General features: G+C 44.5%; 5 protein-coding genes and 1 long non-coding RNA gene across 7 annotated transcripts in view; 4 read left to right on the forward strand and 2 right to left on the reverse strand.

The window, feature by feature from the left end:
* The window catches only part of LOC308576788 (transcription factor JunD-like), a 14009-nt gene extending 6236 nt beyond the window's left edge, over positions 1–7773 (reverse strand). The window contains exon 1 of the mRNA XM_081176726.1: positions 1–7773. This exon is cut by the window's left edge and continues 6236 nt beyond it. Within this exon, the coding sequence (XP_081032852.1) occupies positions 5693–6964 (1272 nt within the window). The 5' untranslated portion in view covers positions 6965–7773 and the 3' untranslated portion in view covers positions 1–5692.
* Positions 7774–9937: 2164 nt separating this feature from the next.
* Positions 9938–17241, forward strand: THAP1 (THAP domain containing 1). The gene is made up of 3 exons (XM_081177033.1): positions 9938–10625; positions 14447–14642; positions 16695–17241. The coding sequence occupies exons 1-3, from the start codon at positions 10555–10557 to the stop codon at positions 17094–17096; spliced, it is 669 nt and encodes a 222-aa protein (XP_081033159.1). The 5' UTR covers positions 9938–10554; the 3' UTR covers positions 17097–17241.
* Positions 17242–29787: 12546 nt separating this feature from the next.
* On the forward strand, positions 29788–52633 carry CHRNB3 (cholinergic receptor nicotinic beta 3 subunit). The gene is made up of 6 exons (XM_081176680.1): positions 29788–30193; positions 35735–35886; positions 36557–36601; positions 46089–46198; positions 47630–48503; positions 49326–52633. The coding sequence occupies exons 1-6, from the start codon at positions 30139–30141 to the stop codon at positions 49467–49469; spliced, it is 1380 nt and encodes a 459-aa protein (XP_081032806.1). The 5' UTR covers positions 29788–30138; the 3' UTR covers positions 49470–52633.
* A 5438-nt stretch (positions 52634–58071) lies between these two features.
* On the forward strand, positions 58072–64284 carry LOC308577078. Its single transcript, XR_014003416.1, has 3 exons — positions 58072–58151; positions 63705–63798; positions 64207–64284. It is a non-coding gene; the product is annotated as an uncharacterized lncRNA (long non-coding RNA).
* CHRNA6 (cholinergic receptor nicotinic alpha 6 subunit) lies at positions 58150–71324 on the reverse strand. The gene is made up of 6 exons (XM_081176646.1): positions 70889–71324; positions 66878–67017; positions 65976–66020; positions 64559–64668; positions 63442–64429; positions 58150–58308 (listed from the first exon to the last, which is right to left on the reverse strand). The coding sequence occupies exons 1-6, from the start codon at positions 70965–70967 to the stop codon at positions 58186–58188; spliced, it is 1485 nt and encodes a 494-aa protein (XP_081032772.1). The 5' UTR covers positions 70968–71324; the 3' UTR covers positions 58150–58185.
* Positions 71325–120343: 49019 nt separating this feature from the next.
* The window catches only part of LOC308576737 (neuronal acetylcholine receptor subunit alpha-7-like), a 110951-nt gene continuing 87115 nt past the window's right edge, over positions 120344–144179 (forward strand). The window contains exon 1 of one of the 2 annotated variants that reach the window (XM_081176615.1): positions 120344–120824. In XM_081176615.1, the coding sequence (XP_081032741.1) occupies positions 120746–120824 (79 nt within the window). In that variant the 5' untranslated portion in view covers positions 120344–120745. Of the gene's footprint in view, positions 120825–131060; positions 131091–144179 lie in introns of those variants that run through there. The other variant, XM_081176616.1, reaches the window with a different exon arrangement.

The following is a 144179-nucleotide window of genomic DNA, read 5'->3' on the forward strand; positions in this document are numbered from 1 at the left end:
CCAGCAGTTGCACCATCGCCACTCCCAGAATGTAACGGCGGCTCACCTTCCGAGCCAGGCAAAAGGCAAACTCGGCCCTCCAGATGTTTTGGGACTACAACTCCCACCATCCCTAGCTAATAGGACCAGTGGTCAGGGATGATGGGAATTGTAGTCCCAAAACATCTGGAGGGCCGAGTTTGCCTATGCCTGTTCTGGGCAGTCAGGTAAATGCCTCTGCTCCACCACACTTGCCCACTGCCGGTACTATCTACTATGGGAAATAGTAAGCAGATTATGGAAAACAGGGATTACAGTATGCTAACAGAAGAAGGCATCATTCAGTAACTGCAGCAAGCTTTTATCCTCTGATGTTATATACAGGACAATGAAGTCACACTCAGGAGTAGACCTACTGAAATCAATGGACAAGTGTGACTTAGTTGGATGTTGTTGTTGTTGTTGTTGTTGTTGTTGTTGTTGTTGTTGTTATTATTATTATTATTATTAGATATTATCCACTGTTTAAACATTTGCAAGCAATTAGAACCAGAATATCTGAAATAACTCCTTACCTGGCATGGCAGGTTAGCTTGCTTGCGATCGTATCAGCAGGATACCTAGAACATGGACTGACGATATAACTCAAACTAGTGTGAATACATGTAGTCTATTTTTTCATGCTTAACTCACACAAGGTTAATTCTCTCGTTCCCACACAACTCTTCTAGTTACGAGACCAGGTCTTGCATGACCACAAAAGGCTGCAGCTTTGCTGATCAGCATTTCTAGGATTAAGCATGCATAGGAATCATGGAGTCTTAAATCTAAAACCTACACATCTTAGAATACCACTTTAAAATCATGCAGACAGACTTGCTTGGAATGACTGCATCCAAATGTTGGATTGGAAACATATGCATTAGTAATCTATGAAATTATAGCTACTGATCAAATCAAGTGTCTCTGCCGCAAAGGAACAGATTAAAAAAATTCAGGGTATCATTACTAAACAGTGTTCATTATTTTTAACCCCAACTGAAATGAACAGAAATCACTTTTAAGTTTGCTGCCTCTGAGCTAGGCCATTTCAACATTCAATTCCATCTTCACAATTAACCACAGTGTATAACTAAAAATGGATTCAAATTTGCAGCAGAAAGCAAAAATAAGCCTCACTTACATCGCTTTGTGCTTTATATATTCTTCCTCTCCAGGGAAATGCTATTAAAATATATTCTGGCTGCAATATAAAAATCCAGAAGTTGTTTCAACAAAAATTAGTACTTTCATACGCCACTGATTTCAGTGGCAAGGTTGAGAACATGTTTAAATCAATGGAAACGTAAGTGCCGTCAACATCTGCCCATTGTATTTAAGATGTCACTTAGTGCAGATCTGCTTTCGAGTACTTCAAAATGAAAAACACCACCCTACTAGTATTTATGGCAACAGTTCAGCACTGGTTAAAAATGGAAAGCGCCACCACCATTCAGATAGTTGACATTTTAAACCCAGCAATTCATTTTTTTTGTAGCTGAAGAACCTACTTGCTATAAAATCACGCGCCATTACGAGCATCTAGGTCCACCAAAAAACCACCATGTTATGTTTTTGAAGATCGAGTCCACACCTGAACACGAGCTTCCACCCAACGATAGAAAAAAAATATATTTTGAGAGCCAGACCTATACCACCAGTGTGTTAAAAAGAGGAATTGGGTAGGAGTTGTGACACATCGTCACTCACTAAGTTAGCAACAAATTAGTCAGCTCCTCTAGACACACAACCATGCGAGTTACTACCTGAGTGTTCATGTGGGCTATGTAAGTGTGCAGGAAAACCAGCTGCCCTCCCTCTACTTAAGGGAAAAGGTTTACAGTCCCTTTAAATCGCCTTTTCCACTGACAGAAAGTGCCATGCCAGTTCAACAATGGACATCACCCGGATCACCAAGCTCACTAGAAACTGGAATATTTGCCCAATGAAGTGCTAATGCAGGTGAGTACCAATCAGCCTGGAATTTTGTGTGTGCATGCCTGTGTGTGTATCTGGTGGGTATTCTTAAAATTATCCAGCGTGCAGGAGCCAAAGAAAGCAAACCAAAGACTTGCTATAATACATGCACACAAAAGAGCAAGCAGAAAGGAGTGGAAAGGTGGATTCAGATGAGAAAAGTGCATTTTAAAGGAATGATCAATCAGGTACTAACTCATCTCTGCAAAAAGAGACAGAGAAATTCTCAGAACTGGGTGGGTGAGAGGAGAGGGACAGACCACAACATGGAATGGGCTTGAATGCATCTGAGGCTGGGGAATGAGAGGAATTCTATTGGTGGGCCAGAAAGTAAAATGTTCAGTCATGAACAGCACTGCATTTAAACAGGCTTGCAGGGACACTGACAGGATGACTGGTACTTTTAGGGGAAAAAAGAGCCATTAATACAAATATGAGGCAGATAGCAAACAAAGTTGTGGACTTTGTGTTACTGACTTTAGCAGAAAAGGCTACGAAACGGGTGAACAACCTAGAACACTGCATATATTTCAAGAAGCAAAATACGCTTTTGGCAGAAATGATGCAGCAGGCAGCCCCATCAATTGCAACAGGTAAGAAAATGTAGGTTCTCAGCTCCAACCTCTGAGACAGCCAGAATTATTATGTACCCTTACGAGAAAAGTTAAGAAACAAGTTGCAAGAAACATGCAACTTCCAGGTACATTTGAGAAGCAGCAAGCAGCCTGAGCTTTTCCCCCTTAGATTTAATATTCCAGATTAGAACCCACCTGAGAAAAAACATTGTCACATCATCGGGCATTTTCAACTACGTAAATGTAGTAGCTGCTCTGGTCCCAGCTAAGGTGATACCTTTTGTACAACTCATTATTTAATTTGCATCCCTCACACTTAAGGCACTGCTATAAAGTCTCCACCTTTGCCATATTATCCTTTAAGAGTATGCAAGCTCAAGGACTTTTTCTGCCACATTGATGAAACTCTGGCAATTAATGCAAGATGGACTGATCAAATGAATTAAGCTTTCTTCCAAGTTTCTCCATTTCTAAAAGGATAAGACTGGTTATTTCACATATTTGCAGCATTATGGTTCCAAATACAAAAAGCTCCTGATGTCATTAAGTTGGAGCTGCAATCCTATGCATACTTAACTTGGGAATAAGCTTGACTTAACTTACTGAGACTTACTTCCAAGCAAATATGCAAAGCATCACTCCAAGAATCTCTCCAAAGCATGGAAATGGTACTGTGTAATATAATCTATAATATCTGTTTATCATTATTTCTCAAGCAAGGTTGTCAAAGTACTGCCTTATGGAAAGTAATATATATACACTGCCACAAGCTATTCACATGTTATATCCAGGCAACGATTGTTATATCAAGAGCTCAAGTTTAAAATAAACCACAGAAACAATAAAACTGCATTTTGAGAAGCATCCAAACTATGCTCTATACAACTGGGGACGGGGAGGAGATTTTGCACGGCACACTTTGACCAGAAAACTGTCAAAACTCTCAGTTAAACAAATTACAGGTAACAGTTTCTTTTTACTGATCCCACTTTAAAACAAACCTCAAAGACTTCCAACTTCTCTTTCCTCCTCCCACCCGGAATCACAAAGTCACAGAATTGGAAGTTGGAAGGGGTCAGGATGGTCATCTAGTCCAACCCCCCTGCAGTGGAGGAATCCTGCCCACAGCCATCCCTGGGTGGACTTGAACCACCAACCTTCTGGTTAACAGCCAGACACACTGAGAACTAGAAAATATTTACAATGGAAACTGCAATAAAATAGCTTATACACTGTTCTTGGAAGAAAAACTACCCACATTTCTATGTGTTATTCAAAACACAGTACAACAGAATTGTTCTATTTTTTTAAAAAAAACCAAGCCTTTTCTGCATAGCAGTGGCAGTGCAACCCTAGACATGTCTACTCAAAGGCAAGCTCCATTGAGTTCAATGGGACTTAGTCCTTAGTAAGTGAGCATAGGACTCCAGCTTCAGCTACTATACTTCCATACAGAGCAATTACAGCTGGAATGTGCACCATGAAGGATAAATCATCTGATATTTACTCTTCCAAAACCATTTCTTTTATCATTCTGCACATTATAAAAATAGAATGTGACATTCCAAAGCATTTCAATAAATAAGCCTATCAATGTCCCAGATTTGTGCTGGCACAAGAAATAAAATGGAGCTCATAAGTCTAGAAAAAACCCCACAATCTTCTTAAAACACTAATTTTTAAATAAATAGTTTTGTGTGGCACATCATCTTCTGTTGCTGTACTTTAGCACTACTCATTCATGATGAGCAAATTATCCGGCATCAGAAATTCAACCACAACATTCTCACAGCAACTACGGTAATCATTTTTAGACTTTCCATTATTACACCAAGAAAAACTACACTGCCAGATCGTCTATAATATTTATAGTGTCTTCCTAAACAATTACATTTTGGCTCTCTCAAAGTCTGAGCAATTCTATAAAACTTCTACAGCAGGAAAATAATAAGTTATCTCTCTGTACATAAGACTTAACAAGCCCTGTATTAGCTACGACCATCCCAAATTCTTGAGAAACATTTCACAAAACTACCCCGTGTCAAACTGCAAGGATTGTATCTTTTAAAAATATTACCGCTCTTATCAAAACACCTAGCAATCTGCATGACGTACATGCCCCTTACCAAACAATTAGCACCCCATCATAGAAAATCTAAAGCCTTTTTAAAGAAATAAATAAACAAGCCTGCAGCCAAAAAATACTGGATTTTTTTTTAACAATCCCTGGCAACTTGAAGAAAAAGCTATACAGGTTGACTCTAGTCACCTTCCACCACAAAAATAATAATAAAAAAAATCAAGAATCTCTAAAATATATAGTCCTCAACAAAGACAACTTCTGCCCACACCATAAGCTCAGGTGGGATCATTGAAGAGATCTTTGGACTTCCAGCAACAATCTGGTTTGTTTTTTTCTGTATCTGATCTGCAAAGCTTTTCATATTTGTTTTGAGCTGGAGAAGCTAGAAAAGTAAGCACATTTTCAAGCTGGAGTTTGTTTTTGAAGATCACCAGCCTCAGGCTTCCCTGATGTAACTGGGGACTGTCAGAATGGCATCAACTGCTGCAGCTTCACACACCCTCCTTCGCCTTGATGTCTGCGCACCTGACCTGTGCTCCTGAAGGAAAAACCCAAACACCACAATCTGGTTATTAATCACTTCAGCGTCACTTTCACGACTTGGCAGGAAAGCTATCCATGCTGGAAATGATCTCAAATTGGTTTCGACTGAAGAGTACTTGTTAAAAGTTTGGTTTCCGGAGTAAACAACATTCCCTGGCTGTCCAAAGCATCCTGTCCCTTGAGGAGCAGAGACGGATGCTCCCCACATTTCTTCTCCCTCCCCACCTCCCATTACGCCGCGTTTCTCTCTGGCTCTTAGGGCTCCCTTTGGAGCTGGTAAGGGGGCACAGGGGTGCATAGGGGGCGTGTGGGAGAGGAACCTCTTCACCCATCCGTTCGCCAAGCTCCTCCGATGACCGAATGGCACCTTTGGGAACCGAAGAAGAGGGAACTGAAGGTTCGCCACCATCAAGGGGTCATCCTTCCCCTTCTGCCACGCAAGGCAGGCTTGTGCGCGCCTCGGTATCTCTCCCCGTCGCGGGACGGTCGAGCGGCTTCAGCAAGCGCTGGCCTCCGGTTCTGTGGCTCCTTCTCTGCCCGGGGGCTGGCTAGCTGCCGCCGAGGTCTGCGTCGGGGCCGCCGCCGCGGCGTTAATGTGGCAGCCGCTGGAGAGGTGGCTCCGGACGCGGCCTTGCAGCTGCGTGACCTGGGCGCGCAGGAGGCTGGCGGTGGCGGCCAGCTCGGCGTTCTGCCCTTTGAGCGCCTTGACTTTCTCCTCCAGGCGGGCGATGCGCTCCAGCTTGCGCCGGCGGCACTTGGAGGCCGCGATGCGGTTGCGCAGCCTCTTGCGCTCGGCTTTCAGGCGCTCCTGGCTCTCGGCGTCCAGCGGAGACAAGGAGGAGGCCGGCGGCGGCGAGTCTCCGGACGAAAGCGCCGGAGGTGGCGGCGGCGGAGGAGGAACCGACACCACGGCCGCCTCCGGCACCGTCTGCGGCTCCTCCAAAGCTCTGCCCGTCGAGCCGGGCGCTGGGAGGCGAGCCAAGACTTGGGGAGGGAAAAAAGTGCCGCCGGCCGACGGGCTGGCCGGGTTGAAGCCGCCCAAGGTGGTGTAGACGGCGGGCGACTCCTGGCGGGACGGAGGGCAGCAGGGGCCCCCCGGGTGGGCGGTGGGCGAGAGGGGCGCCGGAGACACGCCGAGCAGCTGGTTCTGCTTGTGCAAGTCGGCCAGGGCTTTCACGAAGCCGTCGGCGAAGCCCTCCTGCTCCTGCGTCACCGCCTGCTGCTGGGCCGAGGGCTGCGGAGACCGGTACAGGAAGGAGCCCCCGGCCGCCGCCGCCACCGAAGGGCCTCCGCCGCCGGGGCTGGCCGGACCGGCCAGGCCTGGGCTGCCCGCTTGGATCAGCAGCTGCTCGAGGTCGGCGGCCGCCGGCAGCTTCAACAGAGGCTGCAGCACGCCCGAGCCCACCTCCTGGCCGACTCCGGGCGCGTCGGGGATCAGGCGGTGCACGGCGTTGCTGGTGCCGCCCCGGGGGCGCAGCGAGGTGAAGGGACCGGTGGGCGGCAAGGCAGCGCCGGGGGTGGCCGCCGCCGCCACCACCAAGTCTCGCTGCTGCTGCTTCTTCCCGGCCAAGAGCAGCTTGTGCTGTTGGTCCGCCGCGCTTTCCTCGGCCGGCTCCAGCCCCGCAGGTCCCGCTGCGCCGGGCCCGCCCGCGAAGCCCGGCAGTTGCACGAAGTCCGGGAGTAGCTCCAGCCCGTCCTCGCCGTAGAAGGGGGCCACCTCCATTTTCACGGCCACGCGGGCGCTCGAGCGCCCGCCGCCGCCGCTCATGCTGGGTGCGGCGGCGAGCGGGGCCGGAGTTGACGTCGCTGCTGCTGCTGCTGCCGCCGCCACTAACTGAAGCTCCTTCGCTCCCAGGAGGGGGAAAGAGGAGGCGCGCAGCCTCGAAGGCGCCGCCGGCGGCAGCAGACCCTCACCGGGCGCGCCCGCTCGCCGCCTCCTGCCCCAGGGCAGCAGCCCGGGGCTCGCCGCTTTCTACTTGTGGCATTTTCGGGAAGAAAACTCTTCCCACCCCCCGCTTCCAGCCAGAGGAACTGATGTCAAAAACGCCTCGCCTTAGCAGTTCCTGCCGCTCCGCCTTTCCAGGCTGCGGCCGCGGCGGCGCTCACACTGCCCTCTAGGCTCCGGCGCTGCCGAGGCTGTCCGAGCGGCCTTGGGCTGGCCCGCCTGCTGCTTTTCTTTGTTTACGGAAGGCGATCGCAAGGAAAACAAAGGGAAAGGGGGCGCTGCTGCTTCTAGAGAGGTGGCATGGGAAGATGGCATAGAGAGAAGAGAGATTAGAACAGTACTGTAAATCTGAATGTGGAAAGGGTTCCTTTTAGATCTCTCTCCCCCCCCCCCCAGTGCGCACCCATACTATAGAGAATATCTTCGGCCGCAAATCTCTTCCAAGGCGCTTTGCAGTTAATACCGCAGGCTTTTAAAGACGCCTGATGACGAGTGACAGAGCACGTGCCTGCTTTACCAACCAAAAGAAAAACCTAATGCACAGAGGCATGTGGATTTAATTCCAGATCTTTAAGCAAAAATGCAGGGGAAAGTACGGGAATCTTTAAGATGCTTGAAACGGCGGTCAAAGCAGGTAGGTGGAGGAATAGCAAACAGACTTGTACAACCAATAACAACCAACAGCCTAAAGCCACCCCTCAACTTGATGATATTCAGGGACCACTCAGACTGTTTTCCTATTGCCATAGGTGAAAATACATTTTGTTCTTCTCTTTCTCTGATTGCAGTCCCTGTTCTCTACACTGCATAGAGGTAACTCATTTCTTCAAGTATAAGGAGTGATGGAAAAAGGGAATATTGTATTCAGGAAAATAGAAGCTTAGGGAGTTGCTGCCTATCATGCCAGACCATTTGTCCATCTATGAGAGTACTATATACATGACTGGCTACAGCTTTCCAGGGTTTCAGACAAGAATTCCCCCCAGTCCTATATGCAGATGCAAGGCAGTCAGCCAGGGACCTACCAATGAGATAAGTTAAAATATGTCAAAAGCTAGGCAGAACAGAGAACATCTAAACCTTCACCTAAAAATATTCGAAGGAGCCAATCTAGCCTTTCTTGGCTAATCAGGATGGGCCCAATAAAAAGACACACATCCCAGCCAACTTCATCACTCTTGCCAGCAAAATCAGGACAGGGCTTCCAAATATGAATGCAATTGATGGATAGTTTATACAGGAAGAGGTGGCCCTTCAAATATCCTAGTCCAGGACCATTCAGGACTTCAGAGGTAATAGCCAGTACCTTGTATTTAAACAAGGCTTTTTTGAAATGGTCAAAAAAGCAAGCACCAAATATTATTGTGGCATCAGCTGTAATTTCCCAATATTTCCCAAGGGCAGCAATATGGCACATTGCAACAATTTACCTTGGGTGTGACTAAGGCAGGTGTGGGAGTGGGCAGGTCTGCTTTCTCTGTTGGGTATGTTTAGCCTGGTAAAGAGGAGACCAAGAGGATAGCCATCTTCAAATATCTAAAAAGCTGTCACATGGAGCAAACTTGTTTTCTTCTGCTCCAGAGGCTAGGACCTGAACAAATAGCTTTAAGTTACAAGACAGGAGATGCTGCCATCAGGAATAACACTCTGACAGTAAGAGCTGTTTGACAGTGAAACAGACTCCCACAAGTCCATCTGTGTTCTGCCCTCAACACCATAGTTCAGTCAGTAGAGCACGAGACTCTTAATCTCAGGGTTGTGCGTTCAAACTCCACATTGGATGAAAGTTTCCTGCATTGCAGTAGGTTGGACTAGTAAATTGTAAACTGTATGGTCTAGCTTAGAGGACGCATGATCCAATATTACTCCTGAAGCCCTGCTGGTTGCTATGGTAGGGAGTGGTTTGCTTAACACTGGCTGGTGACCCAACTTACTCCCCTCAACTGTTCCTTATAAGGCTTGGTTTCCAGACCCTTGATCATCTTTGTCACCCTCCTTAGCAGACATTCCAGCTTGTCAATATCTTTCTTAAACTGTGGTGCCCTGAACTGGACACAGCATTCCAGGTACAGTCTAACCAAGGCAAAATAGAGTGGGACTATTACTTCCCATGATTGGGACACTATACTTCTGTTGATGCAGCCTAGAAGAGCATTTGCTTTTTTTGCTGCTGTATCACACTGTTGACTCATGTTAAGCTTGTGGTCTACTGTGACCTCTAGACCCTTTTCACATGTACTACCGGCAATCAAGGTGTTCCCCATCATATTTGTGCAGCTGGTTCTTCCTGCCTAAATGTAGATCCTTACACACTCCTCTCTAAAATGGGCAAGTTCCCCTAATGTTTTCTCACCCTAGAGCAGAAACCACTTCGCTGTCACAACATATCCATCCAACAATATACTCGTTAGCTCCACATTAACGAGAGCCTGGAGAAAAATAAATACACATCTTCTAACCCAGGATACAACACCCACTCCCCTCCTGTCTCCCCATGGGTGCTGGGGGCGGACAGGACCCACAAGAACAGGCTCACAAACTGGAGCATGGAACAATTGTTCTCCTTCTACTAGCATCCCCATCAACAGATAATGAACATTCCATACAATTCCATACTTTTTACCTAATGGCCTAGATTTTAAAAAATGAAAGTCCACAAAGCCATATTCAAAAAAGGGCACATCACCCTCTGGGGCCATTCCATCGAGGCTGGTGGTACTTATGTGCAGAAATTGTATGAGACCAAAGCTGTGCTATTAATTAAGCAATATAAACTGTGCAGTTTACAATCAAGCGATATATATGTCTTGTTGAGTTAAAAAAAATCCTTAGTACTTGGTTACTTAGGAGTAAGCACAGTTCAGTTCAATGGGGTTACTCTTAAGTAAGTAGGAGCAAGCGCGCAGCCCTAAAAGGAAAAACAAATCATGCAGAAATTATTCCATCTGTCTCTCGCTTCAGTTTCAGAACGATTTAAAATAGGCATCTGCGAGAGGCCACCCTGTGCGCAAGCTCAGCTTTCAAACCAGCCCTTTTGAAGAGGGCAACAAGCCACTGTTCGGACGCACGTACAGTTACGAGCGCGGGAGCCAAGGTAGGCACGTCAAAATCTGAACGGCCGCTCCTATTGGACGCGCCGAGCAGAGACGTGCCGCACCCAAACCACCGCGGGGCGTGACCAATAGCAAAGCACGGTGGCGGCGCTCTCGCGAGAGTTGCTCTGAAGCTGGCAGCGCCATGTTGAAGTAGGGAGAGGCCACATCCAGCTTATGTCGTTCTTCGGGTTTTTTAAATTTTAAAAAAGGGACGCGGAGGCCTCGGGGAGGTATTTGGATCTTCGCGGCCTTTTAAGTGTGCTTTCGAGCTCCCGAAATTTTTTTTTACGGCGGTCGAAGGAGGGCGGCAGCGAGAGGATGGTGCAGTCTTGCTCTGCCTACCGTTGCCGGAATCGATACGACAAAGAGAAGCCCATCTCCTTCCACAAGTGAGTAGGAGCGGTGGCACGAAAGCTTGAAAGGAGGGCGCGAGGAGACAGAGGGAGAAAGAGAGCGGGAGCGCGCGCGCGCGCCCACCCGGCCGCCAGAGCGGGCGGGAAAGGGAGATGCCGTTTGCTTCACGAGGCGGAGCCACAGCGCGTGCGCGCTCCGAAGGGGGGGAGGGGAGAACTGTTAAAATGTACGCTGCTTCGGCCTTTACTGAAGAGACGCGGAGACAAAGAAGGCGGGGCTAATCGCGCTCCGGTTGTTAATTAAAAACAAAACAAAAAAAATAACCCCGTGATGGGGGGCGGGGCCGGGATTCGAAGATGTGCTTTGTGGGCTGCGCGGTTGGGATGCGCGTGAGGCAAATTAACCGTCACTGACAGGCTACCTCAAGTGCCATCTCCCTCGAGGCTAATTTCTGGTGTTTTCCTTCCCTTTTTCTTTTGGTAAAAGCACAGAAAAAGCGCCGTTTTTACCCGTTTGCAGCAGCATTAAAAAGAGTTTTCGTGGCTTCACAGGTGTATTTGTTGCTGGAGCTGTTGTGACCCCCTCACGAGTTATAATCTTCTGACGTTTACAACAATAAACACTGTCTTTAAAGAGTCTCAGTGTTTTGTTTTTTTTAGTCCAGGGGACGTGCTCTCTTCTTTCCGTTCTGCACCACCCCATCTATCTCGTAACTACTTGCTGCACTATCACCCTCTGCTTCTTCCATAAATATTCCATAAATATCTTTGCATTCCTGCAGGTCACCTCTATCTCTTACCCTCCTACTTTTCTGTTTTTCTCCTCCCCCTTCCCCCAAATCTATGTATCTCTATCTGTCAACTGACCTCTTTTTTTTCTTGCCCAACAAGAGGTTTGCTTGTTTTTTAATGCACTAAACTGAGTTTCGCAGTAATAAATAACACCATTTCGATGAGTTTGGGTAGACCGCTGTTTCCCAAACATGGGTCTCCAGCTGTTTATGGAGCTACAACTTCCATCATCCCTGACCGCTGGTCCTGCTAGCTAGGGATGATGGGAATTGTAGTCCAAAAACAGCTGGGGACCTAAGTTTGGGAAATGCTGGGGTAGACCCGAGATCAGGGATGGGGAATTGGTGGTCCTCCAGATGCTGTGGAACTTGTGTTGGCCCCAGGCAATGTGGTCAATGGTTAGTGTTTATAGCGATTGTCCTGCAACATCTGGAAGGGCAGAGGTTCCCCACGCCTAGATCTTTCCACAAAGAGCACAAAACAGTCATTTGGCATTTCACATCCGAAGACCAAAATCAGAAAAAGGTCCACAGCTGTTTCACAGTTGTTCACATCTGCTGACTAGCAAATCATTGCAGGCATTATTTGCTGCAGGGTGAAGTAATACAAGTGGTCCTTGAGGAAATCCAGAAGTCCTATTCCTAACTCCCCTAGTTTTAGCCAAATCATCATTGCCTTGTAGCAGCGGCCTGAAACTGCTAAGGGGGCTCTTGCTATAGATAAAGGGTAATTCAAGTGCTTCCCTTCCTTGGCACGATCAAGAAGTTGCACTCTTAACAGGATTTCCAGTTGAAATCCAGTTTGTAGAACCAAAAATGAATTTCCCCCCGTTTTTGCAGTGATTTGATAGAACTCTGCCTCATTAAACAAACGAGCAAACATTTAAAGCTAAGCGAGGATGTTTTAGTTTTGCCTGGCAGGCTTTCTGAGCTCTGAAATTCCTTGAGACAAGCAGAAATTCAGGGATGAGAAAGTTTTTGGCTGTTGAAACTACACGTGTTGCTTTGCTTTTTTAAAAGGCGCACAAATTCATTTACAGGCTCCTTTTTGCTGCACTGCTTTGAAAGTTATCACAACTTAAGCTGCATTTGATTTAATGGGGATTTATTAAGCAACTAACTTACTCTGGATCCAATCCTATGTTTTCTAAAAAATTAGAAAGTGAGTTGAATATGGCTAAAGGGACAAGGGCTGTCTTTAAAGACTGTATGCCTGGTAGAAATTCAGCTGTTATAATGTTCCCAACATAGATATATATGAGTTGCAGCATATGGAATATCTGTCTATTATGTAGCCTTTTAAAGGCACAGAAGGTTTTTTCTAACTCATGTCCACCACCACTATTGAAGCATAATCTGTAGTAATTCCTCTTGTATCAAGTGAACAACTCATGCTTTGATTTACGAGTATTTTATCTGTAGAGGCGTTAGCTGTATTTCTCATTCTAAACATCTGTTATAACCATCTTCCTTCAAACCATTTACTAAAACTAGTATTAAGCGTATCCAGGCTATCTTATGATTGCAGAACCAGGGAAATCTTCACAGCATTCCATGGCTTTGTAGATCTCAGCGCCCAACGTTCAAGATCTGAGTTTGACAACATTTACTGTTAGGATATGGACAGCCCACAGCCTGTTCTGAGGCAAATTTTACAGGCTTGAAGAAACAGCACCAGTTTCCCTCACACTGGTCATATTGCCCTGCCCCTGAGCCAAGTTGAAACATAATCCTGTAAACTTTCAGTGGTGCTCTGTGTTCCCAATAAAGCACATTTGCTTTAGTTTTAACAGGTCAAACATGCACTTTAGTTTGACAGTCCTCGTCTCATTTTTTGGCCAAAAACACAGTTCTGTTTCAGCTGTTCCTTCTTACTGTCCAGTGAAAACCTATATTTTCAAAGGAGAAGTAAAAAAGAAAGTAAAATCTTTCAAGTCTGTCAGGTGGTTAGAATTACATGGACTGAAAAGAAGTAGATCTCCTGAGTTTTGTTTTAATTCTTTGTACTCCTTATTTATAAACCAAATAAGTAAAACACATATGCTGAATATGTTCTCTTATTGTCATCTTTTCTGCACTCACTGATAACCCATCTACCTTTTACTTTTTAAAAACGCCAGAGTTTTATTCTGTGAGGATAATTAATTTTGTGAAAAGTCTGTTAATGTTTTGTTTGCCACCTTAGGCTCCTTTGGGAGGAAGGGCGGAATAAAAGTCTAATTACCGGTAATAATAATACAGCAATCAGAGAGCAACATTCAAGGGCACTACTATAAAATGAAATCTCCAGCCCTGCCTACTTTATTTGAATTTTACATTCATTCCTATGTACTGCCACCATTTTTCTACAATTCTGATTGGAACCAGAAGCAAGTCCTGTGTGGAACTCTTGTTATTTATATATTTTAATATCACTTTGAAAACAGCTTCTGGGACAGTTTATTACTGTTGCCTGGTAGACAAAGTGGGGAAATATCCTTGCTAGTTTATATAGGATGGACCGACGGAATGTGTGCAAATAATAACCTACAGTATTAATTGCCTAGCCTTGTTTCAATGTTGCTCTAAGATTGCAGCCCTAAATGCCTTACTTTATGGAAGTCCCATTGCTTTATCAGTTTATTTTAGTTAAATTGCAGTCCCACCATGGTCAAAGACCAGCTTAGGAGCCTTAGGAAGTGGTCGGGATGAATCCTGCACTGCTAGAGTCTCCAGTTACATCTGTGGAGAGCTCATCCTTTGGTAGTGGGGAATGGGATGTGTTGAGGGTTGCTGTGGATCTACAGGAGTCAAAAACTTCTTTGGACTCCTGACACAGTATTAGAGTTGGAGAACAAAAAGCATTTAATTTAAATTAAAAAGCCAGAAGGAGAACAGAATTGGGAGAAAAATCAGATTTGAAATAATGAGCTTTTAAAATAAGTACTTCTGACTTTTGAATATTAGGTACTAGTTGGTGAGTTCCCCAATATTTCTCTACACACAGGACTGCAGTTCCCCAGCATTCTTTGAATAATCTCTCTGCTCCATCCACCAAATTCTGCTCAAATTATGTTTTGTTTCTAGGTTTCCCCTCACAAGGCCTGATCTCTGTAAGAAATGGGAAGCTGCGGTTAGAAGGAAAAATTTCAAACCAACAAAGTATAGCAGCATTTGTTCTGAACATTTTACTCCAGATTGCTTCAAAAGAGAATGCAACAACAAACTACTAAAAGACAACGCTGTGCCAACAATATTTTGCCATACAGAACCAAATGTGAAGGTTTGTGGATCTTTTATAAAACGTCTATTATTCACAGATACATTTGTTTATACATAAGCAGTGGTTCTTTTTCTAAGCAACAGATATTGTGTGGAGAGGAGAGCAGTTATTAGCATTGGCACCAAATAGGAGAAGGCTGAATTGCTCAGTTCCTGCTTCTTGATATAGTAACTGGAATTGGCTCTCAGCTCCTCTACTACTCGCTCCCATTAATTGAACACTTTTTTTTTTAGTTGTGGGGGGGCCTTCAGTGTAAAAATGTGAAAGTGGCTTTTTCATTAGGCTGCAACTTTTAAAGTGTTGTTAGCACTTTTAAACACTTGGTCCTACAAAGGTCCCACACCCAATAAACTTGATGGCTTCCATAAGAGCTCGGAGAGAGTGAATGAGCTGTGAGCAGTGCTTCTCCTTTAAGGTGGTATACTATTTGCTTTCCTCACCATTGCAAGGGCACTAAACATTTGACAGTATGTGTGGCTACAAAGTACCCCGTTTTGCCTTATGATTCCTGGAGAGGATTGCTGCTCCAAACTACTCACTGTAAGGCCTGTAGCCTTGCCTGCCCAAGGTTCCAAGTTCAGCCAGGAAATGTCCCTGGTCTGAAACGTTGGAGACCTGCAGCCAGACAATGTACAGTAGACAGTACATAGACCAATGGCCAAAAGCAGTTTTTGTATTGCATTTGTAAGCCTCAAACCTTCTTCCCACCTTCTCAGTAGGGGGAGTGGGGAGATGAACTGCTGGGGGTGGGAGGGGCAAGATGGTTTTCCGACTTCAAACTCAATTCCTAGTTGTAGGGCAGGGCGATGTATCGATACAGCGTCTGAAATCAGTTTGAAGTCCACATTGCGGTAACAGCTTAATAGTATTCAGCATGGCGATATACTGCAAATCACGATGTGTGCATGTGTGTTATGTGAAAAATAATGATAACTTCTCTCATGATTCCTGCTGCCCCTGTTGCTCTGTACCAGGGGTCAGCAAATCTTTTCAGCAGGGGGCCAGTCCACTGTCCCTCAGATCTTGTGGGGGGCCGGACTATATTTTGAAAAAAGAACGAACGAATTCCTATGCCCCACAAATAACCCAGAGATGCATTTTAAATAAAAGCACACATTCTACTCATGTAAAAACACACTGATTCCCGGACCGTCTGTGTGCTGGATTTAGAAGGCGATTGGGCCAGATCCGGCCCCCGGGCCTTAGTTTGCCTACCCATGCTCTGTACTATAAAATAACAGTTGTAACAATATGCTAAAGGCAAGTAAAATTTTATCAGTTTTAGACTCCTAAGTAGTGGCAGATGCCAGGATATTACCACATTCGCCTCTACATACTTCCATCCTTATTTCAGACATCATATGTCAGTATATTGCTATGTTTAGCTGGTGAAATATCACGATGTTGAAAATCAGACGTCGCTCAGCCTTACTTAGAAATTTAAAAGGAGGCATTCCTACGCCCACAAGAATATCCTCTATTCATGGATAGATTATTGCTTTTACATGGAAGCTGCTGCATAGCAGCATTCTCATCATCAGCACCATTTTTTGGTGCCCCTGGGAATCTTCTAATGGGGTTTATCACTCTTTCCCATACACCCTGAGAAGTGCCTGGGTTTCTACATGGTGCAGTAGGACAGGGGAGCTGGAGTGTAAGTGTTCAAGTCATTGTGGTGTGGATTAATCTATCCTCAGTGGTTACATTTCAGATGTGGCTTGGTAGTGAGAAGGGAATGGTATCTTATGGAAGTATAAGGCTTTTGTATCACTACAAAGAGGGAAAATGGACGACTGAGATGCTCAGAGATATGCCCAACTGTCTTTAAATAGTGTAAAAATGTATAATACCAAAACACGAATGGATAAAGTTATCAATCTACTGTTAAAACTGGCTATTTAAATAGATACTTAACACTGTAAATTGTGAGATTACAGTTTTCTTCAAACAAGCTCTATTGATTAGCAAATTGTAGTTGCTGCCTAAAAAAAAATTACAGATGCCTGTAACAAAACAAACTTAAATGGTATGTTCTTGTCTTGTTGTTTTTAGTCTGAAGGCACTCAAGAACCACTTGAAGTACCATCTCCCCCTTCTCCTTCACCTCCTCCTCCACCACCACCTCAAACTGATCCAAGACTAGTAGACCCCAGCATTGGATTATTAATGCCCCCGCTTCACACTCCCAATAATATTGCTGTTTTTTGTGATCACAACTATACTGTAGAGGATACAGTACACCAGAGAAAAAGAATTCAGCAGCTGGAAGAGCAGGTGGATAAGCTGAGGAAGAAGCTTAAGACTGCACAGCAGCGATGTAGACGTCAGGAGAAACAGATTGAAAAACTGAGAGAGCTTGTTCAGTTTCAGAAGGAAAAAGACGTCATCCCTGGCAAAGGTGGCTATGTGATTCTGCCTAATGACTATTTTGAAATTGTGGAAGTACCTGCCTAGAAGGTTTATGTCTATATTTATGGGGCACTGCCAAATTGAGCCTCATCAGACTAACTCAGAAGTTCATTTTAAAATGCAATGCTTTCTAGTTCTGTGTAGAAGATACTTCAGCCCTTGAGCATATTAAAAAATTGCTATATAAGAATTCTTCATCACTGACTTTCTGGCATTTTTATTTATCAGTTGCTCAATAATGATAGTTGCAGTAATTGCAGGAGATGATAATTTCATGTGAAGGTTCAGTTTCCGGCCCCTGCACGCATTGGCAGAGCATGCATACGTGTGTTACACCTTGCCCCCATTACACCTCTGTTCTGCCCTCTTCTGGGTCCATAACATTCTTTACTTATAGCATAGTCCTATGCATTTCTGTTCATAAGTAAGTCTCACTGTGTTCAGTGGGGCATACTCCCAGGTAAGTGTGCATAGGATTGCCGCCTTACAGAACACTCCTAAGTACAGTGGTACCTCGGGTTAAGAACTTAATTCGTTCCGGAGGTCCTGAAACTGTTCTTAACCTGAAACTGTTCTTAACCTGAAGCACCACTTTAGCTAATGGGGCCTCCTGCTGTTGCTGCGCCGCCGGAGCCCGATTTCTGTTCTCATCCTGAAGCAAAGTTCTTAACCCAAGGTACTATTTCTGGGTTAGCGGAGGCTGTAACCTGAAGCATATGTAACCTGAAGCATATGTAACCCGAGATACCACGGTATGGTTACTCAGACATAGATCTGTTGAATTGACTGGGGCTTGCTGTTGTTGGGTGTTGTGTAGCCAACACAGAAATTTAGTCAAGCAGTTAAGCTCACCACAAGAAACCACTGCGTAGTAGAGATAGCTTTTACTTGGCAAACTCACACTATATACACACACTAGTAACAAACAATAAGTCTTTACTCTCTGAGCCCAGAGAGGGTTCATTGCTTTCACAGTCCTTGCTGTGGCCAAAGTCCACAAGGCATGTACTAAGTCCAGTTGCTTTCAAAGTCCTGCAACTGTTAGAATTCTCTTGAGTCCAGAAGTCTTGTAAGTTGTCCAACTTCTCTCCCACAAGCTCTTCTCAAAGTCTATCACGTTTCCACAGTTACATAGATTTCTCCAGTGGCCTTCACAAGTCTCCACTAATCCCCAACAGCGTGTGCCGTAATCTGACCCCTTTACATACCCAGCACTACATGCTAAACTTACCTGGTAACACAGATAAAACAGTCACAATATGCCTGCAGATGCACAATTCTGCTGACTCAAGTAAATTAAACCTGTTTTCACTTTCCTTAGCACTTACTTCCAGGGAAATGGGGTTAGGATTGAGCTGCAGTCCTGGCACAGTCAAGACACTTGTGATTGGTGTTTAAAGGTATGATGGAACAAAGAAGAAAAGGCAGTGTCGGGTATGTAGGGGGCAAGCCATGAAGGTCAAAACCAGCTCCAGTGCCAGTAACACCTGTATTCAAATCCCTTATTTTAAGAGTGCTGCTTTAATGCGCTTTCTACAGCTTTCCCACATCAACAGATGCACTGCTGCATCTGCAGCCATTTAAGTTGACCGTGTTAAGGGTAGCTCTGTGTAATGCCTAACAATCCAGCCTCGAGATTATGGAAGCATAAATGACCCATTATACCCTCAGCAGATATACAGGCTCACAGTATTTTCACTAGAGCATATCTGGAAGGCCTACCTAGCTACTGCTCCAATCTTGGACTGCAGGTGCAAATCTGGGAGGCTGAAAGCTATGTGCAGTGGGTGTCCCTATCAAGTCATGAGACCTGCCTGCCATCACCCTCCTAAACCAGTTTAGGTTCATCTTCAGCCAGCTCAACTTCATTTGATACTCAGAGTGGAGTAGATACTTGCTAAGTTACCAGCACTGCAGGAACTGGGTTAGTTGGAAAAGGGGTGTATCCGGCTGACATCAGGACACTGAGTGACACCAAGCTGGCACAAAATCTTTCCTAGCAGATTCATAAGCAGATTGAAAAAGGGAGGTAAGAGCGGACACCTGAGACTCTGCAGGACATTATTGGATGTAAGGAAGAAGCAGGTTGAAAGTTACCATTCTTCAGAAGCAAAAAGAAAAAATAAATTATTCCCTCGCCCTTCTAGACAGCTTGCAAAGGAAGCGAGAAAGAGACGTCTGTAGCAATAGTGTAGCTCCTTTGTCCCAAAAGATTGCAGTTGTGGGGAAAGGAAGATCAAATTTCAGCCAAATGACTGAAGAGGATTCTTGCGATCTGGATTCTTCAAGCGAAGAAGATGATACCTTTTCCCATGATGACAGATCTGAACAATATGTTCCCCACAGGAAAGCAAACGTTTCTACAGGGGATAGTATAGATTGTCTGGGTGATAGATATGCACCATGGCCTCTTCCGCAGTATGTTTGTCATTGTAAAGATGACCGGAGGGCCAGGTCTCCTCGAAGTATGAACCGCCACCCCCAGCGGCCCTGTTTCGTTCATAAACCGAGGGAAATATGCTGTGCTAGGACTGCCAGCGATGTGAATATGGATGAGGTCCTATCCTTGCTGCCAGGGCGCCAGCGGAAGACACGCCAGCAGCTTCAACGGGAAAAGGAGGCCGCCGTCACTATCCAATCTGCCTGGAGGGGTTGCCAAGTCAGAAGGGATATTGGCAAAATGAATAAGGCCGCCACCCAAATTCAGGCAGCTTTCCGAGGGTACATGACCCGGAAGGAATTGCCTCTGGGACTCTGCGGTTACGGCAAGACCAATCAACGAAAGTTGCAGAAGAAAACGAGAGCTGAAGGCGAGAGCAAATCTTTCCCCGCACTCCTAGATTGCCTTCAGCAGTTTGGTTTGGTGTCTGGAACAAAGCCTTCCGGCCAGAGCATTTCTCTCCCAAATGACAAGCCAAGGAACTATTCAAGAAACTTCATAGAAGACTATCCTCTTTTGAATCCAAACGTCACCTTCTTTGAAATTGAGTCCACCCTCAGACCCAACAGGGAAGTGTTCACATACACCTCTTTCAATGTCTTTGCCACAGGAATTCAGGACCAGAGATACGAGGATGCTGCCGCCACAATCCAAGCAGCTTGGAGAGGGTACCAAATCCGACAGAAAGGAAGGCCTATGACAGGAGAAGAAAAGAGACCCAGAAACCCTATCTGCTCTAACTTTGCCATGAAGAAAACTCCTTGCAAACACTCATTGCCGAGGCCGGCTCTCAAGGGACCCAAAATCCGTCAGATCTTTGTTGCAAAGGCAGACCTCCATGACAGATGTAAAGGCACCCTCTCGCTAAGAGATGCACCACAGATTCGAAATATTAATATATATGCAGTGATAAAGGCCATGCCAGATCCTTCCCGGAAGCCAAACGTATCCATACGGGTGCTGAGCCCAAACGCTGTGGTCCAGGGATATGAGAGAGATATGAGCAGCGGCGTGCAGGCTCTCTACACTGTCCAAAATAATAGCGCTTCAATGCCTTCTCAGATCCTCATTCATGTGAACACGCAGAAAAGAAAGGATGTTCTATTAAAAACTGAAAAGAAAAGGCAAAAGCCCTGAGAGGCCCCTCCAAGGCGAAAGTGCTTAGTAAAGGCTTCTCTGAGTAACTGCACATAGTTTCAGTTTTGATTGTAGATGTCGCGTGTGGACATGCATTGTCTGTTTATACCAGAGGTCAGCAAACTTTTTCAGCAGGGGGCCGGTCCACTGTCCCTCAGACCTTGTGGGGGGCCGGACTATATTTTGAAAAAAATATATGAATGAATTCCTATGCCCCACAAATAACCCAGAGATGCATTTTAAATAAAAGCACACATTCTACTCATGTAAAAACACACTGATTCCTGGATCGTCCGTGGGCTGGATTGAGAAGGTGATTGGCCAGATCCGGCCCCCAGGCCTTAGGTTGCCTACCCATGGTCTATACAGGCAGAGGGCCTTCTCAATAGTGGCTCTCAACCTGTGGAACGCCCTCCCATCAGATGTCAAGGAAATAAACAATTATCTGACTTTTAGAAGACATCTGAAGGCAGCCCTATTTAGGGAAATTTTTTAATGTTTGACATTTTATTGTGCTTTTAATAGTCTGTTGGGAGCTGCCCAGAGTGGCTGGGGAAACCCAGCCAGATGGGTGAGGTATAAATAATAAATTATTATTATAAATTATTATTATTATTATACATAGAATGCATGGGCTTTGGGGGCTTGCATAACTTCATTGCAGAAAAAGGTGGTACCCAATGTTCAGCCTTTTTTAAAAAAAGAAAATTAGATTTAAAAAGACAGGAAAACTGCAAACGAGACCATTTTCATCACTAAGGTCCTTTCCATAATTTACATGGTGATAATCCTGAATTTGCCATCACACGTGCACTAGATAGGGAACGGCAGCCAATCCTGCCTTTGGTAAGTGTCTCCAATACAAGCAAAATACACATATTAGGATAAAATGTGTATTAAATTGCATATATTTGTGGAAAATAGCATACAAAAGGCACGTTCCAAGGGAAAATTGGTTTGCAAAAAAATGTGCCTGTTAGGTAAAATTGCTTGCAAACATGTGTACTTTAGAGACCCTCGCATTACAATACTTCTGAATTTTCAGAAGGACTTAAAAAAATAAAAAGGAAGCTGATGTGGAAATGTGGAGAAAATTCAGTCTTGCCTGTTGGATCAGCTTCTTTACATGGAATGGTGAAGGTGCACTGCCTAGTCTTTTGGCTCAGGCAGCCAAACACATTGGACCAACCCTGACAACATGCCAAATAAGACTTTCTGGTAAGATAGGAACCATTAGGAATCAGGGCTGCGTTTGTTCTGTGTTCTTGAGATCAACAAAAGATGCTGCTGCACTTTTTTCTAAGTTCCACTAGATGTCCCCATCTTCTTTTCTAGCTGTGACTATGCTAAAGCTTTGCTGTTGTTGCAGAATTCTCTTACCACCCTCCTCCTACCAAAAAGGAAACTTTGTGCCGTAATAAATTTGTTAAGTTTTAAAGTAAAAGTGGACTTTGGCTTGAGCAGAAGAGGGTACACTATAGTGTAGTGTACAACTGGAAGAAAAAATGAATGGGAGAACACAGAGAAACATTTTTTGTCAACTCATTTCATTTCACTTTTAATTTGTATTCTGCCTTTTCTATTTTACAAAGGCAGTTTACAAGCAGAAAAAACAAAATAGTCAGCAAAAATCATACACGTAATAGCAATCTGATCCAATACAAAAAAGTCACAATAACTTTAAAATAAACAACTTACTGTATATCAAATAAAGCAATATTCAAAAAGCTATGAATCAATATTTAATAATTCATTAGCATTATTCAACAATTCATTAACAGTGTTTCCCAACCACTGTTCCGCGGCACACTAGTGTGCCGCGAGATGTTGCCTGGTGTGCCGCGAGATGTTGCCTGGAGGGAGTCGGGCGAGTCGGGCGGCGAGAGGCGGGGCGGCGGTGGCGAGGAGAGGCCGCCCAGCGCGGGGCTCTCGCCATCTGCCTGCCTGGCTGCCTGCGAGCTCAGCGGGCAGCGCCTCCGTCCGCAGCGCCCGCCTCGCGGCTCTCATTCCCTGCCCCTGCCAAAGCTCACCCAGCCAAGCCGCGCTCTCCTTCCTGCCTCGCTTTGCTGCCTCCTCCCCCCCCACCCCCAAAGCTTGGAGGTTCCCCGGCAAGGGGGAGGGAAAAAAATTGAAACTTACACTTTCATGCGTCCCTCCCGGCGTGACGCTGCGCGCTGATGTCATGGGGCTGTAATGGTGGTGTGCCTCGAGATTTTTTTCATCAAACAAGTGTGCCTTTGCCCAAAAAAGGTTGGGAAACACTGCATTAGAATATAATAGTAAACAAATAAGATGGGAAAAGAGATGCAAGCATGTGAACAAATAATAGGCAAATAAGGAGCCAACAAAGGCATGGTTTGGGGGTTGATTGATGACAAGAGGTATTGCGACATGACTCCTGCACTTGTGTTATGAGAAAAAACTGCTCCTTTTCCCATATGGGGTACCCAAGAGCCCATATAGAGTCCTTTTGTAGGTTCTCTATTGGTAGCAGAAAATAACAGAGACCAACCAGAGAATATTGAGAAGCAAAGCAGCTAGTAAGCCTGATCTTTATTAAAGCTCTTGCAACAGGGTGCCCCCCCCCACATGGGGGGGGAGGGACCCAGGACAAAGGTGTGCAAGCCCTTATATAGACATTTTAAATTGCCCACCCTGGAGTCCAAGACCACCCCCCAGAAACATCATACATACATTACAGAAGGGGCGGACTACAACAGAAATCTGAGTGCCTTGTTTTTCTCCTGTCTGCTAGGTTGCTTGACTGGATTACCTGGGCATCCTGGCCACTCTTTTGTTACTCAATTCCTGAATCCAGGTCACAGGTTGGGACGTGGGTGGTGCTGTGGGTTAAACCACAGAGCCTAGGAGTTGCCGATTAGAAGGTCGGTGGTTTGAATCCCGGCAATGGGGTGAGCTCCGGTTGCTCAGTCCCTGCTCCTGCCAACCTAGCAGTTCGAAAGCACGTCAAAGTGCAAGTAGATCAATAGGTACCGCTCTGGCGGGAAGGTAAACGGCGTTTCTGTGCGCTGCTCTGGTTCACCAGAAGCGGCTTAGTCATGCTGGCCACATGACCCGGAAGCTGTACGCCGGCTCCCTCGGCCAATAAAGTGAGATGAGCACCGCAACCTCAGAGTGGGCAACGACTGGACCTAATGGTCAGGGGTCCCTTTACCTTTACCTTTAGGTCACAGGTCACAGGCTCACACCCTATTCATATCTTAAATGTGCCCTTAAGACAGGATTTGTGAAAGAGACAATGGGGAGATTTCCCGTTTCCTTCAACCTTGCAGAGAAATATTTGAGGTCATTTTGGGAGAAAGAAAATGGCTTCAGGACTTTTTGTGGGTTTCAGGCATGTGGTTTACATATTTGTATGTGTTTGCTTGGTACATTTATGAACATTTATTATATGTATATAAGACCTTCCAATTCTTATAACAAGGGAGAGCCAGGATCTACAGGTGCTCTCCCCCCCTCCAAAACAAGCTTTACCCATCCTACACATATGAAAAGGAAAAGAAAGCAGCATTGCCAGGTGTATAGAGAATTATCATATATAATGCAGGGCCTCTGCATGAGGTACCAGGACCTGTATATGCTGGCTGCCCTGAGGAGAGCAGGAGTTGTGAGCGTGGCTGGCAAGTCTCAGAGGAAAGGGGTGGTGAGTGCAAAGAGGAGCTTGGGGTGGCTGGGCACAGGGCAGATTTCTCTTTCTGGCATGGCTCTTGCCCAAGGCAGCGGTGGTTTGCCAGCCTCTTCAGCAGTGGTACCGACAACTGCAGCAGTGGGGAGGGGGGATAGGGCTTTCTGTTTTGTTCCTCTGTGTCAGGGGTAGCCAATGCCTCCAGATGTTTCCAGCCTACAACCCCCCCCAGCGCCATTAACATGTGACCCCGAAATTTTGGATTCCCCCCCCAAAGTGATGCCAAAATTTAGTATGGCACAAAACTATACCCATATCGGTGGGGTACTATTATTATTATTATTATTATTATTATTATTATTATTATTATTATTAAATAAACATTATACCTCATTCATCTATGCACTTTACACATGATGAGATCCTTCTGGAAAGGTTGTCCTAGGATGGAGAAGCTGCATAGGATGTTCTGTGTCTCTTCCCATCTCTATTCAGCCGAACATTAGCTTTTTTTGTTTATTTTCCTCTACCAAGCAGCTTTGCCTAAAACCAGAGGTTCCGCCATCATCTCACGTGAGCCGAGCACACATACAGACGTCTGTGTTATCTCCTGTCACGTCCAATTCCATACTCAGCAAACGGGCAGACTCTGGATGTCAGGCCCATGTAGACGGCGTGTGTGAGATCTGTTGAGAGAGCTCTGCCACCAGGAGGCCAGCTGTTAACTGCTACAAGATTATGAGCAGTCAGTGCTGTCAAGCCGAATTTGGGGTTAGGCCAACGGTTCGGAGAGTCTTGTCGAAACATTCCCCTGAGGCTGAGTCTTGCTAATCGCCACAGGGACAGAAAAGTCCAAAATCTAGCTGTGGTTCCGTTTCTGTCCTTGTCATTCCCTTTTCTGCGTAAAAAGAGAACAGAATGTTTGAGAGGATCTGATCTGCTGTTTGTAATAAGTGCAGCCCCAGCTTGCTCTCCGGTCCATCCACTAGTGGAAGGGTGGGGGAGATTGTGCCCATCTCCCGCCCATCATCTCCAGCAGTCCTGGCCAATAGGGATGGGAAGACTTTTTCCAACCTGACAAAATTGCAGGAGGTCACTTGCTTGTGATGGGAACAGTGCATATAATGTAACAAAGGTTGCACACACCCCAATCTCTGCCAAGTGGTGACCAAATTTCCAGGGGGTCCCAGGCGCTCACCCACTGTTGTGTTTCCATAGGGAAAACTGAGGCACAGCGGAGGCTATTGTCTTTAAGGAAGATAGTTATTGTACACACATTTACGCCTGGAGTCTATTAACTTGAAGTTCCCCATGCCTGAAGTTCCTCATTCCTGTTGTAGTTGAACAACATCTACATAGCCGCAGGCTCCCCATCCCTGCTCTGGTTGGTGGCAGCTTTTCATTTTGGGGTAATAACCTTCTCTTGTGATCAGCTGGGGGGCTGCTCCTTTAAATGAGCTCGTGAAAAGTGTGTGCTTTTGATAGAACAAGTCAGAGCAAATCCTCATTTGTGCCAAATTCTAAAAGGGCCACCATATAACTCTGTTGATAAAACTTTGTTTCAGTGACAGGGGAAGTAAAAAAAGAAAGAAAGAAGAGTTTGACAAGAAGATGAGTAGATATTTTTGGTCTATTGGGGTGAAAGGGGAGCAATAAGCCTTCATTTTAAAGAGATTTGCACAAGACCATCAAACATAAAGCACTGTTTCCCTGAGAACAGTACAGAAGGTCATGCCAAGAACACAATAATATTTTTATAGCTCTAGCTGGAAAGAAAGCAAAGGCAAACCCAACTATTTTTGTTATTAACATTTTTATTGAATTTCAAACAGGAGATTAACATAAATTTCTAGTTTTATCAGAAAAAAGCAGCAGTGCTATTATCTCCTCAGTGTACAGAGCCTCCCTCTGCATACTGAGGGTTGACAAACCCCCCTACTGAGTATAATTAAGGGGAAGAGGCGAGGAACATTGAACCCAAGAAGAAAAGAAAACACAACAAGAAAAGGTGTGTGTGCATGATGGAGCGGGGGCAGGGGCCTTTTTTTGCCAAATGAGCAAGATCAAGCAAAAGATTAAAGCTTAGTTAAAGAACATTTCTGTAAACGGTTGCCAAATGCGTTGAAGTTTGTATTCCCAAATAATACTCCTGTGGCACATAACGTGTTATTTAGTGGGCAAAGCTAAAAAAAGGTCATCAACTGCAACCCATTCTTCAATTGCAGGTGAGAATGGCGAGTTCCAAAAGTGCAACAGTAGAGTTTGTTTTGCAGGTAGTGAGGTTAGCAAATGAAAGTCCTTTGGAATTGTCCAAATGATGGGTGTGTCTTAGAATGAGTTGACTGAAGTAGAATTCCAGCTTCAAAGAAACTATCGCTGGCTTCGGACCAGTTATTGGGAATCTGTGACTCAACTGCTTTACCATCTTCATTGGTTCCTGGTTCATGTCTGGAGTCAGTTCAAAGTGCTGGTTATTAGATTTACAGAACAATGTTCTGCATGTTTGCCAAAGGGGTTTACCCCCAGGTAACTGGATATATGATTGCAGCTTCAACACTGCCTCTGACTCTTCTCTGAAATGTTTGGGAGACAGACCTTGTTGCATGTCCTAATACAGTGGAACCTTGGGTTAAGAATTTAATTTGTTCTGGAGGTCCATTCTTAACCTGAGATACCACTTTAGCTAATGGGGCCTCCCGCTGCCGCCGCGCCCCCACCACACCGCCACCACATGATTTCTGTTCTCATCCTGAGGTAAAGTTCTTAACTGGAGGTACTATTTCTGGGTTAGTGGAGTCTATAACCTGAAGCGTCTGTAACCTGAAGCGTCTGTAACCTGAAGCGTCTGTAACCTGAGGTACCACTGTACCTGAATTTCTATAAGAAAAATGCGCATTAAAGCTTTCGCTATTGCTGTGCCACCGGTGCCTGATATAGGAGGTGCTAGGGGCTCCAGCCCCCTCAATATTTTGAATCAGGGGCCCTAGCCCCCCCCCCACAATATTGAGGGGGCCAACATCACCCATCACCACCAGTTGTTCTCTTGGTGCCCAAGCCCCCACCAGGGAGCTAGGAAGGGGCTGGGATGAACGAGGATGAAGATCGCTCTCTGCACAACACCCCCCCCGGGCGAATTCTGTGGGGAGGAGACCAAGTGGTGGAACCCAGCGCTGCGCTCCACCTCCTTCTCTCCATGGCACATCCCACTGGAGCAGATGTGTCACGTGGCATCACATAACGTGTCACGTGATGCGCTCCCCAATGTGGTGGGCAAGTTGGCGCCTTTGTACTATGCCCAGGCTTTGGAGTGCCCTGCCCCACAAGATCCTCTGCGTTCTCTTTCTGTTGGCATTAAATGACAACAGCAGGTGGAACAATTCCTGCTCTAATAGTAGAGCAGAGTTGTGGGAGGCCCCCGCGAGGCAGCGATGATCATGGTATGAAAACGGGGATTATTACAAGCATGCCCCTCTTTTACATCTGTGAAATGCTAATTAGTTATTAACTGAATGTTACGGATTATGATTGTTGGGGCCCTGTTCACAGGCCTCTTTGGCAACAACTGCTTGTGATGATGACCCTGAAGCCAATTGCCTGCCTCCTCAGGGCCCTTGAAGCTGAGAGCAAGAGGGGAATTTCCCGTTGTGCTCTCTGAGGAAGAGAAGGAGGATGTGACCACACTCTGAACCTGGGAGTGGTGGCTTAGAATTTTCATCTCCGCGGTCAGAATCAATGCACCTACCATGCAAAGTCATTTCCTCCCTTAGAAGCCCCACTGGACATAGCAGAGGGCATCCATTGGTACCACAACAAACATACATTACCGAAAACATTGCTCTAGTTATCTCCCGCTTGGACTACTGCAATGCGCTCTACGTGGGGCTACCTTTGAAGGTGACCCGGAAACTACAACTAATCCAGAATACGGCAGCTAGACTGGGGGCGGCCGCCGAGACCACATAACACCAGTCTTGAAAGACCTACATTGGCTCCCAGTACATTTCCGAGCACAATTCAAAGTGTTGGTGTTGACCTTTAAAGCCCTAAACGGCCTCGGCCCAGTATACCTGAAGGAGCGTCTCCACCCCCACCGTTCTGCCTGGACGCTGAGATCCAGCGCCGAGGGCCTTCTGGTGGTTCCCTCATTGTGAGAAGCCAAGTTACAGGGAACCAGGCAGAGGGCCTTCTCGGTAGTGGCACCCACCCTGAGGAACGCCCTCCCATCAGATGTCAAAGAGATAAACAACTACCTGACATTCAGAAGGCATCTGAAGGCAGCCCTGTCCAGGGAAGTTTTTAATGTGTGACATCTTAGTGTATTTTTGGTCTTTGTGGTAGCTGCCCAGAGTGGCTGGGGAAACCCAGCCAGATGGGCAGGGTACGTTTCCTGCTTGGCAGGGGGTTGGACTCGATGGCCCTTGTGGTCTCTTCCAACTCTATGATTCTATGATTCTACAAATAATAAATTATTATTATTATTATTATTATTATTATTATTATTATTATTATTAGAGCCCCGCTCTACGTGGGGCTACCTTTGAAGGTGACGCGGAAACTACAACTAATCCAGAATGCGGCAGCTAGACTGGTGACTGGGAGCGGCCGCCGAGACCATATAACACCGGTCTTGAAAGACCTGCATTGGCTCCCAGTACGTTTCCGAGCACAATTCAAAGTGTTGGTGCTGACCTTTAAAGCCCTAAACGGCCTCGGTCCAGTATACCTGAAGGAGCGTCTCCACCCCCATCAGTCTGCCCGGACGCTGAGGTCCAGCGCCGAGGGCCTTCTGGCGGTTCCCTCACTGCGAGAAGCAAAGCTACAGGGAACCAGGCAGAGGGCCTTCTCGGTAGTGGCACCCACCCTGTGGAACGCCCTCCCATCAGATGTCAAAGAGATAAACAACTACCTGACATTCAGAAGGCATCTGAAGGCAGCCCTGTCCAGGGAAGTTTTTAATGTGTGACATCTTAGTGTATTTTTGGTCTTTGTGGTAGCTGCCCAGAGTGGCTGGGGAAACCCAGCCAGATGGGCAGGGTACAAATAATAAATTATTATTATTATTATTATTATTATTATTATTATTATTATTATTATTATATTGAGGGGTGGGTCTTTAGCTGTCACACAGCCCTGCTTAGCAATGTTAGGGCTCACTTTAGTGCTGGACTTTATTGGACGGATACCTGCCTTTCCTAGGAACACCCCCAGATCCTACAGAGCCTGACCCTTCCTTTGTTATCCGAAAGCTAGCTCCGGATACCTGTTCCCCTGGACTACTATTCCCATCATCACCTCGCTTTTGGAAATGCTTTGATGGGATTTGGGGTCCAACAACGTCCGCAGTGCCACGGTTCCCCCATCTCCATGCTACAGTCTTAGTCTGTTTTGCCATCAAGGGCATCACACTTTACGTTTCCCATAGAACAGGGGTGTGCTGCAGTGAACGTATTTGAACAGCTGGAGGAGCACTTCCCATTACTTATCAAATGGCAAAGAGATTACGACCGGACATTTATGGAATTCAAATCGGGTTCTAAGTTGCTTGGCTCTGTCCTAGGTGTTCTTTGAATTTAGCTTTCAACAGTACCTTGGTTATCCTGGATAAGCAACGAGGCAGAGTTTAGGACCCAGGGATTATTCTTATTTTTGGCTTGCAGCCTGTGACAGCTGACCGAAAATCAATGAAGTGTACTTTAAGAAGCTTCGCTGTGGTGCAAGATAAGGCTCAAATGCTATTCTTCCTGTTTCCAGCCTATTAGCCATCACAGTTTACAGTAGAATCACTGTGTCTAAACTCGTATCTTTGGATGGAAGTTGTTTGCCTATGAAAAGCAAGAGATCCAGCTGCAGATGTGGCTGCGAGGATGGAGCTTCCTGCTTTTATTATAGTGTCCCTCCTTCTTTGTACTAACAGTTCAGGTAAGTGCAATTTATTCAAATTAAACGTAAGTGCTTGAACTGAGACTGCTTGCAGCAACAGAGAGATGCATCTTAGGTACTAAAATTAAACCACTGCCTTGTGTTCTTTAAGCGTGTTTCAAATACTTTTGTTTGTGTTTGTGTGTATTAAGCAAAGGACCTGGAAAGGAGGGGGGGGGGGAAAGCTGCACTGGTTAGCCAGTGACTCATCTTAGTATTGCCATCTTCTGGTCAACAACCTTGTCTTTGAGAAGACTTCAGTAATTAAGTGAAATTATGATGATCACCGTAAGAAATAACAAATGCAAATGTTGTTATTTAGCACAGGTAGTACGCATAGTGCATTACAGAGAAACGTGAGCAGAAGGCAGGTCTCTGCCTGAATGAGCTTACACACTAAATTTAGATGAAAGGGAAAGGAGGAGGTGGAGCCAGGGCAATAAGGGACAGGGGTGCCAAGTTGAATTAAAATAGGGGGGGGGCAGGTAAGCCCCGCCCCACATAATTGGTCACATGATGTGGTTCATGCAACCATTTGAATGGCAATGCCCATCAATGGGGTGGGGGGGCTCAAAATACTTTATTGGGGTGGCTGAAGACCCCTCAGCCCCTAGGAGTTGGCTCCTATGGTAAGAGATAAATGGAAACAAATGCTGCTTCTTTCTCAAAGTGCCAAATTGATTAGATAACATGTGTGAGAGAGGTTTCTTGTTGCTGTTAAATGGAAATACTAGCTTTTACTAAAAAAAAACCTTTTAGTGGGAACTGCAAAAGAATGTAATTACCATTTGTCTTTTTCACAGAATGCCCATTATTCATGTTCGTACTAAATGGGAATTCATTTCACCAGCCATCCCACAGCTTTTCCTATTTGCTTTTCATTTCTCTCCCTGTCACCCTCTCCACCCCAGAGCTCCAATGGCCCTTTCCCCAAAGTCTGGAAGGTGATAATATTGTTTGCCAGTCCCATATGAATGGGGCAGCTTTTTCCAGGTTCAATTTCCATATGAGGAGAAAGTACTGGAGGTTCTAGGGTAATCCTGTGTGAGTTTACTGGGAATTAAATCCCATTATCGTCAACACAACATACTTTCATGTCATTATTCCTAGGATTGGAATCGTATGGTGTTTTTGTAGTACCTGTTTGTTACCTTTCGTTTCTAAAATTTGCTTCCTGTCATATGTATCTGAAAGAACCTTCTGCATGATTTAAAACATATACACATTCAAACCCAAGAAAAAACGCAGAAGAACAATATATTTACCAATGTACAGGCTGAGTAGGAAGCAAGGAAACTGTGCTAATTCTGAGGCAGCCTCAGAAACCTGTCTTTGCAACCTTTTCAAGCTGGCTAATAATAATACTTAGCAGCTATATCTTTGAGTATTCCAAGCATTTCACATGCATTATTTCTGTAATCCTTAAAGCAAACCAGTAAATGGGTCATTTGGTGTTATTGTCCTGCTTTGCCAGTTGTGGGAGGGACTCAGATTGAGAGGTCATGGTTTCCCTAAGGCCACATAGTGACTAGTGTGGTCATGGCGGAGTTAAGATGTGAACTGCAGGAGCAATGTCTGCAAATCCCAAATATAGTCAACAATTTGCACCGTTGTGGATGCATTTTTACACCTGGGAAAGAATTTTCGTAGTTTCAGTTGTGTGAAAACACAGCCCAATAAAATAGGGCCTTGTGGGAAATCCACCATGGACAAGTGTTGTTTCAAAAGTCTTGTATTCCTCCTTGCAGACTTGGTGTGAATATATGCCCTGTCTCTGTGTAGAGTGGTATCTCTGGTTACGAACTTAATTCGTTCTGGAGGTCTGTTCTTAACCTGAAACTGTTCTTAACCTTAATGGGGCCTCCCACTGCTTCCGTGCCACCGCCGTGCGATTTCTGTTCTCATCCTGAGGTAAAGTTCTTAACCTGAGGTACTATTTCTGGGTTAACAGAGTCTGTAACCTGAAGCACCTGTAACCTGAAGCATCTGTAACCCGAGGTACCACTGTAGATCTTAAAAAACAAAACAAAACACAGAATTCATGGACTTGTCCTCATACATGCACATGGATTCTGGTGTAGGCAGTACCATAGGAGGCAGGAGCGGAGGAAGGGGTGCGGTGGGGGTATACTGCCCTGGGTGTTTTCGCTGAGGGGGGTGACATTTGGTGCACCACCTGCCTGTGACTCCCAAGCCTACCCCAAGCCACTGGGGGAAGGTGGGAGCTGCGCCGCTTTGCCGGTGGATTTTCCCCCTTCCTCCTTTGTTTTGACAGCTCGGGGAGGCTTGGGAGTCACGGGTAGGCGGTGCACCAAATGTCCGGCATTGGCAGCTTGCTCCGCCCCATGGGCGGCGCTCTCCGCCCCTGGCTACAGGGCACGCACACTGCTCCGTGCACCCAAGCGGCTATCCCACGCTTGGGAGGGCACCCTCCCCACCCACCTCGGGAGCGCGCCGCCCTGGGCAGCGCTGGCATATGCTCCGCCGCTGATAGGAGGTTAATGTTTTGACAAAGACCCAATTTATACATGTACAACGTGTATGTGGACTTTTAATATGCAGTTGTTTGCAAAATTCCTGGAGGCTAAAGTCCTTCCATGGATGGTCAAGTTGCCATCATACAGCACAATCCAAATCATGCTAAGAGGAATAAGTCCTATTGAATTCAGTGGGGCTTACTCCCAGGTAACTGGGGTTAAAATTGCAGCCTTAGATTCCAGTTGAGGGGCAGAATTCAGACAGTCACTACTGAATATCTGTTCTGGACACATTAATGACTAAAGTATGAAGTAGGAAACATTTAAAGGGAATTTATTTTTATTAGTTCTCTACTTTTATGCCTCATAATTACCACAGCAATGTTATCAGCACAATACATTCACCTTCATTTCCTTAAGCTGAGGAATTTGTGCCTTTTGACCTATTTTTCTCATCTATCTATCATCTATCTATCTCTATCTATATCTATCTATCATCTATCTATCTATCTATCTATCTATCTATCTATCTATCTATCTATCTATCTCTATCTATCATCTATCTATCTATCTATATCATCTATCTATCTATCTATCTATCTATCTATCTATCTATCTATCTATCATCTATCTATCTATCTATCTATCTATCATCTATCTATCTATCATCTATCTATCTATCTATCTATCTATCTATCTATCATCTATCTATCTATCTATCTATCTATCTATCTATCATCTGTCTATCTAATCTATCTATCTATCTATCTATCATCTATCCATATCTATCTATCTATCTATCTATCTATCTATCTATCTATCTATCTATCTATCTCTATCTATCTATCTATCTATCTATCTATCTATCTATCTATCAATCTATTTGCAGCCATCACATTAAATGTCATTATTCAAACAAATTTTCTCATTTTATACAGCTTAGGAGATTAGTTTTCCCTCTCCTCCCTGATCTCCCACATTTTTCTTCCCCCATAGCCAACTGTATTCACTTTTTGGGGTCATAGCAATCTAGATAGTACTTACACAGCTGGTTATACTTTCCAGGCTATTATCCCTGTAAAGAATATGATGCCAGTCGCTAGACCCAGCATCTATTGTTTAAAATGTGGAGTATTGCCTTCCAGAAAACCCCCAATATCAATCTTTTTGCTCATCCGTGAATTATGTAGGTCTTGTGAGTTGTCCAGTTATAAAAGTGCTCCTTGAAGGGACTGGAGGCAAAGGAAGATGGAACGCCTGTACTAAGTGAATGGTTATATGGGAGTCAGTGGAGCATTGCCCATTAGGGTAAGTGGGACGCTGTCCCACCAAACTCAGGCATGAGTCCTCCAAGCCTTCTTTCTCACAGCTAGGGACATCAGAGAATTATGATGACAATGGAATATGGTGGCGAATGGTTTCATTTCTAAACCGCTTTATATTTTAAAGAGAAAATCTCAAAGTGGTTTACAACACATTAAAACATCAAATAAAACAATCTTGGGGGGGATTACTGAATAAAGTAAAAGATGAATTGCAGATTTAAAACAGCATAATTAGCAAGAGAATGAAATATTATCTGAAGCATAGAACACATCTGCTGCTGTTGCTGCCAATCCTGTTCTTGGTGGGTGGCAGCTGTGGAATTTGAGGCTTGATGATCTAGATCTGCGCTAAGAGACAACCAAGATGATCTTTGGAGTCTTCAGCAGCCTAGCTTTTTTAGCTGGAGTCAGTCAGGGCCCTGCCCTCCCAGGCCAGGCGGAAAAGGCCGGCAAGGCAGGGAGCAGGTTTTCTAGGATTCACAGCCAAGATGTTCACTTATTTGTCCCATGTCTGCACCAGCATCAGTCTGGAGAATAAAACCCATATTCACTGTTGTTGTTATTTTCAGTCCACAGCGGACAGTGAGATGAAGGTAAACTGCAGCAGAATGGAAACAGTGCTGTATGTGCTAAAGACAGGATGGAGAACAATGCCTTCTTACACCCCTACTTTACAACCAGTCCAGAGAATGGCACTGGCTGACTGTCAGCTTCCTCCTCCTTAGTCTCAGTGTGGTCTTTGAAGAAATCACCAGGGAGGAGAAAAATAGAATTAGTTGGCTCTGTCTGTCATTGGCTCTGGCTGCGCCCTACCAGTCTCAATGGGCACCCAACATCACTGGTAAAAGGGAATTTTGGCAAGTGCAGATTGTCATACAAGGTGTGAAAAGCCGCATCTGCCAAATTTTCATACTCTGTTGTGTTGTTAAAGTTTTGGGAGTTCTGGTCTCCCGGTTGGCTTAGTGTGGCTGAAACATAGGGATGGGGTAATCCTAACTATTAGGTAAAGGGACCCCTGACCATTAGGTCCAGTCGTGACCGACTCTGGGGTTGCAGTGCTCATCTCGCTTTATTGGCCGAGAGAGCCAGCGTACAGCTTCCAGGTCATGTGGCCAGCATGACTAAGCAGCTTCTGGTGAACCAGAGCAGCAAACGGAAACGCCGTTTACCTTCCCGCCGGAGTGGTACCTATTTATCTACTTGCACTTTGACGTGCTTTCGAACTGCTAGGTTGGCAGGAGCAGGGACCAAGCAATGGGAGCTCACCCCATTGCGGGGATTCGAACCACCAATCTTCTGATCGGCAAGCCCTAGGCTCTGTGGTTTAACCCACAGCGCCACCCGCGTCCCAATCCTAACTATTAACCTCTTTTTAAAAAGTGCTTCTTGTTGGGGACAGCAAAAAACAAACAAACAGCATGTTTTGGAAAATAATTCTAAGAAAACACATCAAAATGGTACCTTTCTTGACTACATCCAGATCTTCCTTTATATATAGATCTTCAGCACAGGCTCATCTATTTTAGCTCCATCCAAGTGAGCTGTTATTCTGAATTCTGCATCGTCCTGGGTTTCCCTATGATTAGTGATAAAATTGAGCACATATTTAAATTGTCCTTTGCCAGCCTGTCCATCCACTGAAGTCTCACATGGCAGAATATTTACCATTAAAGTTAGCACTGAATATCCCACCCCACCACCCTACCGTTCTTCCAATAATTCTTAGTTTTGCCTTTCAGCTTTTACTGTGTTCAGCTCATTTGCCGAGAATGAAGATGCACTTTTGCGGCACTTATTTCAAGGGTATCAGAAATGGATCAGGCCTGTGAAACATGCCAATGATACCATAAAGGTGTACTTTGGATTAAAGATATCCCAACTAGTAGATGTGGTATGTAATCTATTTCTCTGGGTCCTCCTTTCCTTCCTTGCCTTCTATAGAGCAGTTCTGCTACATTTTAAAGAATAAAACAATTACCACCCAAAAATCCTTTGGGCTTTCGGAAACAAAATGGGAATAGGGATGTGGAAATATGTCACACACATTTTCTTTTGAAAAAAAACTTACTCATACTGTACATAGTGTGCCCACAGTCAGTTAATATGTGATCAGATTATCCTCAGATTAGGAAAATCTGAATTGAATGTAGTAAAAGTGTGGTCTACCAGTTGGATGAGGACGTCATGTGGACAGCATAAAAAAGAGAGGGATGCAAGCAGTTTCAAATCCACATTAAACTCCCATGTGAATGTGAATAAGTCAATCCAGAGGCTAATCTATACTGGTGAGTTATAACGTTATAAATGCGTTATAAAAATGTGACATCAGGGGGTGATGTACAGCAGTCAATGGAAAATTGCATTGAGAGCTATATAACTTTTTTCTTAGTGTTTTTAGCTCAGTGTAGATCCAGCTCTTAGGTTATCTGTTTAACACAGGGACTGTCCTGGAAAGTGGAAAACTCTGAAATGGTTGCAGACTCTTTATTCTTGGAGAATGCTGGGAGGTTGTTTTGTTCTTCAGAAGAATAAATGATTTCTGCTTCTTTCCCTCTCCACAGGATGAAAAGAATCAGCTGATGACAACTAATGTATGGCTGAAACAGGTAAAATATTTGACAACGCAGTCAGTGTAAATGTTCATCATTGTCAGTGAATTTTTACAGTAAATGTTCTACTGTGATGTGGAGAGGGAGGTTCTTGAATTAAGCTATCTTACATCCCAGATACTATGGCCTAACTGGGTTACAACTTCAGGGCAATGCTGATTAATGGTCTGTATAGGCGATAAATCTATTGCACTTGCAAGGCCGGCCCACACATGAGGCAAGATGAGGCAACTGCCTGAGGCAGTAGGATCCACAGGGGTAGCAGACCCCGATATAGAACTTCACTCCTTCCTTGTTCCTGGTATAGATATTCACTCACCTCTTCTTCCTTGCTGGGAACACCATTTTGTTGTGCACCTCAGGTGTCAAAATGTCTTGGCCTAGCTTTGTGCACTTGTATTACAAAATGGGGAGGGGAATCGATTGTCTAGTAAACAGCAGTTTTCAAAATATGGAGTCTGAAGTGGCACAAAAAAAGAGTTCTCCTGTCAGCTAGCCCACCACAGCAGATAATTCCCTTCAACATCCAGTCTCAGGGTAGTCTGACCTGAGGGAGCCAGCTGTGCATTTCAGTCTTCTAGAATACATAGAGATGTTTGCAGAAGTTCTGTGGCAGACAAGCTGATGCAGAAAGGGTTTTCTGAAGGAAGACTTTGGGGGAAGCCATGACTGTTGATAGTGATATGATACTGCTTTAAATGCACATTGCAGATGAGGCCCCAGTCTAGAGGAAGGGAAGAGGCACCCCTAAAAAGTTAGAGTGTGATCAAGGGAGAGATGTCAGAAACTGGCTTTTATATGGAAGCTGTTTCCTTGGGACCGGGTAAATAGAAAGCATTGGAGCATATACATGATTTCTTCAGGATAACTCGGAGTTTGCTATGGGAAGACATATGGTGTTGTGCTATGTTTATTAACACTTCATCTCCTCAGCTGTTTTTTCTTTTTCTTTTAAAGAAAAGCTAATGCCTAGGGACAGATTGAGTTTATTAGTTGAGGTTTGTTTTTTTAATAAACACACACACACACACACACACACACACACACAAACACACACGTGTATTTGTTAATATTATAAGTTTTGTTTAGCTTATTATTATACACACGGCTGTTTACATTTGGTTAATATCTAGTAATTGTGAGTTTTCCCGACGTGTTTTACGGTGTAAGCTTTTTCCTGATATCGTGAGCAAATTGAGCATGGTTTACAGTGGAAAAAAAGGTCATACTGATTTGAGATGGCCTGAATGTGTTGCATTCAGGAAGTTTTAAATGTTTGGTGTTTTATTAAGTTGTTATATGTGGTGGAAGCCACCCAGAGTGGTTGGGGCATGATGATGATGATGATGATGGCATAGTGAATCAGTGGTGGACTTTGGGCTTTGAAATGTCAGTGGTGGCCTGTGCAACACCAAAATTTGATGGACCCCTGCCTCCTCTCACCTCCTGTTGTTCCAGTAGTAGATAGGTAGCCGTGTTGGTCTGCCATAGTCAAAATAAAAAAATTCCTTCCAGTAGCACCTTAAAGACCAACTAAGTTAGTTCTTGGTATGAGCTTTCGTGTGCATGCACACTTCTTCAGATACACTGAAACAGAAGTTGCCAGATCCTTCTATATAGTGAGAAGGTGGGGAGGGGTGTTACTCAGAAGGGTGGTGGGAATGGGAGATAGGCAGATAGCTGAGAGAGCCTCTTGACGACTCTTAACGACTGTAATAGGTCTTACAGGAAAAGGCAAGGGGTGGGAAGGTGAGAAATGGTTTAGTTATGTATAGTGAGATAAGAATCCAATGTCTTTGTTCAGCCCAGGTCTTTTCATGGTTTTAAGTTTGGTAATGAGTTGTAATTCATCAGCTTCTCTTCAAAGGAATTTCAGAAATAGACTGGAAAGAGAAGCTGCTGAATTGCAACTCATTACCAAACTTAAAACCATGGAGAGACCTGGTTTGAACAAAGACATTGGATTCGTATCTCACTATACATAACTAAACCATTTCTCACCTTCCCACCCCTTGCCTTTTCCTGTAAGACCTATTACAGTCGTTAAGAGTCGTCAAGAGGCTCTCTCAGCTATCTGCCTATCTCCCATTCCCACCACCCTTCTGAGTAACACCCCTCCCCACCTTCTCACTATATAGAAGGATCTGGCAACTTCTGTTTCAGTGTATCTGAAGAAGTGTGCATGCACACGAAAGCTCATACCAAGAACTAACTTAGTTGGTCTTTAAGGTGCTACTGGAAGGAATTTTTTTATTTTGACTCCTGTTGTTCATCATTGTTGCTGTGTCCCCTGCAGTGACCTCTCAGCTTGGCGCCCAGTGCAGGCAAACTGCTCATGCTCCCTTAAATTCCCCTCTGAATGTACCTCGTACCTATGGGACCACCTCTCCTGGTATGTTCCACGGAGGACCTTACGGTCTTCAAATAAAAACATATTGGAGATCCTGGGCCACAGGAAGGTTAGGCTGTCCTCAACCAGAGCCAGGGCTTTTTCGGCTGTGGCCCTGATCTGGTGGAACGCTCTGTCACAAGAGACTAGGGCCCTGCGGGTCTTGACATCTTTCCGCAGGGCCTGTAAGACAGAGCTGTTCCACCAGGCCTTTGGCCAAGGCACAGTCTGACCCCTTCTCTACTTCTGTAATCTAGCCCAATGGTTGCCACTAATTTGATTCTGAATTGATTTTAGAATGTATTTAAATTAATTGATTGTGATTTTATGTAAACTGTGCTATTTTTACTGTTGTTAGCTGCTCTGAGCCCAGCTTTGGCTGGGGAGGGCGGGATATAAATACAGTGGTACCTCAGGTTAAGTACTTAATTCGTTCCGGACGTCCGTACTTAACCTGAAACTGTTCTTAACCTGAAGCACCACTTTAGCTAATGGGGCCTCCTGCTGCTGCCATGCCGCCGGAGCACGTTTTCTGTTCTCATCCTGAAGCAAAGTTCTTAACCTGAAGCACTATTTCTGGGTTAGCGGAGTATGTAACCTGAAGCGTATGTGACCTGAAGCATATATAACCCAAGGTACCACTGTAAAATATTATTATTATTATTATTATTATTATTATTATTATTATTATTAGTGCACTGTCCCCTTAAGTCCAAGCCAGTCACCACTCTCTCCCTCTTCTCATATCTTAGGGTAGGTGTGGGGAATCTTTGGCTCCCCAGATGTTGCCGAACTACAGTCCCATCACTCCTGGTCATTGGTCATACTCTCATCACCCCCATGAAGCATGGCCAATGGCCAGCAATAATAGGATTATAGTTTGGCAACATCTTGAGAGCCAAAGGTCCCCTGCACCTCTCATAGGGCAATCTGTAGCAGTCCTTGGGCAGTATGATCCAGCCAGGAAGCTGTGCAGAAAGCTACTTAATCAAGTTGAGTTTTGCCATCAGCTTGAATTCTTTTAAAAGGTTCAGCAGAGAACTCGCTGCAGTGGCCATGCTGGTTCCTGTCAGCCAAAAATATATCTCTGTGGGCTGAAACCCCTTCTCTGTGCACAGCTTGGGGTGGGGTTGGGGAGATCTGCTGAAGCAACAGCCTTCTTTCTGCCTTGCACCAGTTTGGATATATCCCACTAGGACTGTGAAACAGGGCCAGAGCCATGGAGTAGAGGGAAGAGCTATAGTGTCCTGTTCTCCACAAGGACTTGTCAATGCCCGTCCTTGAATTTTCAGCTCTCATTTTGGAAATGTCACTCATCCTTTCATGCATGGTGATTTAAGGAAAACAATCAGTCACACAGGAACTATTCTACAATCACCTAGAGGTTCAGTTAAGACATCAATGTCTATCTACTCCAGTTTCCAGGTAAATGAGTGGTGGTGACTGAGAAACACTTGGCACTTTCAAATGTTAACATTTGAATTATTTGTATTTAACTTAAATCAATTTTCATTTGCTTACAAATTAGTCTGTAGAGTGACTCTTAAGTTTTTGCTTCTCCTTCTGCCAAATCTTTGCCTCTGGGCTTGCTGAACTGGGGCTGAGGTGAGCCACCCGAATTCAAAATAAACCAGAATCTCACTTTCTGAACTGCTCCCTAGCTCCTTACGTGCCTGTCTGCAGCTCAACTTGTACCCCAGGATAAGGCGTGTAAACATACCCTTTGCTTACTGTCTTGGCAAGGCAGACCACACCAGCCCTTGGGGACTATTGTTTCTCTCTTAGAGGGCACAAGGGTGATTGGCAATATCATCTGATCGACAAAAGCTTTCTTCAGTCAATGTAAAAAGACAAAATGGGGAGCGGGGTTAAGCTGCAAGTTGCTGCTCATATATTGGAATGTGCTGCCGTTGCGCAGTGATTTATACTAAGCTGCTCTTCAAGCGGTCAGCAAAACGGGTGACCGTCCTTGCCTCCTGACGGGGAGTGGAAGATTGTGACTTTTCCGCACAGTCTCTGGGGAATTCCCAGTCCACATACTGAGGACCTAACTACATCTTGCATTATCCCAGGGCTTGCCCAAGACATTTTGGAACCTGAGGTGAACCACAAAATGGCGTCCCCCCCACCAGGGAACATGGAGGGAATAAAAATCTACCTCAGGAACAAGGATGGGAGGACACGAGCAGCGCCTCCAAGAGGCCACTGTACAGGAGGCACTGAGGGGGGGTTGCTGAGGAGCAGGCAGATCTGGCTTACAAGGAATGGGCTATGCATTCCTTGGAGGCCAGATCTGCAATCCTTGTGAATTCTGCCACCTGAGGCGGTCACCTCATCTTGTCTCATGGTTGGGCCAAACCTGTGTTAGCCACTTACCTGTGACTTTATGTGCCTTGGATTTTTTTGTTTTTGTTTTTTACAGCATGGTCCCCTTGAGCTGAGGGGGAACCATAGTGTGGGGGCAGGAGGGAGAGATTTAACCCTCTGCTTACTGCTATGATCCCTATCCATATTGGGGGCCCTGCACCTGCAGTTTGCATAGAGGGGGAAATTTTGCATTGAAGTGAATGAGAGTTTCCCCCTAATGAAGACTGCAAGAGATGCGAGGGACCTAATATAGATTGGAATCACAATGGGGATAAAGGGTTAATGTCCCGTCCCCCCGCCAATTGCTAGGCAATTTGTGTAAGACAACCATGCACTTAAAAGTAAAGAACTGCACCTAACATAATGTATCATTTGCCCCTCAGAAGAACTGTTGCTGTAAGTGAAACCGTAACCACAATAATTCGTTGTGGTCCTTAAGATGTGGGTAAACCTGTCCACAGAGAAGAGCACAGAAGTAAATGTAGAAGTCTTGAAGAAACAGGCACAATGGAAAGTAATGGAAAGAGTTAAAGATGTGTCAGCTACTTGAAGGGTATAATTGATTATTAGCATCTGAAGTGTGTAAGCATTAAAGAGAAAGATGATTTGAGTACATTATACAGAGCAGCTTAACTAGGAATAATGATAGGAAATTGAGAAACTGAGGGTCTAAGTGTATGTTGCAGGAAAATCTCTGGAGCAGAGCTTGATGTTGACCTTAGAAACAAACATACACTCAGAGCTAGGATTTTGAGAGGAGCAACAGTGAGAGGAGGGATGCTTAACCCATTTTTTGCACTTGCTATTTCACCATTCTAAATTGTTGCCCGAGTGGCTTCCACCAATTTGGTTCAAAATGCAGGTAAACACAACTTTTGAGCACTATGTGTGTGTGTATGTCTACATGTGTATGTGGGAAGCCCTATAAATGCAAGCAATTTGGAGCAGAGAAATAGAAATAAAGGCAGGGCCAGCCCTACTATTAGGCAAAATTAGGTGACTGTAGAAAGTCTGATGGCAATGGCAGCAACCCTGCCAGCCATTTCCTTCTGTTGGAGAGCAGATGTCTGAGCCATACGGCCTGTTCTGCACCCCCTGAACTAGCCCACTGCTGCCATGTGCAATGATGGCAGTGTTGAAGTAAAATTCCCTCCAGTTGAGTTCACCACATGGCGTAGGGAGTGGTGCCATCTCGTCTTTCGACTCAGGCAGCAAACTATTTTGGGCCAGCCCTGGAGAGAAGGTTCAAGATGCACAGTGGGACATATTTCTGAAAAAAGTTTGCATACAATCAGGCTACCTGTGTGGTGTAGTGGTTAAGAGCGATGGACTCGGAATCTGGTGAACTGGGTTCGCTTCCCCGCTCCTCCACATGCAGCTGCTGGGTGACCTTGGGCTAGTCACACTTCTCTGAAGTCTCTCAGCCTCACTCACCTCACAGAGTGTTTGTTGTGGGGGAGGAAGGGAAAGGAGTTTGTGAGCCGCTTTGAGACTCCTTCGGGTAGTGATAAAGCGGGATATCAAATCCAAACTCTTCTTCTACCTCTTCTCATGACACTGTCACAAGGTTGTGCCCGGTTACAGGTTATTGTGTGCTCATTACTTCCTGTTGCTAGAAAACGAAAGAGAGGAGCAAATGTTTAATTTTCAACTCAGCATTGCCTGGCACAAGCACTGCAGAGGTAGAGAACGTTTGACCCTCCAGGTATTGCTGAACTACAACTCCCATCAACCTCAGCAAGCGCGGCCAGTGGCCAGGAATGATGGGAATTGTAGTTCAGCAGCTTCTGCAGGCCCAAGGGTTCCCCTCACCTGGGGTAAAGGGAGCCCTAAATTTAGTCTACTGACCTCACACCTTTGAGAAATCCATAACTACTCAGAAGTATCATGAGGTGTTTTTTTTGCAGAAAGAAGGATCTTGTAAGAGTCCTGTGCCTGAATTCTCTACAGGAAGGTGCTTTCATTGCTGATATTGATTTTAGTAAGCTCACACATTCCTCCTTCTCTTGCATTCTCGCAGCGCAACCTAAAAACTTATAAATAATAAATATAAGGGGAGAGGTGCTTTCCTTTCCTTTGATTATTACTGTAAGCATGATGCCACTCAGATAGCCTGGTTTATCCACTGCAGCATGACGTCAACATATGGTGATCAATTGACCGGAAGAAAGTGACTTGGCTTGCTCTTGAGCCTTTAAGAGCACTTTGAGCTCTCCAAATCATCTGGGAAGCTTTGCACAACAGCAGAGAAATAAGCATTATACCTGCTAATGCCTGCAGATCAAGATGCTTTTAAAGGCTAAGTAGCAGAGAATAGTTGTAGTAATAGTAGTAGTGGTAGTAATAAATATGTAATAGTTTTTTTAAAAAAATTCTGAAAGATGGACATTCAGACGGTCCATCTGATTCATGTATTTTTGTGCCTTGCACTTGTGAAAAAGAGTTGTGATTAACTATGCTTCGGTCTCAAGGTCTAGATCAGGGTTTTCCAAACTTGGATCTCCAGCTTGTTTTGGGACTACAGTTCCCATCATGATGGGATCATAGGAGTTGTAATCCAACAACAGCTGGAGACCCAAGTTTGGGAAACTCTGGTCTCGATGGTACTTGTTGCCTCAATATATCATGTTTTCCCTGGGAGATCTCTAGCACGTCCACATAAAAAGCACAGAGCCCTGCTGGCCGAGGGTCCTGCCAAATGAATGTCTTAGCCCTCAGCAGCCATGTCTTTAAAACTGCCTTTTGATGAGTTTTAGCCACATGCGCAGGTATGCGCTGAAGCAATTGTGTGACTGTAACGTAACCAGATTTTTTTATGCTGTGCCTGAGGCCAAAAGACATACTAAGAGTGGTGGTAAGTGAAGGTAAAGGGACCCCTGACCATTAGGTCCAGTCATGACCAACTCTGGGGTTGTGGCGCTCATCTTGCTTTATTGGCCGAGGGAGCCGGCATACAGCTTCCGGGTCATGTGGCCAGCATAACTAAGCCGCTTCTGGAGAACCAGAGCCACGCACGGAAACACTGTTTATCTTCCCGCCGGAGTGGTACCTATTTATTTACTTGCACTTTGATGTGCTTTCAAGCTGCTAGGTTGGCAGGAGCAGGGACCGAGCAATGGGAGCTCACCCCGTTGCGGGGATTCGAACCGCCGACCTTCTGATCGGCAAGCCCTAGGCTCTGTGGTTTAACCCACAGCGCCATAACTCAACATGAAGCTACCCAAACCTAAATGTTAGCAATCCTGTAGGTTTTCAGTGACTTATTTCATTCAAACTTAATTCAAAGTGTCAAAGTGTTTGTTAATCTTCATAGGAACATAGGAAGCCGCCTTATACCAAGTCAGAACATAGGCTCATTTACCTTAGCACTGTCTGCACTGACAGACAGCGACTCTCCTGGATTTCAGAGAGGGCTCTCTCCCAGTCCTACCTGGGGGCGCCAGGGATTGTACATGCAAAGCAGTTGATGTAACCCTGAGCTAGTGACTCATTCATTGATCAGAGTGCTGGGAAACAAAGGCAAGTTTACTTCTTTCTTGGCTACTGGGTAGGATATCAGCCACACATTCCCCCTATATTTTCATAACTAATGAATGGTAAAGACTTAGGGCACCATGGCAGGGATGCTGAAAGCAAGCAACCATTGCTTAGTTCTTCTTCTTTGGCGATCACTCGTAGCCTAGTAAGATTGCCTTCCATAAACACGGTCTTAACAGTGAGTCCATAAGTGACTGTGGAGGCCAATTTTGGATCCACACGTCCTTCCACAGTGGGGACATAGGTTTCTGGGTGGGAGTTGATCACGGTGAGCCAAGCGTGCCTTCCTCTTAGTGCGTTTCTCCCTTGTGTCCTGAGTTCGAGGGTCTTCAAAGCCCATGACACCTTTGGTAAAGGCTGTTCTCCAACTGGAGTGCTCACAGGCCAGTGTTTCCCAATTGTCAGTGTCTATACTACATTTTTTGAGATTTGCCTTGAGAGAGTCTTTAAATCTCTTTTGTTAACCACCAGCATTACACTTTCCATTTTTAAGTTCGGAATAGAGTAGTTGCTTTGGAAGACGATAATCAGGCATCCTCACAACATGACCAGTTGATGTTGAAGAATTATTGCTTCAACACTGGTGAACTTTGCTTCTTCCAGTACACTGGCATTAGTTCACCTGTCTTCCCAAGTGATGTTTAAAATTTTTTGGAGACACCGTTGAAGGAATCTTTCCAGGAGTTGGTTGCTTAGTAGTAGAGTACTTGCATTGCATGCAACATTTCACAGGTTCTTTACTAATAGGTTCATGTAGGGCTGTGGAAGACTCCCATCTGAAACTTCCAGGAATTGCTAACACCCAGCACAGACAGTAATTAGGTGGTGGACTTGGCATAAGGAAGCTTTCTGTACTGTATACCGTTTCCTTCCTTAAGTTTTATTTAAGAAATAAGCTTCCTATGTTCCTAAACTGGATTTGCTGGAAGGAATTTTTCATTAAAAATTAAGGCGAATATTCAGGACAGAGACTCCCTGCCCAGGTTTGCCCTGTCTGGTTTCTGTGAAATTCTGCGGATTGTGTTTGATGGCAACTGTAATATGTGCTTCTGTGGGCTGAAACTGGATTCATGATTGGGACATATTTGAAGCTGATGGATGCTGCAGAATTATTCTGATTTGGTTCCTTAGAGTATTCAACTTGTAGTGAAACTGATCAAGCAACAGTGGTGCTTTTGCTGATTATTGCAGGAATGGATTGACCAAAAATTGTGCTGGAACCCGGAGGACTATGGTGGAATCACCGCAATTCGAGTTCCATCTGAATCTCTCTGGCTCCCAGATATTGTTTTGTTTGAAAAGTGAGTATACAGATCTTGACACTCAATTTTTACAGTATTTTTCGTACTTGTGTGCAGGGGTCTCAGGAGAGAAGCTGAAAGGTAGATAATTTATTTTCTTTGTATAGCGACATCTGTGTACTGTACGAAGCAGGTGTGGTGAACCTCCAGATTTTACTGAACTCAAACTCCCAATCGGCTGAGATTATTAGCCACGCTTTCTGGGGCTGATAGGAGTTAGCTTTCAGTAAAATGTGGAGGGCCAATGATCCCCCACATCTGCTACAAAGTAACATTAGCAAAAAGACAGATCTAAGCCTCAAGGACAAACTTGGCCCTCTAGCTGTTTTGGGACTACAACTCCCATCATCCCCAGCTAACAGGACCAGTGGTTAGGGATGATGGGAATTGTAGTCCCAAAACAGCTGGAGGCCATGCCTGCTCAAGGAGATTATAGTCAAAAATTTGACATACAAAATGGGTGGGTGGGTAGGAATAGTAGCAAGAATAGCAAAAGAATGTGTACATATGTATTTGAAGTTACCGTATTTTTTGCTCTATAAGACTCACCTTTTCCCTCCTAAAAAGTAAGGGGAAATGTGTGTGCGTCTTATGGAGCGAATGCAGGCTGCACAGCTATCACAGAAGCCAGAACAGCAAGAGGGATGGCTGCTTTCACTGTGCAGCGATTCCTCTTGCTGTTCTGGCTTCTGAGATTCAGAATATTTTTTTTCTTGTTTTCCTCCTCCAAAAACTAGGTGCGTCTTGTGGTCTGGTGCATCTTATAGAGCGAAAAATACGGCACTTAGAGCTAGTGGCTATAGGAGAATAGTAGATTATTACCTTTGCTTTCTCCACCTCTTTTCTAGCCCCAAACATGGTCCTATTCTCCTTCTCTTCCAAGGGCATACAGTAGGCATGTCATTAGGGGACCAGCAAGTTGGGGTGGGCTGTGCCAGGACCTTGAGAAGGGGAGGGTGTTATAGACATGGAGTAAAACCTTGGGGAGAGGCCCAGCAGTGTAACCTCTCAATTTTTACAGTGACCACAAGCATTTGCCTCTATTTGGTCATTCAGTAGCCCTGGAGAGAACAAAAGCATATTTCCAAAATGCCCTGTCTCTACCAGTAAACTTAAGACTCAATTCAGTAATGAATTTTATATTGTTGAGTAATTTTTGTTTTATTTCTTGGTAATGGTGGTTTTAATGTTTCTGCCTTGGGAGCTTGTGGGTGAAAGGCAGCTTACGAACATCTGGAATGAATGGATGAATAAGTACTAAAAGGCTGCTGAAACATGGCACAATTTATTGCAACCTGTTTATGATTACGTACCTGTCTACAATCTACCAAAGCGATGGGAAGCAAAATCAGAATATAAGAAAAAGAATCGGAAATAGCAGCTTGGAAACACAATTCAAAACGTTTTTCTTCCCTCCTCTCCCCTTTCCAGTGCTGATGGGCGCTTTGAAGGTTCCTTGATGACAAAAGCAATAGTCAAATACAATGGGATAGTAGTCTGGACTCCCCCAGCCAGTTATAAAAGTTCCTGCACTATGGACGTCACCTTCTTCCCATTCGACCGACAGAATTGCTCAATGAAATTCGGATCGTGGACCTACGATGGCAACATGGTGGACCTTATTTTAGTAGATGAAAATGTGGACAGGACGGATTTTTTTGATAATGGAGAATGGGAAATCCTAAATGCCAAGGGGATGAAGGGAAACCGAAAAGACGGATTGTATTCCTACCCTTTCATTACCTATTCTTTTGTTTTAAGACGACTGCCATTATTTTACACTCTCTTCTTAATCATCCCATGTCTGGGATTATCTTTCTTGACTGTGCTTGTTTTCTACTTGCCTTCTGATGAGGGAGAAAAACTCTCGCTGTCCACCTCGGTTTTAGTCTCCCTTACTGTTTTTCTCTTAGTCATTGAAGAAATCATCCCCTCTTCCTCCAAAGTCATCCCTTTGATTGGCGAGTACTTGCTGTTCATCATGATTTTTGTCACCTTGTCCATCATCGTGACTGTTTTTGTAATCAACGTGCACCATCGTTCCTCGGCCACCTACCACCCAATGGCTCCTTGGGTGAAGAGGCTCTTCCTTCAGAAACTCCCCAGGCTGCTGTGCATGAAAGGACATGTAGATCGCTATTCATTCTCTGATCCCAAAGGGACCCGGAAAGAAAAGCCGACGAGGAAACATAAACACAAACAATTCAAAGACGGAGAAAAAATTGTGATTGCCTTCCTGGAAAAGGCTGCTGATTCCATCAAGTATATCTCTGGGCATGTGAAAAAGGAACACTTCATTAGGCAGGTATGTTAGTTCAAAATCAGGCAGGTATCATCATCATCATCACTATCTATTATTTATACCCCACCCATCTGGCTGAGTTTCCCCAGACATTCTGGGCAGCTCCCAACAGAATATTAAAAACACAATAAAATATCCAACATTAAAAACTTCCCTAAACAGGGCTGCCTTCAGATGTCTTCTAAAAGTCAGGTAGTTGTTTATTTCCTTGACATCTGATGGGAGGGTGCTCCACAGGGCGGGCACCACTACCGAGAAGGCCTTCTGCCTGGTTCCCTGCAACCTCACTTCTCACAGTGAGGGAACTGCCAGAAGGCCCTCAGAGCTGGACCTCAGTGTCCGTGATGAACAATGGGGGTGGAGACGTTCCTTCAGGTACACTGGGCCAAGGCTGTATCAGTCACACTAAGTCAACATGGGGATTCTAGTCCAAAAATGGTAGGTTGACTGTGTGTGCAGAATCAGGCCAAGAGTCTCCTAGCCCAGCATTTGCTTAATCCTAGATGGTCTACTTGAAATTGGCTCATATCCATGAGTGAACCATGTTTCACCTTCTATCTACCCCGTTAGATATTTTAAAAATGATTGTTTGCACCTCACTTGTGTTATGGCTTACGCTAGCTAAAAATGCCATTTATATTCATTTATAAATATCAAAGGCCACAGGGAGTGGTGTTTTTTTGAAAGGCAGAAACTTTGAGAGAACTATTCATGATAAACTTAAATGTTACACAAATCGATAACTAAATTCCAAGCGTATTTCAAAGCAGCTCTTCAATTGTGCAAAATACTTGTGAAACTCATGACCATCATTTTCTTTTCTAGGTGGTGCAAGACTGGAAGTTTGTAGCTCAGGTCCTTGACCGTATCTTCCTATGGCTATTTTTGGTGGTGTCTGTGATGGGCTCTGTTCTTATATTTACTCCCGCTTTAAAGGCGTGGTTGCAAAGTGGAAGTAGTATTGTCTAGAAATAAGAACATGGGAATCTGCAGAAGGAAGGAAGGAAGGAACTGAATAGACTCAGAGTCAACACAGGCGCATACTGAACTGGAAACGACAGTGCCACTGGTGGCAATTGGTATTGTTGATGATTGTACCCTCCAATCAACTTTTAAGGCTGAATCCTATGCTCGCTTACCTGAAAGTCCTGTGAACTAAATTGCATTTACTTCTGAGTAGAGAACCATAGGATGGCACTGTTAGCCATTCAAATTGTTGCACAAATGAAGACATCCAATTCTGTATCTGTAGGTGTTTATCAGCTAATACAGATACAGTCACCACTGAAAGATGAGCCTCTATGGATTCAAGCACATAAGCCAGACATATGTAGACCACAAACATATTGATTTTCCATCAGTTTAAACCATTGCAAAACCAAAGAATCCTTTGACTTGTAGTGTGTTGTGTTGAGGATTATCTGTGGGGAGTCCCTAACACTTCTCTGTCCCCAAGCACTTGAAAGACTAGAGAATGCCCACCATACCATTTTGTCAGTGGCATAGATGCACCCTATTTTGAAAGTTTTGTTTTTATTTTTAAATCATGTCCAAAATTATTAATACAGCAATATATCTTTGACACTGGGAAGATTTTATAGATATCTATATGAACTATAAAAACATGTTAGTCCTAAAAGATCTGCATCAGTAGACCTTGCATAATTTTATTCAGCCATATTCAAACTTGGTTTCAGCACTTAAATGTACATATTCCATTTTATGCAAATTGTATGCAGAAAGGTGAGGTCTCTGTGTATTTGTTGCACTAAATGTGTGTTTTTAAAGATGTTGAATAATATATAAAGGCATAGGGCACTTGTGCATAAGCTTTATGAAGAGTAAGTATAATAAGCACAGATATTATATATCTATATATAACAATTAATAACTGAGTTTACATGTATATTTATGCATACCACTCAAGTGACCTGTCATTATGAGTGACATCTCATATCTATTTTCAGTTTTGAAAGCCATTCTTCATTCCTCCTTTTGGTTTGCCCAGGTCTTACATCTGTTCTTGGTTCCCCTCAATTTCTGGAAACTTTTGCCACGTTTTAAGCAATGAATCATGCTGGAGAGAGATATGAGTGAGACTTGCCAATGAGCCCAGCAAGGGCATATGTATCTCTGTTGCCATTGGAGACTTGCAGGCCTTTGACTGGTGTTTTTTGTTTTTACACATGTGGATTTCCTACCTCTTTGGATTTCCGGATGGGGAACATCTTTCACCCCCAAGAGCCACATATTTTCATGGGGAACCTTATGGGGGTCACATACCAGGGGGTGGATGGGGCCAGGGGGGAAAGTAGGCAGATCAGTGTGTATGACTCTTACATTCTAACCTAGCAAAAGTCAGGTGCTTTGATATTTACCCAAATCTCAGTCTCCTCCATCCAGACCAGCAAAAGGCATTTTCATAGTTCAAGGCACATTCCAGGCATGCAAGGAGGTCCTAGGGCAGGCCTGCTGAAGATGTAGCCTGAGGGCCGGATGGAAGGCTGCATTTGGGCTGCTGGCCTGAGGTCCCTCGCCTCTGCTGCATTCAGATTACTGGTATAACTTTCCAGGTTGGGAGGATAATGGTGGAGTTGACATTATGTGGGGCACACATGTTTATTTCTTCCTACACTATCACAGACTCCGATCCAAGGGGTTTTTGCAAGTTTCTGTAGCTCATCAAGCATCACTGGATGAAACCAGTGCCAGCTCCTAGTAGTACCCCCAGAAGAATACTGTGCTCATTTTGGTGTGACGGTTGTGATGGTTCCCATGATGAGTAGCACAGTATCTGGAGTAGCTTAGAGCTGCCTGGAAAGATATTTTTAAAAAACGTTTTTTAAGGACATGAAAATGTGAACGTATTCCATTGGTAGTGCTTTAAAAACAGGTGCTGGAGAAAATAAATGCACTACTTTCTCTCACCTTTACAGTGAGGCTGCCCACCCCCATTATCCTTGTAAAGTGACCAGTGCTAGAGTTGGGGGGCAGGAATACTGTTGAAGGAGACCATGCTTCCATTGCTCTCCATCTGCGATTGCCTGTGTATGCAGCCTAACTGTGAAGCCGGTCACACAAGGCTTCGGTGGTGAGCTAATCTGCTTGGCAGCAGTAAACAACAGCCAAGGAGCTGCCAGGTCTTGTAGACATCGCTTTGCAATCCAGTTCCACGCTAGTGAAAAGCATCAGCTGGGCTCAGTCCCCTCCAACTGTACTGCATGCTGCTGCTACTTAGTTCAATTTTTGGCACAAAAGGAACCCTAGATGCCGCAATAGTAGACAAGCATGCACACAGATAGGAAGGCCAAGCAGACCTTGGGGTTGTTCCAGACCTTCCAAGTGTCTCTATTTTCCAGGGATAGTCCTAGATTTACAGAAGCCATCCCAGTTTCTGATTTGATCCTGGAATGTCCCGGATTCCTTAGGATGCCCCTGTTCCCATTGGAGAAATGTTGGAGGGTATGGCGCCCAGGTCCGCATACAGGAATTTTACAGTACAGTGGTACCTTGGGTTTCATACGCTTCAGGTTACAGACTCTGCTAACCCAGAAATAGTGCTTCAGGTTAAGAACTTTGCTTCAGGATAAGAACGGCGGCAGCAGCAGGAGGCCCCATTAGCTAAAGTGGTGCTTCAGGTTAAGAACAGTTTCAGGTTAAGAACAGACCTCCGGAATGAATTAAGTACTTAACCCGAGGTACCACTGTACAAAAGACCAAAGATTGGAATAGAACTTGTCTAGTGTGCTCAGTTTATAATTAAAATGCCCCTATCCATATTTTTTAAATTTTATTTTTAAAAGGAAACAAGTGCCAAGTACTCACCAAGCTATTCTGAGACCAAAAATGAAATTTGACACAAATCATGCATGCAGCATGCAAGCCTTGAGGCTCGCAGCATTGCCCCATCTGGTAAGAGCGTATATACTGGGGCGAAATAGTCCACTAAGGAAATTGCTTTCCGCTCTGTGTTCACTCTGCACCCCCTAGGCTCAAACCTAGCGCAGGAAGTAAAAAGTAAAATGTCACAACGTGCTAGAAAACCTACCTGTCCTGTATGTGAGCTTAGAACCGCTTTGGATGCTAGATTGTTGTCGCAGGCAAGAATTGTGCACGGGTGTAAACATAATGAATAAAAGCAATAATGACTCATGAGACGGAGAGTGTTGTTTTTGTGTGTCGACAAAGAACTGGTGGTGGCGGTGAAACTTAGCAGTGGGAAAAGGCTGCGGCTGAGTTCTAAAAATAGGTAGAAAGGACATTCCAAGGCAGCCAAGTGCTCAGGGCTAATTTTCATATAATTCTTTCCCCCTCTGTCCTTGTGGAGCATCATCATGCGTGGAGTGTGACATTGCCACTTGCCCCACATATGGCCAGTCCCAGGTGCAGGGCTGCTCTCCAGACCATCTTTGCTATTCTCTTTTGATATCTAATGTTCAATTTCAGATGCCGCCTCTAATTTCACAGTGCTTAGAAGAAACTGTGTGCAGAATCCTGGATGAAATATATGCACATCCTGCTTTTCTTTGTGTTATAATAAGCAAAGGGGCCGACATTTTGTGAAATAACTGTTAGCTGTGAAACAACAACACCCCACACAGTAACATGAAGCATAATAGGTAACAGCAACAGGGTAAATAAAACATGGCAGCCATCAGTCAGGCATTGTTGTTGTTGTTTAGTCGTTTAGTCGTGTCCGACCCTTCGTGACCCCATGGACCAGAGCACGCCAGGCACTCCTGTCTTCCACTGCCTCCCGCGGTTTGGTCAAACTCATGCTGGTAGCTTTGAGAACACTGTCCAACCATCTTGTCCTCTGTTGTCCCCTTCTCCTTGTGCCCTCAATCTTTCCCAACATCAGGGTCTTTTCCAGGGAGTCTTCTCTTCTCATGAGCTGGCCAAAATATTGGAGCCTCACCTTCAGGATCTGTCCTTCCAGTGAGCACTACCCATACACAAAAGTGTGAACCCTACATTCCAGTAGTCAGGTCCTCAATGGTGCCAACCAACCTTCTCCAACCTTGTGCACCTCTCTCCCAGCATGGCCAAAGTTCAGGGCTAATGGGAATTGTCGTCTTAAACATCTGGAGGGTGTCAGGTAGAGGGAAACTTATATAGGTGGGCACATGAAATTCCACTGAGATAAATTTAAGGACCTTAAGCTACATTAGTAAAAAACTTGAGCAGGGCAGGGTTAACTCAAAACAGCCTCTATGAAACAGTAAAATGGTGTGAAATTCTTCCACAGCATCTTAATTTAATTAAGTCAAATCTCTAAGCAATCAGCAGTGATTCAATTAAAAAGCTGGGGCTGATTAACCAATGATTTGATCTAATTTTATGGTCACGAGACTTGAGATATATTTTTAAGATCATCCATCTTGTGGAATTTCCTCAACAAATTTAAAACTTACAGCAGCTTGACACCTCAGATTGCACACAGTCACTCCTAAAAGAGACAATAGTCTTATGTTTCTGCCTGCTCAAAGTTCATAAAATGAACCTGCTAGATGTGTAGCATAGATTACACACCTACTGTGTCTCACTGAATAAACAGAAGGCTCCACAGTATCTCAGTTACTGCAGCGATTAAGATCCAAGCTTAAATCTATGGCCTTCGGAATTCCAGACCTACCGTTCCTCTTCTGCAAAGGGCATCACAGGTCTACAGCTTTAAACTAGGAGCTACATTTAGATTGGCACGATACACTTAGCCACAGCTTCTTCCAAAGAAGCCTGGGAATTATGGGCTCCATCTACACATGCAGTGTGATAGAAACCTGAGGTGGGAGAATGGACCTCACCACATCATAAGGCAGGTGGGGGAAACCACATTTTTGAATGCTCCTTAAGAAAAATTTACTTCCAGCAAAAATAAGTAGCACAGCAGGAGGAGAGAGCTAGGCTGGACACATTCACCCATTGGTGTTAATTAGCTACTTAATGTAATATATGTGGAAGGGCATTCAGAAATAGTGTCTCCTGCATGCAGTCCACTGTGGTACAGTCCATTCTACCACCTCATAGATCATTGAGGGTGAGACAGGCAACCCAAGATCCCTAATAGATCATCTTCAGCACCGTCACTAACCTATAATTCCCAGGATTCTTTGGAAGAAACTGTAACTCAGTGATGAAAAGCAATATAAAACTGTCATGTTGATAGGGTCAAAGTAAGCAGGGATCTGGCTATATATTTTATATATTGAAAGGCCAATTTATCTGGGGAGTTTAAATGGAATATCACTAAATTATACATTCATACTTCGGGATAAATACGCTTCAAGTTGAGCGCATTTGGGTTGCACTATGCGGCGAACCTGGAAGTAACGGAGCGTGTTACTTCCGGGTTTCGATGCTCGCACATGCGCAGACGCTCAAAATGATGTCACGCACATGCGCAGAAGCGGCAAAACACAACCTGCGCATGCAAAGACGTGCTGCCGCATCTTACGTTATGTTCAGGATACGAACGGGGCTCTGGAACGGATCCCGTTCGCATCCCGATGTACCACTGTACTCCAGATTTATAACCAGGGAGTTTCCATGGGGGGGAAAAGGCATATAGGGTGGGTATCACCCATCCTGTTATCTGACACAATATAGTTTTTCTGATTGAACCAGCAAAACACTGGCTGATTATGAACTAAGGAAAAGGTATCACTCCAGTCCAACTGTGCACAATCCTATAACATCCTTCCCCAACCTGGTGCCCTCTAGATATTTTGGACTACAACTTCCATCAGCCCCAGCAAGCATGGCCTTTTGGATGCGAATCTCAGCCATACTTGCATTTTTTAAAAAAATGGATAGTGTGAATGTGTTCCTAGACTTTTAAAGCAGAAAACGGCATGGGTATTTTAAATAACGTGAATACGTAATAAACTGCTTTTAATTTTTTTATTTGAAGCTACTTAAATACGTGACATATTGTAGAAAAATACAAACATATTCCAAACAAAACAATAAACACCGAGAATGGAGGAAATCATGAAAGTCAGAACTGCATCGGTCACCATAAACTCAGCACATTGTTAGGCATGGGTAAGACCATTCGTTATCATATCTAATTCTGTGCTGGATTGCAGCCACCGTGTGTGTAATATATAGAGAGATGCCTATTGCGTGCTTAATATATTTCAGGTTTCTCCTGCATAAGCAAGTAATGGTACTAGTGTCATTTTAACTACACTGGAAGAATCAGCAGAGTGTAGGATGCAAACCACAACATTGTTCCCTGTCTATACTCCTTATCAGTCCCCGACACTGGTCTAGCGCAACCATCGTGGGACTTCAGGCGTGCACAAGCTACTTCATGTTTCTTCTGGCCCCCACAAGATCTGCCAGCTAAAGGTAAAGGTAAAGGGACCCCTGACCATTAGGTCCAGTCGCGGAAGACTCTGGGGTTGTGGTGCTCATCTCGCTTTATTGGCCGAGGGAACCGGCGTACAGCTTCCGGGCCATGTGGCCAGCATGACTAAGCCGCTTCTGGCAAACCAGAGCAGCGCAGGCTCTAGGCTCTGTGCCGCCTGCGTCCCTCTCTGCCAGTTAAAGTTAGGTACAAAATAATGACTACCACTCAGGGTGGTAGGTGGGGACAGTGGCCATTGCAGAATTACCTACAGGATGATTCTGTTACCTACAGTAGCCCATGAGAGGGATAGCCTTCCTATATAATGTATGGAATTGACATCTGAGTTACTACACACCAGATAACAACCATTGTTCTTTCTTTCTTTTGAAAGGTGGGGGGGGGGGAGGCAGGGGGCACCTTTTTGCTGTTGCTATTTTTTTTTTAAATGGGAGTTTCTAAAAAGTTATCATCCTACTGCAAATCACCCCCCGTTCTGCCAGTAGATCTTAATCTACTTTCTGTCTAGTTTTGCTGTACAACATCCTCATGCATATTCCCCAAGGATATAGGATAAAGATAGGTCCCTATAGGTGAATCTAGCCATTGACCAAGCTAATGTGGGGCTGCTTTCCCACAGACATATATACATGTAGGGGCTGTTGAAGCAGCCATCTTTTGTTTGCATGCTAAGAGTCGGAAATGATCAGTGGTGTTTCCTTTGTGGGAGCTGAGAGTTGCAGATGTTCTTGTAATGGACAGTCTACCTATACTGCTTGCATGTTGCTGGTGGAAGAATAAACTAGCTTGAATTTGGGCACACAAAGAGCAAGCCTGAGTAGGTGAGCTGTGATTTGCAGCCATTGGCTGATGATGAAGGTTCCTTGAGCTGTGCTGCTCTCTGGGGGCTTGCAGGACTAGTGGTTCTGCCAATTGCTTTAGGAGTCTACTTCCTTCCAACACTCTCTCTTTGCATGTTTGCAAATTAGCAGGCTTCTGTAAGTCTTCAGGGCTCTCCTCCCATCAGCAGGAAATTGACTTCATTTAAAATAAAACTAACCAAACTCACCTCTTGGAACTTCCAAATGCTTGGAGAATTGGAATGAGCCTCCCCCCTTTCCCCCACATGATATAATGGGTATTCAGAAAATATTGGCAAGAGTAATAAATGAGTAAGTTAAAATTCCTTCTGTATATCAAGTTTAACCATAACAAAAAGGAGCACATGGACATACATTTAAGGGAAAGCTCATAAACAGACGTGACTGGTTTTTGCTCCGTGGTTATAATTCGCCTCCGAGGAATCATGCCATTAGTGCGTCTCAGAATCCTGTTAGGCCAGTCAGAAGCATTTTGCAATGTTTACAACCACAGAAGAATGTGATTCCAAAACAGGCAACAGTCGCAAACAATTAATATTGTGTGGGTAGCTTCCTTAGGCTGACTAGCACACTTTATTTTATTTTGTTAGGACTCCTCACTATTTCCTCTTGTCCCACTGCTTTCCCCTGGGGGGAAAACTGCTCTTTAGCACTCAATCAGAGCAAACAGCAATTTGGGTTTTCTCCAGATAGCCATTTGTTCCAATCTATCACTAAAGGGCAGTTCTTCCTTTGGAAAGGAAGGGGTCAACTGGCACAAGCGGAAGTGCAGATGAGCTCTCATGGAGGATGGATGACATCTCCAATGGATTCTCCAATGGATTTTGAAAAATGCCTGCAAATGTGGAAATAGGATGGCTGGGAACATTTTCTCCTAATCATATAGCCATGCTTGCTCAAGCTGGTTCTTGTTTGGCTCACCTTGAACTAGTTTCTTCAAAGAAACAATGCACCAAGAGCCTACAAATGAGCCACTTAAAAAAGAAATCCAATCTACTTCTTATTATAGATGAGAATGAGGCATGTTGCCTAATGACATATTTTCAAACAGGTTCCCTAGAAGCTTACCAGGAACCGTTCATTCATAGTGTAGAAGCAATGTGTGGCCAAAGTGGAGCAGTTGATGTGCTCCAGAACATACTCCTTGTTCACCAGTGGAGAATCCTGAGCCGGCCAATAAGCCCACTCAGTGCTCAATGGGTATAAATGAGCTGCACACTCTAGAATCGTTTACAACAAGCCAGGGTTCCATAGCAGATGTGCAAAGGTTCCTCAATGAGTAAGCCAATGTGGACAAGGTTCCCTGAGGGTGGAAAATGTGAAAGCCAATAGAAATAAAGAAGAAAGCACTGCTCTTTTGACCTGAGGTGAAAGCAGACATTCTACTGCAGGCAGACGACTTGAATATAAAACTGAAAGGTACACGTAGAGCAAAACTTGAACAGTCAGTGAATTATTTGTCTGCTATCAGGGGCTGTAGGAATAATCCCGCAGTCCCAAATACACAGAGAATTATGAACACCCACAGGAACACTCTGTCAATTACCATGGCAACGTATTTCCAGTCATCTTCCACCTGTAAACACACAAGAAGACATATCATATTTAATGTGCCAGGTTTAGACACAATTCAACTTTTCCCAGGTAATAAAACATTATCAGCTTGAGGGTCTGCTGAAAGAACTGTTTTGCCCATTCAATTGTGACATTTTCCAGCTTTTGTCTTGTGAAGATGCGCATGAAACTGGAGCATTGTGAAGCGTTGACATGTCCTAGTATCACTGAATTCAAGAAGCTTAGCTGAAACCCTGCTGACTTCAGGACCAATGCTATGCCCATTTTGGAATAATTGTATCAGGGAACTTTCTTTAAGGCAAGCATCAGACATCCTCCATCTTCAGCTGTTTTAGACCAGCAGAGAGAAAGTGTGCATGATTTAGAGGTCCAAACAAAGCTGAACAGCAATGTCCTTTTCAGGAAGCTTTCCCCAACCTGGTGCCTTCCAGATGTTTTGGACTACAACTTTCCTCAGCCCCAGCCAACTCAGCTGTGGTTGATGGAAACAAGTAACCCCAAAACATCTGGAGAGCACCACATTGGCAAAGGGTGTATTAGAGGATTGTGAACCATGTTTTGGAGCCCTGGACTTATACATAAATGACATTCTCTTTAAACCTGATTGCCACTAGTTTTACTGGAGAGCCACTTGGATGAAGAATGCTAAATGCACACAAAACCAGTCCCCCAGGACCTTCAAGATTAATTAATTTATTGTGGCATCAGCTTGACAACTGAGTGAGATATGGCTGACTAAAACCTCCTGCTTTAATGCTTCCTGCTAAGTCCACTCAGACCCATACTCCTGTTTGGTAATGACAACTGGGAATACAGACGAAATCACTCTAAGGTCCATGTTTGGGACCCAGGCCTCCATTTGCTCATAAAATGTCTGCCTGTTATCTTGTTCCCAGGGCTACCAGTAATGTCAATTTCCCTCTTCCAGGAAGTACAGTACTGTTCCATTTTATTACAGTGCACTCTTCAAAGAGCTCAGTGGAAAGAGCAAGATGGAAGATGGCCATCCTCTCCCTGCATTAGGAAGCTTTCCAGTAATTCCACTACAGTCAAAGACCTCAAACTGGCTGGGACCCTACGCTGTAGCTTACTTAGCATAATGGTTAATCCAGGCTTGGCCCCAAAGCTCCACTTCAACCCTATGTTTGTCTTTTGGCTCCCTTTCAAGACAGCTCCTTTGTTCCCTTGCATCAGCACAGCTCTACAGAATTCAATAGGGCTACATTGGTTGACCACCACCCTGGGATGAGGGCCTCCATTTCTGTAGAACTTCTAAGTCCATATTCAGTGTCTTCATGCCAAAGAAAATGATACCCGGCTTAGCATGAAATATTTATCCCTTTAAATACACAAACCTATTAGCATAATTGCTGAGTCCCATTTTTAAAAGCTGTTGCTCCCGTTTGTTTACTTACAGAGATGGCCCCACAAAACAGTGTTATTTAACTAGCAGCAAAATGCCCACCCAATGATAAGAAGGAGTTTTGCTGGTTGCTGCTTATCACTAGGTGCCCATCTTCACGCCTGATCCTTTGCTTCCAGGATGGCCAGTGTATAGGGATTGGCAATGTCAGCGACCTCCTGAAACCCATTCCTGGCGGTGGTTGACTGCTTAATCCCAGAGCTTCCTAGACCTGCTACTCCACCTTCTTGCTGCTTCTGCTTATTCACCTGCCTGCTCAAAGTGAGCAAGCAGTGAGAAGATAGAGGAGGAGGAGGAGGAGGAGCTGCTGCAAGCTTTTTCCTTTCCCTCTGCAAAGTGGTACAAACTGGTCCAAGAGGGAGAGGCAAGTGACTGGGCAGTGGAAAGAGTGCCAAGGAAGTGGAGAGCTCCCAAGGAGGGAATTTACTGAGGACACTTTGCCCAAGCACCCCTAAAACCTGAAATGGGCACTTCTTCTAGACCTGCTAAACACTACAGTCTTTCCCCCCTGTCATTAGTGTTGGGTTTGTGGATTGCTAGACATACAAATAGATATGAGATGAAGCTGGAGATTGGTACAATGGTTGCTGATGTCAAAAAGGCACTGTTTTTCCCCACTTCAAGCCTGGCAAAGTGGCATTATCCCAGTATGCAGGTAACTACATACTGGGGCAAAATGTTGCAAGCTTGCCAAATGCAGTCAGTGGACAATTTCACTCCTGCTAGTGCTGGAAGAGTAGGTGGGCTGACGGAGAGTCATGAGACTATTTAATAAGACTATTTAATAATTTGTTAATAGTTATGCCCATATGGAACAGGCAAGAGGCGGGGGACAGATCCAGAGTGTTTGGGGCAACCTGGTCAGATGGGTGGGGTATAAATAATAAAATGATGATGATGATGATGGAATAGGACGTCCCTATTTTCATCAGAGAAATGTTGGAGGTTATGAGGCAGGTCTGGGAAAAGACTCATGTTTGAACCCTTGGAGAACTGCTGCCAATCAACATAGATAATATTGACCTAGACAGGGGTCAGCAAACTTTTCAGCAGGGGCCTGGTCCACTGTCCATCAGACCTTGTGGTGGGCCGGACTATATTTTGAAAAGAAAAAAAAATGAACGAATTCCTATGTCCCACAAATAACCCAGAGATGCATTTTAAATAAAAGGACACCTTCTACTCTTGTAAAAACACGCTGATTCCCAGACTGTCCACGGGCCAGATTTAGAAGGCGATTGGGCTGGATCTGGCCCCCAGGCCTTAGTTTGCCTACCCATGTCCTAGTCCTAGATGGACCAATGGCCTGTCTTGGTATTGTTCCCAGGATATTCTCTCTCTCTCTCTCTTCAACAGATCCCTCTTCAATACAGTACAACAGGGGTTGCCAACCTTTCTGGGTTTGTGGCCTGTTTGCAAAACCAGAGAGAGACTATTGTGTGTACAACACACATGCTGCAATCAAGCACACAACACAGCCCATTCTATTGACACTAACAGAATGCTTCTTCAAGCCTTATTTCAGTGGGAAGAGGGGGGGGGCTGTGTTAGGGAGATCACAAGAGCCCTGAGGACCAGAGAGCGCAGGGGTGAAGGCTGAGGGGAAAAGGGAACATGTTCGCACTTGCATTAGATGCTTTTTCCTTTCTAAAATGGAAAAGCTTTCCTGGTATGCATAACCATTGCAGTGCTGCCCACATAAAATCACAGGCTTGTTCCCTGAGGTGCAGTCTTCGTTTCTGTTGAAACCGTAGGGAGCTTTCTTCCCTCAACAGCTCCCATAGTAATTACATTATTTACATTACAACAGCTGTTCAAGGATCCTACTGAGATTAACATCCCCGTTGTGCTGCCACATTCTCAGAAAGACGCCATAATGCTTCTAGCCTAAGTACACAAGACAGATGGGATCTGGGGAAGGTAGGAGATGGAAGCACCTTCATATTATAGCAAGGGCTCTGAGGTAAAATAAATGGCGGCAGCAGTTCTTAGACACTGGAAGACTACTGTTATGACATGAGCCTGGAAATCAGTGACAGCCAGGACTCTGAGGAAGAAGGGGAAGGGGTGTAGTTCAGTCACAGCACGTCTGCTTGACCTACACAAGGTCCCAGGGTCAACCCGAAGCATGAACAGGTAGCACACCCTCCAAGTGTCCTTATTTTCCAGGGACAGTCCCAGATTTACAGAAGCTATCCTGGTTTCTGATTTGATCCTGGAATGTCCCGCTTTCCCTTGGGAGGTCTCTATTTTCATTGGAGAAATGTTGGAGGGTATGGAGTTATGCGAGTCCCAAGCCAAGGACATAAGTAACTATACAACCTTTAGAAGACATCTGAAGGCACCCCTGTATAGGCATGTTTTTTGTAATGTTTAATGTTTTATTATGTCTTTATGTATGTTGGAAGCCGCCCAGAGTGCCTGGGGCAACCCGGTCAGATGGGTGGGGTAATAATAATAATAATGGAATAGGACGTCCCTATTTTCATAAGAGAAATGTTGGAGGTTATGAGGTAGGTCTGGGAAAAGACTCATATCTGAACCCTTGGAGAACTGCTACCAGTCAACATAGATAATATTGACCTAGATGGACCAATGGCCTGACTTGGTATTGTTCCCAGGATTCTCTCTCTCTCTCTCTCTCTCTCTCTCTCTGTGTGTGTGTGTGTGTGTGTACACAGCCTCCATCAGATTTATTTAAGTGCCTCTGCTAACAGGCATTAGCCAGCTTCCCATGTTCCTAAGAATCACCTCGATCAGGAACACCACTGGTGCAAACTGTGGAGGTGCTCTAAATTCAGGACTAGGCCCCAGCGCCAAGCCAGAGTCCAGGGGCCCCTGATTGAGAATCCCCAGAGACAGCACCCCTTAAGCCGCATTCCCCTGAGGAACTACTCTTTTCACTGACATCGGTGCCTGCTCGCCAGTGTGACACTGGGCATGTACCCATTTAGCAATGCTTCCCTCTCTTCTGGAGTTCTGCAGAGTTATACTAGAGCTCAGAAGGAGCTGCATTTCATTTCAGGGAGTGTCACTGTTTGTCCTGGAAAAAGGCCTTCACCATTTTCCTTACTGACGCCCTGAGAACTTACATGGCACCAGGGCTGGCATCAACCAAGGTCTTGAGCCTTCTGCCATTGCTTGTGTTATGCCCCAAATTTATTGATGATGATGATGATAACAATAATAATAATAATTTATTTACACCCCACCCATCTGGGTGGCTCCCAACAGAATATTAAAAACACAAAACACAATAAAACACCAGACATTAAAAACTTCCCTAAACAGGGCTGCCTTCAGATGTCTTCAAAAAATCAGGTAGTTTTTATTTCCTTGACATCTGATGGGAGGGCGTTCCACAGGGCAGGCAGCACTACTGAGAAGGCCCTCTGCATGGTTCCCTGTAACCTCATTTGTTGCAGTGAGGGAACCACCAGAAGGCCCTCAGATCTGGACCTCAATGTCCAGGCTGAACGATGCGGGTGGAGACACTCCTTCAGGTATACTGAGGACTTTTGAGGACTTTTGACCAATACCAGGCTGTTGTTGGACTATAACTCCCATCAGACACAGCCACCCTGGGCAAGCATGATGGAAGTTATAGTTACAGCAACAGCTGGAGGCTACCATGTTGGGGAAGGCCTACCTCAATAACTCAGCTGCTGGTTCTCAGATACAAATTCATTCTCAAGACACCAGAACGCTTACCTCTTTGGTCTCATTCTGACTCCTCATGTTTTCTGCGATGAACTGGACACTGCTAATTACTTCTTTGACCTCAGGGGAGTATTCTGCTTGCTCAGCCCCCCATTTAGCCGACTGGTGGCTTGGTCTCCTTTTCTTACCCGTGGACGGTTCACTGGGTTTGTCGCAGTGGCAGCATCTGTGCTCGCTGTAGACTTTGGCTTCCCCTGGGTCATCGGCCTTTGGCTTGCTGGATTTAGCGGCACCATTTTTCTTGGTTTTCTTAGGCTGGGCTTCAATGTGTTTCTGGACGGGTCTCTTCATCATCAGGACTTTGGGCAGGAGACGGAGGAAAACGGTTTTCACCCACTTGGGCATTGTGTGAGTCATCGGAGTCCTGTAGTGGATGTTCAGTACAAAGACCGTGACGACGATAGAGAGAGTAACGAATATCATGGTGAACAGCAGGTATTCTCCTACCAGAGGGATTACCAGAGAGGTAGAGGGGATTGTCTCTGTGATTACCAACAGGAACACTGTCAAAGAAAGTAGGACAGAGATGCAAAGAGTCACTTTCTCTCCACAGTCCGATGGAAGGTAGAAAACCAATACAGTCAGGAATGAAATGAACAGGCAGGGGATGATCAGATTAATGGTGTAGAACATGGGCAGCCTTCGGATATAAAACGAGTAGGTGATGTCGGTGTAGATCTCCTCACAGCAGTTGTACTTGATATCGTGTTTATAGCCAGAAGCATCAACTATTTCCCATTCGTTATTCTCCCAAAGGTCGTTCATATCCACTTTGGAGCCAACAATTAAAAGGTCAATTTTAGCTTTGTCGTAAGTCCACGACCCAAATTTCAGGGAGCAGTTTTGGTGATCGAAGGGGAAGAAGGTAATATCCATGGGGCAGGAGCTTTTAAAGATGGCGGGTGGCGTCCATGTGATGGTACCATCATATTTGAGAAGAGCTTTGGTCCGCCCTTCGACCTGGAAATCTCCAACGGCACTGGAAATGCAAACACAATGCAGTCTTAAGTTGTACCATGCAATATTAATACAGAAGGATTTGGTTTGGTTTTGATTATATATATATATATTTAAAAGCTGTAAAATGATGAGGAACTAGAGTTCATACTTGTTGTATAAGACAATATCAGGTTTCCATATTTTATCCGCTGGCACACGGATAAACTCAATCCCTTCGTATTCCATTGGATTCCACCGCAGTTTGTAGTCGTTCCAAATCTAAAAGGGAGAAAAAACTAGTTTTTGGATCCTAGAAAATTCACCCTGCACCTGCAGCTTGATTTTCGGGGCTTTTGTTGATATTTTTTCCTTCACCCAAAGCCTCTTTGTTTAGCAAGATTGGATTTTGGGCATGATGGCTATGTTTGAGATTGGATTTTGGGTATGATGGCTATGTTTGAGTTTGGATTTTGGGCATGCTGGCTATGTTTGAGATTGGATTTTGGGCATGATGGCTATGTTTGAGATTGGATTTTGGGCATGATGGCTATGTTTGAGATTGGATTTTGGGCATGATGGCTATGTTTGAGATTGGATTTTGGGCATGATGGCTATGTTTGAGATTGGATTTTGGGCATGATGGCTATGTTTGAGATTGGATTTTGGGCATGCTGGCTATGCTCTACCTCCACCGTCTCTGAATGCCATTTGCTGGGAATCACAGGTGGGCCAAGTGCTGCTGCACTTAGGTCCTGCTTTCGGTGTCCCCACAGGCATCTGATTGGCCACCATGAGAACAAAATGCTAGACTTGATGAGCCAGTGGCCTGATCCAGCAAGCTCTTCTTCTGCTCAAACACCACTTGAACATGAATGTCACTGTATTGCCTTAGACAACAGTGTTAGACAACCAGGCAGAGGGCCTTCTCAGCAGTGGCGCCCGCCCTGTGGAACGCGCACCCATCAGATGTCAAGGAAATAAACAACTATCTGACTTTTAGAAGACATCTGAAGGCAACCCTGTTTAGGGAAGTTTTTAATGTTTGAAGTTTTCTCATGTTTTTAATATTCTGTTGGGAGCCACCCAAAGTGGCTGGGGAAGCCAGATGGGCGGGGTGTAAACAATAAATTATATTATTATTGTTATGAAGATAGAATAGAATAGCTTCATATATTTTTATTCTATTTTAATAATTTATATACCACTTTATACCATAGTGTCTAAGCAGTATACAAGGATATACCATACATAATAAAACCAAATTATTATTATTATTATTTATTAGATTAATATACCTCCCTTCATCATAAGAACTCAGAGTGGCTCACAGACTGTATGTCAAATTTTTGTAACTCATCCTGGGACCCTTGGGTGTAGGACGGGTAATAAACCAAAATAATAGTGATAATAATAAAGACCACAGTAATCCATGAGTGGTTATACTACTGATGTTGTGACAACAAGATCCACCCTCACAATAGATTCCTGCTTCCTTATCCCAGGAACTGTTTTGGAGCCATCCCAACCACAACTTTGAAGCCCAACGCTATTGTGAAATACACCCTAGCGCACAAATATCCACTTACATGTCGCAGCCATAGATTGGTTTCCATAATCTGATTGACTTCATCCTAGAGACAGAAGAGGGCAAATGATTTACTCCTACAGTTGTGTCATGGGGCTGCTTCACACAGTCCCTTAGGGTGCAGACAGGGGTATGGGAGGCAATCTCAGAGGCTTCTATGGGCCCTCGTGTCTGCAGGCACAACAACAGCCCAGGAGAGATCAGGCACATTTGTGGAGGGTAGGTCTATTATCAAGAAGAAGAAGAGTTTGGACTTGATATCCCGCCTTTCACTCCCCTTCAGGAGTCTCAAAGCGGCTAACAATCTCCTTTCCCTGCCTCCCCCACAACAAACACTCTGTGAGGTGAGTGAGGCTGAGAGACTTCAGAGAAGTGTGACTAGCCCAAGGTCACCCAGCAGCTGCATGTGGAGGAGCAGGGAATCAAACCCGGTTCACCAGATTACGAGTCCACCGCTCCTAACCACTACACCACACTGGCTCTCACATTGTGTCCCCCACCAGATGTACTCCTCCTCCTCTAACACCCCATATACCACTAAGCTAGAGTTATTGGAAGGAAGGCCAAGACATTGACTCATACAGAGACACAATGTCTCCACAATGAAGTGACTGAATGAGCCAATCAGACACGACACAGAGACGCAGCAGGATTGCCAGCTCTCGGCAGAGGCTGATTGGAAAGAGACAAGGCCGGACTTGTACACAACGACAGAGACGTAAGGGGCGAGTAGATGCATCTGCTCCCAGGGAGTGAACTGACATCTAGATCCATACAAAATCTAGACTTCCATTACTGAAAAAGTGGTTTTGAGTTCAAAAGTAAGGGTGCGTCTTTTATGACCAGGAGGTTTGGATTGCACAGCACCTCACTATCTGGCTGGCACTGCACAGTTAGCCTTACCACATTTGCAAGCTGTGTAATTGCCACTTCAAAATACACTGTAACGGGATCTGACACGTTTTCCACAGGTCTGATGTACTGGTTGTAACGGGAGAAGAGTTTGTGAAACAGCCTTTCTTCAGATTTGCATGCCAAGCCATCTAGGGAAGAAAAGAAAATAGCAGAAGGAAGAAGTCACTGAACACGGGGCAAGAAAATGGAATAATAATAAAAGATAAGCCTCCAGACATTTGAATATTCATTCATACCTTTTAAAGGTTTTAATCACATCACAATACCAACTGCTGCATACTGAATTAATGCCTGATAAGCCACCAAATTATTCTGCAGCAGAGAGATTTGGTTCTGGCGAGCACCTGTCTCTTACATACAAACACAACTGGATGCATGGCAATAGAGCTGGCCAAGGATTCATACGTGTGGCAGTATCACGATCGATAACACTGGCAACACAATGGGCGTGGTTGGCTAAACTGTGGCCTGTGGTCAGGGCCGGATATAGGTTTGATGAGGCCCTAAGCTATTGTGGGACGCGGGTGGTGCTGTGGGTTAAACCACAGAGCCTAGGGCTTGCCGATCAGAAGGTTGGCGGTTCGAATCCCCGCGACGGGGTGAGCTCCCATTGCTTGGTCCCTGCTCCTGCCAACCTAGCAATTTGAAAGCACGTCAAAGTGCAAGTAGATAAATAGGTACCGCTCCGGTGGGAAGGTAAACGACGTTTCCATGCGCTGCTCTGGTTCGCCAGTAGCGGCTTAGTCATGCTGGCCACATGACCCGGAAGCTGTACGCTGGCTCCCTCAGCCAATAAAGCGAGATGAGCGCCACAACCCCAGAGTCGGCCACGACTGGACCTAATGGTCAGGGGTCCTTTTACCTTTAAGCTACTGAAGGTAATGGGGCCCTTTATATGTCCAGCTGTCCTTTGCTAACAACAAATTGTTGCTGTTTTTGTGTTGAATATATGCTATATAGTAATTTATGGACGTAATAGGTATCTAAAGCCATTTGCACATAACAAAAAGTAATTGATATGGAAATGACCAAACCAGTGATATTTTAGGGAGCTGGCTAGCAGGCGGGGCCCATTACTTACATCATAGGAGCCTACACAACACAAAACACTGTTGCTGTATGTAGGTTTTATTTTATTTGTTTTTTATCTTATATTTTGGGAATGTACATCCAGTTTTTTTCCTTTAAGATTTTTGGGGGCTCCCAAGAGAGTGGGGCCCTAAGCTATAGCTTGTTTAGCTTATACGTAAATCCGGCACTGCCTGGGGTTCACACATGCCTATGGATTGCTCAAAAGTGGTATCATCCGATGCTGTTGCATATTGGGTGGTTTCGTTTGTTTGGCGCGATGGTAGGCAACCTGTCCTGGATAGGTTTGCACTCCTTCTCATGGATCGGTGTCAGTCTGGGAGCGCACATCGATCCAGCCTTATCCTTAAAGCCCTACATGCCTCAAGGCCTGTGTAACTGAAGGAACACCTCCTTCACTTGCAAATGGGAGAGCCAACTGCTCTACTGGCACTGGCTCCTGTGCCTTTATCAGGAATATTATTTATTGACCATTTGGGATGTGAAGGGAGAAATACAAGCTTCAGAGGAATTACTGGGCTAGCCTGTGCAAAATGACTTGGTCAAGCTAGGGCCATTAAGGGCTATTGAGAGCCATTGGCAATGCAAGAGAACTGCCCTTCCCCTTTGCCATGAAGTGTGAGCAGAGACTGGGGGTTTGGAATGTTGCCAAGGTAACTGGGTGTGAGGTGACAGGAAAAGAGAGTCTTGAGCAAGAGTTGTTGGGAAGAAGAAGGAGGAAGAAGGACTGGGATCCATCTTGGGCAGGCTGGCTGAAGGCCACAAGTCCCTCTTGAAATGACCATGCTGTAAGATCCAGACTCCCTCCATGCAGACTGAAGGTGCAAATTGGCGAATAAACCATATTTCTTAAAGCTATGGCAGTCTCCGCCATGTCTCAGTTTTCTAAAGGACCACAGATCCTGGGCCTGGAACCTCATGGGCTCTTGCCACCACTTGGCAGAGAGAGAGGGGGAGGCACCCAACTTTTGTAACATTATTTATTTGGGAAACACCCACCCCACCTTTCCATTTAGGGGAAAAAAACCACAAGAGGCAGCTATCATCATATTAGCAAGTGAGACTAACTTTATTCAGATGTTATATGAATGAATGGCGAGGGAGAGTAAGGATGCTTGTATCTGGCCTCTGTGTATGTCCTTAGAAGGTCTGAAAGTGCTTCTGCCCCTATAACTGTATGCATTGAAGTTAGGTGCCCATATAATGCTGCCTCACTGCCCCTCAGCATGTTAATACCATATCTGAAAAGGGTTAATGCCTATCTCCATGCTGAGAAAAGCTTCACCTGCTGGTTTCTGTACATTATGGTACTTTGGAAGACACAGGAGCAGGCCAGACATTTTGGGGGTCAATTGGCAAGTACAGTCATACCTCGGGTTACGAACGTGATCCGTGCGGGAGGCACGTCCGCAACCCGCAGCGTTTGCAGCCTGAAGCACTGTGTCTGCACACGCGCGTGATGCGAGTCGGCGCTTCTGCGCATGCGCATGATGCCATTTTGTGCTTCTGCGCATGCACGAGCACCGAAACCTGGAAGTAACCCGTTCTGTACCAGAACGGGTTACTTCCAGGTTTGGCATGGTCCACAACCCGAAAACGGGCAACCCACAGCGTTCGTAACCCGAGGTATAGTCTGGAGGAGAAGAAGCTGCTGTTAAAGGCAAATAACATTTTTTGAGAGGGTGGTGGGAAAGCTGACAGCTCAACTTCTTGAGTCTCAGCCTCTGTAGCAAAAAAAAAAAAAAAAGTTTGGGAATTGTTGGCTAACAAGCATGAGTTGTAAGTGGGTTTGCTGACATTTCAGTGTTGCTTTAAAAAAAACCCAGTCTTGCTCCTAAGTTTTCAACAGCAGCCCGACTTGATCAAATTAAGCAGGCAAAGTCTTTTCCATTACCCATTTCATTGCCAGGTTCGCCAGGATAATTTTTGTGCACATCACTGTTTTTGTTAAAGGCAGAGAAGCAAGATCGGGCTACCCTAACTGAGAGAATGGCATTGATCTTCCTCTTAAATTCAGTCTGAAAAAGAGGGCCTTGCATATTTTGGCAAGCATGACTCGACAACAGTTTGCGAAGAAACTGTAGCACTTTGGTATGAGAATCCGTCTGGGTTTTTTTCTTGGTCCTTGTCCTCCCTTTTCTCTTGCCAGGTGGCCCCAATCCACAAAGTGCCATTTGCAGCCAGATGCTACACAGCCTTGCACAAAGGTAAGTTCTGCTGAGTTTAATAGGGTTTACTCTCAAGGAGGTGTGCATAGGCTTGCACCTCTCCAGCAGCAGCTTAGTAGTTAGAACATCTGGTTTGTGTGTAGAAGGTCAGGGTTCAACCCCTACCATCTTCCGGCAGTGTCCCCTGAGTGAAACCCTGGAGAGCAGCTGCCAGCCAGTGCTGGCAATACTGAACTAAATGAACAAATGATTAGATTCCTATGTTCAGTCTGTGTGGAAGAAACAGAGGCCAAGAATCCCTCGCAAAACAAAACCACTTCGTCTTTTGAAATAGCCACTTGTGTTTGGTGTTTTGCGACAGGATCTCTGCCTAACCCTCACAGGGTTGTTGTGAAGATAAAAGAGTGTGTACCCCACCTTGAAGAAAAGATGGGGGTAGAAGTGTAACATTAAATAACAAATAAACAAACTTATTTCCAGATAGATACATCTCCCCCACTTCAATTAAACTAGATTATAGAATATAGAAACCTCATACTTTGCATTCATAAATACAGCTGCCTCTTTAACCAAGTATTTGGGTCACCTACCTAGCATTCCAAATAATAAAAAGCACACATACAACAATCTTTTCTTTTGAGCTGGATTCAAAAGGATTAATCACCAGCATTATAAATGTCTAAGGAGAAATATAGGGCAGGCTGGGGGGTGAGGAGAGAGACACAAGATAAAAGCAACTTACCTTGAAGGAGGATGAATAACACGTTTGCCCACAGATAGAAAGTGAAATAAAGAAACCCCAAGCATTTCTGAGAAAGCATTGTCCGACGAGCACAGATGCTCTTTCTTCCAAGAGAGGAAAGAAAGAAAGAAGAAGATGAAGGGGAGGTGAATAAGTCCCTCAGATCTTCAGTGCTGCAATAAGTAGTTCAGTTTAGCACCCCAAGCTGCAGCCATACACAGACGATGGTTTTAAATAAACGTGCCATCCTTTGAGAGAGGGAGGGAATCTTCCATAGAAGGAAGAGTTTTACTGCCTGCTCTTTAAGAGGAGACAACATTGACGGACATCAGGTGACGCCTCACATTTCACAAAAGTGTGTGTGTGTGTGTGTGTGATGTGTGAAAGAGAGAGAGAGAGAGAGAGGACTGCACAGCAGAGACTGGCTGCATAGTGCAGAAGGCAGTTCCCAAGTATGGCTCGGAGACTTGTGCAGTGCTGCAGTGTTGATCTGACTCAGGAATCTACCTTTTAAAACTCCCCGGTGTTTCATTTTGGCTGCGGAGATATGGTGGGCAGTGTGTGGCTCAAACCAGGTTGCCAACTTTAGCGCTGGCTCAGTTTCTGTGCTGATGCAGATATGGCAGGCAGAAATGGAAGCAAGGGTAGCTTTTCCCAACAGGGAGATTGAGGAGATGGAAAAAAGCTACACCTGCTTCCATTTCTGCCTGTCACATTTCTGCTTTGTGTATTTTATTTTTTGTAATGGCTTTGGCTATTTTGTCAAATATTTGTACAATTCCTACATCTGCTTAATATCTGCATACTGAGTGGCTGTTTTAAAAGCCATGTACCTAGCACCTTTGTGGGGGTCATCTATTTTTCATTTGTTATGTTGGTGCTGTTTTTATCATATTGTTAATATTTGGTCCTGTTCCCGCCAATAAGACCCTGGATGGATGAGTTTCATGAGAGCTCAGTTGGTATGGTGGCTCAGAGCAGGAAGTCTCTCATTCAAAGGCCACTCCCATGACAAACTCAATGAATGGCTTTAGGCTGCATCTGTTTCCAGAAACTATGCATACAAATGAATGTGCATAGGTGGGGGGTTTGATGTTGTAGATGGTGACCCTCATGGTTCATCTCCGTAGGGAGGTCCACATTCCATATACAACCCATACACAAGTGGTACATTGTACAGTTATTCACATGTGACCTTCAATGAACATACTGTCTCTCAGACCCTCCAAGTGTCCCTATTTCCCAGATTTTCCAGTCCCAGATTTACAGCAGCTGTCTTGGTTTCCGATTTGATTCCAGAATGTCCCACTTTTCCCTAGTACATTCCGATTTCCATTGGAGAAATGTTGAAGGGTATGGAGTTATCTGACCCCCTAAGCTGTCTGAAGGTAACCCTGTATAGGGAAGGTTTTTTTTTTAATGTTTAATGTTTTATTATGTTTTTATATATGTTGGAAGCTAACTAGAGGTAACCCAGTAAGATCTGTGGGGTATAAATGGTAAAATTATCATTATGGAATGGGACATCCCTATTTTCATCAGAGAAATATTGGAGGGTATGGTCTCTGTGTACACCCTGTGTATAAATCAGCAGGTGTACACCTTTCCACAAAAGCACTTGTACATGTGCAGTAGAGACAGCTTGTGCCTGTGTTCAGTGTAGCATATGAACAAGCCCAGTGTCTGAAAAGAGAGTCTAGGCAGGAATGCACACAGGAATGCCTATGAATAGACAGGTGCCCGCTTGTAGCATTGTTTCAATAAAACTAGCATGGAGAACATGGTGGGTGGGTGTAGGGGCAGAGCCGTCACTACAACAGTGATGTCATCAGGGTAGGACTTTGGAGCAGGCACTTACTTAGCAGAATGAGTAGGCCTATAGCCCAAATGCCTCAAGGGTGGCTCACTACATTTCGATTTGCAAGTGGAGAAAAACATATTTCTATCTAAAGAGGTGGGGTGCTGTAAGACTAGTAAAGGCCCCATCTACACGATACATTTACAGCAGTATCATACCACTTTAAATACAGTGGTACCTCAGGTTACATACGCTTCAGGTTACACACTCCGCTAACCCAAAAATAGTGCTTCAGGTTAAGAACTTTGCTTCAGAATGAGAACAGAAATCGTGCTCCTGCGGCGCGGCGGCAGCGGGAGGCCCCATTAGCTAAAGTGGTGCTTCAGGTTAAGAACAGTTTCAGGTTAAGAAAGGGCCTCCGGAACAAATTAAGCACTTAACCTGAGGTACCACTGTAGTCATGACGTCTCCCACTGAATCCTGGGAAGTGTGGTTGGTTAAAGGTGCTGAGAATTGTTGGGAGTCCCCTGTTCCCCTCACAGAGCTACAATTCCCAGAGCCTAAGTCTGGAGTCTGGAATTACCTAACTATACCACTGCAATGTGGTATAATTAATTCCTACACAGACTCATGTCTGGTAAGGGCTTATGCTTCAGCCTCAGCCACAACATCGGTAATATCGAGGGTTGTAAACACTGACCTACCTTGTGGAAGGGACACTTAAAACACAAGGTAGAAGTGCTAGGTATGGCTATTACTGCAGTTGCAAAAAAACAACAACACGAGTCCTCGTGGATCAAATAGCTACAGCCCAGAACTTGCACCATCATCACAATTCATAAGACCAATGACCCAGTGTTTCCTCTCACTGAAAGTCACTTAACTTATTGAGTCTCCAGGCACCAATTCATGATGTAAGAGCCCTTAGGAGGTTGCAGCTAGGAAGCAATCTAGCATTTGTGAGGACCAGCTCTATGCATGGTTGGCAAGGTCATGGGATCTATGGCAATCTCATGTGCGGAGGCTCTGCTTCTCAAAAGTGGCATCTCAGCATCAGTGTTGCACTAGAAGTATGCAAGAGCTATGGAAGGGGTAGCCAACATCTTGTTATATCTCCACCTGATGTTGTGGACTAGAATTCCCATCATGCCTAACGACGGACTGGGTGGGGCTGTTACGGTTTTAGTCCAAAATATCTGGAGGCCGCCCCGTTGGCTTTCCCTGGGCTATGTGCTCGTGGTCATGTAAGTAAGCATGCTGGAACCACATCTGGGTATCGTTCATTTGGAGGCCTCATACATGGCGGCTCCACTTGGAGAGTGTGCATGAAGCTGCTGCAAGAAGAACAATGACAGCAACCTGGGGAAAAGGCCACTCATCAGGCTGCTCCCACAAGCTGATATATCTACTCCTGTGTCGTGTGCAGTAGATATATCAATGAAAACATATGATTGTTCCAAGCTCAGAAGAAAGCATCGCCTAATTTAACACAGTGAACAGCCACAACGCCTCCAGATGCAGCAGACTTCAACTCCTACCATCCTGGGCTTTTACCACAAAGGAATTTCAGAAATAGACTGGAAAGAGAAGCTGCTGAATTGCAACTCATTACCAAACTTAAAACCATGGAGAGACCTGGTCTGAACAAAGACATTGGATTCTTATCTCATTATACATGACTAAGCCATTTCTCACCTTCTCACCCCTTGCCTTTTCCTGTAAGACCTATTACAGTCGTTAAGAGTCGTCAACAGGCTCATCTCAGCTTTCTGCCAATCTCCCATTCCCACCACCCTTCTGAGTAATACCCCTCCCCACCTTCTCACTATATAGAAGGGTCTGGCAACTTCTGTTTCAGTGTATCTGAAGAAGTGTGCATGCACACGAAAGCTCATACCAAGAACTAACTTAGTTGGTCTTTAAGGTGCTACTGGAAGGAATTTTTTTATTTTGACTATGGCAGACCAACACGGCTACCTATCTGTAACTGCATCCTGGGCTGTTGGCCATACTGACAAGGACAGAGGCAGTAGTCATCTACACAACACCCAGAGGGCATCATATTGCTTGCCTCTGATTTAATATTGAGCATGACATTCAAGTCTTATTTTGTACCCCTGACCAGGTTATGTTTGGGGCAGATGCATACCCTCCAACATTTCTCTGATGAAAATAGGGGCATCCTATTCAGCAACAGCAGGAACAACAACAACAACAATGATATTTATACCTTGGCCATCTGATTGGGTTGCCCCAGCCAATCTGGATGGCTTCCAGCATACAGTGGTACCTCGGGTTACATACGCTTCAGGTTATAGACTCCGCTAACCCAGAAATAGTACCTTGGGTTAAGAACTTTGCTTTAGGATGAGAACAGAAATTGTACTCCGGCGGCGCAGCAGTGGGAGGCCCCATTAGCTAAAGTGGTGCCTCAGGTTAAGAACAATTTCAGGTTAAGAACGGACCTCTGGAACGAATTAAGTTCTTAACCTGAGGTACCACTGTATATAAAAATACAATACAACATTAAACATTTGAAACCTTCCCTAAACAGGGCTGCCTCCAGATGTCTCAGGGGTTGAATAACTCCACACCCTCCAACATTTCTCGAATGAAAATAGGGACGTCCTAAGGAAAAGCGGGACATTCTGGGATCAAATCAGAAACCGGGGCAGCTTCTGTAAATCCAGGGCTGTCCCTGGAAAACAGGGGCGCTTGGAGGGTCTGCAGATATATCATTCTTCCCAAGGTGTCCTGCTACAGGGGGTGTAGATGCCGCATGAATGTTCTTCCCCTTTAAGTTGCTGGACCACTGTGATGGGGCGGCAGTTTGTGAGGAGCTGGCAGATTACAAGGCTTTGCTAGGTAGTTTTAAAACAAGCCAGGAAATCTGTGCTAGCCCTGGAAAGCACACAGCTGTTACAGTCTTGCATGCACAATTATTATTACACTAATCCATAATCAGAGAGAGCGGAGCAGCGTTCTGCTGGGCATTATGTAAGTGCAGAGCAGCTGGGGCAATAACCTTTGATAGCTGAGGGCCAGGGGAAAACAAACAACAAACAAAGCTAACTCTATATGAATTAGGAAATGCAGAGCTCAGGTAATCCAAATGTCAGATGACCAGACATGCCAACGTAGAACACCCACTGAAAAGTCACCAACATACCAGACGTCACAAATTGTCTGCGCACAGTATTCCGTGTTTGCTATTATGGCTTTTCAGATTAGAATCCCCACACTTTCACCAAGGAGTTTAAGATTGCAGACAATATTACGAGGTAGGCTATTTGAGAAGCAGGGCTGTATTTGACTAAGTTGTGCCTACACAAGGATCAGTGCTATTGCCACTCATCTCCATCCTTTCCCTTAATTCCACCCCCTCATTAAATTCTTTCACACGTAACCACATAATAAAAATCCTATCACAGAAGCTGGTGTTTAGGCAACACATGCAAAATCACAAATGCATGATATGTTCTTATCCCAGACTACTTATTTTCATTTAAGGCAACAAATAGTTTAAGTTAACTAAAACATTTTATAATGTAAGGGGAGTGCTCTATTTTCATTTTTTAAAGCTGTACCATTCAATTACAAATAAGAATGTGTGCTTCAAACCTTGTGCCAGTTTTATTTTATTATTAAATTTTTCCACAAGTGCTCTTTGCCATGCTTTGTTGAACCAATTTGCCAGGGAATTTGCCTGTCATGTTAGCAACTGACTGAATTATTAAGATCTTCTGGGTTCAGGGTAGATTTCATCAAGCAAGTCAATTTGCTGCCTCTTTTAAAGCAGATGGGACTGTATTTCTTCCCTCAAGGAGACATTTAGCTGCTCCTAAAGGCAGATGGTGGGACACGGGTGGCGCTGTGGGTTAAACCACAGAGCCTAGGACTTGCCGATCAGAAGGTCGGCGGTTCGAATCCCCACAATGGTGTGAGCTCCCGTTGCTTGGTCCCTGCTCCTGCCAACCTGGCAGTTCAAAAGCACGTCAAAGTACAAGTAGATAAATAGGTACCACTCTGGCGGGCAGGTAAACTGCGTTTCCGTGCACTGCTCTCGTTCACCAGAAGCAGCTTAGTCATGCTGGCCACATGACCCGGAAGCTGTATGCCGGCTCCCTCGGCCAATAAAGCGAGATGAGCGCTGCAACCCCAGAGTCGGCCATGACTGTACCTAATGGTCAGGGGTCCCTTTACCTTTACCTTTAAAGGCAGATGGACAGTCTCTACCTACTTGATGTAACGTGCCAAAGGGGCATGGGTGGAGCAGATAGGACGTGAGCCACACTTCTCTGAGCAATTTGTCCACATCTTCAGACTTCAAAAATGAAAATTCACCCAACATCACCAGAAGGAATTATGGACACTTTCATAGATGGACTTTGTATCCAAGCCATGGTGAATGTGAGAAATGTTATCCTCAAATTGCTGTACAGACATGTCCCAGCAGGCTTCTGAGAGTTCATTAGCATCACCAGATGGGCCAGACTGCAGAAGAGCTCAAACTATCTGGACAAGTTCCACTGGATGGCACTGTGAGGATGCAATGGTGTCAGAACAGATCTGCTTCTTTGCTGTCATCACAGCCACTAAGAAGGCATGATAATGAGCTCTGATTAGTGTTCAGATTCACTGGAGCTCTTCCCATCTTGCTGTTTGTTTCATTGCCCTCAGGTCTTCTGAACGCCAAGGAGCTGAACAGGCTCTGTTCAGTGGAAGATGGTGCTTAGGAGCAACCACAGCAACCGCCCAGTTCACCAATGTATTTCGCAGAATGGCCCGGGCATCAACAGTGGTGCCAGCCATGCCAATCAGAAACTCCCCAAGGCCTCTCCAAGACTCTGTGGATTTCATAAGCCTCCCGGCATAGGCTATCCTAACTGGACTCCCCACACTTGCATGGGGAAACACTTGCTGTGAGTCTAGTAGTCAGCAGGAAGTGATCAGACCCTGACAAAGAGGTTTGAGTAAAATCCCTCACTCTTGGTTTCCCTTCCTCCTGTCCAGTTCATGAAGTCTTGAGCCAGCCCTGTCAAGGCAGTCTCTGCATGAATGTTGAGGTCCCCCAGCACTAACATCTTGGGGTTCCTCAGCACCAAATCTGTGACTATCCATCTTAACTTAGGCAGAACTACTGATGCACAGTCCAGCTTGCTATTTTCTCTTATTGAATAGTGATAGTAATTGGGGATGGAAGAGAAACAAATTCAGAGATATGCAACTTTTGCTAGCTACTTCTGACAGGCTAACAGAAACCTGCAGGAGATTAGCTCATTAGCTCCTGATCTGACACACATCACGGCAGCAAACCACCAGGGTATTCAGTGGCATTTAGCACAGAAAACCTGGATTGTCAACAGCATTCAACTATTTAATTTTTGTTTTTGTTTTTTTACTTCACCTAGACCAGGGGTCTGCAACCTTTAAGACAAAAAGAGCCACTTGGACCCGTTTCCGAAGAAAAAAAACTGGGAGCCGCAAAACCATTGCATGCGCACCGCTGCCCTCCGATCTGACAGCGGGTGGGAAGGTGACGTCGGGACGGTGTGTGAGTAATGCACGCACCGCCCCCATGTGATGTCACAGCCAGTACAGCGCCCGCCACAGTGGTGAGTGTCGGGGCGCACAATGCGCCTCCTCCCCTCGCTAGTATCTGCCCCGGAGCCGCGGCAAAGGTGTAAAGGAGCCACATGCGGCTCCGGAGCCGCGGGTTGCTGACCCCTGACCTAGACTGTACCAATCACTCATCACAGGGGATCACATATATATCTTTGTGTTGCTACACAGTGCATATAATGACTGGAATCCTTTGCATGCACACATTCTCCAGGTTGTGAGCTTGCAACCTTAAGTTACCTGACCATTTAAATAGATGGGGAAGAGAAGGAAGAGAGAGGCAAGAATAATGGAGGGTGAATGTGAACAAATGCAGTTACAGGAACTTAGGCTTTATTTTGGTTGTAGATTAGAGAGGCAGAGGTTAAGACTCTACCCTGTGACTCAGTAATTTAAAACATTACCTAGGGTGGACTTATTGGGAACTAAGCTCCATTGAACTCATTGGGACTTCCTTCTGAGTTAGGACAAGCCACCAAATGACTTGGGACCCGTGTCATCTGAAAGATGACACTTTCTCATTATTAATGCTTAATTCACAGGTAGGACTGAGAAATATTTCTCTCTGAAAGCCTGGTGGAAGGCACTTTTGTATGTTCTAACTGTTCTGTGTTTCACCATTTTCAGATGTTACCTGTGTATTACCAGTGACAAGGCCTTTTTTACTGTGGCCCCTTGACTGCTTAAATGCCATCCCTGGACATAGTTGCCTGGTGTCTGCACCCCTCTCTTTTAGATGATGGATAGTGGCTGTTTTACTTTTAGCAAAAAATAGTTTAGATCCCTTTGGGTCTTGCTTTTATGCTGCTGACTTTAACAGTTTAAATTGTAACTGCGCATTTTGGTTCATTTTCTTTTTGTTTTACAGTTTGAAAGCTGCCTTGGGGAGCCTTTGTGTTGAGATGCCTTAAAATAATAAATAAGTAGGGCTGAGGTTCTACACCAGGAACAGAACACAACATGTTCCCAAGAACAGCAAGATCTTTTATTGTAATATGCATTGAGAGGTGGGCTAACAACACTCCAGCAGACTTCAATGCGTTTTCTATTTGTATCGTTGATAATGACAACTTGGGATGCTTTTTGTGAATGTTTCTTTGTACTGAAGCTGAACCCGATCTATTACACATCATTAAAAATTAAACTCTGCTGAATCCCAGTAGGGCGTCTTGCTGGTATCTTTAATGTGTACTCTTAGAAAGAAGATTAAAAAGTTTCATTTAGCAACTCAAATATCTGTTGAGTAGGCCTTTTGTATATGGGTTATTGGCTGAAATTCTGCACACAGTAGCTTGCCCACAAATTTAACTGAAGCCAGTGGAGCTTAGGAATATGTAAACTGATGGACCGCACTCATTATTGACTGTAATCACAACGTTCTGCAGATTTCCTCAGCGTGAGCAAACATTTTGTTGATCATTCTCCCACAAGTTGTAATTTCCCTTTATCCTGGGGTGTTGTTTTCGTTACTAACTACGGTATGTATTTTTGCATTTTTATATTATAAACTGCCCTGCAACCCCCAGATGAAGGGTGGTATAGATATTTAATAAATGAAATGAAACTTGTGGTAAAAAGGTGTGTGTGCTGAGGGCAGAGAAGAGGCATCTCTGAGGGAAAAGGATGGAAATCAACCACAAGGAAGGCTCAGCAGCAAAGTTCAGTGCATTATTTATTAACCAAGCTTTGAAAACATGAATGATGTAAAGATGGAACGTCGTTGAATATGATTTTGGGCAACTTCTTGTTCATTGGGAAACTTCTCCAATAGTACTACTCCTCATTAGCTGCCAGTTTTGCTGAATACATTCTGAAAAGTGATAATTTCATGGAAATGGGGAGTGTGATGGGAATATTGCTGCCACTTAGCTCCCTTTAAAGCAGGATGGTATCATGACTGGGGCTCCCAGTAGTGACTTGGACACTGACTCAGAGGGAGAGGGGCCAGCTCAGTTAGTTGTTGTTGTTTAGTCATTTAGTCGTGTCCGACTCTTCGTGACCCCATGGACCAGAGCACGTCAGGCACTCCTGTCTTCCACTGCCTCCCGCAGTTTGGTCAAATTCATGCTGGTAGCTTCGAGAACACTATCCAACCATCTCATTCTCTGTCGTCCCCTTCTCCTTGTGCCCTCCATCTTTCCCAACATCAGGGTCTTTTCCAGGGAGTCTTCTCTTCTCATGAGGTGGCCAAAGTATTCCTGACACTGAGCCCGAGTCCAGCAACCAGGAACCATGGGAAACTCTCTCTCTCTCTCTCTCTCTCTCTCTCTCTCTCTCTCTCTCTCTCTCTCTCACACACACACACACACACACGGCAGGATCCCCAGGGACTGCTGCCTCTGAGCTGAACTCCACTGAGAAATTATTCTTAATATTAATTAAATTTATATGCTACCCTTTATCTGAAGTTCACAGGACAGTTTACAACAGAAAATTACAAAATATTAAACATAATAGCAACAAAGCAAAACAATAACCCATACTCATTTAAAAGGTCATCGATTGTCTAATCAGCCAATGGCCTGGTTGAGAATGAATGTTTTCCCTGGCACTTCAAGATATGTAATGAGGTTGCCAGGCAAGCAATGCCACAAAGAGGGGAGCAACCACAGAAAAGGCCTGTTCTCATGTTGCCGTCCTCTGGGCCTAGAATGAAATTAGCTTCTTTGTTCGCCAACAGCCTCACTTGCTAAACCTACTCAGAGGCAAAGAAACCCAAAGTGAGCTGATGAAGCAGTGACGGAGTTTGAAGCTCCTGGGACCTGTCCAGGGTCCTGAAGGGTCTGTCACTGATCATTCTTCCTAGGTCCTTTTCAAAGTGCCGCAGTGCAGTGACAGAGCAGCTGCTTTGTACAGTGGTACCTCGGGTTAAGAACTTAATCGTTCTGGAGGTCGGTTCTTAACCTGAAAACCACTTTAGCTAATGGGGCCTCCCACTGCCGCCACCACGCGATTTCTGTTCTCATCCTGAAGCATAGTTCTTAACCCAAGGTACTATTTCTGGGTTAGCAGAGTCTGTAACCTGAAGTGTCTGTAACCTGAAGTGTCTGTAACCCGAGGTACCACTGTACTCAGAAATTCTCAGGTTCAACTCTCGATATCTCCAGGGAAGGCTGAGAGATATTTCCTGTCTGAAATCCTGAGGAGCTGCTCTTGAGCTATATACTCAAGATGAGGCAGCTTCCTTTGTTCCTGTGTGCTGCTGCTCTGGGTCAGAATGAGGTGAGATTGGGGTAGCTTTTCCTCCTCTGCAGCACAGGATAAGGCAAGGGGCATGCAAGGAAGCCCCAGAAGCCTCTCCATCTCTCTCTCTCTCTCTCTCTCTCTCTCTCTCTCTCTCTCTCTCTCTCTCTCCAGCCACCAGAGCTTTTATTCAATAGCTTCTCTCAGAAAAACCTCTCCTAAGATCTCATCTCACCTAATGCTGCATGAAGTCTTGTTGCTAGTTCATGTTGGTGGTTGAAGGAAGCAATGGACCAAGAGGGAACAAATGGAAGGAGCAGGTGGTCAAGCCTGTTAGTTCCTTAATCAACATTAAAATAATAGTATACAGGATTAAAACTGGATCTACAGTTGCACCAAAAATCCAGGGGTGGTAAATGTGGGGAGGCCATTTTGCCACCAGCTCGGGAGCAGCATGAAAAAGAATAAAAAATAAAAAATACTGGAAATTCTTTTCTGAAAATCAATTCAACCCTACTCTTCTTTCTTTCTTTCTTTCTTTCTTTCTTTCTTTCTTTTTATAATATTTTATTAAGTTTTCCAATTTAATAATCCAATAAAAACCACATTATAACCTTCCAAATTACAATACAATAAAAAAGCCAAATATATTGCCAAATTATATATCTTTGGGTGACTTCCCATGCTCTGAATTTCGCGGAGTTCTAATAATCTAATATCACATTGCATTTCTTAATTAGTCAATAAACCATTCCGATGTTGATCCTTCACTTAATTTTCATTTATGTATGCAACCACTGTCCTTCTTCCTTCCTTCCTTCTCTATGTAACAGAAGACTTGCAGTGAGCTGGGGTGCATTTATGGTCTGGAGCCCTCTTCGGGTGCTGAAAAGAATAAGAATGTGCAACATCATCCACCATGACTGGCAAACAGCATGAGATCTCTGGATTGGGCAGGTTGAGTATAAATTACCTGGAGCCTGAACTTCTTCGCCTGCTCAACAAAACAGAACACTATTTCAGGCCTGCTCTCATGACTCCAGAAATGCTTGCACAGATGTGCTGAATTCTACCTTATGTGGCATTTTATCTGTGAAGACAACCCAAATAAGCCTTTACTAGGTTTCCATTGTTGCTGATGTTTCTTCCTTTTTTGCTTTTTAAACTCTTTAAATATTTTATGTGCTTTGTTATTGTATATCACCTTGTTGCCATTGGATGGAAAGTTGGTAAAATATATTTCCCCCCCCCCTAAATAAATCTTTCAAGCTGAGAAACAGCAAAATATGATAGCTTTTTTTGGGGGGGGGGAGGAGGGAACCTACAGGTTGCAACTGAAATCTCAAGGTTAATGGTGAGATACAACAGGGGGAAGCCTACGTGCTTTATTGAATGCATGGCTCTCTGAACATCATGTGTTCGGACATTTCTGGGACAGCAAAAGCCTTCTGTGCCTCCCATGCCTCAAGCCAAACAAAAATTAAGTAGAAATTCTGATGTCATTAGGATCGGAAGGAAACCTCTATATATCTTGCTTGGATGGGCTTGAGAGAACATATGGTGGGGGGTGGAGATTCAAGGGGAAGAGAGCATATTGCCTTGCCACAGAAGGAGAGAGTCAGTAATTAAAGGACTGGGTAAGCTAGGTAAGTCACAAATGAATGGTGCTTGCGGCAATGTTGGAGTAGAGTGGTCTCTTTCTATTAACAGTCAAATTCAGCTCCTCTGCAATTTGGTCAGTTTGATTGGACAGCATTTGCTTGGACAATTTTTAGTTAAATTCAGCAATCAGCTAATATTGCAGGGTAGTGAACTGTGGTGATATTCTAGTAAAAGGTAAAGGTAAAGGGACCCCTGACCATTAGGTCCAGTCGTGGCCGACTCTGGGGTTGTGGCGCTCATCTCACTTTATTGGCCAAGGGAACGGTGTACAGTTTCCGGGTCATGTGGCCAGCATGACTAAGCCGCTTCTGGCAAACCAGAGCAGCGCACGGAAACGCCGTTTACCTTCCCACCAGAGCAGTGCCTATTTATCTACTTGCACTTTGACGTGCTTTCAAACTGCTAGGTTGGCAGGAGCAGGGACCAAGCAATGGGAGCTCACCCTGTTGTGGGGATTCGAACCGCCAACCTTCTGATTGGCAAGTCCTAGGCTCTGTGGTTTAACCCACAGCGCCACCCGCGTCCCTTGATATTCTAGTACTCTCAAGCAAAAAACCCTTCCACAAGCTTCAAAGGGTATGTTGCTATGTGCCAATTTACACAACCATTCCAGAATGCTGCAGTGTGGGTCGACCTAGAATAGCACTCCAGAGAGCTGAGATTATATGTCAAAGCAAGAGAAAACTCAGAAGAAGAAGAAGGAGGAGGAGGAGGAGTTTGGATTTGATATCCCACTTTATCACTACCTGAAGGAATCTCAAAGCGGCTAATAATCTCCTTTCCCTTCCTCCCCCACAACAAACACTTTGTGAGGTGAGTGAGGCTGAGAGACTTCAAAGAAGTGTGACTGGCCCAAGGTCACCCGGCAGCTGCATGTGGAGAAGTGGGGAAGCGAACCCGGTTCACCAGATTACGAATCTACCGCCCTTAACCACTACACCACACTGGCTCTCTCAGGCCTGAATGAGGCCCTCTATACCTCCCAATCCAGCCCTCAAGACTTACCCAGATTTTGCACCCTCCTCTAGTGATTTTACCTGGCTGGAATGTGTCCATGATCTGTTATAATACCTCTTGCTCACCTGGATGGAGAAATATGTGGCTGTACACAGTCAGCATTAGCACACAGCCCTTGGAAGGATACTCATGAAGAAACATGGCCCTCAGGTTGAAAAAGATTCTCCCACCCTTTAAGAGGATTAAGTTGTTTATTTATGTTACAAATGCAGCTCAAAAATGGAAAGAAGCAGAAATTGGCAAAGTTAACAGCTTAAATAAGAGAACCTACTGACGAAGGTTTTGTGAAAGAATGGAAACCCTTTTCAGATTATTTAAATAAATATTACTATATTTAGCAGGTTTTGAACTAAGAGCAACAGAAGGGAGGAAAGAGGTTTTGTTAAGGTTTAAGAGACAGAATACAGGGTGCACCACAGGGAGAGAAACACTATGGAAAAGGGGGTCGGAAGTTGGAACAAAGGAAAAAAGAATGTATTATTATGTATTGAAATGTATGTGCGAATTTTTGGAAAACTTTTTTTAAACATCTTTACTGAAAGTTCAAAAAGTGCATAATTATATGTGGACTAAACATGGTGAGACATAAATAAGAGAGAGAAAATGAAAAAGAGAAACAGAACCTGCGTAGAAGGGAAAATAAAGGGGGAAAGGAAAAACACCCCCCAAAAAACCCCTGTATTCTTAACAAGGTTTTTATTGTACTTCACCAGATCTTATCCTATTACAATATTTGTAAGAACAGATTCATTGAATTTGTCCATGGCAAGTCTGTGTTTATATGCAAATTGTTCATATGTTGCAAGTTTGTATAAATCCTCAATCCAATTGAAGAAGGGAGTTGCATTTTTATTATAATTTTTGGAAAACTCAGGAAAAAAATTCTCCCACCCCTGTGATTGAGGCATAGAAACACAGAAAGCTGCCTTATACCGAATCAGTCCAGTTGTCCATCTAGTTCAGCATTCTCAACAGTGATTGGCAGCTCTCCAGAGTTTCAGACAATACACCTTTCCCAGCTCTGCCTTGAGATGTTGGGGACTGAATCCAGGAACTGCAAAGCAGGTATGTGCAATACTGCTGAGCTCTGCAAGTCATTGCTCAGTCACCTCAAATCACAAAGTGCATTTTGTGTAGCTAGCATATGGCTTCTTATGAAATTCCAAGTTCAATTCTTTTTTCCACACACTGTAAATGTTTCAGTTAAATAATTTAACCTCCATCAATGAGAAACTGTATTTACAAGGCAAAGCTCACAGCCAAGAAAAGTAAGTCACAAAAGCATGCATTTTTTTCAAAATCCCAACTCAGCAGGAGTGCATCAAAAACAATCCAACTCAGAATTTTCAAAGACAAATTGGATCAAAGAATGCAAATCAATTTAACACCTCTGACACCCATTAAGGCTGCACTCCTATGCACAATTTCTTGAGAGTAAATTCCATGGAACTCAAGTTGGTTTACTTCTGGGTATACATGCATAGACAGACGCGGGTGGCGCTGTGGGTTAAATCACAGAGCCTAGGACTTGCAGATCAGAAGATCGGCAGTTTGAATCCCCGCGACAGGGTGAGCTCCCGTGACGGGAGCCAGCCGTCACAAATAGGGTGCACAGCATAGAAAAACACACAGAGAGACAGCAATATTTTCATGGTGGAGGGCAGCTCATTCGAACTTCTCTCTTCTCCGGTATTTTTTATTATCCTTTGTCTCTCTGCCTGCATGGCCGTCTGCCAATGTCTCACGTTACATGCCCAATCATGGCTTTACAACACCCATCGCCATATAAGGTAATTACTGCCCAGAGGGGGAACACAACTCCATATAAGGTCAATACATTCAATATACTGCAAGGCACAGACATGCCGGTCACCGAGGTCAGAGAGGCACCAGGTGGTGCTACAAGCCTTTGCCATGGCCTCATGGCTCCCACACTCCCGTTGCTTGGTCCCTGCTCCTGCCAACCTAGCAGTTTGAAAGCATGTGAAAGTGCAAGTAGATAAATAGATACCTTCTGGTGGGAAGGTAAACGGTGTTTCCGTGTGCTGCTCTGGTTCGCCAGGAGTGGCTTAGTCATGCTGGCCACATGACCCGGAAGCTGTACACCAGCTCCCTCAGCCAGTAAAGCGAGATGAGCGCTGCAACCCCAGAGTCGGCCACGACTGGACCTAATGGTCAGGGGTCCCTTTACCTTTACCTTTATACATGCATAGAATTGCACTCACCAAGTGAAGGGAGCTTCTGAGTATGCATACATAGGATTAGGCTGTAAGTAAGTGGGTATAATATCATGCATTCACCATTGCCCAGGCAAGCACATATTTGTGGTGCATGAATGCCGTGTAAATAACTCGGACTGTGAGCAATATGCAACATTAGGTTTTTAAAAAAGAGAGTCATAAATGCATTATAACACTATGACACCAGATGGTGCTTTAGAGCTGAAATCAGAACTGAATGAAATTTTCCATTGTGAGCTTTACAACAGGTGTCTCCCCCCGCCCCAATCATTTCCAGAGTGTTTTTTTTAAAAGTTGTGTAGATACAGCCCAGGTGCCAGTACTGAGTGAAATCAGGCCACAATCTTTATTGGCTAAGCAGCAGGTAAGTGGGGTTGGCACGGCAGTAGCGTGAGGATCAATTCATGATTCCATTCAGCCTTGTTGACAGAATGGTATTCTCCTACCATTTATTTTATTTATTTTTTGTTTATTGAATTTATATACCTCCCTATACCCGGAGCTCTCATGGGAGCTTAGGCTGCTTCCAGACTATTGCTAATTTTAGGTGGAAGTCAGTCACAATCTGGGCCTTTCACAACAATCCCTCTCCCCACTAAAATGGGACTTTTTGTGATAGGGAAAGTGACAAGAATGTGTGGGATAACACTTGCTTTGATGCACCTTCACATAATATCCCTGCAAACAAATGATAACGTATGCTTAATAAACAGGTCACCTGGAAGAAAACCCACAGTGGTCAAGTGATTCTGGCCAGGAAATTCTGAAAAGGAAGTGATTGGGTTTTTTTTTAATGTGCTAAAGCACTTTTTAATCTTATGTGCTATTGTAGAAATATTACAGTTTTTTAAAAGACAAAAGGACTAGTTTTTAATAATAATAATAATAATAATAATAATAATAATAATAATAATAATAATACAACCATTTATTCAAAAGTTACAATACAGTTACAATACAATACATTGCCAATCAATATATTCAGTTTAAATAGTCCATACTAGAATGGTAATATTGAATATGTTATCAGTGCAAACATGAAAATCGTATCTCTTTAAAAAGTTGGGAAAGTGGGGTTAAGGTGATCTACACCTTATTAGACCACTGTTCTGCCCTTTTCTTTAAAACTCCAGATTTCCTGTGATCTGAAAAAAAGACAAACCCACATGGACGACACAATCGGATAATGATTTTTACACCTTGTGTGAATGCCTTGCGCAAAAGTGAATGAAAGGCATGTGGTCATTCCATAGTGAGCCTGTTCATCGTTCCACATAGAAAGTCTTGAGCAGCCCTTCCTAGCCTGGTGCTCTCAGATGCTTTGGACTACCATTCCCACCACTCCCAGCTACTAAGGTCAATTGCTAGGGATGATGGGAGTTGCAGTGCTAACACCTGGAAGGCACTAGATGGTGTTAAGGCTGCTCTTGGGTTGACCCTGAGCCTCTTCCCTGGATATTAGCTTTGGTCCTTAAGGCGTTGCAGTAGCAACTTGAGCACTGAGCACTGCATTTCCTTGATGCAAATCTCCTAGCTAGATCACGAGAAGATGAGCTCATCACAGCGGGAGAAGAAACATTTCCATGGCAAACTTGCTGGCCCCCCTGCCACGCAGTGCACAAACGGAAGACCGTACAATGAGCCACAGAAACATCGTTTCGAGTTTGCAGCAGGCTTTTTTTGGGAGGGTAGGTGGTACTCTTTTGAACTCTTCCCTTTGGCTCAGAAGTATCACTTAAGGGGCTCTCAAGCCTGCGCCGCCGCGAAGCTGGGGATTAAAATAGCCAAGCCACAAAGTCGCTCGGATGAAGATGATGGACAGCTTTGCAAATTGTTCCAAGTGAACCATAAAACTGTCACATAGATGAGACATGCTAGTTGTGACGGCCCCGCGCTTTCCAGAAAGCTTCCAGAAATAAAGCAGGCCTATAATGGAAGACTTTGGTACGGCATTAAAAATTAATTAGGGCTTACACAAGACGAATGTAAAAAAGGATTAGCAGCAGACTGTCGATTTGCCAGAGCGGAGATCAAGCAGAGGCTCTCTCCCCCTCCCCCCCCGAAGCCCTCTGCTTCTTCTCTTCTCTTTTTTTTTGGGGGGTGGGGTGGGGTTGAACTCTGGCATCATGGCTCATTGTACTCAACAACAGTGGAATATGCATTAGAAAAATAATGACTTGGCAGGAGAAGATTTCCTTTTTTTGTTTTGTTCCCTTTCGGTTATCCCTGCCATTTGGATGAAAGACACACACGCACAACAAATGCAAGGAAAGCTCCCTCCCTCCGTCCCTCCCTCCCTCTCTCACACTCAATTGTGGGCATTTGGAATGTTGCATTATGAGGTCGTGTGTTGACCAGAGGTTTTTGCAGAGAACTGGATGCCTGACTTGGACTGAAGCGAGGCCACAGAGGGGGAAAGCTCCACAATCAAGACTGCCCCCGAGGAGCTTTACATTTCAGGAATGTCCCATGCTACCCTCCACAAAAAGAGGTGAAAAGAAACCTAGGTCCACTGATGCATCATTTGTACATCAGAAGCATGCGTGCGCACGTGCTCCAAATTCTGAGCAAAGAGAATCTGGATCCTTTTATATTTTTTCACATTGACTTTTCGACAAGCCATGCATAACACTAATAGGCTTAGCGTAGGCGTTTATCAAAACATACATTAGCCATCGCACAGATTGTTTGATGATGCCTCCACCTTTCGTATTCGCTTTCCATATTACCAGCTGTATGTGTGGTTCAGTGCTTTCCCATATTCTATTATATAATTTTATTACACCTGCATTTTATTACTCTGTTTCTCATTAAATGGGTTGTCAAGTCGTCTTCCTTCTCTTACGCTATGTTGGTCAGTTTAGTCATTTGGACCCCTTCCCATACTCTTACAATCCAATGATCATATGTTGGAGCATTTATGTCTCCCCCACCCCCGAATTTATAACTAATTGCCAATTAAGCTACAGCTAAAACATATATTATCATTTCCCTGTCTTCTTAGAAAATGAGACCTTATACATATCTCAATAATGCAATTAGCAGATTTACTAGAAGGCTATAACTTGTTATACTCTCAGTGGACTCGGCTACATTGGCAAAGAAAAAGCGCTTTATATGCATTGTTTATGCATTCTAACACTGTGACACCAGATGGTGCTGTGAAGTTCCGTTTTTGCCAGTCTGATTTCTCATACAAAGTTTAAAATGTGTTTAACTGAAACACTTCTTTGATGTGTCTAGATCCAGCCAGTGTCTCATAATAGAGCTATTAAAAAAAATTTTTTTAGGACATGACCAGAATACAACTATACTTTCATTCTAGTGATGTCACTGAATGTTGCATTTTCCAGCTTGGATCTATGGATCTCAGTGGCTTGTAATGCCAATCCCAAACACAAGGCAGCCCTGAATGTTCTTCTCTGGCTCAGATGTTAAATTCAAGCCCTCCCTCTCTCCTTTCCATTTTGTTTATTTTGCTTATTGATTTTTCTTTTTACTTTGCACTGCTTTATAAATAAATTCAAAGCCAATTACAAGCTTCCTAAAATACGTACAACGGAACAGACAGAACAATAAATACAATGATCCAAAAATGACTTAGATCAGGATCATATCTTAAAGCCATGCGTAGGTTAAAGCACTGCAGGGGAAAATTAGTGGAATAAAACGTTCTCACATCATCACACATGAAAAGGGAGGTTTTCCTGTCCGTCTCCATGTCATTGGTTACTGCTGCTGCTGGGGGAATGCGTGGAACTGCAGGTTGTCATGACATTAGGATGCAGGCAGGTTCTACATTATGGCAGGGGCAGAGGAAGGTGGGTGTGGTGGGGGCGGGCTGCCCCGGGTGTCCCCACGGAGTGGGGGTGACAAAATGCCGGGTGGCACTCACTGCGGGGCCTGCAGCGCCCCTGAGCCACACATCTCTCCTGGGAGTGACATGGTTGCTTGGGTGCCCACAGGCTCCGCGCTGCCCCAAACGGTCCACCTGCTGCCTCCCCCCAACTGCAGGGCAGCTGAGTGGGAGGGGGCAGGCAGAGTCCTTCGAGGCCCCATGGAGTGTCCTATTCTGGCTCACCCCACCCTGTGGGCGGCTGGGTCTGCCCTGGGCACAGAGCACGTGCGCCGCCCCAGATGCCTGATTTGATTTGCTGCACGATGGAGAGGAGCAGGGTGCCAAATGGCCCGGAGCATAGCTGTCAACTTACAGATTTGAAAATAAGGGACCAGCAGCCAAAATAAGGGATTTTCCGGGCACGGGTATGTTCACCTTCTGAGCCCCTCCAAGCCAAAGGCAGAAAGCCCAGCCAGCAGCCAAACGAAGCCTCAAGCAGTGGTTCCCACAGCGCAGCAACCCGGCAAAGGGGATGCAGCAAGGAAAACCACCGCCACCTTTCTGCTGGGAAGCGCTGAGCAAAGGCGAGTCCCCAGGCAACGCGGCCGATTTGATCGGCACAAGGCATGCAAGCCCCACCCCCCAGTCATTCTTAGACTCCTTATTGGGTGAGCAACGCAGCCAAGCAACACAGTTGGAGCCTCCCTCCTCCCTGGCCAGCAGGCAGGGAGGGAGAGGAGCTGCTTCCTTTGAAACCCGGGAAATTTAAGGGACATCATCAATAAGGGACAGCAGTGGGACACAACGCTGGGGTAAGGGACTTTCCCGCCAAATAAGGGATGGTTGACAGCTATGGCCTGGAGCCATTTTCTGTCTACCACTTTGGCCAAAAAACTAAGCAATGAAGTTACCTGGTGGGCCTTCCTGGGGAGGTAGTTCTGTATAACATTGCAGGACCCTCTAGACTAGTGTCTTCTGCAGCACGTTCTTGACACAACAAGGGTGAATTTATTCTGCTTCATCGGTTGTTGTGCGATGCTTACCCAGTCTTGCTATCTGTAGTTGGAGGGGCTATGGGGCAACGGAAGTGGGAGAGAAAGAAAAAGGAAAACCCAGAACACTTCTGGTATGAAAAGTTAAGGGATTTCAGCAGGAAGTTACAGGCTATCATCGATTGCAACTGAATTAGCATAACTGCCCTCTAGACATTTGCAGACGCAAATAATATCGGGAGGATGATAGCGTATGACTACCCTGATAGCATCATGAGCACAAATCATCATGCAGTAAAAAGGACGTCTGGAGGGGCCCTACACCACCAACAAAAAACAGTCCCTAAGAATATTATGCAGCCCCCACTTGAGAGGAAAATCCTGTTTTTATTATCAGTCAACCAAACCAGCAGGACAGCAGAAAATCCAAGTTGTTCTTGGTAGCCAGCAGCTAAGCTCAGCATGATATAATGGTTACTGAAAACCAGTTCCCTTGACTGGGATTTTAAACTGCAGATTATTGTCAATTTCTGCTGTTCCCTTAACAGATGTAAGAGAGACAATAGAGCTATCATCGTCAGAAGGAAAAGGAGATGGGTCAGCCACATGCTGGGGATGGCCAATGTACTGATGTCATAAGGCAGTCTCTTTGTTGCGACTCCAAGGAGAGAGAGAGAGGGAGGGAGACGTCCCAGAGAGACAGAAAAAAGATGCTGTTGTTTATTAAGGGGTATGTTGCAACCCAATTCAAGGTCAAATAACATCAGTGTGAAGACAAATAAAGTATTACAGTTTTAGAAACCAAACCAGTAAACGGAAAGAATGGAAACAAATATTCTATTCTTGGTTTTGGATCATTTCCCTGTTAAACCACAAGAGGATTCTCCAAAAGGTTATGCTTTTGTGTGCTCTATATTTGCCACATCGACCACTGGTCTGAAGTCCCTGGACAGTTACTCAAAAGAAAATGTCACCCTCAGCTTCAAAAACAGTCCCCTGCCTCTGATCTAGGGAATATGTACAGTTGTAGGAGGGGAGAAGAGCAGTGAGCTATCTGTTTTTATTTCTAATGTTTCTTACCAGTTTGTGAATAGAAATCTATTGCTTATTTATTTGTAAGTAGGGATGGGTGTGGCGCTGTGGTCTAAACCATTAAGCCTCTTGGGCTTGCTGATCAGAAGGTCAGTGGTTTGAATCCCTGCCATGGTGTGAGCTCCCGTTGCTCGGTCCCTGCTCCTGCCAACCTAGCAGTTCAAAAGCATGCCAGTGCAAGTAGATAAATAGGTACCGCTGTGGCGGGAAGGTAAACAGCGTATCTGTGTGCTCTGGCACTCGTCACAGCCCTCCGTCATGCTGGCCACTTGACCCGGAAAGCTGTCTGTGGACAAATGCCAGCTCCCTCGGCCTGAAAGTGAGATGAACGCTGCAACCCCATGGTCACCTTTGACTGGACTTAAACGTCCAGGGGTCCTTTACCTTTACCTTTACCTTTTCACTTATTTATAACCATAGTTAAAGCAAGTATTAAGTATTCCCTTAGTCTTTTTCAAAAAAGAAACTTAGTCTTGTTTTGTTTTTGCTTTCCGCTTCCTGAATATGTCTATTTACTATGCTACTGTAAAAAGCGTAGGGGTGCCACTGTATTTAAGTCCAGAGGAGATTACAGATGTTAAATCTTTGACCTATAATAAATTTCGGAGGAAGTAGCCCAGGGAAACAGTCCCAAAGCAGCGAAACTCCACAGGCTCATATGAGAAACTTCAATGTACCTGAGTATTCAACTGGAAGTTATTCAATGGTTAATGCCTGTTGATGCTAGAGGGAGTAAGATGATTTTATCCACAGGGAGAGAATTAAGGAGAGAGAAAAAAGACAATCATATTTGCCGAGATTTCATAACGAGGTTTCAAGCCATACAGAATTTTCTTCACATGGTAAAATTGGGAAGCTGCGACCTGTTTTGTCCCAGTTAAAGAACAAAGGGGGAGCTCTTGTACCACTGGAGATAGAGAGGGCATAGGAAGCTACCATGAACTGATCATTGGTCCACCCGGGTCAGTATTATGTACAGTAACCAACAGCACCTAGCCAGGGTTTCAGCCAAGAGACATTCCCAGTCCTTCCTTGAGATGTGAGGAACTGAACCGGGGAACCTTTTTGTGCAAAGCAGAATCTCCACCACTGAGCTACCGCCCTTTTCAACAATTCAGTTTTAAAACAAAATGGGACACGAAAGGAACAGGGAACTTTGGTGGGGCAGAAGTGGAACTCTTTGTTTGAATTGACTATTCTTTTTGATGTTCTGAAAGGTTGTATGTGTGTCTCTGGTGTCAAAGTTAATATCAGCCTCTGATGAAGGACAGGATGATTTATAGTAACAACAAGAAGTACAGTAACAGATACTTATGATTAGTGATGGACAAATCAGTCGATTTCAGTTTCTCTCTACTTCTCCTTTTCGCAGTCTTGCAGTTCTCCACATTTCCACAGAAATTTTGTGTAATGTACTTATTTTGTCTAGTGACTTTCCCTAACAGAATGCATTTTGTGTGCTATTTTCACAAATAGATGCATGTTTGGTTTTCGTTATGCGTAAAGGTAAAGGTAAAGGACCCCTGACAGTTAAGTCCAGTTGTGAACGACTCTGGGGTTGCGGCGCTCATCTCGCTTTACTGGCCAAAGGAGCCAGCGTTTGTCCGGAGACAGTTTTTCCAGGTCATGTGGCCAGCATGACTAAGCCACTTCTGGCGAACCAGAGCAGCACACGGAAATGCCGTTTACCTTCCCGCCAGAGCGGTACCTATTTATCTACTTGCACCTTGATGTGCTTTTGAACTGCTAGGTTGGCAGGAGCAGGGACCGAGCAACGGGAGCTCACCCCATCTCAGGGATTCGAACCGCCGACCTTCCGATCAGCAAGCCCTAGGCTCAGTGGTTTAACCCCCAGTGCCACCCGTGTCCCCTTTTGTTATGCGTACTTTCCCCTAATGGATGCATTTTTCTACACGCTTTTGGCTGTTGGAGAATGGCAAAGCAAAATCGGGAGAAAAGCAAATGTCAAAGGTGAGCCGCGTTTCCTTTTGTGTATTGGTTCAAGAATGGCAAGTGATGCAGTTTCTCATTGAAATGTAAACAAAATCGAGTGTTGAGAAAGTGCATTTTCCTGTATCATTGCTGGGCAAGGGGAGGGAAACATCAGTAAGACACGTAGTTTTGAAAACCAAAGCCATTACACAGCCGTGGAGTTTGTACTGAGGTAGGCTGGGGACATGTATAAGACACATGGATCATACTTTAAAATAAGAGGCTGTTAGAGATTCCCCGGGGCACTGATTCAGAATGTTTCTTTTTGGAAGATGAAAGGAAGAGAAAATGTTTGTGTGTGTGTGCGTGTGTGTGTGCGCATGTGGTTTTTTAATGTGATAGTTTCTTTCTCAGGTTTTCACCTGAGAGGGTGAGAGGGAGACAGAAAAGCCTCCAGATGAGCTTTCTATATTTATAAAGCAGATCTGAGCATTCATTTCTCTTGAGCCGCATTGAATTTTGATGGCAAGCAACCATTTGATAAATTTATTTATCACATTTGCACCTTGCGCTTCCTCCGGGGATCACAGGGTATATGTGTGCAATACATATTGAATGTTATCCTTGCAGCAAGCCCTGTGAAATTGGTTAGGCCAAACTAGATACAATGTGGAAAAATTCATGAATATAAACTTTCCACATCTTTTATTTATATTTTAATAGCAGAAAGTCCCAGAGTGGATCAGTACAGAAATGTTGTGAAAATGATTAAAGGATCCCCAAGCCTGCTGTTTTCCCAATTAAATTCCCCTTGGCGCAGCATCCATGTGATATCTGTATGCCAACTCTGTAGACCAAACAGATACCGGTACTTGAGAGAGGAATTAATGGGGAAAAGGGTACTTGACTTACCCTGCCCTGGCACTGGGTTCCCAATTAGAATCCTGCACCCACACCTTGGGATGAAATGATCCATTCATTTCACTGCTCTTAGTTTCTTGTTTCTCCAATCTTAAATTCAATTCCCACATTTTACAGCAATGTGATTTTTTTTTTTAATCCTCATGAATCTCCATCAGCCTTTTAGTGCGAATTTCTTCTGATGAACGCATTTTGATATGCAATTTTAATTAGCGTACAAGTTTTGACTACCTTTTTCAAGGACTTCCCCTTAATATACCGTAATGCATTTTTTGGGGGGGGGGCTGTTGTTCCACCAATATATTTTATTCACCCTTTCCTCTACAGTATCTATTTTTGTAAACATTGTTGGGGTGGTGAACTAAACCACAAAATTCTGATAAGTGTGAGTTTTGAAGGATGGCTATGGTTCAGTTTGTGTCCTGCTTTGGAAAGGGGGAATGTAATAGTTTTGGTTTCAAATGATTCATATTTCTTCCCATTCTAATCCACGCTTGCTACTGATGCTTAAAAATCCACAGGCAACTCTATTTGGCTCTAAGAGAGATTGACTGACCCTAAATGATTCACTGATCTTCATATCAGTGAATAGGGATTAACACTCAAGTCTCCACAATCCTTACTCAATGCTCTATCACTAGGTAAGGTAAAAGGTAAAGGACCCCTGGACAGTTAAGTCCAGTCAAGGCAACTATGAAGTTGTGGCACTCATCTCGCTTTCAGGCCGAGGGAGCTGGCGTTTGTCCACAGACAGCTTTCCAGGTCATGTGGCCAGCAGGACTAAGCCACTTCTGGTGCAACAGGACACTGTGATAAGTGCTAGAGCGTTCAGAAATGCTGTTTACCTTCCTGCCACAGTGGTACCTATTTATCTACTTGCACTGGCGTGCTTTCGAACTGTTGGTTGGCAGGAGCTGGGACCAAGCAATGGGAGCTCACTACGTCATGGGGATTTGAACCGCCAACCTTCTGATCAGCAAGCCCAAGAGGCTCAGTGGTTTAGACGACAGCGCCACCTGCATCCCATGCTCTATCTCTTCCAAATCACAGTGGGGGGGGGGCTGTGGCTCTCTAGCTGTTGTTGGTGTCCATTTCCCACCAGTCTCATCCAGCATGCCTGCCCAGTGGTCTGCATTTGGTGATGATCGGAGTGTGTCCACTTATCAAGAAATGTGATGTCACCCATGCTGTAAATTTCCATGAGAGCGAAAGATCCTGTGATTCAGTCTCTGTGGTTTTTCTTTTCATCAAGCTGAACAAATAACTTCAAGTCCATAGAGACAAGCAGCTTACAGGCTTTAAGTGCCTCCAGACTGTCAATATTTTGCAGGAGGGAATCAGGCACATGCCAGAACTTTCAGTTTATGTATTTAAAGTAGATTAAAGTGCTCTGTTGCTCTAGCACAACAACAACAACAAAAGCTGGACATTTGCAGTTTAGGAAGTGATGGGGAAATGCCTTGAAAAGTGTGGCATGAATGAATGATTAACTGGAAGATGTGCAAACACCCCAGATGCAAATCAGGATGAATGATAGTTGAAATATTTCTCCTAAAAGTAAACAGAATGAATGAAGACAGGATATAGTCTAACCTCACAGTAAGCATTGTGAAAGCAAATCAGGATGAATATGGACCAAACAGGTCATTTGAAAGGAAAACCTATTCTGCAGTGCTATCTAGGAACTTGACAAAACTATTCTCATTTAAACGTTTTCAACCTAAAAATTTAAAAAACAACAACAACTGGATTTGTATTATGTTCCCAGCCATAGTAATGGAACTGAGCTTTCCAGACTGCATGTAGCTCCAGGGGAGGTTAGTTCAGGGCAGATGAAAGGCATACTGTACGAATGTGCAGAAAAACAAGCATTTCTCTCCTTTGCATCTCACAAAAAAACTGATGTTCCTTCTTACGGGCAGATAAATGGGCCACGCACACTCTCCTTTGCAGCTGAGCACTCTAAGTCAGTCCAATTCAAAGAAAAATCACACTACTTACTTATTTTCTCTCTCACTTGCTGGAATCAAAACTGCAACGGATAGAAGAGGAAATATCAACACAAATGGTTAAAAGCAGACCATCCGAAGCTGTGTCAACCATTTCTAGTGTCCAGGTGCCACCTCCTGGACAAACAACATTGCACACCTGTTACAGCTCTTATCTTTTTAAGAGCCACCACCCCAATGGCAAAGGCTGCAATCTGAAAGAGCTCCTTGAGACATGCCTGAGACTTTGCAAAAACCCAGGTGGAGTTCTGACTTTCCCCCTCTGACCAGAAGACCCTCACACTATATCACAATCTGCTTCACAAGTCCCCCCTCAGTTTCAAAAACCGCTTTGCGATGAACGCAAGCCCAAAGCTTCCTCGGGTGTACAGAATCGATGCTTTGCATCCTGGCTTCCGTGTTTTGAGGACAGTGCAACTGTAGATCAGATATCAGTCTTAATATTAGTTTCCTGAAGATTCTTTGTGGCTCCTAATAGTGGAGTAGCTGAGGGCAAGATATGTCCATGAAGAGGCCAAATGTGAAGCCTGCTACATTGCCACAGGAGAAACTTGTCCTAACAGGCAGAATCCCACTTTCTTCTTGCACAATCACTGAATGTGTGAGGGAAGTTGCTTGTTTTATGGGGTAATGTTCTACCAGATATAAACACTCAACATTAACCTGCCTATCGAGAGGAAGAAGTCTGCCATAGCTGTATCTCATTCCTAGGACTGGAGTCTATTTATTTGGAGGCCACCACCACTGGCATACCCTCCAACATTTCTGCTATGAAAATAGGGATGTCCCATTCCATAACGATAATTTTACTATTTCTACCCCTCCCATCTGACTGGGTTGCCCCAGCCACTCCGGGCAGCTTCCAACATACAGTGGTACCTTGGTTCTCGAACTTAATCCATTTCGGAAGTCCATTCGACTCCTGAAACCATTCGAAACCCAAGGCCCGGCTTCTGATTGGCTGCAGGAGCTTCCTACACTCAAGCAGAAACAGCATCGGAAGTTTGGCTTCCAAAAAACATTTGGAAACCGGAACACTTACTTCCGGGTTTGTGGCGTTTGGGAGCCAATTTGTTCGGGAGCCAAGCCGTTCGAGTACTGAGGTACCACTGTATATAAAAACATCATTAAACATTTTTTAAAAAGCTTCCCTATACAGGATTGACTTCAGACGGCTTGGGGGCAGATAATGCCATACCTTCTAACATTTCTCCAGTGAAAATAAGGACGTCCTAAGGAAAAGTTGGGGACGCAGGTGGCGCTGTGGTCTAAACCACAGAGCCTAGGGCTTGCTGATCAGAAGGTCGGCGGTTCGAATCCCTGTGACTGGGTGAGCTCCTGTTGCTCGGTCCCTGCTCCTGCCCACCTAGCAGTTCGAAAGCACGTAAAAGTGAAAGTAGATAAATAGGTACCGCTCCAGCAGGAAGGTAAATGGCGTTTCCGTGCACTGCTCTGGTTCGCCAGAAGCAGCTTAGTCATGCTGGCCACATGTCTGCCAACAAACGCCAGCTCCCTCAGCCTATAGAGCGAGATGAGCGCACAACCCCAGAGTCATCTGCGACTGGACCTAACGGTCGGGGTACCTTTACCTTTAAGGAAAAGTGGGACATTCCGGAATGAAATCAGAAACCAGGACGGCTTCTCTAAATCGGGGCTGTCCCTGGAAAATAGGAACACTTGGACTGGGCCAGCCCAGTGGAGAGATCTCAAAGGGGAAACACCAAAAGTCTTCTTCCCTGTGGGGCCTTCCTTCTGGATGTGATGAGGTCCAAGACACTCCCCCTAGCTGACAGATTGTGGTTGGGCTTAGAGGTTGGAGTAGTGTGGTAGATGAGATATTAGTTAACCTGGCTGCCAAGCGAGAGATGGAACATTTGGGGGATGTGTCTGTAGTAAGAACATGACTGTCGCTCACGAGCACATACCCATGGTGGGAATTTTTGATTTTGATATTAAATTGTTTTGATTGGCCTATTCCATTTATTGTACTTTCATTGTATCTTTCTTTTACTAATATGCTGTTCATCACTTTGAGGAGCCTTTCGGCCAAACAGCAGCATAGAAATAAACCGTGCCATAACATTTTTAGAGTCGTTGGAAATGATTTGCCCTGCACGTCCCTCGTTCTGGTGCATTTACTATCTGTTTATGGCACACTGCAGCCCAGACCCTTGTCTTTACCCGAGGCTCTTGTTTTATGTACAGCCTTGCCTTGTATCTGTGCACAGAGAGATTGGACCCGTTAGCCTTTTGTTCCATGAGGTTTAGAGGTTTTATTATTATTTTGAACCCTAAGGTACAAAACCAATTTCTTGGACAGTCTAAAGGTAATGAAATTCCTATCTTCGGTTTCAAACTCTGCAGCTATAATAGGGCGCTATCAGAGCAGGTTTCTGTTGTTCTGTTATTTGCAGACCAAAATGACAAATGATAAAAAAGCCCCTTGGAAGCTGCACTTTTTTTGGCATTGAACTGTGGCTTGGGGAGGATTCTGCAGCAGCGGCGTAGCGTGAGTTGTCAGCACCCGGGGCAACGCAAGTAATTTGCGCCCCCTAACTCGGGGCAAGGCAAGTAATTTGCGCCTCCCGCTGCCGCCCAAACGACGCCGCTTGCCCGGAGGAGGAGGGGGGCAGAGAGGCGAGGAAAATTCAACGGCCCAGCAGCTGCAGCAGCACCGGCGGAGGCGGGGCTGTGAAGAGGGGCTGCCTGGCGCGTCCTCCGTGGCGAGGGCTGAGAGCCGCTGCCTGCCGGGCGCCTTCAGCCCGGATGCGCGCACAGCTCGTCGGTTCCGCGAGACATGCGGCTCCGCTACAGCCTGCGCCCGAGGCTCTTCGGCGACTCCAGAGGCAGCGAGCGCGCCCCCCCAAATGTTGCGCCCGGTGCGGCTGGCACCCCTGGCACCCCCCACGCTACGCCACTGTTCTGCAGTGGTAATAAAGTAAATGTATTTGATATATTGTTATTGTTATTATTTTATTTATCAATTACCTGTCCTTTACCCTAAGGTAGTAATGTGTACTAAGGCCCCAAGGTGTAACAAGTGTACCTTGAGCCGCAGGAGGTGAGGCAACAGAGCCAGGCAAGTCAGCGGTGCTTTCGAGACACCATTTTTAAACCATAAATTGTCCTGTTATAAAACAGGTCCTTGTTCTTTGAATGGAAACACTAACGTCGTAATTGGAAAAGGTTATTTCTCAAAGAATTATTTGCTAGGGTGAACCAGCGCCCTCACTGCTTCTAGCCCTCCATGACCCCCTCTACTTCCTTGCTTCCTTGCTACAGGAAGAGCAAAAGAGTCTTTCCTGAGAGCAAGCAGTGTTAGAAACTCAGATATATAAGCTAGGCGCCAAATGGCTCCATAAACCAGAGTTACAGTTGCCAAAACGGAATGCTTAGTTGCCATTTTTGGTGGCCAGATGGCTCGAAAGGTCGTATGTTTCAATATGACTTTTTGGTTCCCGACATTCATTCTGATTCTGCAGCTAAAATATAGCAGGTAGAAGTCTACAGGATGTGTTCCTAGTGTGTGAAAACAGTCATGTTCTAAGGATCCCCAGGCAGTCACCTCCAGATGGTGCTAGGATTGCCATATGCCCTCTTTTTCCAGGACACGTCCTCTATTTCATGGGTCGAACAAGGATCCTGAGATCGCGTTAAGGGTAGCCAAATTCTGTGTGATTGCCATAAAACTTAGGGAACAAGCTGTGCTATCATAATGATTAAGGCCTTATATGATAATTTTAGATTATATGTTAGTGACTAAATTTTAATTTATATATTTTTTAACTTGCTATATCTGTATTGTCCCTGTTATACCTAATTGCAAATTCAAATGTATCCCTATTGTGTTTTATGACTTCCTTGATATTGTACGTGTGCTGGAACTGGTCTGTGACCGAAATAATAAAATTAATTTATGGGTCGAGTCGTCATAGTAGTTAAAAGTAGAAATTGGCAAATGTGTCCTCTTTTTTTGCTCTTCAAAATATGGCAGCCCTAGCCCTGGAGACGTCAGACGCCATCCTGGCACCAGGACATCTTCACCTGACTGATAGCCAGGTGCAAAATGCACCTGACAAATTTTGAACCCTTAGAGCAAGGCATTTTGGGTAAAGTTTTCTAGAGAGCGTGTGTGCTGCATGGAAGCTAGGAATCTTCTATAAATTTGGGGGGGGGATAAAAACCAAGTAATTTTAGTTCCCCACCCTTTAATTTAAAGCGTGTTTTTAGCCAGTATGACAAACCATGGTGGCACAGACTAGAGCTTAAAAAAGTAACAACAAACAACCTCTCTGTACATTTTCTGTTTTACAATAACGCTGCTCCTGGTAATTTCAGACTGATGACTTCAGCTTGAAGTGACATGTGAATCTCACAGATATGACACTATAGACAAGAGCTTTTTTTTAATCTCCACATCAGCTTCAGACACAGTGCTCTTCAGTGGGCACAGTTCACACATTCAGCTGCCAATCATCAAGTGCCCAGCAACTGTGCAGGCAAATCAAGTGAAACACATGCATGTGTGATGACTGACAACTAAACGTGTGAATTCCACTGAAAAGATGGAGGTGATATGAAGTGATATGACAGTTCTATCTGTGGTGTTAAATATCTGTGAGCCATCATTCGCTTTCAAGTGTTGAGGGCGCATGGCTGAACCCGCCCTAAGTCAGGACACAAGGAATTTGACCTTACAGCTGTCAATTCTCTGCCATCATCTGATGATTCCCTTTCCAAGACTTCTATTAATGCTTGATTTCTTTGTATATACAGTGGCACCTCGGGTTAAGTACTTAATTCGTTCCGGAGGTCCGTTCTTAACCTGAAACTGTTCTTAACCTGAAGCACCACTTTAGCTAATGGGGCCTCCTGCTGCTGCCGCGCCACCAGAGCACGATTTCTGTTCTCATCCTGAAGCAAAGCTCTTAACCTGAAGCACTATTTCTGGGTTAGCGGAGTGTGTAACCTGAAGCGTATGTAACCCGAGGTACCACTGTATTCTATGGATAATGAAAAGCATCCAGAGGAGATGCTGCACACAGATCTGAAAACAGCAGATGGCAGTAGAATTCTGCAATGGCCACTGCCATGTTTATCTGACATTGATTAACTGCACTACGATGCCCCATTAAGCTGCAGCTATTATAAATTACTTCTTAAATCACTCCCGATGGTTTGTAATTATTTGCAGATCTTGAAAGTTCAGTGCCAAGAGTAACGTGGCCATCCTGAATGCATTGCTGGCTGAGGCTGTGATCATGCGGTCAGTGCAGAGGTTTGAAAAATGGCTCAGATGATATATTTTATAGGGAGGCAGTTGTGTGGTATCAAATGTGCAAATTGCACATAAATAATGATACTAGATTTATATACTGCTTTTTGGTTATTGTATCCAGAGCAGCTTACAACGTACAGAATTAAAGAAAAGAACTCATCTCCAGCTTTTCAATTGGCCCTTAGTTATTAGGACAGAATAAAATACAGGATAATAACAAGTAAATAAGTAAAACAAAACAGCAAAGCAATCCCCGCCATCCCACAGACACATTGAAAAGACTGTAGAATATTAATCAGCCAGCACTGTTGGTCCAATGAAATATGTCCATGTGGATAATTTCAGATTTATCTTTATCATTCATATGGCAGCCTTTCTTGCTATTTATTATGTGCAGATCTCACTACTACTTCCAAGAGATGAGGCTGGATAGAGACTTGGGTTCACACATGCACTGTCAGGGACTGGAATTAAGAGGCAGAGGTATGGGGGGGGATCCCTCCCCCTTCTTCTGTAGCTGACCAGGGGGAGTGAGACAGTACAGCGGTACCTCAAGTTACATACGCTTCAGGTTACATACGCTTCAGGTTACAGACTCCGCTAACCCAGAAATCGTGCTTCAGGTTAAGAACTTTGCTTCAGGATGAGAACAGAAATCGTGCTCTGGCGCCGTGGCAGCAGCAGGAGGCCCCATTAGCTAAAGTGGTGCTTCAGGTTAAGAAACAGTTTCAGTTTCGGAACAAATTAAGTACTTAACCTGAGGTACCACTGTATTGAATAGCAGCCAAGCTATGAGGGAGATAACAAGGCAGAGACGGGCGAGCAGCCAAGCTATGCTGAGTTAGGAGAATTAAGGGTAGGGGAGAGAGCAGCCAGCGAACACTTCACAGCATAGAGTTTGCTCCATCCCCTAGGATGCGACGGTCGTTGAGGGCACAAGGTACACAGGTACACAGCGATGTTTGGCAACAGGAGGCTTTCATAGGGGCAGGTGCTGCTGGGGAAGGGAGAAGGAGGAAGAGTCAGAGTGAGCAATTCCATCATGGAGGAAAGACTGGGATTCTTTGTCACCACAGTGACTGAATAAATCTCTCCCCCCCCCCAATTTTTTTTATTCATTTTTTAACACAACTAAAAACACAAACAGAAAAACAAACAATAAAAACAAATTCTTGTTTTATCCCCTATCTGATTTTCATTTTACCTCATCTTTTACATATATCATAATTTTTAACCATTTTAAAATCACACTTACTTTTACCATAAAAAGCTTCACATTTTATCACTTACGAATAATACTATTTTAAAATACAATATCTTCTACTTCTAACCCTACAGCCTATATCCACTTCCAAAGCTATTCTAAGATTTAAATATTAATATATAAATATTAACATATTTTTTTCAAATATTCTTTAAACTTCTTCCAATCTTCTTCCACCGTCTCTTCTCTCTGGTCTCGGAGTCTCCCAGTCAGTTCGGCAAGTTCCATATACTGTAGTCCATCATCTTCATCTGCCAGTGATTGAATAAATTTAAATTAAAAGCTTTCTTGTTTCCTCCCGGCTCCTTGAAACCACCGGGAGAGGGAGAGAGAGAATTCCTCAGGCCTGACATGCACATTCATCACTTGACAATGATGACATGATGCCTTGCATGTGTGAATGGGCCATTGCAGGTACAACACCACAGGCCATGTTTAAGGGGTTACTGTTGACCAGAAGTTGGGACCAGTTTACCTACAAGATTGCCTTACCTCAAATAAGTGGAACTGGCACTGATACGGGCACCACACAATATCCGCTCTACACTTGTAAGAAATTGTTCTTTGAGTGTAGAAGCATCTATCCTTTGGAATTCCCTTATTGACATCACTGTACTCTTTTTTTGGCATCTGTTTAAAATGTTTTTCTTCAGGCAAGTCTATCCAGACATGTAGAAGTGAGATGTGTTTTATATCCTTGAAGCTACTGCTGATTTTAAACAGCTTCTGAATATTTTTGCACACTAGTTTTTTAACCACCCTTTAATCAATAATTTTAACGTTTACTGGGTTTTGGAAACCCATGTACTGCGAAGAACTAAAATACTCTAACTGTTAAGTATATGGTAAACATATTTTCTGCGTTCTCACTAGGGGTGGGGAAGAAATTCAGTTCTATTCATATTTAAAAGCAAACCTAAAAATATTGTGTTTTGGTTGGTGGGTTTTTCCAGCAAATATGAAATAAATAACTTCACTTTCAGATGTGAGCTGAACTGAAGTTCTCTCCCTATCCCTAGTGAGGATGCAGACAGTATGCTTGATGGTGCTTAACAACGAGACTATTTTCGTTCTTCTCAATACATGGGTTTCTGAAAGACAAACATAACATAGAAACTGCCTTCAGGCTTTTAAACTCCCTTGTCACCCTAGTTAATTAAACTTATGACTTTTTAATGTGTGAAGGATACAATTTGCATAAATCTGTCTATTAATAAAAACAATCATTACAAAAGTTGTGCGGGGGAACTGGGACCAGTATTTAAAAGATGCACACACTTTATCAGCAGACGCCATCTTAGATGAGGCATTTGTTACCTGGTGTGTGAAAGAAAACGGCAGGATGCAACTTCTAAGATGGAGCCAGTTATGATAAGTTCTTGATTTAAACTAATTAATTTTAAAAGAAAATAATCTGTTGCTCCATTAACTGGAGACACCTTTTAAAACCAATCAATATGATTCAAATGATTTCATCTAACCAATCAATTAACAGAGTGCTTCAGCCTTAATTTTAGAGGCTTGACCTCACCTTGAACTCAGAAGCATCCCTTGCAGGGAGGTGGGAAGGGGGAAATATCAGGAGAATCCAGTTTGCCTTACAGCATACTGGCTCTCTCAGCAAACTTTTTCAGCAGGGGGCCAGTCCACTGTCCCTCAGACCTTGTGGGGGGCCAACAAACCCCAGCTCCCTTCCTCCTCTAGGCAGGGCGGGGAGAAGCCAGGAGGAGGGAGGGAGGAGGCGCTGCCGCCGCCATGTGAGGGAGAGGGAGGGAGAGGGAAAGAACATACGCGCTGGCAACTCATGCAGCGATGGACTGTCTGCGGGCTGGATCCAGAAGGCAGTTGGGCCTGAGCCAGCCTGTGGACCTTAGTTTGCCGACCCATGACTTAAACTAAAAAGCTAAAAGTAGCCTATCTAAGCTTCCTTTTAAGCTGCAAAGGGATGCACTGTGCTGAACTCACAAGCGTGAGCAGAAATGACTGGCAGAATCCGAGACCAGGGAAAAGAGACAGCGGAAGAAGACTGGAAGAAATTTAAGAACTACCTTAAGAAACATTGTAAAATTTATGAACTTTAGAATAATGTGGCTTTTAAAATCAAATGGAGTACAGCTGTAAAGATTAAGTGAAAGGAAAGTAAGGATGATAATTAGATAAAATTAAGGGAGAGGATTTGCTGAACTAAATTTTTGAAAGGGGAACGCAGAAAGGGGAGGTATGAGGAGGTCAGTGAAATATGTTCTAAGAAGATAAGGTTATGAAATTATACTTGTGCTTTTTTTTGTTTGTGTTTGTGTGTATTGTTTTGTTTGATATAATGTGTAAAACTTTAATAAATATATATATATTTTTTAAAAACTGAACTCACAAGCGTGAGGAAAGAAGGATAAAATCTAATATATCCTCCCCTAGCGTCTATACACACCCCTGTATAAAGCACCCCATGCCTGGAGTGAATCTTTGTGCTACTTGTTCCTTACCAATTAGAAATTGGCTGTTGGATTTACTTCTCAATTTTCCTCGAGGTGAGTATGCATCAGATGTTCTTTAGGTGCTGGCCTTTCCTCTTGACTTTTTATTTATTTATTTGGTTAGCAGAAGGAAAAGAAAAGCTCCTACTACGCGTCACAAATATTCATCAAGTCCTCAAGCAACGTCTGGTTCTCTGCGAAGTGCCTTTGTCACATCCACCTGCCACTCTTTGAAGGACACCACATTCATTTCCTTTGTTTCTGATAACCTATTCAATGTAGGACTTTTTCATAAACAAGCAGAGGTCCTAATAATTGGATGGCAGTGCTTGGCAGGCTTCCAATAATATAAATGGAACAGTGAGGTTTTAGGCCAGTTGGAAAAAATAGAATCTAAGGAAGAATTGCAGATGCAGAAATGTGCGTTCCTGGCTTTGCACAACCAGACACTAACTGACTTACAAGCACTGAGTTGTATCCAGAGTTAGTCATGTTCAGAATAGACATGACTAATTTAGGTCCATTACTTTCAGTGGGTCTTCACTGAGTAGAACTCAGGTGACTAAAAACCCACTTGCTATCTCTTTTATATAAACTTATCTTAGTCCACCAAAAATCCTCTTTAACTCAAACCATTCAAGGGAATCTTCTTCCACCATAATTCAAAACTACGTTGTGGGTCCCTCATAGATGGACGTTTGGTGTGACAAATATACCAGCTTTTCAAAACACCCCGGTGCCTCCCTACCAACCCCATGCCTTTTAGCACCCCTCCTAGGTAATGCCACTGTCTCCAGCAGACAGAACTGGTAAGTATAATTGTTTAATGTACATTGAAATAGGAAGTATATATTGTATACGGTGAAGCATGCCTGGAAATTTCCATGCTGTTGAAGAGGAGCCAACTAGGTTAATCATTAATGGGGCTGTATCATGGGACTGTATCTTTGTCACTCAATCAAAACGTGATAAACTCAGAGTAATAATAATAATAATAATAATAATAATAATAATAATAATAATAATAATAATAATTTATTATTTGTACCCCGCCCATCTGGCTGGGTTTCCCCAGCCACTCTGGGCGTCTTCCATAGAAACCAAAAATACACATTAAAAACTTCCCTGAACAGGGCTGCCTTAAGATGTCTTCTGAATGTCAGGTAGTTGTTTATCGCTTTGACATCTGATGGGAGGGCGTTCCACAGGGCGGGCGCCACTACCGAGAAGGCCCTCTGCCTGGTTCCCTGTAGCTTTGCTTCTCGCAATGAGGGAACCGCCAGATACTGGTGATAAAAAGATACTGTTTTAGGTCTGTTCATATGCTAACCTGGAAAGCATCCATGTTGCAATGTGGTTCCTCTTTGTTCTAAGCTACTGAAGAGAATAGATGTGTTTTTCTCCAGCAAACAGCCTGAGGCTAATAGAGGCTGCAATGGAGAAGAGACAGAGCTTTGATTTTAGCTCAAAAGGCAGGTTATTTGTAGTCTAAGTTATTATTGTCATGGAATTCTATTCAGTATTGATCCAGAGTAGATTCCAATGCAGAGTAACAACCTAAATATGTTGCAGGATCCCCCAAAATAGACTAGAGGCAATTAATTTTTCATTCAGCAGAGCTTTACTGCTACTGAAGGCAAATGAACATAATGGTCAGAAATCCAATAGATTCAGGATTGGCACTGTCCATAAGAAATCCAGTTGCAGCAGACTTAACTTTCACTTACAATAACTTATAATAAGTCTAAACGTTAACACTAAGAGATAGAAAGAGAAAGTGAAACCCAGGCTCCTTCTGGCCTTACTTTTATAGTCAGCATGACCTTGACAGAAAGAGATAAGAGAACCAGTTTAAGCCAGTTGTACTCAGCTTCTCTGAAGATATAACCCAAACATCATGAACCTTCTGCTTGTTTCTTTCACACAGAGAAGCTTCCAGAACCCTCTTGAGTTAAGTCAAATAGGAAAGATAAATATTTTCCGCACTAAGAAATGCAAACTGACAATTATGCCTTATGCTGGGATCAGCATAAGAAATATGTAACTAACTGAATGTAATTTTTATTGTTTTAAGCTGTTTTGAAGTTAAGTTCTGTGAGTAAAGCTTTTGAACCATATTTTTGGACTGGAATTTTTTTATTTACATACAAGAGTCAGTTTTGTTTATCTAGTGGCTTCTATGTGAACAATATTAATAATCTCAGTAAGAACTGCCCACTTCGAGAACCACTGCTTTAAGGTGTCACAAGACCCTTTGTTGGTTTTGCCGCCACAGTTTTAATGGGCTACCCTTCCAGAAATCATCTTAGTGTTGCTACCTGACATGGGCAACAGAGCCATCCTCACCCTGCACCCACCATCCTTTCCTCCCCAGCCATTGACAGAGATCAGTGTACAGTACTTTCCAACACTGACCTTTGACTTGATTCCTCATCATACAGTTATTCTACTCTTCCTGGCTGGCAGCTGACCAAATGTTCAAGTTGTCTCACGGAAGACAGTGATGTGACAGATGAACACCTTGTCTGGGGTGGTGGGTGCCTTGCCTGATTCAATACCTGCACAAACTGCCAGGTAATCTTTCCCTAACCAGATGGCCTTGCGTGAGCCAGTCCTTGGCCAGAAACCACATTGCGTGAAACTCTTGGGCAACAAGCAGCCATATTTTGCTGTCAGAGAATTGATATCCTCAAGTGGCATGAGCTCTGATACTCCAGCAGATGGCCTCCAATCTGCCGCTTTGTTTCCTGGCTATCTCTGCTCTTGCCTTTTGCAGCCATGGGGGAACCTCTGTGTATTTCTTTCCTGAAATTTTCATGCCAGCTACTGTACGGGAATTTGTTTTCAATAGGACATTGAATAATAGAATTGTAGATTTGGAAGGTGCCCTGAGGATCATCTAGTCCAATATGCAGCTGCCCCATACAGGGATTGAACCTGCAACCTTGGTGTTATCAGCACCATGCTCTAACCAACTGAGCTATCCAGGCCTCAGGAGGAGACATAATAGATCATAGAATCCTAGAACTGCAGAGTAGGAAGGGACCCTGAAGATCATCTAGTCTCTGGAATAATATGTTTTGAACATTGCCGATGTACCTTTTTTCCAGGGGTTGGCTCTGAATCCAATGCATTTAAAACAAAAAAACTACAGCATGTAGAAGTCCCCTGCTAGGATTGCATAAATGTAAATGTAAAGGACCCCTGACAGTTAAGTCCAGTCGCGAACAACTCTGGGGTTGTGGCGCTCATCTCTTTTTACAGGCCGAGGGAGCCAGTGTTTGTCCACCGACAGTTTTTCCGGGTCATGTGGCCAAGAATGACTAAGCCGCTTTTGGGGAAACCAGAACAGTGCATGGAAACACTGTTTACCTTCCCACCGGAGTGGTAACTATTTATCTACTTGCACTTTGACGTGCTTTCGAACTGCTAGGTTGGCAGGAGCTGGGACCGAGCAACGGGAGCTCACCCCGTCATAGGGATTCGAACCACCAACCTTTGGAATTGGGCATGGCAGAACATGAGGGGTTGAATGCACCTAATGTTTTTATGGCCTGAAAAAGGCTGTAAATATGGAGGACAGAAAGGGCAGCCAACGACAGCATGGAGTATGATAAGCCATTGAGGATTTGCATTGGCCAACTGGGTCACATAAGCTGGGGCAGGATTGCTTTAGTTTTTGTCTTTGAGCTTGGGACCTGCTGCTCCCACCTGCTCTTTGCTCCCACATTCCGATGGGAAGACCCTAACTCAGTGGTAGATTGGGAAGGTAAAATATGTCCATTTCAGTTTCTCACTGTTTCACATTTCCCGCCCGACCTTAAATTCAGTTCTCCACATGGGGTCATGTACCATTTCTGCATTATCTTCAGCATTGTTTCCTTGATGCTGGCTGAGGTGGTTAGATCGGGAAACTTGCCCCACAGGTTACTCCAAGATTCACACTCCATTTCCATGTCCAAGTCCATGTCTACAACACCTGTCAACACCTGGACGGGGGGGGGGCAGAGACAAGAACTTGTGGTGGGCATGCCCAGAGATGGCAAACTTTTGGAGAACAAGTGTTTTAATGTGATGAGTAAAATGACACATCAGCATATCACAAAGTCTCCAGAGCTTGCCTTACTGAATTTTGTATTGAAATGAATAATTGGATTTCTCTTCGTGGCAGCACATATGGTTATACAGTGCTACCTCGGGTTAAGAACTTAATTCGTTCTGGAGGTCCTTTCTTAACCTGAAACTGTTCTTAACCTGAGGTACCATTTAGCTAATGGGGCCTCCTGCTGCTGCGCGATTTCTGTTCTCATCCTGAGGTACTATTTCTGGGTTAGCGGAGCCTGTAACCTGAAGCGTATGTAACCTGAAGCGTATGTAACCCGAGGTATCACTCTAGCCACTTTCATGATCGCTATACTCCCCCTTCCTTGTGGGAGGCAGCAAGCCTCTGAGTCCCATTTGCTGGAAATGACAGGTGGAGAGATTGCTTTTGTGCTCAGACTCTGTTTGGGAGCTTCCTGTGACCACTTGGCTGGCCACTGTGAAAACAGGATGCTGGACTAGACAGGCTTTTAGCCTGATTCTGCCACTCTTCTTATGCTCTTAAATAAGAGGTCCTAAGATCAGACTTCTGTGTTAGGCAGGTTCCTATTATTAGTGTACTTAGCTACAAAAAACGAAATCCTCAAGTACTGCCCACCTCTTCGCCGCCCTTTCCTGCAATAGGATTTATTCCTCTTTTGATCTATTCACTGGCTTAGCTTTGCCTGTTGTAAACGATCTCTGTGAGGGGTCCTTGTCCCTTTGCTGTTGCTGCCACTGCTCCAGGGACACTTCACTTTGCTCCTGTATCTCCCTGGTTGCTCCATCTGCCTTAGAGTCTTACACGACACCCGCCTGTTGCAGATACTTTGCCTGGGCAAAGGCAATCCTCTTTCCCTTTTCAAGGAACAATTGCTTATGACACATCCCATTCTTTTCTCGCAAAGTGCAGTTACTTGGCATTGACATTTGTGTTTTCTCTTTCCCAGCAGGCTTTTCACATCATGTCCTGTCAGCTCTTACAGAAATGGCACTCGGTGCATTACCAGGCTGACACTTCACGCAACATGTTTCATAACAGACACTTTTGAACTCAAAACCACTTTTTCAGTAATGGAAGTCTAGGTTTGTGTGGATCTAGATGTCAGTTCACTCCCTGGGAGCTGATGCATCTACTCGCCCCTTACGTCTCTGTCGTTGTGTACAAGTCCGGCCTTGTCTCTTTCCTTTTTTTAAAATGATATTTATTGAAACATTTTTTTTTAATTACACAGAAAAAAGACAAAATTACAAAAAACCACAAAACCACAAAAAAATAAAAATAAAACCATCACTTTCAAATTCTCCATTTTCATTACCTTCTTTCCATGACCTCCTCCTCCTCCCATCTCTTGTATCTTGATTAATAATTGTCACAGCAAATCCTTTCCATAATTCATAATATTCTATCATTACGTTACCTTACTCTATTATCATCTTATCTTATAAAAACGACCTTAAAGCTTAAAACTTAAATCTTATTTTTACCAACTTCTCATAACCATTGCCTTTTTGCCTAGTTCTTTAAACCTTTTTACAAGAGCCAAGTAATTTCATTTCAACATTTTTCCAACGTTCATAAAACATTTCTAGTGATAAAAAAATACAATAGAATAAAAACAATCCAATCTTCTTCCAGCGTCCCCTCCCCCCGGTCCCGGGATTGTCAGTCTTTTTTGTCCCATTAGTCTGGCACATTAACCTGGTGCTCTTATATCCAAGGACTTCAAATCTCTTCCATGTCCCTTTCGCAGCTCTTCTTCATATTTTCCTTTCACTCGCGGGAACTCCAGCTTAGTAGTGTTTTTGACCCTTTTCAACAAATCAGCCCCTTTCTCATAGTCCAGACTAAGCTCCATGAGATGTTTTAAAACATATTTCAAATTCCCTCCAAAATTGGAAGTCCCAACAGCTCCAAACCTCTGACGGCCCATTACCAGCCTCGGAAAGTCCAAACATCCCTGCATAGGGGGGTCAGTCCAACCCCCCATTTCCAGTTCAATCCAAACTTTATCTTTCCAAGTCTGGTTTTTTCCAAGTTCATTTGTCAAATCCAAAGGCTCATTTTCCTGCTGGGCCAAAAGTCCCTCCATCCCTGGCGTCCCAGATTCAGCAAGGTCCTCTTCTTTTTGTTGTTCTGTCGTGGCACGCTCCTGTTTTAGTTCCTGAGTGGGCTCCATATAATTTTCCACTACCTGATCAAAGGTTCTGGCAGCATTAGTCATAAAAACCATCTTCTGACTTAACTGATCCAATAGGGCATTTATTTTACAGAAAGCACCCAACAGTGCTTCTGAAGGCATTGTCCTGCAAGGTCACAAAATTCATTCCCACAGTTGTAATCAGTAACAGCTGCAAGTTCCCAGGATTTAGTTACAATTTCACCATTCCCCTCTAGGGGGGAAAACTTCTGATTGTTCTTTTCCTTGAAAACAATAGCAACAGAGTTTCTTTTTTAAGATATTTTGTCCATATTTGTTCTTTTAAAAGACAAAAGGAAACAATGGAATCACAATATTTCCCTCCTTTTAACTATCTGTCAAAGCATTTATTTCTGGTCAATGAGCTTCAATCATCAAATCTGACACCCCGCTCCAGGGTCAAGACGGTGGAAAATTACTTTACTTTGGCTTTATTTCTGCAGGTTTAAACGGCTCAATAAAAGTCCCCCTTCTTCTCCTGCTTCCGAAGGGGGGTTCCGCGATTTTGAATGATGAAAGTCGATCCTTTAAAAGTGATTTTTAAGGCTCTAGTTTGCGTTGTCTTTGCTTTGTTATAGCTACAAGTAAACGGAAGGGTGACTTCCTGTTTAGACCTTTCCGTTTCAGTACCAAATTAGGGTAAATTTTAAAGTCCAAATTCCTTTTATTTCGCCAATTCTTGTTTAAAATCCGAATATTTAGCGTTCCAGTACTCACGGTTGGTTATTTTAGATGCCAAATTGTCCCAGGAAAAAGGCAGCGCTCTCCGGCAATGGCTGTGCGGCTTCGCTCCGCAGAAAAAGCAATTGACTCACAGCACCGCGCCACTTCCCCCTCTTCACTTCGGAGCCCGTTTATGGGTTCCTTAGTGGGTTGGGGGGGTGCTAAGGGTGCCCGCCGGGTCCCACGGTCACAGGCTTCATCCGCCTGTGATTTTCAGAAGGGTCCCCGCTACGCCGCAGCGGAAAAGATCCGTTTCGTGCGGAGCTTGTCCCTCCAGTTCAGAGGGAGTCCGCCATCGTCGGAGGTGCCACCCCGGAAGTCCGGCCTTGTCTCTTTCCAATCAGCCTCTGCCGAGAGCTGGCAATCCTGCTGCATCTCTGTGTCGTGTCTGATTGGCTCATTCAGTCACTTCATTGTGGAGACATTGTGTCTCTGTATGAGTCAATGTCTTGGCCTTCCTTCCAATAACTCTAGCTTAGTGGTATATGGGGTGTTAGAGGAGGAGGAGTACCTCTGGGGGACACACAATGTGAGAGCCAATGTGGTGTAGTGGTTAAGAGCGGTAGACTCGTAATCTGATGAACCGGGTTCGATTCCCCGCTCCTCCACATGCAGCTGCTGGGTGACATTGGGCTAGTCACACTTATTTGAAATCTCTCAGCCCCAGTCACCTCACAGAGTGTTTGTTGTGGGGGAGGAAGGGAAAGGAGAATGTTAGCTGCTTTGAGACTCCTTAGGGTTGTGATAAAGTGGGATATCAAATCTAAACTCTCCTCTTCCTCCTCCTCCTCCTGGGGTAGCTAGCTGCTCCGGCACCTGGAGCAGCACAAATACTGTGCACCCGGGGGCAGGGCCATGTGGGTGGAGCGAGTGTCCCAGGGAGAGAGACGCCCATGGAGGGTAGCGTGAGCCACCCATAGTAGGCTGCTTCCTGGGCGGGGGAGGGGGGGAGGAGGAAGCCACACCACTTTGTCAGCAGCCTTCCTCTCTTCCCTCTTCCTTTTGACAGCTTGGAAGAGGCTCCCCCCCCCGGAAGCAGCCCAGGAGCAGGGTGCAATGGCATGCCGCTTGCCTGTGACTCCCAAGCCTCTCCCACGCTGTCAAAACGAAGGGGGAAGGCCGCCAGCAAGGCAGCACAGCTCTGCTCCTTCCCCAGACGACTCGGGGTAGGCTTGGGAGTTGCGGGCAGGCAGCATGCCGAATGTCACCCCCTTCAGTGATGACACCCAGGGCGAACCGCCCCCCACTGCCCCCTTCCTCCGCCCCTGCTTTGGTCCCCACCCTGAACTCAGCTCTCACCTGTGGCTCCTAGAAGCTGTCAGCATGTGGCAGTGGCCACAACCCAGGAATGGCTTCTGCTGGCTGGCTAAACCAGGTGAAGGTTGCAGATGGGTCTCAAACCCTGGATGAGTTAGGGACTTCCCCTGCATGTGAAGACAGTCTCTGGCAGACTGAGTGTACAAAACCAATAGTGGGTCCAACAGCCAAGAAGGTGGTTTCTGCACGTGCTGTAGAGGGAAGTGAGGGGCAGATGTGGCTTGGTAACCTGGGACAGTAGCCCATCTAGGAGAAGGGAATCTCTGACCCTAAACTTCCGCTGCCTTGTGGCATATCTTCAGGAGAAGCAAAGGCTAGAGTAAACTCTACACAAATCTGGAGTGGCGTCCCTAAGACAGTTGGATGGTGTCTTGTATGCCTCCTTCTGGCAACTCCTATAGCCAGGCTGATGCCAAACGTATTGCTCTGCTTTCCTGTGGACCACATCAGCAAGGCCGAGAGAGGGGGTCTTGTTGTTTGGGCAGCCCAGGACCCTCCATGCCCAGCCTTGCGCCCTGGGGAAGTCAATTCAGTGCTGCTAATGCAGCGGTTTGACTTCACCTTTGGAGGCACACTCCATTGTCTCTTTATACATACGGATGGCAATAAAGTGGAAGATCACATGCATTGCATGCAGAAGGTCTCAGGTTCCATCCCTGCCATTTCCAGGAAGGGCTGTGGGGAAAAAATGCCTGTCTTTGGAAGCCTCTGCAGACCACCATATATAATTTGTTGTTGTTGTTTAGTCGTTTAGTCGTGTCCGACTCTTCGTGACCCCATGGACCAGAGCATGCCAGGCACTCCTGTCTTCCACTGCCTCCCGCAGTTTGGTCAGACTCATGTTCGTAGCTTTGAGAACACTGCCCAACCATCTCGTCCTCTGTGGTCCCCTTCTCCTTGTGCCCTCCATCTTTCCCAACATCAGGATCTTTTCCAGGGAGTCTTCTCTTCTCATGAGGTGGCCAAAGTATTGGAGCCTCAGCTTCACGATCTGTCCTTCCAGTGAGCACTCAGGGCTAATTTCCTTAAGAATGGAGAGGTTTGATCTTCTTGCAGTCCATGGGACTCTCAAGAGTCTCCTCCAGCACCATAATTCAAAAGCATCAATTCTTCGGCAATCAGCCTTCTTTATGGTCCAGCTCTCACTTCCATACATCACTACTGGGAAAACCATAGCTTTAACTATACGGAGCTTTGTTGGTAAGGTGATGTCTCTACTTTTTAAGATGTTGTCTAGGTTTGTCATTGCTTTTCTCCCAAGAAGCAGGTGTCTTTTAATTTTGTGACTGCTGTCACCATCTGCAGTGATCAGGAGCCCAAGAATGTAAAATCTCTCACTGCCTCTATTTCTTCCCCTTCTATTTGCCAGGAGGTGATGGGACCAGTGGCCATGATCTTAGTTTTTTTGATGTTGAGCTTCAGACAATATTTTGCGCTCTCCTCTTTCACCCTCATTAAAACGTTCTTTAATTCCTCCTCACTTTCTGCCATCAAGGTTGTGTCATCTGCATCTCTGAGGTTGTTGATATTTCTTCTGGCAATCTTAATTCCAGTTTGGATTCATCCAGCCCAGCCTTTTGCATGATGAATTCTGCATATGTTAAATAAACAGGGAGACAATATACAGCCTTGTCATACTCCTTTCTCAATTTTGAACCAATCAGTTGTTCCATATCCAGTTCTAACTGTAGCTTCTTGTCCCACACAGAGACTTCTCAGGAGACAGATGAGGTGATCAGGCACTCCCATTTCTTTAAGAACTTGCCATAGTTTGCTGTGGTTGACACAGTCAAAGGCTTTTGCATTGTCAATGAAGCAGAAGTAATGTTTTTTCTGGAGCTCTCTAGCTTTCTCCATAATCTAGCGCATGTTTGCAATTTGGTCTCTGGTTCCTCTGCCCCTTCGAAATCTACCATATAGAATACTGAGCGAGGTGAATCTATGGTCTGAGTTAGACTAAGGCAGCTTCCCATGCAAATGGCCCTCCTCCTTTCAAAGGAGATCAATTTCACTTCTTATTGATATCTCATATTTGTACAGAAGTATCTAAAGTAGTTTATAAGTGAATAAAACAGAGCATAAAATAAAACCAGACGGAATGTAACAAACCTCTAAAGAACATTACTAGTCTAAAGTACTGACAATTATAATATATTAATTGCTAACTAAGAATGAAATTGTAATGTGTAATAGAATGTAATCTAAAAGAATAAAGTGTCATAATGTATATGTTTATATAAATATTAGATCACATGGCTGAGAAAGGACCGTGTGAACTGGCTGTGAAAGAAAACAATATTATCTACAATGATTTGAACATTGGCAAGGAACATGGATGGAAAAACAAGTATTTCTTTTCATACCCCTGTTTTCACATTCTCTGCTTACACATTGTCAACGGTAAGCTTGATTAAAAGTGACAGATACATATTTCACTTAAGATCTTAACCTTCTTGGTGAATGGTACTGGTTAAAAAGTATAGCAAGGGATGAAATATATTTTTGCTGTTAGCCTACACACACACACACACACACACACACACACACAAAGAGAGAGAGAGAGAGAGAGAGAGAGACAGACAGACAGACAGACAGAGAGACAGACAGACAGAGAGAGAGAAATCTTTTTATAAAAGAAGAAAAACAATTACTCCCTGAATAGATTTAATTGCCATGATGTCTCTACAGAAAATGAGAATTATAATCTTAATTATGATTACTGTCGGGTTAGACCGAAGTCCCAGCACAGCATCCATAGCAGAGGCTCATTTGCTAGTGCCGTTTTTCGTAATATATTATGATGACAAAAGCCGGCTATTAAAAATTAAATGGGAAAAGAGATGTCAGATCAGTTGGTTTTTGGAAGGTCATAGAGTTGAGTAACTCTATTAGTAATGTTCTACTGCAATAAACAATCAAATCTATTAACAAATGGGTGCTTACTGCAGAGATGGTCATGGTGTAGGTTGGTTTAATTTGGTGTCTTTCCCCTATAGGGTGTGATAAAAATTGAATTACTGCCACCTATGGACTTTCCATGGGTGACCTGTGAATGACTGGAACTGGAGTCACTGATATTTTTAGACCTGTGGGCACATTTTGGACTTTGAGAGACAGTTGGGGGCACCTGTCACAAAACAACTGCTACGTTGAGTATGTGGAATAACACAAAATGGCTGCCATGGTTAGTGTGGCATAACACAAATATAGAGAGGCGGGCAACCCTGACAAGTTTGCGCTTACCATAAGAGTGCAGCTATGTCCCGCTGCTCCCGATTGTGGAAATCACACAATATTGATTTTACACCCACCCAGTGATGCTGCTTCTGTTTAATAGCAACAGAGAACATTCCCGAGCACCAGGGGAAATGTACAAAATGGCCGCCCAGCACTCACCGGAGGGATGACAAAGCTTATAGTAGCCATTGGACACCTGGCAAAAGCCATTCCATCCGGCTGCAGCAGAGGGAGGGATGGACCTGCCTCAACTCACCTGAGAGAACAGCAACTCTGGACTCCTCCTCACCTTGACCTGTTTCCATTCCAGCTGGTCTTTGTAAGAACTCTGTAAGTAAAAACCAGGTCCAGAGTTTGGGTTTTTTTCCTCCTCCCTCGCAATCCCTCTCCCTTTTGTGCTGTGTATTTTTTAGATTGAGAGTGGGCACGGAGAAGCTTTATTTTATGGAAGGTTGTCTATTGTTACCAATTCATGTTTCATAGAGAGCTCCCTAAGAAACTTCTCTAGAACACAGTTTGAAAACCACTAATATGAGGGAGAAAGAAGTAGGAAATCACATTGGGGGAAATGGTGCGTGGACCCACAAAACGAATGGCAGGGAAGGGCCATTTCATGATCAAGTAAAGTTATTTTTTTTAAATTTAGACCTCCCTTTTTCTATGTAAAAATGCATTCAAGGCAGCTTGGGGTATCAGAGAGAAATTGTAAGTGCCCAGGAAGAATGAGGTGATGAATACATGCCCCCCAACATTTCTCTGATGGAAATAGGGATGTCCTATTTAATAATGATGATGATGATGATGATGATGATGATGATGATTTTACTTATATCCCACCCATCTGGCTGGGTTGCTCGAGCCACTCTGGGTGGCTTTCAACAGATATCAAAACATAATGAAACATTAAACATTTTTAAAAAACCTCCTTCCCCTTCAAATGTCTCCTAAAGCTTGTATAGTTACTTATCTCCTTTGCTCGGGGGTTGCATAACACTGCCACCCTCTAACTCCTGTTGTCTCACAGGATTGTTGGCCATGGTGGGAGTAGGCAGAAAGTGGTTCTATCTTCCATTTTATTAGGCCAGCTCCAGGCTGGCATGAAGGGCCTGAGGACTGGGCTCTAAAGGAACTGAGGGCTTTCAATTAAGCAGAACCAAAGCTGTTGGCACAGTACCCCTAAAACACCCCATTTGGGGCCTTTTCACTTGCTACCACCTGTAGCTTTTCATCCACTTGGGCATAGCGGGGGCCTCTCAGTGGAACAGCACCAGGACACCACTCTAACCACCACAACCCATCATCATCATCAGGGATTAGAATTGTACTCCACATGGGTGGTTGTTGTGGATTAGGGTGCTCCACAGACATGCAATTTTACAGTGTCCACATGGCATTGTTTCTGGGGGAAATCTGGTGCATTAAAAAAAACACCACCACACAACCCAGTCCTGTTGCCAACGTCCCGTTTGTGATACCTGTATGGTCCATTTTCAGTACAGTGGTACCTCTGGTTATGAACTTAATTCATTCCGGAGGTCCATTCTTAAGCCGAAACCGTTCTTAACCTGAGGCGCACTTTCGCTAATGGGGCCTCCTGCTGCTGCCGCGCCTCTGCCGGTGCAAGACTTCCACTCGCATCCGGGGGCAAAGTTCGCTACCAGGAGACCTACTTTCGGGTTAGCGGAGCTCGTTACCCAAAGCGTTCGTAAGGAGGATGGTACATAACCCGAGGTTCCACTGTATTAATCCCCTGTATGAAACTGCCCGAGAATTCGCTGCAAAAATGGTGTGCCCTGAGAATGACCATGTGCAAGGGGATGTTCCAGTGAGATTCCTGGTATGCGTAAAAGTCATAACATGAAGTTATGACATAGCATGACATGAAGGACCATAGCTGAGCAGGTTCTTTCCATGCGAAAAGTTCCAGGCTCAATTCCCATTATCTCCTGATGAGGACCGGGAGAGTCCCCTACTTGAAAGCCTGGGAAATTGTTACTAGTCAATTATACTGTTCTAGCTGAACCAGTGGTATGTCTCAGTATAATACACCTTCCTATGTCCCTAATTTGGTGATCTGGAGAAAAATATATATCTAAATGTAATGGGTAAAGAAAGTCTTCAGGGATATACATTTTCATGTTCTCTTGTTTATTGGAATGCTAAGACGAATTTTGCAGTGAAATCTTGTGACCATAAAAAAGGACCAGAACAGGGGATGAAAGGAAGCAATCTCTGGAAAAGGCAGGACGGTTGAAAAAGACGGTTTATTTTTCTCTTTGGGGAGCCTCTAAAAAGAAAGTCTGTGTTGTGGGGCGCAACAGATTCCTCCTAAGGCTCTGAACCCTACAGCTGTTAACAGGCAACAACTTCCTCCCTAGACTTCTCTTCTTCCAACATTAGGTCACAAACAATGTCATGCTGTAATTCTCTGACTGAAAATTGCTCCATCAGCGACCGTGAAAAGGAAAAAGAGCGGCGCTCTCGTCTCGCACTGCCTGGCATGTAGCTCTAGAGGCACTCTCGTACTAGCGTAGAAAACACTGCTGACGTGTTGGCCCAGAGTTACTGTTGGAGAGAGAGAGAGGGAATGTGGAAAATCTCTCAGAGGCAGCAATGTCCCTTTCTTTCTCCTTCTCCTCCCCCTTCCCTGCACACATTAGCTTCCGTGCTCCTGCTTCTTCCCTCTGTCTGTCACTAGCAAAGGTGCAGAGCGCTTGTAAGGGAAAGAAGAGACGCGCAGAGAAAAAGCCCTTCTTCCAATCTTAATTAAGTCACTGGCACTTAGATGTAGTTATTACCAGCAATAAACAGTGATGTGCGACTTGGACCAATATCCTTTTCTTTTGCGGTAGCAAAACTGGCTGGCTGGATATTGCGATCCCTCTTAGCCAGAGACTCTCTCCATCACTCAGAGCTGACAGGAAGACTTCCTTCACGGTGTCTGGTGTCTGCCTAGACTCCTAATTGTGGCTTGACAATGCTCACAGAGCGGTGTCTGGGCTTCGTCTATTCCGGCTTATACCTCTGGGCATCCTTGTTCCTGTCTTTTTTAAAAGGTAAGTTCTGGATTTTCCTGATTATACGGTGGCGATGATGATGATTTGTCCTTTGCTGAACACGAGCTGTTCTGATTTCCCTGGAGATGTGCATTGGGAAACTTTTTCAGGGGCTATTTGTCCCCATCAAAGTCAATGGGATGCGTACAATGAGTACAAACAGGAATAAAACAAAGCAGAGGATTTTTAATATATATACTAAAAAAACAAACACCTGTGAACTGATGTTGTACTTCTGATATTTTTGACCCCCCCAAAGGGGGGGACGTGCGAGAGCTCTTTGCTCTGACAACTTTCTCTGTGAATATAAATGTCATTAATAGAAATAAAAGACTGTGACGGCTTCAGTGTTGGATTTTGAACATAAAATGGCATAAATTTCTCAGATAGGGCAGACTAGGATAGGAACGCTTTAAAGAGGACTTGTGGATCATTTTATTGGGCTTGAGATGTACGGATGAGGGAGATGAACTATTTCTGTTTCAATCTTTTCCGTGTTATATGTTCATTTCTATAATACAAGGTTCCTAAGTTAGGGATGGATAAAAGGAAAAGTAAAGAGTATTAGCTAGGGGAGTCTGGCTCACTGTGTAGTTGATACAATACCTGGATTTAATCTTCTATATTAGGATCATGGCTACTGGTTTAAATAAATAGGTTTTGGCTTAACTCGAATTGTTGATGCATCAGCCTGAAGATGAATCTATTATATAAGGTACATAAAATGAATCTGTACGTGTAACCCAACAGCTAAATCAGTTATGAAATTGCATGGGAATGAAGCAATTCAGTAAAATAGACAGGGAATAGGAAAGCCAGACGAAGGGCTAAATTGGATACTATGAAAGATGATCATGAAAGTTACTTTGGAAGTTCTTATTTAAAGGTAAAAATCAAGGCAATATAGAGGGTAAACCCCTGTTGAGAAACTTGATCCGACTTGGACCTGAGAAACCTGGTGTAGAGATAAGCCAGCATCTTTGGCTGTGGTCCTAAATGTACTCACTCAGGTGTGCCAACAGGATTTCCTCAAGGCCCACTCTTCCCTTGTCTTCTGCAGCAATCTGTTGACAAGATCTGATGCTTATGTACATACAGTGGTACCTCGGGTTACATACGCTTCAGGTTACATATGCTTCAGGTTACAGACTCCTCTAACCCAGAAATAGTACCTCGGGTTAACAACTTTGCTTCAGGATGAGAACAGAAATTGTGCTCCGGCGGCGCAGCGGCAGCGGGAGGCCCTATTAGCTAAAGTGGTGCTTCAGGTTAAGAACAGTTTCAGGTTAAGAACAGACCTTCAGAACGAATTAAGTACTTAACCCGAGATACCACTGTATATTAACGCAGCCTAGTCTACCTTACAGGGTTGTTACAAATATTTTTTTGAAATAATTTTTATTAACAGGCCAATCACATCACATTATCACATTGATTCCAAATTATACAGCCAAATTTTTAATTTTGTCGGGGGTACCCATACATCAAGCTCAGCTCGAGTCCAAAACAGCATCACTTATCTTACTGCATTAATTAGACAGTTCTCTCCAGTTTGATCCGGAAAATCCTTTGTTACTTCTTTTCTCTTCTTGTTGTTATCATAAATTCCTTTCTTTGCGATCTCTGATGATTTTCACAAGCAGGTAGGGTTGTTACAAATATAAAAGGGGAGGAAGGGAGGAAAATGCACACAACCTTGAACTCCTGGACAGAAAAGCAATATACAAATGCATGCCAGGCCGCACACTATGGAGTACACTTCCACAGGAGGCAATAATGGCCACCAATGTGGATGGCTTCAGACCCTCCAAGTGCCACTGTTTTCCAGGAACAGTCCTGGATTTACAGAAACTATCCTGGTTTCTGATATTATCCTGGAATGTCCCACTTTTCCTAAGGATGGCCCTATTTTCATCGGAGAAATGTTGGAGGGCATGGAGTTATGAAACCTCTGAGCCAAGGAGATAAGTAACTATACAACCTTTAGAAGACACCTGAAGGCAGCCCTGTAGAGGGCAACCTTTTTAAAAAAAATATTATGTTTTTATATACAGTGGTACCTCTGGTTAAGTACTTAATTTGTTCCGGAGGTCCGTTCTTAACCTGAAACTGTTCTTAACCTGAGGGACCACTTTAGCTAATGGGGCCTCCTGCTGCCGTCATGTGATTTCTATTCTCATCCTGAGGTAAAGTTCTTAACCCGAGGTACTATTTCTGGGTTATCAGAGTCTGTAAACTGAAGCGTCTGTAACCTGAAGCGTTTGTAACCCAAGGTACCACTGTATGTTGGAAGCTGCCCAGAGTGGTTGGGGCAACCCAGTCAGATGGACAGGGTATAAATAATGTTGCTGTTGCTGTTATGGAATAGGACATCCCTATTTCCATCGGAGAAATGTTGGAGGACATGTGGCTTTAAAAGGATTAGACATATTAATGGAGGATAGGGCTACCAGAGGCTACCAGCCATGATGGCTGTGCTGCCTTCACAGTGGGAAACTGTATGTTTCTGAATACCAGTTGCCTGACACTGTAGGTAGGAAGAGTGCTATAGTGCTCAGGTCTTGCTTGTGGTCATCTCACAGGCATCTCCTTGGCCATTCTGAGAACTAGACGGGCTGCTGGTCAGATCTAGCAGTCTCTTCTTACGTTCTTATGTAATGTCATTCACAGATCATGCAACAAACCTAGAAAAAACAGCCTCCTTGCTTTAACTGCAACGTTTCATTGTCTCGGTATTTACAGCAGAACGTCAAAACGGAACGGAACAAATCTTTGCCAAACCTGATAAATAGTAGCAAGCAAGAAATACTCTTAAGGATGTGCAGTTTTGCGACTTTGGTGTCTGAACTACCAACTCACAGCTTAGTCTACCTCACAGGCTTCTTGTGCAGATAAAAGAGGGAAGGGGAATCTACGCAGCCTTACACTGCCGGGAGGGAAATCAAGACACAAAATTACAACAGCAAGCAACAAAAATGTGCTGTTTCAAAACTCTCCAAATTTTGGAGGGCGGTTCTCTAGCCAAGCAATGTTTACAAAGATGCATATGCTAGGGGAAAGTGTGTGTGAAAATGCATACATTAGTCATGTGTTATATTCAGGGAAAATTGCTTTGCAAAAATATGCATCTTGGGCAGAATTGCCTAGAAAACTGTGTACCGTAGGAGAAATTTGCTGGTGAGTTTTCACGAGGACTTCTTTAAACACACACACACACACACACACACACACACACACTACCCCAAACTGATTTGGAAATGTGGAGGACTTGACTAAAGTTTGGAAAAATGAGAAACTGGGAGAAACCAAAATTGACAGATTTCCTCATCCCTAATTCAAAGTGGTAAAAGCAGAGGTGGAGGCAGAAGAGTCCTTAAAGGTGTTCACCTCATGCCCCCCCCCCCCGCCCCAACTATGGCTTAATACTTTATTTGTCAGACAAATCAGAGAGTGTTGAATCTGGAATGGCTTCTGTTTCAGAATATGTGTTCATATAACGATTCTGTAAGGTGCACAATATATGATCTATCTGCTGAAATGGCATTCAAAGTCCTGATGGTGGTGATTGTGATTGTTGGAATTGGTTGCAGTATTTCTATTGTATCTGTAAGCTGCTTTGAGATTTCCACAGGTAAAGTGAGTAATTAACAATAACAGCGCTAACTACTTTTTATAATCCTCCCCTGCTCTGCTTAAAAAATTATTCTCTGTAGCTTTTCAGCACTCTGTGGGCAGTACCTGTTCCTTGCAAAGAGTAGAGCAGAGAAACAGAGATCTAGAAAACTATAGAGATATTGTGCATGGGAATAGAGTAGAGAAAAGCAGAGTGATGGACATGAAGATTTGTGAGGGCCCTGATCTGACTTGGGAAACTTGGTTGACATTGTAGTTAGAAAGGAATAAAATCTCACCTCCAATATAACACATTGAACTGAAAACGTAGCATTTGGAAGTGGGAAAGGCAAGCAGAACCCTACTCCCTTCCCTCCATTGAATGTAACACTTGAAAGATACTCATGAAATGGACCATAGTGGAGGTGGAATGTCTTTGGATCCCAAGATGCTGTGCATTCAACACACAGAGAGGCAGACACAGTGCTGGGTTGGGATGCAGCATTGCAGAGACGGTTGTTTAGTATTGTCAAGTTTGACAGCTAGCTCCAGGGTCTGTTGGGGGGGGGTGAGATGGAGGTTGCCTACTTTCCCCTAATAGGATTCTCCAGCTGTATTTGGACTACAATTCCCATCCTCCCTGACCACTGGTCCTGCTAGCTAGGGATGATGGGAGTTGTAGTCAAAAAACAGCCGTAGAAGAGAAGAAGAAGAAGAGTTTGGATTTGATATCCCGCCTTTCACTCCCCTTCAGGAGTCTCAAAGCGGCTAACATTCTCCTTGCCCTTCCTCCCCCACAACAAACACTCTGTGAGGTGAGTGGGGCTGAGAGACTTCACAGAAGTGTGACTGGCCCAAGGTCACCCAGCAGCTGCATGTGGAGGAGCGGAGACACGAACCCGGTTTCCCAGATTACGTGACTACCGCTCTTAACCACTACACCGTAGGCTCAAGTTTGGGAAACCTTGCCTATCAGGCCATTACCATTGTCAACATTCACTACTTAAGTCACCTGTTTGCAGCTCTGCATGTGGAAAGTGCAAGTGGCTTGATAGATCTGGGCAACCCTGTAAAAGCTGCAGAGACACTCTTCCTCGCCCCGGCTAGTGTACAAACCACCAGTCTGAAAGTGGTTCTGCTGTCTAAATTCACCCACATGTTCTGGGTTTCCTCAGATCCAGTAGGTTCCCTGATAATCATAGTCAGTACTTCTATAGTGCTCACACCCCCAAGGGTTCAATGTATTTCACGAACTTCCTCACAACACCTATGATTAAAGGTAAAGGGACCCCTGACCATTAGGTCCAGTTGTGACCAACTCTGGGGTTGCGGCGCTCATCTCGCTTTATTGGCCAAGGGAGCCGACGTATAGCTTCCGGGTCATATGGCCAGCATGACGAAGCTGCTTCTGGCGAACCAGAGCAGCGCACAGAAACGCCGCTTACCTTCCCGCCGGAGTAGTACCTATTTATCTACTTGCACTTTGACGTGCTTTCGAACTGCTAGGTTGGCAGGAGCAGGTACCGAGCAACGGGAGCTCACCCCGTCACGGGGATTCGAACTGCCAACCTTCTGATCGGCAAGTCCTAGCCTCTGTGGTTTAACCTACAGCACCACCCGTGTCCCTTACACCTATGATTATAGCTGTCTTAATGATTTCTCTCTCTCTTCTCTATGTCATGGGGAACCAGTGGCTTTCCCAGTGCTTGAACTGCAACTCCCATCATCCCTGACCACTGGCCATACTGTCTGGGGCTGATGGGAGTTGGAGTCCTACAACATTTGGAGAGCTTGCTTCTTCATGCCTGATCTATATGCTTGCAGCCAGGCTTCTACAAAGGGCAGGCATTCTGCACTTGGCTAGGAATGTCTGCTCTACTTAATGCATCTGCTTTATTGCCCTTCTCTCCTCACAGGTTGTCTAAATCATTTTTCACCAACAGTTTGTTGCCATTTTGCATGCCGCTGCAACACGCCGCAGAAGATTTGGAGGTGACACACAGAGCTGTTGTAAGCAGTATTTGACCACCTCCAAAGAAGGCAAAGCCAAGGCTGTGTCATGCCAAGGGGCAGAGGAAGGAGAGAACAGACTGTGTGTGGAATTTGTAAACTAAACAGGTTTCTCCATACTTTCAATCATCCCTTATTACAATTGTCAGGAAAGCGCTCTAGGTACACAATTGGACTATGTTAAGCAGCAGCACATATAGAATATGTTAATACACCATCATTCTTTAAACAGTCAGATTTATTTTTAGGTACTGTGGCAGTTAAAAGCTTGAGCTGGAAGCCCTCAGTGGTGACCTTGAATAAGCCACTATTTCTCAGGCTGGTCTCTTAGTCTATTATATGGAGATAGGCCACTTTGTGGTGGTTCCAGTCCTCGTTCCACCCTACCAGTACCAATGGACACCAGCCCCCATTGGGGACTATCAGTTCCTAGCCTGCTTTGCAGGACTGTTGAATGTGAAGCGCTTACATGTATGATGGTGATGGCAGAAATGCAGTATTTGCCCCGCAATCCTTTCCCACATCTGTTCAGAAGCAAATCCTACGGCATTCAATGGAGAATGCACACTTTACCTTCAAACATACAGGCAAAACGGGGTACCTAATTCTGCCCGATCCACTCCTGGGTCCTTTTGTTCACTCGCTTTCATATGGAAAACGGAACTCAATGTCTGGCCTGTTAAGTGGAAACCTCTCAGAAGCATAGCTGTCAACCGTCCCTTATTTGGCGGGAAACTCCCTTATCCCAGCGCCGTGTCCCGCTGCTGTCCCTTATTTGACGATGTCCCTTAAATTTCCCGGGTTTCATGCTCGCCCGGCTCGGGAGGGAAGCAGCGGCTCGGGGTGCTCCGCCGCAAGAGAGAGCGCACGCACGAGCTGCCGTGTCTCCGTCTCTCCCTTTCTCCCCTCAGGAGTGCGTCGTGAGGAGACAGGTGGCGGCGGGCTGGCAGGTGGCCCCTCTCTTGCGAGACTTCCGCCGCGCTGCCAGGGGAAGCCGGAGGCGGCAGCGGCTGAGGAGATGGCCTGAGGGAGGAGGAAGAGGAGGGGATGGGGAGGGACGCAGAAGGGCGGCGCTGCAACTGCCTCATGCCGGGCTGGCGGGCAGCGTGGGCGAGAGTCTCTCTCTCTCCCTCCCTCCCCCCTCTCTCTCGGGCAGGGAAGGGCCGATGGAACTCCTCGCGCCAGGAGAACGGCAGCCCCGATGTGCTGCTTAGCATCCCCTCCAACCAGTGCAGCATCTTAATGTAGTGATTTCCCCCTCTGCATCCCTTTCATAACTCTATTTTTATAAATCATTTGTCCATCCATAGTTCAAATTTTTACAAGTTTTCTGCCAATCCTACCAATGTATGTAACTCTTTACAATAGCTTTTCAACTAAATTATAAACTTTCCCCATTCTTTATTAAAGAGGTCCTCTTCCTGGTTTCTAATTCTGCCTGTAAGCTTTGCCATCTCGACATCGTTCATCAGTTTTGTCTGCCCCTCTTCTTTGGTCCGAGTTGTAGACCCTTAGGCTCATCTAGTCCAACCCCCTGCAAAACACAATCAGCGGCAGCAAAAGCAGCATGGCTCCATGAGTGCCGGATTTCTGTTTAAGCTAAGCAAAATCCCTTATTTTGGCTTCTGATCCCTTATTTTCAAGGCTGCTGGTCCCTTATTTTCAAATCTGTAAGTTGACAGCTATGCTCAGAAGGAACCTGCGTGGCCTAGCTGGGTCATACTCAGAAGGCTAAGTGCAAGTACTGGAAAGAGAGAAAGACACAATTTGTTTGAATGTTTAAAAATCTGTAATCTTCAACTAAGAAAAACAAAGCCCATACTTGGATAAGCATGTGAATGTAAATACTTTGCATATATTCTTCTTCAGCTATCAGACCCTCCAAGTGTCCGTATTTTCCAGGGACAGTCCTGGATTTACATAAATGGTTTTTTATTAGATCCTGGAATGTTCCACTTCTCCTTAGGACACCCTTATTTTCATCAGAGAAATGTGGGAGGGTATGGAGTTATCCAACCTCTGAGCCATCTGAACGCAGCACTGCATAGGGAGGTTATTAAACATTTAATGTTTTATTATGTTTTTCTATATGTTGGGAGCTGCCCAGAGTGGCTGGGGCAACCCAGTCAGATGGGCAGGGCATAAATAGTAAAATTGTTATTATGGAATAAAAAGGTAAAGGGACCCCTGACTGTTAGGTCCAGTCACGGACAACTCTGGGGTTGCAGCGCTCATCTTGCTTTATTGGCCGAGGGAGCCAGCGTACAGCTTCCGGGTCATGTGGCCAGCATGGCTAAGCCGCTTCTGGCAAACCAGAGCAGCGCACAGAAACCCTGTTTACCTTCCTGCCGGAGCGGTACCTATTTATCTACTGCACTTTGACGTGCTCTCAAGCTGCTAGGTTGGCAGGAGCAGGGACCGAGGAACGGGAGCTCACCCCATCGCGGGGATTCGAACCGCCGACCTTCCGATCAGCAAGCCCTAGGCTCTGTGGTTTAGACCACAACGCTACCCGCCTCCCTATTATGGAACAGGACGTCCCTATTTTCACTGGAGAAATGTTGGAGGGTATGAGCGATATGTTCTGCAAGTAAATGTTTTTGAATATTTTGACAAGTGTTTGGATATTTTTATTGAAATTAAGACAGTATTACTCCTGATTTGGCTTCCTAGCTGAAATTTAGCTACTCTGCCAACATGGGCAATGTCAAGCATGAGTCTGGAGGAAGGAATAGGTGGAAGCAGCCATGGGTCCCCGTCCCTTGGCACATTCCCAATGCATTGAGCTATAAAAAACAAAGACAGAGGCACCAACAAGAGCACTGGCCTGCAGGGAAAACCATCCAGCCGCATCTCCACAGCCCAGTACTGATACAAGTCCATTAAACTTAATGCAGCTTGTGACAAAGCAATTGTTTGAAGGCCAGCATTCCAGCCAAGCAGGAATTATGAGGCTAACATGATATTTTAAAAGAACTGCCTGCATGCCATCGTAAATCAGGCCAGGCCTGTGCAACTTGTCACCTGCCAAGCTGGAGGCATCTCATCTCTTGTGACCTGCCAGGTGCTTAATGGCCCGTCCTCAGTTTGCAAAGTCCCAAGCAAGCAATAAAAAACAGAAAAGCTTACAAACACCCAGTGGGCTGGTAGGCTGTGTTGGACTTGATGGATCACAAGCTGTGTAGGCCTGATGTGGATTGATAGAGAGGCCCCTCTGAGAGAAGTCACAAAAGCGCTTCCACAAAAGGCGATGAAGGAAGGGCCACAGCAGGGTCTCCCAAAACTGGGCCTCCAGCTTATTTGGGACTACAGTTCCCATCATCCCAGACCACTGGTCCTGGTAGCTAGGGATGATGGGAGTTGTAGTCCAAAAAAACCCCAGCTGGAGCCCCAAGTCTGAGAAACACCAGGCCATGGAAAACAGTGCATAGGAAGTAGGGTGACTCAGAGGAGCAATGACCTTCTCTGACAAAAACAACCAAGTAGCAAGTCCTTATGATCAGATACGGCTTTCCCATATTTTATGGAAAATTAAAGGGAAGACCTCATTAATGGGACAGCGTTCTGCAGAGTGTCAGCAGCAATGTGTCCATTTAGCAGCCAAGTCTGTGAGGAGTCCTTTCTCAAGAGCTCAGGTGGCCTGAACTTTGGCATTCGCAGAGGTAAGTCCTGATAGGGCACACAGTCCCAAAGGCAACACTAGAGAGTAGTCAGGTGGTCTAACTGGACAAATCAAATGCCAGTCTGGGCCCAATACAAACAGCAAACAGTCCAGTGCCATTCCCGAAACAGCCAATCAATGGAGAAAGTTGAGCAGACACAGCGTCTCTGCCTTGCTTGTCTTTTCCCCTTCCAAACCTTGATTGGTCCACCTGAGTTTGTTCCACATTTTCCAGCTGCCCTATTTAAGCTAAAGCTGCCATGTTTTCAAAACTGTATTCTTCAAATGTTCCCATTCCTGTACATTTCTCCCCTTCCCAGCCCCACCTCCTTTGGGTTCTTACTTCCTTTTACAAGCTGGTGGCAGCTAAAGCTGTTCCCTTGGGCATCACAAATACACGCACTTGTACAGGCATCCCCAAACTTGGCCCTCCAGATGTTTTGGGACTACAATTCCCATCATCCCTGACCACTGGTCCTGTTAGCTAAGGATGATGGGAGCTGTAGTCCCAAAATATCTGGAAGGCTGAGTTTGGGGATGCCTGCACTAGTAGATTGCCAATGTTTTCAGCTTCTGCAGTGGTTTGGTGTAAGATGGTCTCTTGGGCTCCCATACTGCTCTATGTTTCTTGACTTTCCCCCCATACTGCTTTATGATTCTTGATTTTTTTTTCCATTTTAGAGCAATCACTGTGGGGTACCTTGAGGCAATACCTCTTAAGACCTGACAAAAGACTATTGATTGCCAATGAGATTCAGCAGAAGTGTCTCAATAGGTGCTAAGATGGCTCAAGAAAACATAAGTGATAGATGGAGGTGACTCACCCTTATTTCCTCCACTAAGTGGGCTGGGGGGGGTGGAGAGCAGGAAAGCTAGGGGCTGATGTGTGAGAGTTCAAAGCCAAGCAGCCTGCAGTTGTTTGTGAGGCAGACAGACCAAGAAGAGCTGGATCGCAGGATTACACACACAGGAAGTGATGGAAGGTTGGTAGAAGAATCCTGAAGGGAAGGGAAGAACTCCCAGGCTGACAGTCTGGGAGAAGGAAGGAAAGCTCCCAGGTGAGAGCTGGGAGGGTCCACCATTTTATGTGTGAGACAAGTGTTAAGATCTATTATTGTTATTATTATTATTATTATTATTATTATTATTTGAGGGACGCAGGTGGCGCTGTGGGTTAAACCACAGAGCCTAGGACTTGCTGATCAGAAGGTTGGCGGTTCGAATCCCCGCAATGGGGGGAGCTCCCATTGTTTGGTCCCTGCTCCTGCCAACCTAGCAGTTGAAAGCACGTCAAAGTGCAAGTAGATAAATAGGTACCGCTCTGGCGGGAAGATAAACGGCGTTTCCGTGCACTGCTCTGGTTTTCCAGAAGTGGCTTAGTCATGCTGGCCACATGACCCGGAAGCTGTACGCTGGCTCCCTCAGCCAATAAAGCGAGATGAGCGCCGCAACCCCAGAGTCGGCCACGACTGGACCTAATGGTCAGGGGTCCCTTTTCCCTTTCCCTTTATTATTATTTCATTTCTATACCGCTTTATATTTTTAAGAAACAATCTACCTTTGAAAATGACTCTCCGGTTTTTTCCTCTCTCTGTTCCCCCACATATATTTTTCTGTTTTGTTTTTGTTTTTATTTAGACTAGTTTGATTCTGGGCTTCCACTGCAAATCCTGCCTGCGTACAACCTCCTTCTGAATTCCTCTGAACATTTTACTGTTAATTGTTCTGTGGCAAAGGAAAGTCACCCAGCAAAGACTGAGAGGCGCTTTTCTTTCCATACTAAGTGACTGAAGATTCTTGATCTTGGAAAACAGGGTTGCCCTGGTACAATTTTGACACAAATTAAGGGCAGAAGAGAGGTGCGAATAGGCAAGCTGATAACAATGATGACTGATGTTTGAGGAAAAAATATATTCATTTTTTGTCCCAGAAGCCTATGCACCCCTGCGTAAATATTCTTATTGCGACATCCTGCACTTCCCTGAGCCTTGTAAGACTCCTGCTATGCAAGCAGCCTGCCTAATAGATCTTCCATTATTACTGTTACTTATCTATCATAGCAGTAGAATTTATTAAGGGAAGTATGAAAAGATGGGATAGATTGGTTCTCATCTTAAAATTGATTCAATCTCATTACTTTCTGTCTCTGCTCTTTTACCTGTGTTTGTAGCTATCTGATCTTTCTGTCAAATCAGAGTTTGGGAGCTGCAAACAACATTGTCTTTACAACATTCACCTGTAGTGCATTCACAAACTCAGGACAGGTGCTTCAGATAAGGAGTTCAGAGGAAGCCTAGCTAGTAAAGGTAGCATTGTTAGCGTTTTCTGCTTATGATGTATGTGAGAGAAGATGGGGTGGAATATTTTGGGGCGTCACTAGAATCCAAAGTAGTCTTGAAAGACAATGGGGGGGGGTCAAAGGAAGGGAGCTTTCTAGTGTTATGTACTGGAATGTGAAAGGAAATCTATGGTTTGGGAGAGGCCAGGAAACAAATACAGTGGTACCTCAAGTTAAGTACTTAATTCGTTCTGGAGGTCCGTACTTAACCTGAAACTGTTCTTAACCTGAGGTACCACTTTAGCTAATGGGGCCTCCCGCTGCCGCCACGCGATTTCTGTTCTCATCCTGAGGTAAAGTTCTTAACCCGAGGTATTTCTGGGTTAGCGGAGTCTGTAACCTGAAGCGTATGTAACCTGAGGTACCACTGTACTGTATTGCTGTCAGATCACAGTCAGGAATTTGGGTAACATTAAAGTCCATTGTTTTAGGAATGCTGAATGAACTTAGCTCCTCTCTTCATTAACCCCCACAGAGTTGCCATTTAAATATCATATGAATATAGAGGGATTTCATATAGCGTGTGGGTTCTCCCACCAATACTTCACTGGGGCAGGAAGCTTCCTTCTTTACTACAGTATCTTGATTTCTTCTCTACTCCACCAGCTCAGAATGATCACTTGGGTAAGTTTTCTGTGAAAGCTTCTGAAATGCATTTTTGCCTATCACAGCTACCGTTACTGTGCTTTTGGTTTGCTCCTACACTCTGTGGTAAATACTGCTTCAATATTTCGAAGTAAATAAGCCTCAAAAAGACACTTTCTCTAGTTTGCCTTTAGGCTGTTGGTTTTTTTGGTCAGTGTAAATCCTGACAGAACCGCAACAAAGGGCTGAGAGAAACACTTCTTTCATTGGACTTATTGTGTTGGCTAGTTAGCCGATAACTTATTGTTGTCTAAATAATGGAGGGATTAAATTCTCCTAGAGAGACAGTAGCATAATAAGAATGTGAGGAGTGGTGTGTGTGAGAAATCTGCTTTTTTGTGAAGCGTTCTTAATTTCTGGTTCTTATGCTGAAGTGTGGTGGGAGCCAAAGCTGTTATTGCGCAGTGATGATCCCTTTACATATAACCAGAGACTCTATTTGCTAAAGGTAAAGGTAAAGGGACCCCTGACCATTAGGTCCAGTCGTGACCGACTCTGGGGTTGCGGCGCTCATCTCGCTTTATTGGCTGAGGGAGCCGGCGTACAGCTTCCAGGTCATGTGGCCAGCATGACTAAGCCGCTTCTGGCAAACCAGAGCAGCACATGGAAACACCGTTTACCTTCCCACCGGAGCGGTACCTGCCATAAGATGTCTTCTGAATATCAGGTAGTTATTTATCACTTTGACATCTGATGGGAGGGCGGGCGCCACTACCGAGAAGGCCCTCTGCCTGGTTCCCTGTAGCTTTGCTTCTTGCAATGAGGGAACTGCCAGAAGGCCCTCGGCGCTGGATCTCATGTCTAGTAACCATTGATAGCCTTGTCATCCACGAATTTGATGGATCCACTTTCAAAATTACCCAAGTTGGTGGCCGTCACAGCACCTTGTAGAAGGGAATGCCGTAGTTCAGCTCTGCATTGCAGAAAGCAGGACCTCCTGTGTGAAGATGGGACTCAGAGTGTGGGAAGCTAAACAATAAGCATTCCCTGGCCTTGAAATCGAATAGTCTAGATCAGAAGTAGCCACCTGGGACATCCAAAGGAAGGAAAGTCTATATGCCTGTGAAAGGTTGCAGCTAGTTGTGTGTGTGGAATGTACTGCTGCGTCTTGCTTTGTGGCTGAAAGCATGCTGGTGACGGCAGCAGTGGCTTAGAAAGAAAGCGCAAATTCTCTGTTATAGATAACACACAGATTTTCTGCCTGAGGGTTGGAGCTAAGCTTGTAGGGCTGTGAAGAAAAGATAAGCCGTTGTACGAATGGTTTCTTGTCTGAGCTGGTGGGGAAATATGGGTGACCTCCAGCTCAACTCCTTTATGAAGCTGTCAAATTCTGATTTAATAACCTGCGGTAAATAAACGGCCACTGGAATTTATTTATTTTTTTAAAAAAGGTGGCAGAATAGTCTGTTTTGCCAGAATTGTAACTTTGAAAAGTTTTTTCTCTCTCTCCAAGCAACACCACCACCAGAACCACACTCTTAGAAATGTATTTAGTTATGACAAACAGCGACCCATTTGTAGCAGAAAAATGTAGTTTTTCCTCAATCCTGAATCACTTGCGCTCATCATCAACATGCTGCTTCCAATCCTGATTGATTCTAGATCCTGCCATCCGCAAAGTCTGGTATGTGTGGTTACTTGATATGCATTTGAAACCCTCCTTTGGATGAAGTTTTCCACTCCTTCCCCACAATCCTCTTAACATGCTCCATGAAGATTGAATAAGGAAGTGGTTGTAGATTCAGGTAGGTAGCCGTGTTGGTGTGCACATGAAAGCTTACACCCAGAACAAACTTAGTTGGTCTCTAAGGGATGCGGGTGGCAATGTGGGTTAAATCACAGAGCCTAGGACTTGCCAATCAGAAGGTCGGCGGTTCGAACCCCTGCGACGGGGTGAGCTCCTGTTGCTCGGTCCCTGCTCCTGCCAACCTAGCAGTTCAAAAGCACGTCAAAGTGCAAGTAGATAAATAGGTACCACTCCGGCGGGAAGGTAAACAGCGTTTCCGTATGTTGCTCTGGTTCACCTGAAGTGGCTTAGTCATGCTGGCCACATGACCCGGAAATAAATAAAGCGAGATGAGCGCCGCAACCCCAGAGTCGGCCACGACTGGAACTAATGGTCAGGGGTCCCTTTACCTTTACCTTAAGGTGCTACTGGACATTTTTTTATTTTTTAAAATTTATTAAGGAAGTGATGAATGAGATCCTAGCATACACATACCTGTCAAGTGTCACAGAAAAAACAGGCAGATCGCGACGGCCATTTTGGGTACCGCGATCTCACATGCCACAATCTTGACCCGAGAAAAGCATTATTTGTAGGGAGAAATCACGGCGCAGGCCACATGAGTCACCCAGGAGCATATGCCAGAAGACGTGTGTCCCTGTTATTTATCTGAAAAAGTTGGACAGTATTGCATACATTAACCCACAACTCCATAGGGCAGGTTTGGGTATACCCCTCCCCACAATGGTCAGGGCTGCCTATGTCTGTTTTCAAATGGACACACTGTGGCGTAATGCAGAATCAAACTGCAATGAGCTTATTTTTTAAAAAATGAAACCAGTTTCCCAAGAAGTGCTTTCTAGGGGCAAAAGATATGCAATAGATCAAGACTGTGTGTGGACCATGTAGAAAAAAACAAGTCCTTGGTCTGCATCAATTCTAGAATACAATGTAAAAATAAAATAATAAAATACTATGCCATGTACACACAGCCTATAGCTGCTGAGTGTAATGTAATCTCAGAGTTCCAGACCCAGAGCTCTTGCACCCAAGTAACATGGGTGTAATAATCTGTTTGGATCCCACCTGTAGATGATCAGAACAGGCCTCCTTTGCCAGTGGAGGGTGTGCAATTTCATGGATGTCATACATTATGGGACTTGCCCAAACTTCTATGTAGAAGCGATGTCTTCATATTCTGTAACCTGTGAGATTCTAGGTTCAAACCATTATCCTTGGTATAGCTTCCTGGAAATTAAATATAAAAGTTGAGCATTAAGTGTGAAGCTCATGCATGTGTAAAATTAGGTTCGTGTCCTGAAATACTTGGAAGCTTTGTCTGAATCGTTCTGGATTGCCACTTCTGAATATTTTAAAGGGACACTCTCCATATTTTATTCACGCACATCACATCACACTAACTTAACAAGAGGTTCATGTATTTTGCATTGGGACATCTCTACCTGAGTACAAAATGTTAAATGGGAACCATCCCTTGTACAGAATCCTGGAGTCAGAAAATGTCAAAGGGGTTTCAGTCTAGCTGTGAAATCTTTAAACATGACTGTGGGAGCCTCTTTTCCATGGGCTTATCCCATAGTTTAATATTTTATTTTTTTAAAGTCCTGCAAGCACATGGGCAGGGTCAATCACTTGGGTCCTTCTCCCATGAAAGTCTCACCCCCAACAGGGCATTTCGTGATAAGGATTCACATAACTGTCCACTCAGCTGCTTCAGGATGACTCCTTGGGAAACGGTCCCAGAACACTACTGAAAGATTTGAAGGGTACCTGTTGCTGTGCTACAACTGTGCGGTGAATTCTCCAAAACTGCCTTCAGGCATTCCGCTCATGCATGCAAGAAGGGAGAGTGGGGTTTTCCTGGGTTCTTAATCATGGAGGGAGACTCCATGCATAAAAGGACACTCTCCTTTTCAGATGTCTGCCCTCCAACTTGTGGAAGAGAGTGCTCCTCGTCAAAAGCATGGTGCTTTTTACACAGGAAATGATTGTGGGAAGAGGACCTGAGCATGGAGCTGATAAGAAGCCACGAGAAAAAATGGCAGGCTGATTTACTGTACTGTATGGGGCAATACATTCCAGAACTAATTTCCAACAAAATGGGTTTATTTGCCCATCAAACAGCAGTGCTGTAAGCCAAGTTTAAAATCCCCAAGGCTGAATTTCACAACTTGGCTGTGGTGAATGCCAGACATAAGGTTTGAAACTCCTTCTTTGGTGGAGTCTCCTTCTTTGGAGGTCTTTAAGCAGAGGCTTGACAACCATATGTCAGGAGTGCTCTGATGGTGTTTCCTGCTTGGCAGGGGGTTGGACTCGATGGCCCTTGTGGTCTATTCCAACTCTATGATTCTATGATTCTGTGAAACCAATTAACGATGATGAAGACAGGTGCACCTCACTATGGGGGGCATTCTGTATGAGGGGAGCCACCAGTGAAAAACCCCTGTCATGGGTTCCAACTGGCTGGGTGGCACCATCCATATGGCTGATATTGGAGGAGGCGATCTTTCAGGTATTTCTGAGTCCCAAGCCCCTTAGAGCTTTGTATGCTAGTATTTGTTGACATTTCCATTCCACCTTAAGGAGCAGATGTGTGGAATTGTTGCGTGTTACATGTCTGTTTACATTCCAGCACAGCTTGCTGGGAACTTCCGTTGTGTATAGCTTTTGCTTTTCTTGTTCTCTCTGAGACGACGAGAGAGAGAGAGAGAGAGAGACAACATGTTTCTTTGTCTTGATTTATGATTAATAAATCTGTAGTTGTAGTATGCTTTCATAAGCCTCACACCTATTCTGTGTGCGCAGTTTGCTCTGCTGATAGTGTGCCCTGGCTTTGAAGCCTGGGTCACTGATTTACGTCAGGCAGAGGCCGACGGTCTTCATAGCGGGATGACTGGAAGGGAACGGCTCAGCTGGGGCTAGCTAGCTGGCCTCCCGGCCCTCTGTATGTTGACAGTATTAACCCTTCAGTTGGACACAGTAACTCCTTGTCAGTGAGTGGAGTGCTTTCATAGAATCATAGAACTGTAGAGTTGGAAGGGACCACAAGGGTCCTCTAGTTCAACCAATTCAGGAATCTCTTACCCAACGTGGGGCTCCAGCCCCATGATTGAGAGTCTCATGCTCTACCAATTGAGTTATCCAAGCTCAGGATTAGTGACACATGGTCCCAGTATGCTGCCCCACTCACCAGTCTGGCAGTCATATTTTGCACTAGCTACAGCTTCCTGACTGTCTTGAAGGACAGCCCCATGTGGATCGCCACTTCTGAATATTTTAAAGTGTTGGAATGTTTCCTTGCTTTTCTCTGGAACCTAGCCTGCTGTATAAAAGTACAGGAAATATAAACAGTCATGGAATATGGAGCTGAGCTCCAAACACTGGCATGGAATATACAATGCAATTTTCAGGTAGTCATCTGCACAGAAGGAACCCATTTTGACCATGATGCTCATTTTGGCCATGCCACTCACTGAAGTCCAAAATTATCCATCGAGCCTATGAACAGTTAGCACCAGTATATCCACTGTGATTAACAGATGCTCACTTCATGGTGGGAAGCAAGGCTTGTGAATTGGCGCTAGGAGGCCTTTTCTGTTTTCAACAGGTAACACATCTCATGAACACCACGGAAACTACCTCCTCAAAAATTGCCAGTGTCTTTTCAAATGCTTCAAAGCCTGAGCCTGTTGCTTTCTCCATGTAGCCGGAACTTGAGTGATTTTTAATTTATTATTTGATCAGGAGAACATTCCATTTTGTACGGTCCAGGTGAATTAGGATGGGGAATGATCAGAGTTATGAATATTTAAAAAGAACATTATGTAGATAGGTGGAATCTGACTTTACAAAAAAGAACCATTCTTCTCATGTCAATCTTATTTGAAAGAAGCGCAAGGAAAGGAATGAAGATGACATAGCTCCTGCCAAAGGAGTTCCTTGCGGGTTGGGATAGAGATGTATTTTTTAAATGCAAGTTTCAGGCTTACAAGGTAGTTGAGAGATGACAGATGATTTTGCCCTGCACATTTTGAAACCAGGTTAAAAAAAGGTCACCTAAACCACAGTGACATTCACCCTGAAGACAAGTAAATGACAGTATAGAAAGTGGATACAAAAAGGATGAAAGCCTACTAGATGACAGTAAGATATTTTTCTTAAGGGATGATGAAAACAGAACATATCTGTGTTGCAGGTTTCATATTCAGGAATCACGAAGGCTTCACATGGGTTTTTTTGCCCAGTTGGAATGTGTCTTTGAACTCTGATGACACCTCTTTCTTTTATCTTTTTCTTTCTGTGAGTACAACCTATCCTGCCGTACAAAAGCCAAATTTATATGCGTTGTTCTGTTCACTTCTGGCCTTACTCACAATGGCTCAGTAGCCCTTACAAGGTTGCCCAGAAAGGAATGCACAAAGGTTCCTCACCTCTGGTGTAAACCATCCTTAGATGTTAGGCATAGGTAGGCAAACTAAGGCCCAGGGGCCGGATCCGGCCCAATCATCTTCTAAATCCAGCCTGCGGGTGGTCCGGGAATCAGTGTGTTTTTACATGAGTAGAATGTGTCCTTTTATTTAAAATGCTTCTCTGGGGTATTTGTGGGGCCTGCCTGGTGTTTTTACATGAGTAGAATGTGTGCTTTCATTTAAAATGCATCTCTGGGGTATTTGTGGGGCATAGGAATTCATTCATTTCCACCACCCCCCCCCAAAAAATATAGTCCGGCCCCACACAAGGTCTGAGGGACAGTGGACCGCCCCCCTGCTAAAAAAGTTTGCTGACCCCTGATGTTAGGTGACAATATCCTAGCCCAGCCATGCCCCCCAACATGCTTATTTTCTGTCTGCTTGAATGTTTGTAATGAAGGAACTATATATATATATATATATATATATATATATATATATATATATATATGATATTTATTAAGGTTTTCAAGAAATTACAAAATAGAAAAGAAAAAAGAAAAATACAAAAAAGAAAAATACAAAATAAAAATAATTAAAAAACAATTCAATCATAACATATTTTTCATTTGCTTATTTCCCGGACCTCCTCACACCTTCCTTCTCTGTATTCCAGTTCAAATTATTATTTCAGCGAATCCCTCCCCTCTTCATTCATCTTAATCTTCATTTTTTAAATATTGTAACAATAAATTTTTACCTATTAATAACCATTTTCTCATATTCCCTTATAGCATTACAGCTAAAGACCACTTAGTTTCAATCCAACATCATTCTAACATTCATTAATTTTACAATATTTCTGTAAATAATCTTTAAACTTTTTCCAATCGTCTTCCACCGACTCATCTCCCTGGTCTCGGATTCTGCCAGTCATTTCTGCCAGTTCCATATAGTCCACCACCCAATATTTATTTATTTATAACATTCATACCCCACTTTTCCTCCAAAGAGCTCAAGCTGGTCTGATTAGGGTCTCTTCCCCCCCCTCCATTATCTCTTCACAACAACCCTGTGAGATTGCGACTGGCCCAAGGCCAAAGCTTCATGGCTGAGCGGGGATTTGAACCCTGGTCTCCCAGGTCCCAGTTCAACACTCTAACCACTGCACCACACTGGCTACCTGATCCCACATACATGCATATACAGTGGTACCTCAGGTTACATACGCTTCAGGTTACAGACTCCGCTAACCCAGAAATAGTGCTTCAGGTTAAGAACTTCGCTTCAGGATGAGAACAGAAATTGTGCTCCGGCGGCACAGCAGCAGCAGCAGCAGCAGCAGGAGGCCACATTAGCTAAAGTGGTACCTCAGGTTAAGAACAGTTTCAGGTTAAGTACGGACCTCCGGAACGAATTAAGTACTTAACCTGAGGTACCACTGTATAGAGTTTGATTCCAATGCATACCTGTGCTCTGAAGTGATGCAGTTCAGACACGTAGATTTGCATTGCAATCTATGGAGCTCTACTCATAAACAAATAAGTCCTGTTGAGTTAAATGATCATTCCTCCCAAGATAAGTGTGTAGGACTGCAACCTTAACTACTTAAGAATAGCTATGCTTTTGGACGAGTGCCAAAGAAATAAATGAAAACCTGCCAGGGAACAATTTGGACAACAGTTACGGGAGGTAATTTAGAATATGACTGAAAAAACTAGTGTGCCAATTTGCTCAACTACTTCTTTTTTCTTGTTAGCAAAACGCCTAAGTACTTTGAAATCTTCTTCCCAGGCTCCAGTCACATCCCTGCTTTGTTCTTCCTCTTCAGGCAGCAGATTTATGGATCAGAAAAATGAAGTCATGACTCTTTGTACAGATTTGTTTTTAAAGTAATATATTAAACTTCAGCGGGGGGCTTCTTCACAGATGTCATTCCCCCTGGAAATAGCGTGGTCCTCAGAGCCTTATCCTCTTAACTAAGTTCTGATCCCTCATATTTTTATTTCCTTCAAGCACTTCTGCCAGACAGCTCTCATTTCCATAGCTAGGAACTCTGCCTGTAGCCCCAAAGAAAGGAAGAAATTAATTCCAGGGTTAAATGTCCAGCAATGTGAAAGGTAACGGGAAACTAGGAGAGTTGTTGTTTAGTTGTTTAGTCGTGTCCGCCTCTTTGTGATCCCATGGACCAAAGCATGCCAGGCACTCCTGTATTCCACTGCCTCCCACAGTTAGGTCAAACTCATGCTGGTAGCTTCGAGAACATTGTCCAACCATCTCGTCCTCTGTCGTCCCCTTCTCCTTGTGCCCTCCATCTTTCCCAACATCAGGGTCTTTTCCAGGGAGTCTTCTCTTCTCATGAGGTGGCCAAAATATTGGAGCCTCAGCTTCAGGATCTGTCCTTCCAGTGAGCACTCAGGGCTGATTTCCTTAAGAATGGAGAGGTTGGATCTTCTTGCAGTCCATGGGACTCTCAAGAGTCTCCTCCAGCACCATAATTCAAAAGCATCAATTCTTCGGCGATCAGCCTTCTTTATGGTCTAGCTCTCACTTCCATACATCACTACTGGATGAGAGGAGAGAGAATGAGCAAAAAGGAGATGTACCCCAAGCCCAGCAACTGTAGGGGTGTAGAGGGATGGAAAAGGAATCTGTCATACTTGGAGTCTAAAGTGGTCTGATCTGCTACTCTGTTATGGATGGATTATGAACTGGAATTGAATTGAATGGTTCACTTCACAATCCACAGTCAAGTGGATTTGATATGAGCTGGTCTGGGAGTTGCAGTCTGTCTCTGCTCCCCCTTAAAAAAAGTTTTTCTTTAAAAATTCAGAAAGTGTTATCCTGCTGCCCACAGCCTGAGTGAATGGAGAGGGGAGACTGTGGGTAGGAATAATTCTTCCCCTTGCTCTACTTTCCTAAGGATACCTTCTCTAATACGAGAAACTGCTATCCGTCCCAATAAAAGAAACGTGTGTAGCTGGATCTGGGTATGTTGATATCTCTTGCGCAGAAAAGAAACATCATGGAATATATTATTCCATCATTCTAGATGCAATGATAACTATACTGGAAGAGGGACATAAAGTATGTTTGCAGCCTGATGTTTCATTCCTAAGTGCCTGTCAACAGGACAGTGGGAGCATTATTACCAGATCTGGATCAAAACTCTTTAATCCAGGCCAGTCCAGCATTATCCTCATTAGTGGAACATTCAGAATAGCAACAGAAATCAGTGGTGCTTTCTGCAGCTTCCTGGATACAAACCGTGCTGCTGCATCCGGTTCCTATTTTACCCTCTGTATATTCATTCTAACATCAGTCTCTTCATCATTCAGTCTCCCATTAGCTCAGGTTTGATCTTTACCCTATTATCGTCACTCAAAGCACTTTGTAATTATTCGTTTTCTATATGCTGTATACGCCCCAGTTTTCAGTGAGTTAAAACCAAAATGGGTTACAAAAACAATAGAACAAATGGCAGCTTTTTAAAAATCATAAGTATATATGGTAGGACAATTTTCCATGTATGAATCTCTCTCTCTCTCTCTCTCTCTCTCTCTCTCTCTCTCTCTCTCTCTCTCTCTCACACACACACACACACACACACACACACACTGATCACTGGCCTCCTTTTTTCTTCTCCCTTCTTATATCAGTTTCACAGCCAGAACAAATGTATCTTGGGACAATGTATTACACTGGTCACATTCACAAGTCATACTGAACTGTGTCGTCTCTTCTCTTGTTCACTTTTGTGAGGCAGCGTTCAGGAGCTTTTTCTTTTTCCTCAGCTGTGGTCCGACATGCAATCTGGTACGACAAACTGTGGATCATTTCAAACATACCAACTTCAAACCATGGTTTCAAAAGTGGAAACTAACCCTCAATAGTGTTGACCATAGTCCAGGTTCAAATGACATTGCACATGGCGGCTAACGGAAAGCTAAGCTTTCCCTTTTAGTTGTGTGGGAAGAGAAAGGGGAAACTTGAGAGCCGAGGGCATGTTGCAGCTCACGTATGTCCCAATAAACTGTAGTTTAACGGGACTTGTGAAAGTGGCCAATAATACCTTAAGGCCAATTTTTTCGCAAGTGTGACCCAAGTTTTTGAGAGCACCGCTCTAATCTGTGCTAGATAGGCAGTGTACTATGGGTATGGATATACCATACAGTACACAAACTGCCATTTCATTAACTGTGGTTGGCAAGCTGAATTATGGATCACAGAGAATCATAGATTCCTGGGAGTTGGAAGGGATGATGAAGATCATCAAGGCCAATCTTGATGTTTAATAGGTTATTGTATTTTAGTGTTTTGTTGGAAGCCGCCCAGAGTGGCTGGGGAAACCCAGCCACATGGGCAGGGTATAAATAATAAATTATTATTATTATTACAACCCCCTGCCCAATCTTTTGCCCAATGTAGAGCTTGAACCCACAACCCTAGGCTTAAGAGTCTCATGCTCTACCAACTGAGCTATTCCTGTGGGCCTTTTTATGCTTTTCCAGTGCATATTGACAATCCAGCTGAGTATGTGTGTGCATAGATATAAATACAGATGTAGATAAATAAGTGTTTCAAAGGCATTGGCTATGGTTACCGTTATTACTTCACAGTAAACAGAACTATGGGTCTTCCCAATGATGGAGTGAGACAGGGGTGGGGGAACAAACAGAAGAGGGGAGACTGCCACCCTCCAAATTGTACACCTGCGCATAACACCAAATCACTCCATCCTAGCTGGTGCCAAAGCGGTGCTCCATTTTCTAATGAGGGCAAGCCATTCATTTTGGCCACCTTTCCCCTTCAGAGTGGGAGGTCCCCTTTAAATGTCATGTTTTCTCCTGGGAGGAGGAAAAGAGGACTAGCATGCAAAGCATCGTATCCTGTTATGTCTTGAAGCCAACTCAACTATTTAGAAAGGGCACCG

The sequence above is a fragment of the Podarcis bocagei genome (assembly GCF_964188305.1).
Source record: "Podarcis bocagei genome assembly, chromosome: 17".
NCBI classification, from domain to species: domain Eukaryota; kingdom Metazoa; phylum Chordata; class Lepidosauria; order Squamata; family Lacertidae; genus Podarcis; species Podarcis bocagei.

What these genes read in the sequence shown, in the direction of transcription:
- CHRNA6 (XM_081176646.1), bottom strand. Translation starts at nt 70,967, where the DNA reads ATGCTTTCTCAGAAATGCTTGGGGTTTCTTTATTTCACTTTCTATCTG. An exon ending in GTTATTCATCCTCCTTCAAG is followed by an intron (nt 67,018 to 70,888) that starts GTAAGTTGCTTT and finishes TTTCTTCCCTAG; the next exon opens with ATGGCTTGGCATGCAAATCT. An exon ending in GATATTGTCTTATACAACAA is followed by an intron (nt 64,430 to 64,558) that starts GTATGAACTCTA and finishes TTGCATTTCCAG; the next exon opens with TGCCGTTGGAGATTTCCAGG.
- CHRNB3 (XM_081176680.1), top strand. Translation starts at nt 30,139, where the DNA reads ATGGAGCTTCCTGCTTTTATTATAGTGTCCCTCCTTCTTTGTACTAAC. An exon ending in TCTTTGTACTAACAGTTCAG is followed by an intron (nt 30,194 to 35,734) that starts GTAAGTGCAATT and finishes TTTGCCTTTCAG; the next exon opens with CTTTTACTGTGTTCAGCTCA. An exon ending in GATATTGTTTTGTTTGAAAA is followed by an intron (nt 46,199 to 47,629) that starts GTGAGTATACAG and finishes TCCCCTTTCCAG; the next exon opens with TGCTGATGGGCGCTTTGAAG.
- THAP1 (XM_081177033.1), top strand. Translation starts at nt 10,555, where the DNA reads ATGGTGCAGTCTTGCTCTGCCTACCGTTGCCGGAATCGATACGACAAA. An exon ending in AAGCCCATCTCCTTCCACAA is followed by an intron (nt 10,626 to 14,446) that starts GTGAGTAGGAGC and finishes TTTTGTTTCTAG; the next exon opens with GTTTCCCCTCACAAGGCCTG. An exon ending in ATACAGAACCAAATGTGAAG is followed by an intron (nt 14,643 to 16,694) that starts GTTTGTGGATCT and finishes TGTTGTTTTTAG; the next exon opens with TCTGAAGGCACTCAAGAACC.